This window comes from Chiloscyllium plagiosum, unplaced genomic scaffold, assembly GCF_037043375.1.
Source record: "Chiloscyllium plagiosum isolate Xiang-an unplaced genomic scaffold, Cpla_swu_hap1 HiC_scaffold_8, whole genome shotgun sequence".
Lineage (NCBI taxonomy): Eukaryota > Metazoa > Chordata > Chondrichthyes > Orectolobiformes > Hemiscylliidae > Chiloscyllium > Chiloscyllium plagiosum.
Window position 1 is genome coordinate 10,535,253 of NW_028270146.1, and position 121,896 is coordinate 10,657,148.

Here is a 121,896-nt window from a genome sequence, read left to right on the forward strand (position 1 = left end):
GACATGTGAAGTAGAAGCAAAAGTCAACCATTTGACTGTCTAGTCTGCTCTGCTATTCAGTAAGATTATGACTAACCTGTCTATGTTTTGAATTCCACATTCCCATCCAGCCCTGAACACCCTTGATTCCCTGCCAAACAAGAATCTGTTCTGAGGAAGGGTCACTGAACCCAAATAATTAACTCTGCTTGCTCCCCACAGATGCTGGCAGACCTGCTGAGCTTTTTCCAGCGTGTTCTTTTTGCTTTTGATTTCCAGCAACCATAGTTCTTTTTTCTGTCTATGAACTTATCCATCTCCAACTTAAAAATATTCAGCAACCCCTCTGCACTTTCTTCTGAGGCAGTCAGTTGTAAAGTCACATGACATTTTTAGAGAAAAAAATATCATCTCTGTCCTAAAAGGGTGACCCCTAATTTTAAAACCCTATTCTTCTGGACTGTACTCCCAAGAAAAAAACATTGTCTCCATGTCCACCTTGTCAGGACCATTCAGAATCTTATGCACTTCCAACCTGCAGTGGAAAGAAGTCCAGCCTGTTTAATGTTCCTCATAACACACTGCATTTATTCTTGCTGTGCTGTTACATTGTAAGATTCCATGAATGCAGCTAAAATACTTCAATTTTGTCAGTAAACAGAATGAAACCCTACGAGGTTTATACAGGGGAATGCGCGCACCTGCAGATTCATCTGAACGGACAGGCAATTGAATACAAGGTAATCTCATTTTTAAAAATTCATTTGTGGGATGTGGGCGTCGCTAGCTAATCAGCATTTAATTTTCATGCTAAGTTACCCTTGAGAAGGTGATGGTGAGCTGCCTTCTTGAACCACAGTAGTATATTTGCTGTGGGTTGACCCACAATGCCATTGGGAAGGGACTTCCAGAATTCTGACTTAGTAACAGTGAAGGAATGGCGATATATTTCCTAGTTAGCATGGCGCGTGGCTTGGAAGGGAACTTACAGAAGGTGCCCGTGTCCTTCTAGATGGAAGTGATCGTGGGTTTGGGAGGTGCTGTCTGAGGATCTTTGGTATATTTCTGCAGTGCATCTTATAGATAGTACACACTGCTTCTATTGAGCATTGGTGGTGGAAGGAGTGGATATTTCTGGGTGTGGTGCCAATCAAGCGGGCTGCTTTTGTCCTGGATGGTATCAAGCTTCTCGAGTGTTGTTGGAGCTGCATCCATCTGTCACACTCCTGACTTGTGCCCTGTAGATGGTGGATGAGCTTTGGGGAGTCAGGAGGTGAGTTACTCAGCACTATATTCCCAGCTTCTGACCTACTGTTGCAGCCACTGTGTTTATGTGGCAAGTCCAGTTGAGCTTCTGATAGATAGCAACCCCCAGGATGTTGATAGTTGGGACTTTGCACTCACAAAACCCTTAGTAAGTCAATCCCTATATTGAGGAGCAATCTGATTGAACTGATCTATTTGAGCTAGTCAATAACCTACACCAATGCTTGGTGATAGCAGCCAATAGTACTTGTACAGTAGAGGTGTGGTATGGTGATGACAGCCTGAGGTATCATAGAGTCATTGAGACTTACAGGTCGGAAACAAGCCCTTTGGCCCAAACTGGCCCATGCTGACCAAAATGTCTGTTCACACTAATCCGATTTCCCTGCACTTGGCCCATATCCTTCTAAACCTTCCCTATCCAAGTATTTGTCCAAATGCCTCCTAAATGTTGTTAATGTACCCTCCTCAACCACTTCTGCCGGCAGCTCATTCCATATGCGTACCACCCTCTGTGTAAAAACGTTGCCCCTCAGGTTCCCTTTTATTCTTTTCCCTCTAACCTTAAACTGATGGCCTCTAGTCCTCAATTCCCCAACCCTGGGAAAAAGACTGAGTGCATTCACCTTATCTCTGCCTCTCATGATCTTCTACACTTCTATAGGATCTCTCCTCAGTCTCTTTTGCTCAACAGAAAAATTTCCTAGCTTGTCCAACATCTCCCTATTACTCAGACCCTTGACTCCTGGCAATATCCTTGTAAATTTCTTCTGGACTTTTCTGCAAAGTGAGATCTGGAACCACAGTTAAGTAGGATAAATTGGCCTTGGAGAAGTACAACATAGGCTTACAAGAATGATACCTGGCCTTCAGAGCATAAGCTATGAGGAAATATTAGGCCTGTTGTCTCCAGAATTCAGAAGGTTAAGGTCTGATCTGATTGAAATCTTCAAGATGTTAGCATGAAAAGACAAGGTTGATAATGATAAACCATTCCCAATGGTTGGGGATTCTTGAACCAGGGGCATGAGAATTAGAGGAGAAAGTGAGGACTGCAGATGCTGGAGATCAGAGCTGAAAATGTGTTGCTGGAAAAGCGCAGCAGGCCAGGCAGCATCCAAGGAGCAGGCGAATCAAAGTTTCGGGCATGAGCCCTTCTTCAGGAATCTCAGGCTCATGCCCGAAACTTCGATTCTCCTGCTCCTTGGATGCTGCCTGGCCTGCTGCGCTTTTCCAGCAACACATTTTCAGCATGAGAATTAGGGCTGGAACATTTAGGAGAGATGTTAGGAAGCATCTTTACACATAAAGGGTGGTAGATGTTTGGAACGTTCTTCTACCAACAGCAGTGGAAGTGAGATCAATTGTTAATTTTCAATCTGAGATAGATTGTTATTTTGTTAAGCAAATGTATTAAGGGATACAGGCCAAAGGGAAGCGTATGGAGTAAAGTCACAGATCAGTCATAATCTCATTGAATGATGGAACAGGCTCAAGGGGTTGAATGGCTTCCTCCTGTTTCTATGTTACTATTACATAACATTGAAAATGTTGGTTGTACATTCCTTAACAAAATAACTGAAACTAAAATATTCCTTGTTACAGTTATTTTCTTTTCCTCACAGAAGTTCTGTAGGCGTTTTGTCTGTGAATCAAGCATACTGCTTTTGAAATGAATGCATTACTTCCATTTTAAGTGTGATGATTTAAAAATTGGATCCAAATAGGGACAAGAAATTCCATCTGTTTTTATAATCCCCAAAGGATACAGGGCTCTTGAAATGAGCTGATCCTTGTTTGCTGTTGCGAAAATGGTGGCAGGCCATGTTCTTAAATACTCAAAGTATTCCCATAAAAAGTACATTTGAGTAGGAAATATGAGATCCTGGTATACACAGCAACCATGCTGCCCCTGAGGTGGCAGCAGTAAATATTGAAGGTGGTGAATGGGTGGAGGGCGGGGGGGGATGCTAATCAAGCAGGCTGGTCTGTACTGGGTGGTGTCATCTGGGCATCATGCAAGGATAGATAATCCAGCCCCTGGCCATATCTGCATTTGGTCTCAATAGTGTGAAGGAGACAGTGTTGGGAACAGCGAATACAGTACATCAGATTGAAAGAAGTACAAATGAAATGTTGCTTCACCAGGAAAGTGTATTTGGGGCCTAAGACTGTGAGGAGACAGAAGGTGAATGGATAAGTGGTATATCTTCTGCAATTGTGTGGGAAGATACCGTGAGGAAAGTGTTAGGAGTAATGAAGGATTGAACCAGGACACCACCGAGGGAACAGTCCCAGTGAATATGATTAATAAAGGGATTAAAGGTTACAGAGAGAAGGCAGTAGAATGGGGTCAAGAACTATATTAGCCATGATTGAATAGTGGAGCATTCTCAATGGGCCAAATGGCCTAATTCTGCTCCTATATCTTATGGACAATGGTTCTCTACCCCCACAGCTTCCCTCACAAGAACACTTAGCCTGATGAAGGAGCAGTGCTCTGAAAGCTTGTGATTTCAAATAAACCTGTTGAACTATAACCTGATGTTGTGTGACTTCTGACATTGTCCACAAGAACAGAAGCAGTGAGGGACCATCATCACCTTCAAGTTCCCCTTCAGATTACAGTCTCTCCTGCCTTAACCATATTATTGTTGCGTGGTCAAAATCCTGGAATTCCCGACTTAGCAATGTCTTTACTGCTACATCTTCTCAGAGCAACCAGGAGCAGGAAATAATCATGGCTGTGAACAAACTAATAAACAAACTACAAAATTCTGCTTCACCAAAGAGTTAAACATTACATTCTTTGTATTTCCACCCCCACAAATCAAACTCTTCAGCATGTTGTCTAGATTACAGGCTCTCTCCTGCTTCTGTGTTTTCCATTGAGCTAGTTTCCACTTTAGAAAGCTTGGAGGTAATAATGAAGCAGAATATTAATAGACATATTATGTGGGAATTATGGCAAATATGTGAAGAATCTTTCTGACCTTGTCTTTTCATTCCAATCCAATGTGAACAAATGACTTTTTTTTAGAGAGGACAAGAGGGAAAAAGAATTTAATCTCATTCATGTTGCCAGATGTAAGGATCTTTAAAATAATTATATTTCGATATTTTTTGAAGTGGTTAATTTGAATGTAAAGCAAATCTGTGATGCAACATACTTAGGAGTTCAATTTATGAGTTTTTAACTAATGAGAAGGATAACTTATGAGGGATGCATTTAGGAAGATCTGATTTATGGGGTGTGTGCTTATATAGGATTTGAAAATGGAGGGGTTGATTTATGATGGTTTGATTTGTAAGGAACTTGACATATGAGGGAGCTAGATTTATGAAGGTCAGATATGTTGGGTTTGAAATATGGAAGGTTAATTTATGACAGTCTAATTTATGAGGACCCAATTTATGAGGGTTTGTTTTTGTAAGTTTTTGATTTCTGACTGGTATTGATTCACAGGGTTCTTTCCAGCAAGTTGATTTATGGGAGATTAATTTATGAGGTTTGAATGAAGAGGGATTGATTTGAGGCATATTTATGATGATTTAATCTGTGAGGGGTTGTTTATGAGAAAAATGGTTTATGAAGGTTTTGATTTATAAGGGATTTTGATTTAAAGGGCTTGATAGTGGGATGCTTCATGGAGGATTGGCTTGCACTGTGAGAGTTTATTTGTGAAGAAAATTAAATTGATTTGGAAAGGTTGATTTTTGTGTGTTTAGTCACAAGACGTATGATTGACCAAAAACTCAACTTTGAGGATTTGATTTATGAGGACTTTGATTACTTGGGAGGGTGGATTTACGAAAGGATTTTATTTATAGGATTGGAATTAGGAGGGGTTTGATTTGTTCAGAATCTGACGAGGAGTTTGATTTCTTTTGATTTGTCATACAAGAGGGGTATTGATTTATGAGGGGTTAGATTTATGAAGGATATTCATGAATAATTTTGTCAGCAAGAGGTTTATTTAAAACATTAGGTGATTTATGAAGGGTTTTATTCCATGAAAGATTGATTCATGTGGTTTTGAGCTAACAGACGGTTTATGTATAATTGTTTGATTTTTCAGGATTTTTTGGGGGGTTCATGAATGAATGTTTGATCTGTAAGAGTTTACTTACTATAGAAATGGGTTGTGAGGGATTTTGATTTATGAAAGATTGTTTCGTGTGGTTTGTAATTGAAAGAATATGATAAGTGAGCATCTGGGTAATAATGATCTGATTGGGGAGAGGCATTAGAGATTTATGAATGGGAAATCGTGTTTGACAAAATTGGATTTATTAAAAATATTCAATTATGGGATGCTGGCATCACTCCATTGGCTGCCCATCTCTAGTTGCCCTTGAGATGGTGGTGAGCTGTCTTCTTAAAACGTTGCAGTCCATGTGCTGTAGGAAGACCCACAGGGAGGGAATTCCAGGATTTTGACCCAGCAACAGCGAAGAATCAACAATATATTTCCAAGTCAAGATTGGGAATAGCTTGGAGGGGAACTTGAAGGCGGTGGTGTTCCCATATATCTGCTGCCCTTGTTCTTCTAGATGGAAGTGGTCATGGGTTTAGAAGATGCTGTCAGAGGAGCTTTGATGAATTTCTGCAGTGTATCCTGTAGATGGTACACACTGCTTCTACTGACCATCGGTGGTGATGGGAGTGGATGCTTGTGGATGTGGTGCTAATCAAGAGGGCTGCTTTGTCCTGAATGGTGTCAAGTTTCTTGAGTATTGCTGGAGCTGCACTCATCCAGGCAAGTGGTGACTCTTCCATCACAGTCCTGACTTGTGCCTTGTAAATGACGGACTGTGCTTGAAGTCAGGAGGTGAGTTAAGAAATGGTTTCCTCTTAAGACTAGAGTCTAGGACCAGAGAGTACAATCTCAGAGTTAGGAGTCGCATGTTTAGGACAGAGAGGAGGAGACCTTTATTCTCTCAGAGGGTTGTGAATCTGTGTGATTATAATCTGTCTGAATTGGTGATGCTAAATTGTGGGAATAGAATTACATTACTGTCCAATTTCAAAGCAGTTTCCCCTTTACATATCTTGATTTGTTGCCTACACACAGACAGGCAGAAGACTGTACTTTATGATTTTTGATTCATTTTGCTCGTCAAAAGCGGCCTTGTTTATTCTCAGCAGAAAGGATATTCAGGGATGTGTAGGTTAGGTGTATTAGTCAAGAGTAAATGTCGAGTAATAATGTAGAGGAATGGGTCTGTTTGGGTTACTCTTCAGAGGGTCGGTGTGGACTTGTTGGGTCTAATGGCCTGTTTCCACAATGTAGGGATTCTTTGAATGATATATCTATGAATAATCAGTAAATGGAATCAAAGGTTGTGGGGAAAAAAAACAGGAAAGTGGAGTTCAGACATGATCTCATTGAATGGTGGAACAGACTTGATGAGCTAAATGGCCCAATTTTGCTCTTACGTCTTATCATTTTGTAGATTATAAGGAGTTTAATTAATGAGGGGTCATGATTTATGAGGTCTTTGATGTTTTAAGAACATAATTTCTGAGTGGTTTTATTTATGTGGCAAATATGTGATGAATGGTCATCTTTTCATATCTGCTTCATCGTTTTCAAGATTTGGAAAAAAACATTTCTCAAAAGCATTTCAAAATTTTTGATTAAGAATGCATTTAATGGTTGCTATTTAGCAGGCAAACAACATTACTCTTCATGGCAACATCAAACTGTTAACTAAAGTATCATGTAGCAAATCTAGTTTGTTTTTAACAATTTATCCATTTTCTTCCACTTTCCATTCTCCTCACATACATCTGGAACAAAGTCATGATCTTTTGGCCTGACATTTAATGCGTGATTCATAGGACAACTCCAAACGTTCATTTTGAAATATGGCCAGCAATGTTGCAAGGTCAACTTAAGCTCAGGCTTGAGGGTGCAATAATTGTCCATGGGATCTTTGGGGTAAAGGAAGGAAAAAAAAATTCTTAAAAACAAGAGAAATTATTTTTTTTAAACAAACAAGATCAATGCTCTTTTTGCTGAGAATAAACAAGGCTGCTTTTGATGAGCAAAATGAATCAAAAATCATAAAGTACAGTCTTCTGCCTGTCTGTGTGTAGGCAACAAATCAAGATATGTAAAGGGGAAACTGCTTTGAAATTGGACAATAATGTAATTCTATTCCCACACAATGCCAGGAATTTAGCAAGGTATTTGAGACAGCCACAGCACAGGAGATGAGTAAGGATCAGTGGGGACTGCTGTCAATTGTGTGTAATGGATCTGTAAGGCTGAAATGGGCCAGAGTGCAGCCAGAGTGCTCCCCTTCCATACTGATGGCCAGGAAAACTCAAGGCCTTTATTTTGAATAAACCTTTGGGAGATGTCAGACAGTGAGCACATTTTGAGGCATCCTAAAGCTTTCCCTCTACATCAGTAGCACCATCTCGCCCCTTGTGGGCCCTTGACCAGTTTGTCTTGAGGTCTCCAATTTGACCTCCAAAACTATCTCCTAATGTTCTTAATTGAACAGTGAACGGCTGTCCTTTGCAAGGTAGCAGTGCAGACCATATTTCTGATCTATGTGGGTTAACGACCTGCAGTGCATCTAACATTTGAAATCTCTCAAAGCTGATAAAATTTCACCTTAAATAAGCAATGATATTGACACTATACATTGAATTTGACAATAAATGCATGACATTATTTTAAATAAGATGTGATAATTCCTTACTCCACATATGTGAAATGAAAATCCAATAAAACTGATGAATGAGCCATCCTGATGAAGGGCTTTTGCCCGAAACATCGATTTTCCTGCACCTCGGATGGTGCCTGACCTGCTGTGCTTTTCCAGCACCATTCTAACTTTACTCTAATCTCCAGTATCAGCAGCACCCACTTCCACCTGATGAATGAAACATACTGGTCTGATTCACCTTGTACATTTCAAAATGGAGCTCTAGTATCACTAATGTGTTCATTTCCAAGCGTTATTTCTGTTTTACCATCATTTTTCCCTTCCAGGATGTGCTGTACGATAAATGGAATGCAAAAGATGGGGATTTTGGGGCTTTAAGGGATGGGCAGACAGGCCGAGATGGTGGAAGAGTTTTGGAATAATATGGTATTTACAGAGGATGAAGAATGAGAAGTCATTGAGAAATTTGAAAGTGATATAGGTAGAGTATGGATTTCAGCTGATGAACTGAGGCACTGGGAGATGATTATTTATAAGGAGCTGGAAGTAAATAGTCAGTCAGATGGAGAAGATATGAAGAAGGAGTTTCAAATCATGCTCAACTATTTTTTCAATGTTATGAACTGGCTCAGCCTGGTGTACTGGGGTTGGGGGTTGATGTTAGTGGTGAGGACTCTTGAAACGATGAAATTGAAAAGATTGAAAAGATAATATTTGAATGTTTGTGAAAGTGTGGTGAGTTTGTCATGGGTTTATGCTATTGCTGCCTGAGGGCCTGATTAAACCCTGAAGAGTTAGCTTAGGCCCTTTCTTCGGATGTAATTGAAGTAGTTGTGTATGAACATATGACATGAATTAGAGACAATATAATCCATGCAGAAAAATAATCTCAGCTCAAAGACAGACTGCACTGGAATTACACTGAATCTGTGGCACAGAACTAGGCCATTGAGACCACCTGTTGAGCCTGTGTATACTGTACTTTCACACTGGCTTCCATCCACCTTGACCATTCTGCCTCTGTAACCTCCTACTTGTCTCTGTGTCATACATACATTAAACCTCCTCTTCAATGCATCAATTGAGTCAATTTAGTCACTCTCTCTTTTTAAAGAATTTCCACTGTGTTATTTATAGAACTTGTTTATTTAAACTGGTATGATTTCAACAGCTCAGATCTAAATTAAGCAAGTTATCAACATCGCATGATATTCTCTAAGAAGATATTCATTAATGCGTTTGGACTGCTTGCCTGCAATTTTACAAATCTAAGAACATTTTTATTTCTTTTAGACTGTGGACTAATAAATCAGAAAAGGTATTGTTTTAAACCAAGAAAGAAGATGTGAATGAGGATATTGCAGTTTTAAAATCAAGAATTTAAGTGAGGTTGCAAGGCATATTGGCTCCTTGTTAGTCTGTGTATGTTTAGGGCAGTTTTGCCCAGAGATGACCCTTTGGTTTTTCAACTGACCAGTGGTTATGCATTTGGAAGGGCTCAGCATAGGAGAAAAAGATCTGAATGGATCCTGGGCAAGTGTTACAGTCTTGTTAAAATATTGAACCCACAAGGAGAAAGCACCACAATTTCTCTCTCCCCCCTTCTGTGTTGAGTAGTAACTGAATATCTCCCAGTAGCTGTTCTCACACACTCACCAATTTCTTGTTAACAGCTCTCTCTGCAAATTGATTGTTGAAAGGATAAAGAAGTAAAAATCACCTTCAGAGACACTGAATTTGCCAATTCCTAACCAGTGAATGCATGACAGCATCATGCAACAGTAGTAAGGCGTTTAAATGGTCATTGGAGAGACATAGGGACAAAAATGGAATAGTGAAGGATAGATCGGCTTCGGATTGGTTTCACAGGTCGGTGTAACATTAAGGGCTGAGAAGGCCTGTACTGCACTATAATGTTCTCAGCATCAGCGTGCAAACAACTTCATCTCATCAGCAAAATTGAAAGGAGGCAAAAGGAACTAAAAGGAAGCAATTCATCAATTGTAGTGAAAGAAATGTTTAACATGCTTGCCTTTATTGGTCAATGCATTGAGTATAGGCATTAGGAGGTCATGTTGCGGTTGTACAGGACATTGGTTTGGCCACTTTTAGAATACTGCATTCAATTCTGGTCTCCCTGTTATCGGAAAGATGTTGTTAAACTTGAAAGGGTACAGAAAAGATTTACAAGGATGTTGCCGTGGTCAGTCTAAGAATAAGGGGTAAGCCATTCAGGACTGAGATGAGGAAGAATTTCTTCACTCAAAGCGTTGTTAATCTGTGAAATTCCCTCCCACAGGAAGCTGTTGGAACCAGTTCATTAGATATTTTCAAGAGCGATTTGGACATGGCCCTTGCAGCTAAAGAGATCAAGGGTTATGGGGAGAGGGTGAGATACTGAGATTGTATAATCAGCCATGATCAGATTGAATGGTGGTGATGGCTCAAAGGGCTGAATGGCCTACCCCTGCATCTATTTTCTATGTTTCTACATTTTTCTACATACAAAGATTTGAGCTAAAGAGAGAGGCTGAATATGATGGAGATATTTTCCCTGGAGCTTCAGTTGCTGAGGAGTAACCATACAGAGATCCATAAAATGATGAGGGGCATGGATAGGGCTTCCCAGGGTAGAGGAGTCCAAAACTGGAGGGTATAGGTTTAAAGTGACAGGGGAAAGGTTTAGAAGTGACTTGAGGGGTAACCTTTTCATGCAGAGAGTGGTGCATGTATGGAGTGAGTTGCCAGAGGAAGTGGTGGGAGCTGGTACAATTACAACATTTAAAAGGCATCTGAATGGATATATGAATAGAAGGAGTTGAGAGTGTGGTGCTGGAAAAGCACAGCAGGTCAGGCAGCATCCGAGGAGCACAAGAATCGGCTTTTCAGGCAAAAACCCTTCATCAGGAATGGGGCTGTGAGCCAAGGGGTGCAGAGAGAAATGGGAGGGGCTGGGCTGGGGGGAAGGTAGCTGAGAGTGCAACAGGTAGGTGGAGGTCGGGAAATTATGGTGATAGGTCGGGGAGGAGGGTGGAGCGGATAGGTGGGAAGGACGATGGACAGGTAGGACAGGTCATGAGGGCGGTGCTGAGCTGGAAGCTCGAACAGGGATGAGGTGGGGGGAGGGGAAATGAGGAAACTGGTTTGGAGGGTCCCGAGGCAGAAGATGAAGCGATCTTCCTCCAAGTGTCGGGTGGTAAGGGAGTGGCGATGGAGGAGGCCCAGTACCTGTATGTCCTTAGCAGAGTGCGAGGGGGAAGTTGAAATGTTTGGCCATGGGGCAGTGGGGTTGGTTGTTACAGGTGTCCCTGAGATGTTCTCTGAAGCGCTGTCCGAGTAGGTGTCCTGTCTCCCCAATGTAGAGAAGACCGCATCAGGAGCAATGGATACAGTAAATGACATGTGTGGAAGAGCAGGTAAAACTCTAATGGATGTGAAAGGCTCCTTTGGGGCCTTGGATGAAGGTGAGAGGGGAGGTGTGGGTGCAGGTTTTGCAGTTCCTGAGGTGGCAGGAGAAGGTGCATTGAGGGGAGCGTGGGTTGATGGGGGTCGTGGACCTGACCAGGGAGTCGTGGAGGGAATGATCTTTATGGAAAATAGATGGGTTGGGGAGGGAGATATATCTCTGGTGATGGGGCACAAAAGGAATTGCAAAACCTGTGCCCACACCTCCCCCCTCACACATAACATTGAGTAATTTGGAGGTTTAATGAAATTTCCACATTTTAACAATCGCACGAATAGTGATGCTTGAATCCCACACACTACCCTAGTGAGTCATGGCTTATAATAAGAGTCCTTGAACATACAAACACATCCAATTAAAAAAAACCTTTGGAGATGAGGAGAAATTTCTTCTCTCATAGGGTCATTACTATTTCGAATTCTCTTCCCCAGTACACAGTGGGGGATAGGTCATTGAATGTAAGAGGTTGAGTTAGACAGATTTTGGACTGGTTAGGGAGTCAAAGGATATATGAGGGTAGGTGGAATAGATAGGAAATTGGAGACCACAATCAGATCAGCCATGACCTATTTGAATGGTGGAGCAGACTTAGGACAGGGAGTCAAATAGCATATCTCTGCACATATTTCTGATGTTCTTATGTTTTTATGTTCTATTTATATTGCTTATTTAAACTCATAACATGTAACAAAGCACTTGACTAGAGCATTAGAAAACTGCGATGCCAGACCACTAAAGGAGATATTAGGTTAGAAGGTCAAAGGTACAGAGACTGCTCTCTCTCCTGCGACATGTGAACTTACAAACTAGGGGCAGAAATAGACCATTTGGCCCCTCAAGCCTACTCAATATTTACACAAATCATGACTGATCTGTTTGTGTTTTAAATTCCGGATTCCTGTTGAGCCCTGATAGCCTTTGATTCCCTGCCTAACAAGGAATTATCCATCTCTGTCTTAAAAATCATCAATGGCCATGCGTCCACTGTCTTCTGAGACAGAAAGTCATACAATCGTCTGAGATAAAAACATTCCCCTCATCACTAATCCCTAATTTGAAAAAGGTAGATGAAGTCAGAAGTCATTAGGCTAGTCAAACAGAGTTATTTGAAATCACAGAAGCGCTCCTTCTTCATCAGGTGAAGCAGGTAGCCACTTTATGGCTACTTTCGACAATTTATAAAGGTGTCCCTTGCTCTGGACTGATTCACAAAAGGAAAGTTCTACTTCTCGCCCAGCTTGTCAAGACCATTCGGGACCTTCTACATTTCAACCAAGTCACCTCTCAGTCTTCTAAATTCCAGTGGAAACAGGTTCAGCCCATCCAACCTTTCCTCATAGGTCAACCTGCTTATTCCAGGTATCATGTATCTTTCTGTGGATTAGTACAGGCTGAGCACTGAACCCAGGATCTTGCTAACACCCTAAGCCAATGATCCAGCATTAATTTTCATTGCTACATAGGAGATAGTGGGGGAGACTATTTTCATCAGTTAAAAGTTGAATTAAATTGAGTCATCATTATTCAGTGCAGCTACTTAACTGCTGTTTATGACACTTCCCATCCCACCAATACTGCACCAACTCCAAATACTGTTATGCATTAGTCACACAAACACATCTCATTCACTTCACTCAGGCGGACGTGATCTGCATAGTTTCCCACCTACACAGAAAAACACATACAGTCACAACTGCTGGATCCACTGCAAAATGACATGTCTGACTTAGTTGCAGGGGCCATCAGCCAGGAAGACCAGCTCCATCAGCTGGACACGTCCTTTGCAAGGTGTGTGTCTGTCTGAGTGACTGCTAGTCTGCAGGATATGTGTGCGAGTGAGAGCATGCTGTTCACTGAATGAATGACTGGGGCTTTGAATTTCCTGGACTCCACAGCAGTAAGTATGACACAAGCATCGCTTTCTAATTCCAGATGCGTTTGATTTCTACCTAGCTGCTGGCAACTATGCAACTACAGTAAGTCTGTGGAAATTCTGAGCCTTTGGTTCAAATTTTACAGTAATGGGGATCTTGCAATGTTAGATTATTTGTTAGGTTTTTAGCCTCAGCCTGAAAAATGCTTGCATCTTAAATTCTTGAAAGTCTTATTTGATAACGGGACATCTGGAATCTTAGTAAACAATGATCTACGGTTGATGGAAATGGTTAATATAAGGTACAATGGTCAAGTCTAAGGATTGAGAAAGAAACAGAGGAATAATAGAAAAAGAAATAGGATAGAAATAAGTGAAGCTAGAAACAGGGGAATAGCTTCAAAATAAGAGTGAACAGATTTAAGAGTGAATTGAAGAGGAACTTCTTCATCTAAAGAGTTGTGAATCTGTGGAATTCCCTGCCTAGTGAAACAGTTGAGGCTACCTCATTGAATGTTTTAAAGGCAAAGATAGGTTTTTGAACAGTAAAGGAATTTGGGGTTATGGTGAGTGGGCGGGTAAGTGGAGCTGAGTCCATGAAAGGTCAGCCATGATCTTATTGAATGGCAGAGCAGGTACGAGGGGCCAGATGGTCTACTCCTGTCCCAATTTCATAAGTTCTCATGTTAAAAATTAGAGTCAAATCAAGTACTGAAAGAAAGGAAAAGAAGTAAGAGAGACAGGAAAACAAAGGAAAGGTAATTCTTTAAATTTAGTGTTTAGAATTTTAAAAATCTCTAACAACAATTTAATGTCTACGGGACTGGGAGATTCCAATTGGAATTGTTCATTTTTTGTGCCAAAGAGGTTAATTGACATCGAAGGAACTAAAATCTTGTTGTTAAAAGCTTCCTAAGTCAGAGATCCAAGATGGCGGCAACCCAGCAAGTCTGAGTCTATAGTGCTCTGCCCAAGACTCAGGCAAAGTGGGCTGCCCGCCTCCACCACACCTGCCAAATCATTTAAAATAACTTTTATTTAATACAGCTCGTCATTTTGCACCAAACCTGAGCAGTTTAGTGCCCCGTTAAAATGACTAAAGGAAAGAATGTCCGCAGCTCGAAGCACACAGGAACCCCTCCCCTACCCTCCCCAGCTGCAGCAAAGGTGTCCGCAGCCACCCCGGGGGAGTTACCTACGGTGGCGAGCCTTGTTGCTGTGATTTCCAAGCTTGAAGCAAAGATCGACGCCTTCATAGAAGAGTCCAAGAACAGATGGGAATCGTTGTTGGCAGCGCTGCAGAAGCACAACCAAGACATGAAATTTATTGAATCTGGAGGCTGATCAGGCTAGGTAAGGGTAGAATGGACCTACTGGTTTGCAATACGCAGGCCCGGGTCAGACCAGCGCCCCCGCCCGGTCCTGTTCCGGCTGCAGTGCTACAAGGAGAAGCAGATGCTCCTGGAAGCTTCCAGAAATCTTGGGAAAGATCCCCAAGCCATGATTTACAAAGGATCCAAGATTATGCTGTTTCAAGACTTTTCCCCAGCTCTGGTCCAAAAGAGGAGGGCATTTGAGGAAACAAAGAAGTGTTTAAGGGATTTAAACATTCAGTACTCCCTGCGCTACCCAGCGTCGCTACGTTTTAGCCACGAAGGGTTCGTGTATAACTTCGGATCGCTGGAGAAGGCCAAGAAATTTTTGGACTCTCTTAGATAAATTGTAAGAGTTAACTCGTGTGGTGAATAATGTTGTTCTGCTCCCTGCCACCCCCTTCCCTGGTTCACCCTTTTTTCTCTTCTATTACTTCATTGCTTAATATTATCTCCGGGGGGTAGGGAGGGGGCTTATTTGTTCTCCATTCTGCAATTTTCTCCTTTTTTTAAATATATATAGGCCGGGTGGTCTAGTCGATTTAGGTGAGGAGGGGTCTCTGCTTTGTCTTATTTTTTTCTCTTTCTTTTAAAGCTGGGTTGTTTCCCCATGTTATTTTGTATTACCATACTTAATTATTATCTGCTGAGACTGTAATTTTGTATTTTATATGTTTATACGTGCTATTAACATCACCAAATATACCTAGGTATTGGTGGGGGGGGGGGGCGGGTGAGGTAGGGTACTCACTGTTAACTTTAGCTTTGTAGTACAGTTGAATTTTCTTCATTTTATTATAGGGTGCCTGGGTCGAGGGTGGGGCACTGGTTGGGAGAGGTTATGATGGGTTTTCAGAAAGGAAGTGGTGTCCCCAGGAAACAAGGGGGAAAATCTCTGTTAAATATGTTTTATATTTTTTTCTATTTAGAAATAGTTTGTTATTATATTGGTGTGTGTGTATTAAAGAGTCTCTATTTTTGTGAATTTTCTATGGTCTATGCTCGGGATGTTTTGGATGGGGTTTCTCCTCCTGGGGGGTCTCGGACTTGCCTGGATGATTATGGTTAGTCATTCGATTAAATGGTGCACCTGGAATGTCAAGGGGAGTAATTCTCCAATCAAAAGGAAGAAAATATTATCAAACCTCAAAAAAGAAAGAGTTGATATAGCTCTCCTACAGGAGACACATTTATTGGATAAAGAACATTTAAAACTACAACAGGGTGGATTTGATCAGGCCTTCTTTTCTTCCTTCAGCTCAAAAAGTAGGGGAGTAGTCATTCCTATTTGGAAGAATCTCCTTTCAAAATCCTAAGTAAGATAAAAGATTAATCTGGATGATATATACTAAGTAAAGCCCTTATAAATGGAGAGGAATATGGATTTTAAATCTGTATTGTCCCCCAGCATATCCTTTCAAATTTAGGACGGAAGCCTTCTCCAAACTGATGGCTCTCGGGGCTCGTCATACAATTATAGTGGGAGACTTTAATTGCATTATGGAGCCGGAAATAAACAGGATACCCAAGAGTAATGCGAGTATATCCCCCGGATCCAGACAATTGGTGGATTTGAATAAAGAATTAGAATTAGTAGATGTGTGGAGGTGCCTCCACCCACAAGGCAGAGATTTCTCTTTTTACTCTAATCCACATAAATGTCACACTAGAATTGACATGATTTTTGCCCCCTTGACTTTTTAAAATTCCATATCATCCTGTAAAATAAGTGATATAATAATTTCTGATCACGCTGCTGTGAATATGGAAATCAAGGCTAGGAACAATGAGGCATCCCCCTGACATTGGTGTATGGGTTCCTTCTTAATGAAGGATAGTAAATTTGTAAAATATTTTTCTCAAGAGCTTAAAACTTTCTTGGAAATTAATTCAGGTACGGTAGTAATCTGTCAATGATGTGGGAGACTATTGAAGCTTATGCGCGAGGTCTGATCATTTCATACTCGGCAACCCAGAAAAAAATTAAAGGGAGAATAACAGCGTCTACTTGAGGCTCGCTTAAAAGCAGCTGAAACAGCACAATCAGGACTCCGCCTCCAAGCTTACATTCACAATCAGGACTCCCGCCCACCTTCCGAGGACCCCTTTGCCCACCTCCAACACACTGCATCCACCTGGACACCCCGCACTGGCCTATTACCTGCCCTCGACCTCTTCATTTCCAACTGCCGCCGGGACATTAACTGCCTCAACCTGTCTACCTCCCTCCCCCACTCCAACCTCTCACCCTCACAACGCACAGCCCTCCAATCCCTCTGCTCCAATCCCGACCTCACCATCAAGCCAGGATAAAGGGGGTGCAGTGGTAGTCTGGCGCACTGACCTCTAAACCGCTGAACCCAAACGTCAACTCGAGGACACCTCTTCCTACTGCCCCCTTGACCATGACCCCACCCCCCATCACCAAACCATCATCTCCCAGACCATACAGAACCTCATCACCTCAGGAGATCTCCCACCCACAGCTTCCAACCTCATAGTCCAGGAACCCCGCACTGCCCGGCTCTACCTCCTTCCCAAGATCCACAAGCCTGACCACCCTGGCTGACCCATTGTCTCAGCATGCTCCTGCCCCACTGAATTCATCTCTACCTACCTTGACACTGTCCTATCCCCCCTAGTCCAGGAACTCCCCACATACATTCGAGACACCACCCATGCCCTCCACCTCCTCCAAGACTTCCGTTTCCCCGGCCCCCAACGCCTCATCTTCACCATGGATATCCAATCCCTCTACACCTCCATCCGCCATGACTAGGGCCTCCAAGCCCTCCTTTTTTCCTCCCCAGACGTCCCCAACAGTACCCTTCCACAGACACTCTCATTCGTTTGGCCGAACTGGTCCTCACCCTTAACAATTTCTCCTTTGAATCCTCCCACTTCCTCCAGACCAAAGGGGTAGCCATGGGCACACGGATGGGCCCCAGCTATGCCTGTCTCTTTGTTGGCTACGTAGAGCAGTTGATCTTCCGTAATTACACCGTCACCACTCCCCACCTCTTCCTCCGCTACATTGATGACTGCATTGGCGCCACCTCGTGCTCCCGCGAGGAGGTTGAGCAATTCATCAACTTCACCAACACACTCCACCCTGACCTTAAATTTACCTGGACCATCTCTGACACCTCCCTCCCCTTCCTGGACCTCTCCATCTCCATTAATGACGACCGACTTGACACTGACATTTTTTACAAACCCACCGACTCCCACAGCTACCTGGATTACACCTCTTCCCACCCTACCTCTTGTAAAAATGCTACCCCGTATTCCCAATTCCTCCGCCTCTGCCGGATCTGCTCCCAGGAGGACTAGTTCCACCACAGAACACACCAGATGGCCTCCTTCTTTAGAGACCGCAATTTCCCTTCCCACGTGGTTAAAGATGCCCTCCAACGCATCTCGTCTACATCCCGCACCTCCGCCCTCAGACCCCACCCCTCCAACCGTAACAAGGACAGAACGCCCCTGGTGCTCACCTTCCACCCTACCAACTTTCACATAAACCAAATCATCCGCCGACATTTCTGCCACCTCCAAACAGGCCCCACCACCAGGGATATATTTCCCTCCCCACCCCTTTCCGCCTTCCGCAAAGACCGTTCCCTCCGTGACTACCTGGTCAGGTCCATGCCCCCCTACAACCCACCGTCCCATCCTGGCACTTTCCCCTGCCACCGCAGGAACTGTAAAACCTGCGCCCACACCTCCTCCCTCACCTCTATCCAAGGCCCTAAAGGAGGGACATCCATCAAAGTTTTACTTGCACATCCACTAATATCATTTATTGTATCCATTGCTCCCGATGCGGTCTCCTCTACATTGGGGAGACTGGGCGCCTCCTAGCAGAGCACTTTAGGGAACATCTCCGGCACACCCGCACCAATCAACCAAACCGCCCTGTGGCCCAACATTTCAACTCCCCCTCCCACTCTGCCGAGGACATGGAGGTCCTGGGCCTCCTTCACCGCCACTCCCTCACCACCAGACGCCTGGAGGAAGAGCGCCTCATCTTCCGCCTCGGAACACTTCAACCCCAGGGCATCAATGTGGACTTCAACAGTTTCCTCATTTCCCCTTTCCCCACCTCACCCTAGTTCTAAACTTGCAGCTCAGCACGGTCCCCATGACTTGTCCGGACTTGTCCTACCTGCCTATCTCCTTTTCCACCTATCCACTCCACCCTCTCCTCCCTGACCTATCACCTTCATCCCCTCCCCCACTCACCCATTGTACTCTATGCTACTTTCTCCCCACCCCGACCCTCCTCTAGCTTATCTCTCCACGCTCCAGGCTCACTGCCTTTATTCCTGATGAAGGGCTTTTGCCCGAAACGTCGATTTCGAAGCTCTTTGGATGCTGCCTGAACTGCTGTGCTCTTCCAGCACCACTAATCCAGAATCTGGTTTCCAGCATCTGCAGTCATTGTTTTTACTACGTTGACAGACCTTCTATTGCCAAATTACAAAGGATTACGGCCCTTAGGACAGCTCTGAATACCATGCTCACCCAAACGGCAAAGAGGGAAATATTATTTGCAAAACAAAGATTATATGAATTTGGCGATAAACCTGGTAGATACTTAGCATTTCTCGCAAGGAAATAAAGGGCCCCTCAAGCTATCATGGCTATCAGGGAAAGTGCTGGTAATCTGACTCACGATCATAAAAGGATCAACACAATCTTCAGAAAGTTTTATTTTGATTTATTTAAATCACAGGATTGTGAAGATAGAGCCTGGAGGATGCAGTCCTTTTTTAAAAGCCTGGCCTTTCTGGACTTAACCCCAGAACAGGTATCGGTCCTGAATGCTCCCTTAACAACCCAGGAAATACTTGACACAATCAGGCAGTTTCAGAACGGTAAGGCACCTGGCCCAGGTGGATTTCAGGTTGAATTTTACAAAGAGTTCACAGAAGTATTGGCTGGCCCACTTATGGACATGTATAACTAATATAGTCAGGGCTGTCTCCCGCCTTAGCTGAAAGAGGCGAATATCTCCCTTATTCTCAAAAAAGGAAAGGATCCAGAAGATTGTGCATCATACAGAGCAATATCCTTGCTAAATGTAGATTTTAAAATTCTCTTTAAAACATTAGCATTGAGGCTAGAGAGGGTACTGCCATATATCACAAAAGAGGACCAGACGGGGTTTATCAAGGGCCCTAGATCATCTAATAATATTACAAGGGTCTTGAATGTGGTTCAAGTCTGTCATCAGGAAACAATATCGGGAATTGTAGTCTCATTGGACGCGGAGAAGGCATTCGACAGGGTTGAATGGTCATACCTGTTCTATACATTGGAAAGGTTTGGCATTGGAAAAGTATTTGTCAAATGGATAATGATCCCAAAGCAGTTGTGATCACCAATGGATTAGGCTCGGATAGCTTCAGTGTGGGTAGGGGCTGCCGTCAGGGATGTCCTCTCTCACCGTTGCTATTCTCGCTAATAATTGAGCCACTACATGGGCTGACTCTAATATAATGGCTCTGAGGGTTGGTACAGGTAAACATAAAATTACTCTTTATGCAGATGATGTTCTCCTTTTTCTTAGTAATCCTCTGATGTCCGTGCCTCACTTAATCTAAGTTATTAATACATTTAGTGCATTTTCAGACTATAAAATTAATTTTTCAAAATCGGAGGCTATGCCAATGGGTGGCCTTGCTAGTATGTCCCACTTATTGGATGGATCCCACTTCCCCTTTTAGTGGGCTCTGGAGGGTTTCTTATACTTAGGCATTTTTATCACCCCAGTATTTGATCAGTTATACAAGGCCAATTTTGTGCATCTATTGGAAAGGATAAGGCAGGACCTTCAACTTTGGGGTGACCTTCCAATTTCCTGGCTAGGTAGAATAGCCCGAATTAAAATGAATGTCTTGCCCCGTCTCCTATACCCTATGAGAATGCTCCCGGTGATGTTGCCGAGGCCGGCACTGCACAAATTGTATGGTTGGCTGGGTTCTTTCATCTGGAATCATAGGCAGCCCCTCATTAAGTTAAGGAAGCTACAACTTCCACAGGCAAGGGGAGGACTGGATTTTCCAGACTTTAGGAAGTATCAGTTAAGTTCCCTATTAAGCTACATAACCGATTGGGTCTCGTCTGGCCCGCAATCAATCTGGCTGGACATTGAGGCTTCTCAAGTAAAGTGCCCTCTTATTAACCTCTTATTTTTAGATAAGATGAAAGTCATTACTGACCACTGTAAAAACTCTAAAGTACTAAACAGAATTAAAGCTTGGAATATAATGCGGCAAAATGAGGGTAATTCATATAAAACATCCCCCTAAACTCCTATAGTGGGGGCATGGGGTTTTCAACCAGGGCTTACAGATGCCACATTCAAATCCTGGAGATCCAGGGATATCTCCTCTTTAGGGGATCTGTTTGAGGAGGAGGTCCTGATGTCTTTTGAAGAGCTGCATCAGAAATTTGGATTACCAAATGGAGACCTCTTTCGATACTTCCAAATTCAAGACTACATACTGAAGAAGACTACGCTATTAGATAGTCTCTATAAATCAGATAGAGAACGTAGAATGTTGTGGCCAATGGGTGTAACCTCGGTCAGCACTCTTTATCATTTATTACATGATGAAGTGTCGGAAGATATGGACCGTCTGCTTAGAACATGGGCTGGATTTGTGGCTGGAAATTTCAGATGTGGAATGACATCTGGGAAAATGCCCAAAAAATCTCCACTGTAATCGAACCCAGGCCATTCAGTTAAAGATACCTCATAGGGCCTATATGATACCGGAACGATTGGCAAAATTTAGGGCAGGAGTATCTCCAATGTGTCCCAAATGTAAAACAGAGGTAGGCACTCTTGCACATTGCTTATGGACATGTCATAAGACCCGCAAATATGGACCAAAGTAGTAAACGCCCTGACAGAAATCTTGGGAACAGAAATTACAGTAGATCCAGTATCTCCTCTTCTGGGCTTCTCGAGCTTACCTTCTCTGGATGTGCACGGGAGGAAATTATTTTCCCTTCTCTCCTTCTGTGCAAGGAGAAATATCTTAGTAAACTGGATGGCTGAAGGTCCTCCAGGACTTCCGAATTGGTACAGATTAATCATGGAATGTATTCCCCTTGACTTCCTTACAAATATGGTGCACCAAAAAACTGAATTATTCTATAAAATATGGCAGCCCTTTTTGAATTACATAGATACAGATATTTCGGCCATTCGAACAAGGGCTTTCATCTAGTTGAGGTAACAGGACCCCTTGAGGGAGGAATCCCGCATGAATACGGGTTTTATTACAATTTGATGTTAACTCATTCCGAGCATGTATTTCACTACTTAATTACTATGTTATCCTTCTTTTTTCTCTTGTATAATGTAAGATATTTGATCATACACTCTGGTTAGTTATAGGTTAGATTAGTAGTTAGTTGAGTTTTGTCTTTTCCTTCTCTGTATCTCTTCTTTTTGTTTGACAGGTTTTGGCTATTATTTATTTAAGATTTAATTGTATATTAGTGTTTGTACTTGTGTTTTTTTTATTTGTAAACTTGTAAAAACATGTTACATTTTCAATAAAAATATCTATTAAAAAAGGGTCCTAAGTAACAGCCCTAACTTTCTGTGTTCGGTTTAATGGGTACTTAGTGCATATTGAAAATATGCACTTAGTGTTTACTGAAAATCACAGGGAGTTTGATTTTGAGCAGTCATTTCACAAGGCTAACAGAGTTGCAAAATATACGAAAATTTAAACTAATCTAGAACCCACAGGGTATTTGTCCCTTGCAACAACTTTCATAGTTATTTGCTGACGTAATAGTGAGTGCATTAAACTCGTTATTATTGAACCAAATTCTGGTGCAATGTGTCTACAATGCTATTGACACGTTGCCCTTTGATACAAATGTGTGACTTTATTGCTCCCTGCGTGTGGATTTTTTAGATGTGTTACATGCCTTTGTGATTGATAAATGGAACTTCTTGTGTCTCTGTCACTGTAAGTTGGAGGGTTAGGTCCATAAGTCAGCAATTGGTGATTGTATACATTTATTACAGAGGAAATATTTATAAAATAGTGAATGTGACTGGGTATGGATGGACTGCACTGATTGTTTGCATCTCTATCGTCACTCTATGGTGTATTTGTATGATAATAACTGTATTTGTTGCTTATATTGCTGGCTGCTTGTATGACTATTTTTGTTTTGAAAGATTTGTGACTCACTCTGCGATTTATGTGTATCTTTGTGTGTATTAGTTACAGTTGAGACCATATTGCGTATAATGGATCACGAGATTTTGGCATACTGCTGCATGCTTGTGGTACAAGGAGTGGACATTTGGATTGGATGCCAATCAAAAGAACTGCTTTGTTATGAACTGTGTGGATCCTCTTAAATGTAGTTGGAGCTGCACTCATCCAGGCAAGTGGGAAGTATTCCATCGCACTCATGACTTGAGCCTTGTAGTTTAATGGAGTCAAGAGATAAGTTCCTTGCCTGTGACCAGCTCTTGTAACCATGCCACAAGACTAGTCCATTTAAATTTTGGGTCAATGAAGACTCCCAAGAGGTGGATGGTAGGGAATTCAACATTAACCCACCCCTCCCTATCACTGCACCTCATCCCCCAATTCCATCAATTGCCATTGAATACTTAGACTAATAATTTTTTCTCATAGTAATTTATGCAATGGACATGTTGGCAGAACTGATATTTATTTCCTATTCTTAACTGCCTTTGAGAAAGTATGATCAGCCACCTTCTTGAACTGCTATGGCCCATGTGGTAGACATACATCCACCGTGCTGTAAAGGAAGGAGTTCCAGATTTGCGGCTGAACTACACTGAAGGAAGGATGATTTAAGTCCAAGTCAGATAGTGGATTTAAGGGGAGCATGCAGTCAATGATTGTTCAATACACCTTTTGCTTTCTTGAAGGTGCTATCAAAGAAGCCTCGGTGATCTGCTGCAGTAATCTTGTAGGTGGTAGCCACCATTGCTGCTGTGTGTTGATGGTAGAGGAAGTGAAAATTCAAGGTGATGGATATGGCACTAATCAAACGGGTTGCTTTGTCCTGGATGGGTTACATTCTTGATTATTCTCGAGTGTCCTGGAAAATCATAGCTCCTTTGGTTTAACTTGCCTGCACCTACCAGACCTCCCAATCTGACTGAATTCCATTTGCCAAAATTGTCCCTTAACCATTCCTATTCATATACCTACCCAACTACATTTTAAATATTGTAATTGTACCACCCTCCACCACCTCCTCTGGCAGCTCATTCCACACAGGCACCACCCTCTGCATGAAAATGATGTCCCTCAGGTCCTTTTAAAATCTTTCCTCTCACCTTAAACCTATACCCTTTAATTTTGGACTCCCCCAACCTAGGAAAAAGACTTTGGCTAATCACTCTACTCATGCCCCTCATGATTGTAAAACCTCTATAAGGTCACCCGTCAGCCTCCAACACTCCAGGGAAAACAGCCCCAGCCTATTCAGCCTCTCACTATAGCTCACACCCTCCAGTCCTGGCAACATCCTTGTAAATCTTTTCTGCAACCTCTCAAGTTTAACAATATGCTTCGTATAAAAGAACGAATACAAAGAACAAAGAACAAAGAAAATTTACAGCCCAGGAACAGGCCCTTCGGCCCTCCAAGCCTGAGCCGATCCAAATCCACTGTCTAAACCTGTCGGTCAATTCCTAAGCATCTGTATCCCTCTGCTCCCCACCGACTCATGCATCTGTCCAGACGCATCTTAAATGAATGTACCATGCCTGCCTCTACCACCTCTGCTGGCAACACGTTCCAAACACCCATCACCCTCTGTGTGAAGTACTTACCACGTGTATCCCCCTTAAACTTTCCACCTCTCACTTTGAAAGCATGACTTCTCATTATTGAATCCTTCACCCTGGGAAAAAGCTTGTCTCTATCCACCATGTCTATACCCTTCATGATTTTGTAAACCTCAATCAGGTCCCCCCTCAATCTCCTTTTTTCTAGTGAAAATAAACCTAACCTACTCAACCTCCCTTCATAGCTAGCACCTTCCATACCAGGCAACAGTCTCATAAACCATCTCTGCACCCTCTCCACAGCGTCCACATCCTTTTGGTAATGTGGCGACCAGAACTGTACACAGTATTCTAAATGCAACCGAACCAATGTCTTGTACAATTTTAATATGACTTGCCAGCTCTTATACTCAATACTCCATCCAATGAAGGCAAGCATACTATATGCCTTCTTGACCACTCTATCCACCTGTGCAGCAATCTTCAGGGTACAATGGACTTGCACTCCCAGATCTATCTGCCCATCAACTTTTACCAAGGCTCTTCCATTCATTGTATAATTCGTTCTAGAATTAGACTTGTCTAAACACATCACCTCACATTTGCCTGGATTTCCGCCCAACTCTCCAGTCTATGCATACCCTCCTGTATTCTCTGACAGTCCCTTATGCTTTCTGCTACTCCACCAATTTTTGTGTCATCTGCAAACTTGCTGATCATACCAACAGTGCCCTCTTCCAGATCATTTATGTATATCACAAATAACAGTGACCCCGACACTGACCCTTGTAGAACACCACTGGTCACCTTTCTCCATTTCGAGAAACTCCCTTCAACTACTATTCTCTGTCTCCTGTTGCTCAACCAGTTCTTTATCCACCTAGCGAGAACACCCTGCACACCATGTGACTTCAATTTCTCCATTAGGCTCCAACGGGGAATCTTATCAAACACCTTACTACAGTCCATGTATATGACAACAACAGCCCTTCCTTCATCTAACAACTTGGTCACTTCCTTGAAGAACTCTATCAAGTTGGTAAGGCAAGATCTCCCCTGCACAAAACCATGTTGCCCATCACCGATAACCTCATTTCTTTCCAAATATGAATAGATATCTCTCAGTACCCTCTCCAGTGACTTCCCAATTACCGACATCAGGCTCTCTGGTCTGTAGTTACCAGGAATATCCCTACCACCCTTCTTGTACAGGGGGACAACATGAGCAACCTCCCAGTCCTCCAGCACCTTACCTTTATTTAAGGATGCCACAAAGATATCTGTCAGGACCCCAGACTGTGCACAGTATTCTAAAAGTGGCTTCACCAATGTCCTGTAAAGCCGCAACATGACATCCCAACTTCTGTCCTCAATGTTTTGACCAATGAAGGCAAGCGTGCCAAATGCCTCCTTCACCACCCTGTCTAAATGCTACACCAGTTTCAAGGAACTGTGAACCTGCATCTGTAGGTCCCTTTATTCAGCAACATCCCCAGGCACTGTCATTAATAGACATAGAACATAGAACATAGAACAATACAGCACAGAACAGGCCCTTTGGCCCACAATGTTGTACCGAACATTTGTCCGAGCTTAAGCACCCATCCATGTACCTATCCAATTGCCACTTAAAGTTCGCCAATGATTCTGACTCTGCCACTCCCACAGGCAGCGCATTCCATGCCCCCACCACTCTCTGGGTAAAGAACCTACCCCTGACATCTCCCCTATACCTTCCACCTTTCACCTTAAATTTATGTCCCCTTGTAACACTCTGTTGTACCCGGGGAAAAAGTTTCTGATTGTCTACTCTATCTATTCCCCTGATCATCTTATACACCTCTATCAAGTCACCCCTTATCCTTCTCCGTTCCAATGAGAAAAGGCCTAGCACGCTCAACCTATCCTCGTACGGCCTATTCTCCATTCCAGGCAACATCCTGGTAAATCTTCTCTGCACCCTCTCCAAAGCTTCCACATCTTTCCTAAAGTGAGGCGACCAGAACTGCACACAGTACTCCAAATGTGGCCTAACCAAAGTCCTGTACAGCTGTAACATCACTTCACGACTCTTGAATTCAATCCCTCTGCTAATGAACGCTAATACACCATAGGCCTTCTTACAAGCTCTATCCACCTGAGTGGCAACTTTCAAAGATCTATGAACATAGACCCCAAGATCCCTCTGCTCCTCCACCTTACTAAGAACCCTACCGTTAACCCTGTATTCCGATTCTTATTTGTCTTTCCAAAATGGACAACCTCACACTTGGCAGGGTTGAACTCCATCTGCCACTCCTCAGCCCAGCTCTGCATCATATCTAAGTCCCTTTGCAACCGACAACAGCCCTCCTCACTATCCACAACTCCACCAATTTTCGTATCATCTGCAAATTTACTGACCCACCCTTCGACTCCCTCTTCCAAGTCATTAATAAAAATTACAAACAGCAGAGGACCCAGAACTGATCCCTGCGGAACTCCACTTGTAACTGGGCTCCAGGCTGAATATTTACCATCTACCACCACTCTCTGACTTCGACCAGTCACTGCAGCTTACCCCTGCTAGGCCGTCCCCCCCAACAGTATCCAAAGCGGTCTACTTATTGTTGAGGGGAATGACCACAGGGGATCCCTGCACTGCCTGCTTCCTCCCCTTCCCACCTCTAACTGTTACCCAGCTACCTCTGTTCTCTGGCGTAACAATGTCCCTGTAGCTTCTATCTATCACCCTCTCAGCCTCTCGAATAATCCTCAGTTCATCCAACTCCAGTTCCAGTTCCCTAACTCGTTCTGTGAGGAGCAGGATCTGACTGCATTTCCTGCAGATGAAGTCGGCAGGAGTATTGGTGGTCACCCCTACCTCGGATCATTCCACTGCCTGCGCTGCCATTACTCTACACTTCGTCTCCAAAACAAGAACACTGAGTAGCTTACCTGTAGACTTTAAAGTTAGTTTAGAGGAGGAGGATGGGAGGGAGGCCCTACTATGTAGGGCCTGGGGTCTAGAACACACCCACTCAAATATCAATCACTTACCTTCCCGACTAGCTCTGCACTCCAACTTCACTTCCGCCCAACTCGCGCCACTCTCTGCTGTGAAAAATTGTATAGGTTCTGCCCTGATTTGGCTTACCAAAATGCAAAACTTCACATTTATCTAAATTAAACTACATATGAACAAGGTTTCATTATACTCTGAGATAATCTTCTTCCCTATTCCCTACACCACTTATTTTGGCATCATCTGTAAACTTTCTAACCATATTTCCTCTATTCACCTTCAAATCGTTTATTTAAATGATGACAAACAGTGGGCCCAGCACTGATCTTTGGGGCACACCGCTGGTCATACGCCTCCAGTCCATAAAGCAACGCTGTATCATTCTATCTTCGAACTGATTTTGTATCGAATTGGCTAACTCCCCATGGATCCCATGTGATCTAACCTTGCTAACCAATCTACCATGTAGAACCTTGTTGAATGCTTGCTGAAGTCCATAAAGATGTCCAACCATCTGCCTTCATTGATCTTCTTTGTCACTTCTTCAAAAAACTCAATCAAGTTAGTGAGACCCAACTTCCCATGCACAAAGCCCTGCTGTCTATCCTTAATAATTTCTTGTCTTTCCAAATGCATGTAAATCATGTCCCTCAGAATTCTCTCCAACAACTTGTCCACAATTGACATTAGGCTCACCCTGATTACAGTTCCCTGTTTTTTTTCCTTACCACCTTTCCTAAATGATGGCTCCACATTAGCCAATCTCCAGTCTTTCAGCACCTCACCCATGGCTGTTGATAATACAAATATCTCAGCAAGGAGCCCAGCAATCTCTTCCATAGCTTCCCACAAAGTTCTGGGAAATACCTGATCAGATCCAAGGGATTAATCTACCTTTACGCACCATCTCCTCTGTAATATGAACTCTTTTCAAGATATCACTATTTATTTCACTGGATAATCTCCCGGGAATATCCTCTCTAAGTACAGCCGTAATGTTATCCCTAACCAAAAATGCCACCCCTCCTCCTCTCTTGCCTTCTATACCTGGAATATTAAGCTGTCAGTTCTGTCCATCCCTGAGCCAAGTTTCTGTAATACCTTTGATATCCCAGTCCTATGTTCCCAACCATGCGCTAAGTTCATCAGCCTTACCTGTCAGGCATCTTGCGTAGAAATAAATGCAGTTGATTTTATCAGTCAATTATTTAATTATTAGTTTAGTTTATCAGTCTTATCTCATTCCCTGCTGAGCTCTTGTCTGCCTTGACTGTCGATCAAATTCTTCTTGGAGATGGTCATTGTCTGGCACTTGTATGATGTGAATGTTACATATCACTTCTCAGTATGAATATTGTTCAGCTGTTGCTGCATTTGGACATGCACTGCTTCAGTATGTGAGAAGTCACAAATGGTGCTGAGTATTACACAATCATCAGTGAACACCATTACCTTATGATTGTGGAAAGTGATTGCTGAAGATGGTTGGACCTCGGGCACTATGCTGAGAGATTTTGCAGCTATGTCTTGTGACTGATATGATTGGTCTTGGTTTGGATCCTGCTAGGATCATTCAGCTCCTGACCTCATTAAACCCGCTGTTCAAACATGGGCAAAAAAACTGAATTCAAAAAGTTATTTGAGAATGACAGCACCAAAGTAGCATTGGACAGAATGTGACATTGAGGAGCCACCAAGCAATCACCATCTTTGAGTTGAATGTGATTCTAACATAGTGGGTAGGCAATGGTCTCATGGTATTATCACTGACTATTAATTCAATGACCCAGGTAATGGTCTGGGGATTCAAGTTTGAATCTGCCATAGTGGCATTTGAATTCCACAAAAATCTGGAATTAAGAGCCTAACAATGACCATGAGGCCATTGCCAATTATTGGGGGGGGGGGACATTTGGTTTACCAATGTCCGTGAAGGAAGGAAACTGCTGTCCTTACCTAATCTGATCAACCTGTGACTCCAGATCCACAGCAATGTGGCTGATTCTTACCTGTTCTCTGGGCAATTAGGGATGGGCAATAAATGCTGGCCTAGCCTGTGATGCCACATCTTAGCTGAGAGTAAAAGAAATAGACAATTATTTCACTGTTTTCAATATTACTCTTGTTCCTAAATGTCATATTCAGTCCAATACTACCTTGGTGCTGCCACTCTCACCTCACTTTTTGAATCCAGCATGTTGCCCCTGTGTGAACAAAGGAACTCATTGATTTTAACTTTACTGCGAATCCTCTTGCAAGGATGCCTACCTTGAAGAAGTTCCCCTCCTCTCTCCACAAGAATCTCAGTGAGTCTCTCTCTCACCGCAACCTCCAGGTCATCTCCTCTGCCCTGAAGCTCTGACCTATCACCTCTATCCCCACCCAAATTCACCTATTGTACTCTTTGCTACCTTCTCCCCACCCCCATTTATCTCTCCACCCTGGAAGCTTCCTGCCTCTATTCCTGATTAAGGGCTTTCTCCTGCTCCTCGGATGCTGCCTGACCTGGTGTGCTTTTCCAGCACCACTCTGATCTAAACAAAGGGTGTAATGGGGTCAGGAGGTGAATGGTCCTAGCGGAATCTAGACCGAGATTTGTAAATGTTCTTATGGCATTGTTATATTCTATTATTTTGGTGTTCGAGATTGTCTAGATTAGAAAACAAAATGCTGGAAAACAAGAACAGAATTAGCTGGAGAAACTCGGGCAGCATTGCAGAGAGAGTGAACGTTTTGGGCAAAAGTGAGGACTGCAGATGCTGGAAACCAGAGTCTAGATTAGAGTGGTACTGGAAAAGCACAGCTGGTCAGGCAGCATCCGAGGAACAGGAAAATCAGTTCCTGATGAAGGGCTTTTGCCCAAAACGTCGATTTTCCTGCTCCTTGGATGCTGCCTGACCTGCTGTGCTTTTCCAGCACCACTCTAATCCAGTGAACGGGTCCACTGACCCTTTTTCAGAAGCACAGATCGTCAAAGCAGAGGCACATCTATGACTCTATCTCTCTCCACAGATGCTACCAGACCAGCGGAGTTGTTCTAGTGCTTACTGTCTTTTCTCCCGACCTCCAGCGTCCTCAGTATTTTGCTTCCAGATTAGATTTGCAGACAGGACACAATTTGTATATTGTACGTTTGTGTGTGTTTAGGGTCAGTCCCACTTGCCCAGTGTACAGTATGTTGTTTACATGGTTTGTGACTTAATTTGTGCTGTTGTCACTCTGTAATGCCTGTATGTGCTCAAGGGCTGTGCAGCATCTGCATGTTTGTGTGTGCTTGAGGGTGTGTCTGCTCGGGAGTATGCAATATTTGTGTGTTCGGTGACTGTAATGTCTGTGTGTGTGTTCCATTGAGATGCAGCACTTCTGTCTGACTCTCCCGCGGAGTGGGTGTAGTCTCTAGTTTGAAGGTGTGCTCAGTTTATCTGTATTCTTGCTCCAGTAACCAGGTGGTGCTGCGCAGTGAAAGAGGGCGGTCAAAATCCCATCGTCACCAGGAAGTCGTTCGGATTTATCCCCTGAGTGAATCTGTGATCCCACCCTCTCCCCGCCCAGCGCTTCGCCCTCGTCTCTCGAGTGCTTCCTCTCTGTTCGGCTCCCCCTCAGGTTAAAGGGACGCTGTGAGAGTACAGACGGATCGGGCTCTCTCTCTCTCTCTCTCTATGGCAGGACACGAATGGGACTGGTTTCAGCGAGAGGAGCTGATCGGTCACATCAGCGACATCCGAGTGCAGAACCTCCAGGGTAAGAGTCTGATGGAACTGGGATCACAGCCTGGGAGCCGGGCGGAAAGTTTGCCAAAAAAAAAACTTTGTCTGTAAATGAAACTATTCTTAGTGAGTTGGAGTAAAAGCTGCTCCCACCGCGGGTTATTCAACATCCTTGCTGGATAGGGATAGTTTGAACATAATCCTTCTCATTTTACTTCAAGCAAGCCGCTTTCCAAATTAATATTACTGGTGAATTAAGATTCACTAAATATTTCCAAATAACCTGTGGGAGTCGTTACACATCGTGGGCTAACTTCAGGAATTTTTCGGATGGGGTCAAATTCCATTCCAGCCGTAGCTTTATATTGTTCACTTCTTAACAGTTTTTGATGTCTGTATGTTTGTGTCACTGTGATTGTTGCTCCGTCTGTCCCTGTGATGTGACTAGATCACTGTTGCAAAGACTAACCCCTAATTTGAATCTATCAACAGGACAGGATTGAAAACGTGCCATTCTGTCATTTGCCTGAATCATCACAAAGTTTAAAACACTCCAGATCCAACCTAAGGACACAAGAACAAATATTATCTAAAAATACATCTGTTACCTACACCCAAAATAGTGATTGGAATTGACGACCTTTCCCTGTGTTTAATCTTGTGCCCCTTTGCAGACCAGCTGGGTTGGTTCTTGCAGGAATTATCATCCCTGCTACATCATATACTCCAACTGCTCTCAGTCTCTGTACCACACACACTCCTCCCTGACCACCACCCCTCTGCCTAGTCATGTGCTGCCCTTCTATTCATACACACTCTATTGCTTCCCCCCTTATTGTTGTTTTCTGTCCCCTTCCCTTGCCTGCTCTCTCTGACCCTGCCCTGTCACCAGCTTGCCCTCTCTCTCCCACCTTCACCTGTGACTTGTTTTCCCATCTGATTACCTTTTCTCACTGTATGTGTGTCTTTCTCGCTGGCTCTTCCTCTCTTGTCTGTTCCTCACCCTAGTTGTTCCTCCGTCAAATAAATTTCTCTGTCTCATTTATTGATACTGATATGGTCAATGTTTCTCACAACTTTCCTGTCTTGTTTTTCTAAACTTTGAATATTCCATTATGCACACCCTTCCTCCTCCTGTGTTGAAATCAGGATTCGTTGCAGCGCTGGCTGGGGGATGGTAGTATAGTAGTTATATTAGTGGTTCCGTATGCTTGAACTAATGATCTGAAGACATGAATTCAAATTCTACCACGGCTGTTGGGTAGATTAAATTCAGTTAATTGAGTAAATCTGGAATGAAAACACTGCTATTAGTGATGGTAACCATGAAACTACCATGCAAAAACAATCCATCTGGTTTCATTTAGGGAAAGAAATCTATTGTCCTTGCATGGTCTGTATGTGACTCTACCAATGTGATTGCTGTTTAATAGCTTTCCAAAGCAGTCTGCCAAACCACTCCGTTGTCAAGATTCACCACCACTACTTCTCAAGGGCAGTTTGTGATACGCAAGAGATGATGGCTTTTGTCAGTGGTATCTACATCCCGCAAATAAGTAATTAGAAAATACACATCGGCTTGTCTATAAATTAATTTACCCAGCACTTCAAAACCTTATTTTCCTTAGTCGTCTTTTGCCCAGTCTAAGCTGGAGGATGCGCATTTCTGATTTCCATCTCCTTCTCTGCTTACAAACCTTGTCAGTGCCTTATATTTTGAACCATGGTACTATAGATAAGGGTACAATGGAGAGATGGAATATGAGACTCTAACAGACAAGAGTTTCATTTTTAAAAAGTCAAGGTATATAGAGAGAGGGAAAGAGATGCTAAAAGTGCCTGTCTATCTATGGCAGCAGCTTTCAAGTCAGGCACAAGTTTGAATTTTATTCAAATAGTTGTTGAGAAAGATGCAAACATTTGGAATAAATAGTAAACTCAGCTCCTTGGAGAATGGTCATTTCATTTCAGGTCAAAATAAATCATTCAAGATGAGGAACTGATGAGGAATGACTAAGGATGGAATGAAAATGGGAAAAGGAGTTTGTAACACTTTTAAAAGACTGTTTTCAATGCCTGTTGGAAGAGTGAAATTCCTTCCTGGTGATGTGTTCTGAAAAAAAGTTAGAATTGTAACAAGTGTACAGCACAGAAAAAGATCTCTTGGCCCATTGTGTCAGTGCCAGCTGAAAAATGATCCTCGCAGCTTAACCCCACTTGCCAACGTTTAGATCATTACCCCACAGATAATGAGACTTGGTAGAAACGTAGGAAGTTTATGGTTGGTGAAATAACTCCCGGTATCTGGGAGATCCTGGAAGGCTGGAGAGTAGCAAATGTTGTGCCATTATTCGAGAAGGGCTGCAAAGGAAAGCCTGGGAACTATAGACCAGTCAGCTTAACATCGGAGGTGGGTAAGTTACTTGAGAAGTTCTGAGGGATAAGATTTACATGCATTTGGAAAGACCGGATTTAATTAAGAGTAGTCAACATGACTTTGTGAGTGGGAGATCATGCCTCACAAATTTGTTAAGAGTTCTTTAAGGTGACCAGGAAGGTTGACAAGGGCACAGCAGTAGACATAGTTTATATGGATTAGGCAAAAGTGAGGACTGCAGATGCTGGAGATTAGAGTTGAGAGTGTGGTGCTAGAAAAGCACAGCAGGTCAGGCAGCATCCGAGGAGCAGGAGAAAACCCTTCATCAGGAATTGTAGTCTATGTGGATTTCGGTAAGATTCCACATGGTAGGCTGCTCTGGAAGCTTAGATTGCATGAAATCCAAATTTATGCTAGCAAATTGGTTACACAATTGGCATGATGGTAGGAAGCAAAGGGTAACAGTGAAAGAATGTGTATTGAGTCGGAAGAGATAGGAAAGGTCTTGAATGAGTACTTTTCTTCAGTATTTACAAACGAGAGAGACCGTATTGTTGAAGAGTAGAGTGTGAAACGGACTGGTAAGCTAGAGGAGATACTTGTTAGGCAGGAAGATGTGTTGGACATTTTGAACAACTTGAGGATAGACAAGTCCCCCGGGCCTGACGGGATATATCCTAGGATTGTGGGAAGCAAGAGAGGAAATTGCAGTACTGTTGGCAATGATCTTTTCGTCTTCACTGTCAACGGGGGTGGTACCAGGGGACTGGAGAGTGGTGAATGTTGTGCCCTATTCAAAAAAGGGAATAGGGATAACCCCGGGAATTACAGGCCACTTAGTCTTACTTCGGTGGTAGGCAAAGTAATGGAAAGGGTACTGAGGGATAGGATTTATGAGTATCTGGAAAGACACTGCTTGATTAGGGACAGCCAGCATGGATTTGTGAAGGGTAGGTCTTGCCTTACAAGTCTTATTGAATTCTTTGAGGAGGTGACCAAGCATGTGGATGAGGGTAGAGCAGTGGATGTAGTATACATGGATTTTAGTAAGGCATTTGATAAGGTTCCCCATGGTAGGCTTATGCGGAAAGTCAGGAGGCATGGGATAGAGGGAAATTTGGCCAATTGGATAGAAAACTGGCTAACCGGTCGAAGTCAGAGAGTGGTGGTAGATGGTAAATATTCAGCCTGGAGCCCAGTTACAAGTGGAGTTCCGCAGGGATCAGTTCTGGGTCCTCTGCTGTTTGTAATTTTTATTAATGACTTGGATGAGGGAGTCGAAGGGTGGGTCAGTAAATTTGCAGATGATACGAAGATTGGTGGAGTTGTTGAGGAGGGCTGTTGTCGGCTGCAAAGGGACTTAGATATGATGCAGAGCTGGGCTGAGGAGTGGCAGATGGAGTTCAACCCTGCCAAGTGTGAGGTTGTCCATTTTGGAAGGACAAATAAGAATGCGGATTACAGGGTTAACGGTAGGGTTCTTAGTAAGGTGGAGGAGCAGAGGGATCTTGGGTCTATGTTCATAGATCTTTGAAAGTTGCCACTCAGGTGGAGAGAGCTTGTAAGAAGGCCTATGGTGTATTAGCGTTCATTAGCAGAGGGATTGAATTCAAGAGTCGTGAAGTGATGTTACAGCTGTACAGGACTTTGGTTAGGCCACATTTGGAGTACTGTGTGCAGTTCTGGTCGCCTCACTTTAGGAAAGATGTGGAAGCTTTGGAGAGGGTGCAGAGAAGATTTACCAGGATGTTGCCTGGAATGGAGAATAGGTTGTACGAGGATAGGTTGAGAGTGCTAGGCCTTTTCTCGTTGGAACGGCGAAGGATGAGGGGTGACTTGATAGAGCTTTATAAGATGATCAGAGGAATAGATAGAGTAGACAGTCAGAAACTTTTTCCCCGGGTACAACAGTGTTACAAGGGGACATAAATTTAAGGTGAAGGGTGGAAGGTATAGGGGAGATGTCAGGGGTGGGTTCTTTACCCAGAGAGTGGTGGGGGCATGGAATGCGCTGCCTGTGGGAGTGGTAGAGTCAGAATCTTTGGTGACCTTTAAGCGGCAATTGGATAGGTACGTGGATGGGTGCTTAAGCTAGGACAAATGTTCAGCACAACATCGTGGGCCGAAGGGCCTGTTCTGTGCTGTATTGTTCTATGTTCTATGTTCTATGAAGCTTGTCGGACTTGAGGCCTGTGACTACTGGAGTGTCTCCGGGGTTGGGGCTGGACTCATTACTGTTTGTTATCTGTAAGAATTATTTGGATGAGAATGTACAAGCCATGACTAGTAAGTTTGCTGATTACACTAAAATAGGTGGTATCATGGACAGTGAGGAAGGTTATCAGAAATTGCAGCAGAACCTTGATCAGCAGGGGAAGTGGGCTGAGAAATGGCAAATGGAGTTTATTCTAGATAAGTATGAGTTTGGAAAGTCAAGGTAAGAGTTTCATGGTGAATGGCAGGGCCTTGAGGAGTGTAGTGGAACAGAGGGATCTAGGCGTTCAGGTTAACTGTACTCTGAAAGTGGAGTCACAGGTAGACAGGGCAGTGAAGAAGGCTATTGGCACACTGGCCTTCATCAGACAGGGCATTCAGTATAGAAGTTGGGAAGTTATGTTGCAGTTATATAGAACATTGGTGAGGTCACACTTGGAGTATTGTGTTCAGCTTTGATCTCCTTGCTATGGGAAAGATGTTATTAAACTGGAAAGAATGCAGAATAAATTTACAAGGATGTTGACTGGATTCAATGATCTGAGTTATAGGGAGAGATTGGACAAACTAGAGCTTTTCTCTTTTAGAGCATAGGAGACTGAGGGGTGTGGGGGGGGGGGCGGGGAATCCTTTATAGAGATGTATAAGATCATGAGAGGCATGGATAGAGTGAGTGCACTCAGTCTTTTTCCCAGGATTGGGGAATCGAGGATTAGAGGGCATCAGTTTAAGATTAGACAGAATAGAATATAAGGGAACCTGAATGGCAACTTTTTACACAGAGGGTGGTACATATATGGAATGAGCTGCCAGCGGAAGTGCTTGAGCCGGGTACATTACAACATTTAAAAGGTATTTGGACAAATAGACGGATAGGAAAGAATTAGAAGAATATCTGCCAAATGCAGAGAAATGGGGTTAGACTGGACAGACATTTTGGTCAGCGTGGACCAGTTTGGGCCAAAGAGCCTATCTCTGTGCTGTAGGATTCTATCAGGGAGGCAAAAGTGAGGACTGCAGATGCTGGAAACCAGAGTTTAGATTAGAGTGGTGCTGGAAAAGCACAGCAGGTCAGGCAGCATCCGAGAAGCAGGATTTTCCCGCTCCTTGGATGCTGCCTGACCTGCTGTGCTTTTCCAGCACCACTCTCAAGTAAAACCTGTAGGATTCTATCACTCTATCCTGTCATCACATTACCTTTTATTTACACATGGAGAGTCCTTGACACTGATCTAGCTCCCTCAGACCCAGCTTTCAGAACAACAGTATATCTGACACTGCTGTTTATTTATTTTTAATTTTGTTTTTTTTTCTTTCCCCCCACACTACCGCCTAACAGCAGTAGACACTCCTGTTTATGTCTGTCAGCGAGGGCTCCCTGATTGGGGCTGTTAATCTGGACCAATCAGGGAACTCATATTCTATGATGTCCACCTGGCTGACCTCACTACAATCACTGTATCACTCTCCCCTGAGTCTGAGGACATGGGCCAGTTCTTTTCTTTTGTAGCTCCTCCTGGCAGTTTAGCACTGGGTCAGGTTCCTCCTCCCCTGCCTCTGATATGGGCGGTGTGTTAATCACAGTTGCTCTCCTCTTGTGCCTGAAGCATCTCAGAAGAAAGTCATTTGCTTCTTCAGGCAGCAAAGGCATTATGGTGGCAGCATCTGCCATGTCCATCTCAGATTTTGAGGTATCTTCAACGCTTAAAGCAGCACAGTGGCTCAGTGGTTAGTACTTCTGCCACACAGCACCAGGGACCCAGCAACCTCGGGTGACTGTCTATGTGGAGTTTGCACGTTCTTCCTGTGTGGACTTCCTCTGGGTGATCCGGTTTCTTCCCACAGTTCAAAAATGAGCAGGTTAAGTGGATTGGCCATGCTAAATTGTCTGTAGTGTCCAGGGATGTACAGGTTAGGTGGATTAGCCATGGGAAATGCAGGGTTACATGAATAGGATAGGAGGGTGAGTCTAGGTGGGATGCTCTTCGGAGATTGGGTGTAGACTTGTTGGGCCAAATGACCTGCTTCCACACTGTAGGGATTTTATGAAAGGGAGAACCCATGGGTTCTGGAACATTCAGAAAGGGTGTCGAGGACCTCTGCACATTTTGTTCCCACACCGTTTGCGAGTTTGCAACTTTTGTAATCCAAGTGTTTGTTAAGACCATCGCACCTCCCCGAACTTTAACATTGGACCAACTTTGCATCAACCATGCCTCTTAACCATGTAGGGCCAACCCCATGGTTCCTACACCAACTGTCATCCCCTGAAGTAACCTGTCTCTCTCACCTAGAGGAATCTTGTGTCTGGCATTAGCATCCCAGATGCCATTTCATTTCCCCCCCCCCCCATGTTTGACGAATTAACTTTGTGTGGTTAACACATAACTGAATCCCAGGTTTACCTGACCGTTCCCAAAAAATGTGGGCAAGCTGCTGGCAGTGAGTTTTGTCCTTGTCAGTGCTCTGGGCACTGCCCCACCAACATGGCTATGACTGCATCCAGTCCTGATCACTTGACATAACATCATTCCAACATCTTCATTTTGGAAACCCCTGGATAACCCTGGTAGAGTTCAGCCAGTATCAGGCAGTGACCTTTGCTTGGGACAATCACTCTTGCTCCGCACAATCATATTCTTTCCTCTGTTGTGATTTGGTTTGTTCAGGTTCAAAAATCTGGTTGTGATGACCCCGTCGTTTTTGGATGTTCCTCTCCATTGGACCACCTATGAGCTAATGCGACCCTGATGCTGTATTGGGAGGCGTCGCCTGTCAATACCAGATCTCACTTGGAATCATAGTGTGCCAACATCTTAGAGGATGATAGCTCTTTCTTCACTTCCCTGAAAGCTATAGCTTGGCTACATGACCACTTCAAAAGCAAACCCTTTTTTAGGAGTTGATGCAAAGATGCCAGGATGGAGGCCAGATTATGTATGAACTTTTCAAAATAATTCATCAGTCCATGGAAAGACCTAAGCTCCAGTGTAGATGTGGGAGCCGGGGCAGCTTTGATCACTGTCACTTTAACTTCCAATAGGTGTAACTCAATCTTCTTAACTCTATGGTCTAGCTAGGTCACTTGGGATATCTGAAACACATTTTTCCCTTCTGAGGCATACACACGCTTGGAAGAAAGATCTACGGACTATAACCAAGTTCTCTAAGTGTATATTATTGATCTTTCCTATTAGTAGCACATAATCTGGATAAATGGTGATCTGGTGTAGACCTTGTAAAATGTTCTCCATTGTCTGGTGAAAAATTGTATGGGCTGACTATACCCTAAATGACAATCTCATACAATGGTACAAACCCTTCTGGGTGGTAGTAATCGTAGTGTACTCTGGGAATCCTCATCTAACTGCAGTTGCAAGTATACATGGCTTATATCCAGCTCCCTGAAGGACAGCCCCCTGCAATATAAAGCCTCTATGAGAGGGATTGGATATTTATCCAGCTGCGAAAAGTGGTTTACCATTTGTTTAAAATCCCCATAAAAATACACTGACCCATAGAGCTTCACAATCAGTATGATGGGTGCAGCCCATTCAGTAACTGGGCTGGTTTGATGGTTCTTTAACTTCCCAGCCTTCTGATTTCTGCCTCTATTTTTGCTCAAGACAAATGGCCATTGGGCAGGCCTTGCACAATCATAGAATTGCTTTCGGGATCAATATGCCTTGGCTCCGCTGATGGTCCCTAGACCTTCCTGAAAAACCTCCACTAAGGACTTCACTCAGGCAGTAATTTTCTAATCAAAAAATGTTGAGCCAATCAAGGTGAATCTTTCTCAACCAATTTTGCCCCATCAAGCTCAGGCCCGAGCCTTTAACTACGATCAGTGGTAAATAAACCAGGTACTGGAACCAATGTTGTACCCTTTACCTGTAAAATTTCCCCAGGAAAGATTCTCATTTTAGCTGAGATCTTGTGCAAACTTAAGGTTTGGAGTCCAGAGCAAATTTTGTTAAGACCAGTTCTATGATCACTGAAACGGCCACACCAGTATCGATTTCCACTAAAACCAGGTGACCATTTAACCAAAAGTTTATTTTGATTTGTTCTGATTTGGACGTTGCTAAGCATTTTAACTGTTCCCGATGTAGGTGTGCACTGTCCTGGATATTGGCCTGAGTTCTCTTGCTCGGTTTAGGTCGGGTGAGACTCTTTTGCTGTCTTGAGTCCACACACCACCAGCAACTACAATGGCTTATCAGCCCAGATTATGAAGAAACTTCTAACCATTTGGCCGAGGCTTGGCTTTGTTTTGGGGTTTTGCTGTGGGCAGCCCCAGAGTCCCTCTGTTTACGATATGTCCTGAGTGAGGCTGTGCGATTGCCTTCACTGAAGTGGTGCTCCCAAGCTCACTCAGAGTGGCGAGAGTGTCAACATTCATCGGACTCATATGCCCTACCTGCTGCATTTTTCATTGATAAAGCCAGTTGTAGTGCCTATTTGAGGTCCAGTTGGGCTTCAGCTAGTAGGCGTTTTGCATAGTTACATCATCAATCTCAATATCAACAGTCTCTCAGCATCTCGTTAAAAGTTGTTCCAAAGTCCTATGCTCCTGAACACCTGCTGGTCAAAAATCCTGAAATGATTCCCCTCATAATCTGAGGTCCACCTGGCTGACCTTTTTACTATCACAATAAAGAATAGAGTGAGGATAAGAACAGAGTCCTGAAAACTCCAGAGATAATGGGGAAAGACGTTTAATGGTGAACAGTGACATGGCAGTTTAGAAGTAAACTAGATTGCTATGTACAGAGGGAGGGCAGGCTGGTGTTAACTTATTTAGAAATGCAGTGTGCCTGGTTCTGCCAAATGTTTTAGAGATCTACAAAATAAATAGCTCAAGTGGAGAATTTTGCAAGGCCTTGTTGACATTCAATTCAATCACAAATATTACATCACTGTTTTTCTGTTCCCAGTGTGCTTTGGCAGCATAGAGGAAGTGATACCTCCCTGAATGATGATGGATTTACTGAGTAAGCTCTGGAGGTTCCTCTATGCATCGGGAGACTTGGCACTGGTTCCTATGGGACAAGTTACAAATTGTCCATTTTTACCTTTTAAGTGTGAGTCAGTGAGGAAGTGTTAACTCTCATGTTTACATTTCTGTGTTAAAAAGGTCAGAATTTCAAGCAGGCATGTTAGCTAGGAGGGACTTCCCAGAGGCAGATGCGACTTAATGGCTGATCGTCTTGGATTCCAAAGCATATTGTGTACAGTATTCATTGCACTCACCTGCTTTCTGTTTTAGGAACAAAATAAGACCATTCAGCTCCTCAAGTTTGAAATGCCTCCTTTGAAGTTCCAGGCAGGAAATGTCTGCACTGGTGTTATGTTTATGAATTACCTCTGTCACTCATTCTTTCTCGGAGACACATAACATAGAGTGAATCAATACTAATTATCACTTTCCTCACTTTTTCCTCTCTTGCTCCTGTATAAACACGGAGGGTGTGGTGAAATACTTGTTGCTCAATTGGTTTGGATGATCTCTAATAGACATAACTTTGAGAGTATGGTCATTTGGTGTACTGCGTTCGTGCTGTTTTTTTAAAAAAAACCTATTTAGCTATCATGCTTTCTAATTATTGGACCATGACTTTTAAGGTGTGGGTATGACAGTTAAAGTGCATATCCACAAATTTCAAAAATGTGATGCAGGTTTTTGTGTTGTCCAGGCAGAGTGACAGGGCACCCACCACAACTTCAGGGTGAAAGAATTACCATCAACCCTCCTCTAATTCTTCTACTGATTGCTTAAAGTCTATGGTGCCTGGCTATTGACCTATCTACTAAGAGGAAATAAGGGGTCCCTCATAATCTTGTACGCATCAATTAAGTTTCCCGCTTGCCTCCACGTTGAGAGAACAGCCGATTTGTTATTTTCTGATAGCCGTGATCCTCCTTCCTGGGACCATTCTCGTAAATCTGCACTCTGCTCTTTCTAGTATGATCTCAAACCTCCTGTAATGCAGCGAACAGAACTCAATGCAATATTCTAGCTGTGGCTAAACTAGTGTTTTACGCGTTCTCACAGACTCTCCCTCTTATTATTCTTATATTATATACCTTTAGCCAACAAGAGAAAGCAGCAAGCTTACTTTCTTATTTAGCTGTCCTGCTACCTTCAAGGGTTTGTGGACTGCAAGGTTTCATTGTTCCTCCTATTTTTCTCCATATTCCTGACATCCTCTGTGCACTCCTTTTGTTTTGTTAGTCTTTGCCATAACCTCACACCTGTTGGGATTCAATTCCATTTTCTACTTTTCTGCCAACCGGACTAATTCATTGGTATTGTCCTGCAATTTACATTTTTTTTTCACTATCAGCCCCATGGTAAATATTTGTCTTGTCTGCAAAGTTTTTGATAGATTTAGAAGTAAATGCAAGAAAAACCTTTCATTATACCAATGATTCCCAAACGTTTTTCTAGAAAGACCACATTTCAAGGCATAATAGTGAGAATTTTGAGGGCTGGAGAATGTGTAAGAGAAATCCTGTGAGAGTGTTTTAGACAGAGAAAGGTCAGAGCTACACAGCAGCCATTTCAGCCATTTGGAACTTTTAACCTAAGTAAATTTCCACTTGTGACCCCATTTGGGTTCTGGCCCCACTTTGGGAAGCTGTGGATTTTTCCATGAAAAGGAAGGATCTCTTTGAAACCTCACAGGACATAGTCTTCCGATCATAAAAACCTGTCAATCATTACACTTTTATTTCTGTCAGTAAGTCCATTTTGCATCCAGTTTGACTTTTTCTTGAATCCTGTGAACTATGAATTTAGTATCAGTCTGTCATGAGAGACCTTATCCAAATCACTGTAAAATGCATAAAGACTGCTTCAAACATATTATCCTAAGCCACTTCCTCAAAATGTTCAGTCAAGTTAGTTAGACGCAACCTTCCCTTAACAAATCCATGTGGCCTGAATTATTGACCTGTGCTTTTCTAGCATAATTTTATGTTGTTCCTTGGACATTTTTCCCAATAATTTGCCCACCACAAGATTAAGATGACTGAGCTGTAATTACTTGATCTATTCTTTTCTCCCTTTTCACTCAATGGAACAACTTTAACTGACCTCAAATCCTCGAAGACCATATCTAAAGTCAAAAAGAATTGGAAAATGATGGTCATAAAGAACCGCTGCTATTTTGTACCATACCATTTTGTCTGAATGTTTGTGGAATTGGTTTCAACTCGATGCTAAGAACAGAAGTAAGAGAAAGTCAACCGTAGCTGAAAAAGAAAAGGCTTCAGAAATGGGCAGAAATAGTAGTAAATCTGAGGATTGGGAATTTTTTAGAATACAGTAAATGTGGTCCAAGGAAAGGAAGAATAGAATTTGGCGGTGGCACGATGGCTCAGTGGTTAGCACCGTTGCCTCACAGTGCCAGGGACCCGTGTTCGATTCCAGCCCCAAGCAACTGCTTGTGTGGAGTTTGTACATTCTCCCCGTGTCTGCCTGGGTTTCCTCCAGGTGCTCCGGTTTTCCCCTGCAGTCCAAAGATATGCAGATTAGGTGAATTGGCTGTGCTAAATTGCCTGTAGTTTTCAGGGATGTGTCAGTTAGGTGCATTAATCAGGGGAAATGTAGAGTAATAGGGTAGGAGAATGGATCTGGATAGGAAACTCTTCGGACGGTCGGCGTGGACTTGTTGGGCCAAAGGGCCTATTTCCACATTGTAGGGATTCTATAATTCTATAAAACAAATGCAAGCTAGAGAAAAAGAAACTTAAAAAAAACACAAGTGAACTGCAAAATTTTCTGCAAGTAAATGAAGAGGGAGCATTTGACTAACTTGAGTGAAGGACTATTAAAAAGTCAGAAGAATTTAAATGATTTGTTTGACCAACTTCACGAAATCTGGAGACTTTGGCTTAGCTAAAAATTCTGCAACTTTAATGCAGAAGATTCTAGATGCAGGGGAATTGTCCATTAGAATCTTTCTTTTCCTGGGCCATTCCTACATTTGGGATTTTGCATAGTCTTGCTGCACAACTCCAATCTGCGCTGCTCCAACCACCATTTTGGGCCATGATCAATAGAGATACCATTACAGAATGCATCAAGTGGGGAGGACAAATAGAGGACACCTTTTGTTATGCAGGGAGAGATGCTCATGGAGAATTATGGGCACTTGTGACTACTGTTGTAGATCATAGTGAGATGTGTGTCGTGGTTATGTTAGTGGACTTATAGTTCAGATACTCATGCTCTGGAAAATTGAGTTCAAATCCCACCAAGAGATAATGGAATTTAAATTAATTTCAAGTATTAAAGAAAAAAGTTAACACAAAGCTATTACAACAATTGAGAAATACCCATCTGGTTCATCAATGTCCTTTCCAAAAGGAGATTTTCCATCCCTACCTGGTCTGGCCCATAAATGACTGCAGACCCACTGTAATATGATTGACATTTAATTGTGTTTTGAAATGGCCAAGCCAGCCACTCAGATCCACACCAATTAGGGATTTTGTAACAAATACTGGTTTTGCTAGTGACGTCACATCACGTCAAATAGTAAATAAATAAATGCACCCTTTTGAAGTTTAAGTCCTTGACACCATCTACATTGTGTAAGATTCTTCTCCCCCCACTGATCTTTTGTAAATTGTGCCTTTTAATTTTTGGAAATTGTTTTGACCAAAAATGTGTTGCCAGTTTAAACTTCAATCCTTCTTTTGATTCCAAGGATTTGCCTTGTAATTAGAAGCTAGAAATATGTAAACACCAAAGCAAACCAATGTAAACTGGAGCCAACTAGGGAAAAAGAGGAGACCTGGGTTCTGGCATACAACAATGTAGGTCATGATTATACAGAAAGGGTGAGGTGAATAAATGGCGCCTTTAAACCCTTCCCCCAACATGCAGTGCTTATAAGATAGAAGACTTGCGTTCATAACACATTTTGTAACATCTGAATGATCCAAAGCTGACTGGAGCCAGTACGTTTGAAATGGAGTCACTGTTGTAGGAAACATGGTTTGTTGTTTTTGTGATGTTGATTGAGGGATAAGTATTTTCAGGACAATAGGAGGAAGTCCTCTTCAGAATAATGCAACTTTCTTATACCACTTTTGAGAGGGCAGAGGTTTGCTTTGTGCTGTCATTTCTGACAGCACAGTGGTCCATTTGTACTCCCTCAGGGAGTGGGGATGTCTAGATTTTGTAATCAAATGTTTGGAGTGGGTTTGAAACCACATACATTCAGATGAGAGTACAGAGGAACCTCAAACATCTGAATGACATAATTGGGGAGTAATTTTTTCGAATAATCAAATGCCGGATAACACAGTTTAGCCAAGCGTTGGGAGCTTGCGATCTTGTCCGGATAATCCGAATTTCGGATAATCGAATGCTGGACAATCGAGGTTCCTCTGTACTACATACTGAGTCAAAATGATGCATAACAAGTAAAACATTGCAAAGAGCATGAATTTTTACTGTTCATCTTTCATTGTGCTTTGCCCATTGTTGGGGAGGTAGTGGTATGTGACCCTTTACAAATTTGAGTCCGGAATGCAGGGACAGCAGGATGATTTAACCTGAAGAAACAACACAATGACCAAGCTTAATTCATATTAACCACATGACATAGAATATAACTTTTCTTTCTCTTGGGATGTGTTGCATTGGCAGAATAGAATGTGAACTCATGGATGGTAGGTTGGTTAAGGCTGCTTCATTTCCTGAGGAATTTTAATTGGTTATTAATGAGAACTATGTTTTTTTTAATAGTGGAATGAAAATGGCCAGATTAATTGAAGATAATTGTATAATGGGTCTTGGTAGCATTCAGACATGATCTTAATATTCTATTACCCAGCTTGTTTGTTTATCTTTAGATATTCTTTCTACTTGCTCCACTTGCAACCTTTTTTTTAAAGAAACTGATTTCTTACTGTAACTAATTGTTTGTGCTATTCTACTTGATGTCTCATGCTAACTTGTTGACTGAAATTTCCACATTAAATACCCAAGTGATTCAACCTTTTGGGAAGTTAAGGCCTCACAATAAACAGCACAGAAAGGTGTCCCTAACGTCAAGTTTAAAAGAGGTGGGAGAAGCAAGGTTTTTCACACAAAGGGTGGGGAGTGCCTGGAACACACTGCCAGAGGAGGAAGCAGACACAACAGCAGCAATCAAGAAGCACCTGGATGAATACATGAATAGGAAGGGAATAGAGGGATATGAATCCTGTAAATGAAGGCAGTCTTGGAGGGGTAAAATATGCCAGCACAGGCGTGGGGGGGCCGAAGGGTCTGTTTCTATGCTTTGGTATCTAGACCCGAAATGTTAACCCTACTTTCTCTCCACAGATAATGCCAGACCTAATGAGTTTCTCCAGCAATTCTTATTTTTGTTTCTGACGGATTCCATTATGCCTTCACTAATTTCTTTATACCTCTTAACATTTAAAAGAAGCATATTAGCTAAAGGTGATAAAGATTGGTACGTGACAACACACAAAAACCAGATACATTCTAATCTGTCCACTACCATCATAATTATAGTTTGAATCTGTCTCTTGATCTATATGGTATAATGAGCGACAATGAGGTACAGCAATATTATTTACAAATACAATAGTGTGTAGTTTGGAAGGGAATTTGCAAGAGATCTTTCTATGCAGTTGCTGACCATGACCTTTTAGATAGAGTTTGTTGGTTTGGAAGGTGTTGTTGAACTAATTGATGTGATTCATAATAAGACTCATCCAGTTCAGTGGTCAATGGTAATACCTGGCATGTCGATGGGGGATTGGTAATGGCATTGAACGTCAAGTGGAAGTGGTTAGATTTTCTTGTCAGGAAAAAAATCATTTTTTGGCATGATTGTTACTTGCCACTTATCAAACCAAGCCTGAATATTCATCTTTGTTGCATTTGGATATGTTTTGCTTCAGTGCCTGAGAAGTTGTGAAAGAGACTGAACTTTGTACAACCATCAGCAAGCATCCCCATTTCCCATTTAAGTAGCTGAAGATGTTTGGGCCTTGGGTACTGCCTTGAGGAAACCCCTGTAGCAATATTTTTGGCTCTGAGATGATTGACCTCCAAAAACCACAACCACTGCCCTTTTGTGCCAGATATAACTCCAACCATCAGAGAGATTTCCTCCTGATTCCCATTGACTCCATTCTGGATTAGTGGTGCTGGAAGAGCACAGCAGTTCAGGCAGCATCCGAGGAGCAGTAAAATCGACGTTTCGGGCAAAAGCCCTTCATCAGGAATCTCCCATTGACTCCAGTTTTGATGTCACACATCAAATCAGCATTCAACAGAGGGCAAGAACAGTTACCTCATCTCTGGAGGTCAGTTCTGTTGTCTGTGTTTGTATTTAGGCTGTAATGAGGTCAGGAGTTGAGTGGCCCTGGCAGAATGCAAACTGAATTTCAGTGAGCTGTTTTTTTTAATTTATTGGTGTGGTTATCACTGGCTAGGCCAGCATTTATTGCCCATCCTTAATTGCCCAGAAGGCAGTTAAGAATCAACCACATTGCTGTGGGTCTGGAGTCATGTGTAGGCCAGAGCTGGTAAGGATGGCAGGTTCCTTCCCTAAAGGACATTAGTGAACCAGATGGGTTTTTCCTGACAATTGACCACGCTGATGGTGACGATTAAACTCTTAATTGCAGATTTTTATTGAATTCAAATTCTAGCATCTGATTGCCTTCAAACTCAGTTTACTAGAACATTGCCTGTGTCTCTGGATTAATCATCTAGTGATCATAACATTAAGCCATTAGATGTTGCTGAGTAGTGCCCTTTGGGGATGGCACGGTAGCTCAGTGGTTAGCACTGCTGCCTCACAGCACCAGGGACTCGGTTTCAATTCCAGCCTCGGGTGACTGTGTGGAGTTTGCATATTCTCACTGTGTCTGTGTGGGTTTCCTCTGGATGCTCCGGATTCCTCCCACAATCCAAAGGTGTGCAGGTCAGGTGAATTGGCTATGCTAAATTGCCCATAGTGCTAGGTGCTTTACTCAGGGGTAAATGTAGAATAGGGGAATGGGTCTGGCTGGGTTACTCTTCAGAGGGTCGGTGTGGACTTGTTGGGCCAAATGGCCTGTTTCCATACTGTAGAGTATCTAAACTAATCTAATCTGATAGTACTGTTGATGATGCCTTCCATCACTTTACGGATGATCAAGAGTAGATTGGGTCAGTTATTGTCTGGGTTGGAATTTTCATGCTTTTTGTAAATAGGATATTTCTGGGCATTTTTCCATGTTGCTGTTTGGAGTGTGGTAGCTGGACTGGAACAGCTTGAATTGAGGCATGGCTAGATTTGGAACATAAGTTTCCAGGACTATATTTGGAATATTGCCAGATGCCATGGCCTTTGCAGTGTCTGGTGCCTTCAACCATTACATGATATGGCATGGAGTGGCTAAATACTGGCAGCTATGATACTGAGCACCACACGAAGAGGCCAAGATTGATTATCAATTCAGTGTTTTTGGCTGAAGACTGTTGTAAATACCTTGTGTTTTGCAGCGATGTGCTGGGCTTCTCCATATTTGAGAATAGGAATATTTGTGGAACCAGCTTTACCGGTTAGGTGTTGAATAGTTTTTAACCACCATTTACGTCTGGATGTGGCAGGACTGCAGAGCTTACTGTGTGTGTTGCAATATTGCTTAGCTCCACACAGATGCTGCCAGACCTGCTGAGTTTCCCAGCAATTTCTATCTTTGTAGATTTCCGCTTTTAGCTCTTTCATCACCTCCTGTAGACCCAGTCTTGCAGCTATGTCCTTCAGAACTCCTCCTGTTTGATTAGCAATGGTGCTACTGAGCCACTCTTTGTGATGGACTTGAAATCTCTTCACCTCCATCCAGAGTTCGTTCCACATTCTTACCAACTTCAGTGCTTCTTAAAATTGGTGTTCAGCATGGAGGAATATTGATTCATCAGCCGAGGCATTTGTTGGGGCTTGTGATAGGTGTTTTTAATCATTCATGGGATGGGGATGGCACTGGCTAGGCCTGCATTTATTGCCCGACCCTAATTGTCCAGAGGGCAGTTTAGAGTCACCCACATTGCTGTGGGTCTGGAGTCACATATAGACCAGACCAGGTAAAGATGTCAATTTCCTTCCCCTAAAGGACACAAATGAGCCAGATGGGTTTTCCCTGACCATTGGCAATGGTTTCGTAGTCATCATTAGATTCTTAATTCCAGATCTTTTTTTTTAATTCACATTCCACCATCTGCCATGGTGAGATTCCAACCCGGGTCCCCAGGACATACTGGATCTCTGGATTAATAGTCCATTGATAATACCACTCAGCCATTGCCTCCATGCCCATGTTTGACCTGAAGCCATGAGACTTCATTGCACCCGGATCAAAGTTGAGGACTCCCTCCCAAGTACTTCCACTCTTAATGGGTTTGCTCTGCTTCTGGGCCAGGACATACCCAGGAATGGTAATACAGGTATCCTTTACCAAGTATGATTACACTATTGCTCAACTTGTCTGTATCTCTCCTACAAACAGAAACTCTGGATGTTAGTAAGGAGAAATCTGCAGGAATGACCAGATGAACCATTGTTTTTCTGATGCTTAGTCTCTTGCCAGGTGGACCAAAATAATTAATTCATTTTATTATGCTTTGTATCGGTTTGGTAGCACTGAATGGCTTGCTAGGCCATTTCTTAGGGTATTTACAAGTCAACCACATTTCTGTGGCATGGAGTTGGTAAGGACAGCTGAATTTCTTCCCTAAAGAATATTAATAAACCAGGTGGGTTTTTAGGATAATTTACAGTGGTTTAGTAATCATGCACTAGCTTTTAATTCCAGATTTATTAATCGAATTTAAATTTCACCTGCTACTTTGGTAGGACTTGAACCTGTATCCCCAGAGTATTAACCTGGACCTTGTTTGTACAATGACTTTTTTTTTCACTGGAGCATAAGAGGTTGAGGGGTGACCTTATGGAGGTTTATAAAATCATGAGGAATATAGATAAAGTGAATGGCAGATATCTTTATCCTAGAGTGGGGGATTTCAAGACTAAGGGACATATTTTTAAGGTGAGAGGAGAAAGATTTTAAAAAAGACATGAGGGGCAACCTTTTTTTTTACACAGAATGGTTTGTATGTGGAATGATCCTCCAGATGAAGTGGTGGATGCGAGTAAAGTTACAACATTGAAAAGGCATTTGGATAAGTACATGAATAATAAATGTTTGGAGGGATACTGGACAAGTGCAGGCAAGTGGGACTAGTTTGGTTTGGGGTTATGGTTAGTGTGAACTGGTTGGACCAAAGAGTCTGTTTGCTTCTGTGCTGCATGACTTTATGACTCTACATCATTGCTTCCACTATGTCTCGCCAATCTGCTCAATTTTGCTTCGGCTATCACATCCTGACTTGCTGCTTAATTAACACCTCAAGCCAAGGAGTGTCTTTGGAGTGTCTTTTAAGAGCTGTGAATATCATGGTGAAATATAACACTATGAAAACATCATATCATGGAGACAAAATACCACAGGGATGTTATTGTTATGGTATGCGGGCAGTCAGGTAAGTAAGAGTGCTGGCTGAGGCAGTAATTATGGCAGCTGTAATAATAAACTATCATACTGAGGAATTTACTCTGCATCGCACAAAAGGAAGCAGCAAATTTGGCAGGTACATGTATACATAAAAGATTTCTCAGGCCATATCTATCCAGTAATGGTGCAGATGTTAATTTGAAAATCTAATCACTCGATGCTTTATTACTTTCTCAGAAGAGAATGGTTCATGGTCAGGAGTGAATCTAGGTGGATCATGGAATTATTGCACTGCAGAAGGAGTCCATTCAGCTCTCTTGTCTGCTCTGGCCCTCTGAACGAGCAATGTGATTTAGTACCAATCTCTTGCATTTTTCTCTTGTGCATTGTTTTCCATTTAAATATTCACTAATGCTCTCTTAAATGCCTCAGTTGAACTTACCTTCATCACAATTCCAAGTAGTGCATTCCAGACCCTAACTACTCATTGTGTGAAAAAGTTTTTTAAATCTGGATCTTAAATGGAAAGCAGTTGCTTTAATCTAATCTTACTGTTTTTCAGTATTTGGAGTTGAGGCTTGTTTGGAGTGAGGGGGCAACGTAGACAAGGCATAGACATTGGCTGAGGGTAGTGCTGATAAGTGAGTTTTTCAAATGTATTAACTCCCTCAGTTTAATAAGCAGGAAAGGGTTTTCAGTAAGCTCTTGTTTTGACATGTTTACTGATGAATTAGAAACTTTTTGCATTCATTCTTGCAATGTACCAGTCATTAACAAATCTGGAATTTATTGTTTATCCCTAATTTTTCTTGTGGTATGGTGAGTTACTGCCATGAACCACTTTTGGTCAAATGTAGTGATGGTATTACAGCAGTAATGACAAGACTTTGACCCACAATGGTAAAACATAGGTAATACTGTATAGTTAATGGTATGAGTTTTCAGCAGAGTGTTTTACCTGATGCAGCAATGGTTCTTATCTAGGAGAAAGTGAGGACTGCAGATGCTGGAAATCAGAGCTGAAAAATGTGTTGCTTGAAAAGCGCAGCAGGTCAGGCAGCATCCAAGGAGGAGGAGAATCGACGTTTCGGGCATAAGCCCTTCTTCAGGAATGGCTTCTTCATTCCTGAAGAAGGGCTTATGCCCGAAACGTCGATTCTCCTGCTCCTTGGATGCTGCCTGACCTGCTGCGGTTTTCCAGCAACACATTTTCAGAATGGTTCTTATCTCCCATGACATCATAAACTGGGCATGGAAAATGGGATTGAAGACAACAACAGACATATTACAACAATTATACACAAATATTGCACCACTCAGCCACATAAGTATCTGGGCTGACATTAAGCTATGCTATAACAGAGGACCATGCTTCCAATAGCACACTATGCTTCAAATCTCCAAAGTAAGGAGTATGAGACCTTTACACTCGAGGTCACATTCTGTGTTACACAGATGATAGCATGATGTATACTGAGTGTAAGACATAACACAACAGTTGCAAGTTAGAATGGTATGTGCCTTGAAGGGGGACTTGCAGGAGGTGATACTCCCATGTATCTGCTGACCTTGTTTCCTTTTGTGGAGTTGATCACCGGTTTCAAAGGCACCTTAGTGAGTTGCTGAAGTGCCAGTGTTGGAAGGAATGAATGCTGAAGGTGTTAGATTGTTAATAATATAGGCTGTTTTAAGATTCTTGTCCTTAAAAAGCTTTCATGTAATAAAAACTCCTGTGTTCCTCTTTGACTAAGTCATTGTTTTTCTCATCTCAGCAGAGCTGTTACTACTTGACAGGACTTGGAAACATCAAGGTCTAATTTCCATTTAACCACATTTCCCCACAGTTTTTTAAATGGTCTCTTGGGAGATCTCATACAGAGCTGTAACTCCATAATTTAGACTTGATGTGGAGGTACTGGTGTTGGACTGGGGTGGACAAAGTTAAAAATCACACAACACCAGGTTATAGTCCAACAGTTGGACTATAACCTAATGTGATTTTTAACTTCATTCATACTGGCATTCCAGTGTGATACTGAGGCAGTGCTGCTCTGTCAGCGAATCCAGGACTGAGGGAGTGCTGCTGTATCAGATCAGCAAGGACTGAGGAAGTGCCACACTATTGGAAAGGCAGTGCAGAGGGATGTGGAAGAGGGGGAGATGGCAGAGAACTGGGACAATATAGAGCAGATGGGGAGTTTGAAATGGGGCCTGTGCTGTTGTGGATGGCATAAACTATAAGGAATGCAATGGAGAACACCTGAAGCTTTTAAGAATCAAAGAATCCCCACAGTGTGGAAGCAGGCCATTCAGCCCATCGAGTCCACACCGACCCTCCAAACAGCATCCCATCCATACCAACCCCTTTGCCCTATTCCCTGTATTTCCCATAGCTAATCCACATAGCCTACACATCCCCAGACACAATTAGTATTTTAACATTGCCAATCCACTTCACCTGCCTGTCTTTTTAGACTGTGAGAGGAAACCAGAGGAAACCCATACAGACACAGGGAGAATGCACAAACTCCATACAGACAGTTATCTGAGGCTAGAATCAAACCTGAGGCAGCAGGACTAACCACTGAGCCATCGTGTTGCTTTAAGGTGTCACTTAAAGGAGAACATTATATCTGTACATTGGCAGCACTGGTTAGGCTGCAGGCTCCATCCTTGAGTTGTCTGATGTCTGCGAGGGTTCCAGAAATTATTGCCTAGGCCCTTATTATCATAAATAAGGAGTGCCAAGGCCCCTGAAGAGTGAATGAGTCCACATGAAATTAGACATTTTTCAGGGGAAAATAGGAACATAGAATCAAGAGTAAACCATTGAGCCCATCAAGCCTGCCAACCGGTACAATTGTGGCTAATTGAACACTTCAATGGCTTTTACTCACCCCATTCTCATAACTTTGTTTACCACTGGTAATCAGAAATCTGTTCATTTTTACCTTTTGATATACTCAAACCCTGAGCTTCCACAGCCTTCTTTGGTACAGAATTCCAAAAGTTCACAACCCTCTGAGTAAAGTAATACTCACCATCTGTGACCTAAATGGCATTCCCCTAATTTTTAATTTGTGACCCCTGCTTCCATACTTTCCAAGTGGCAGTAGACTAGGAAGCTCCATTTCTCAGGGGGGTGTTGGCTTAGTGGCATTATCTCTCGACTGTTAATCCGGAGACCAAGATAATGTTTTCGGGATCTGGGTTCGAAACCTGTCATGGCAAAATGGTAGAATTAGAATTCAATAAATATCTGGAATTAAGAGTCTAATGATGACCATGAATTGATTGTCAATTGTTGGGAAAAATCCACCTGTGTCACTAATGCCCTTTTGGGCAAGGAAACTGCCATCCTTACTGCCCCTGAAGTGGTTTTTATTCATTCATACGTTGAGGGCTGTGCTGGCTAGGCCAGCATTTATTGCCCAATCCTAATTGCCCAGAAGGCAGTTTAAGAGTCATCCACATTGTTGTGGGCCAGACCAGGTGAAGATGGCAGTTACTCTAGGTTGACAGGGTAGTTAAGAAAACCTACAGGATGTTTGCTTTTGTCAGTTGTGACAGAATATTAGAACAGGGAGATCATGTTGAAGCTTTACAGAACTTTGGTTAGGCCACAGCTGGAAAACTGTATTGTGTGCAGTTCTGTTCGCCTCACTACAGGAATGATTTGATTGCAATGGAGATACTGGAGATGATGCAAATGAGTTTCACCAGGATGTTGCCAGGAATGGAACATTTCAGCTAAGAAGAAACTGGGCTTATTCAGCCTTATTTTCTTTGGAGCAGAAAATGTTGAGCGGGGACATGATAGTGGTGTGTAAATTCGGGGGCAAGGGCAAGTAAGTATAAAGCAGCTGTGCTTTAGTCAAAGGTTTAGTATGGAAAAGTGGGACTAGTGTTGATAGTATATTTATTGGTGGTACAGGCTCATTGGGTTGAAGGGTCTCTTCTGTACTCTATGAGTCTGATTCCAACCAGGGAAAACACCTATTTTGCTACCCCTTTTCAAGTATTTTGTAAGTTTCAATTAAATCACCACTTTTTCTTCAAAACTCTAGCAATTACATGCCCGGTTGTCCCGGTCTCTTGACGGGACGGTTCTACCATCCTGTGAACAAGTCTGGTGAAACTTTAATTGCATTCTCTTTATGGCAATGACATTTTCCTGAAAGAAGGAGACCAAGATTGCGCACAATACTCCAGGAATAGATAACCAAGTTAATAATCAAGTATAAGAAAGAAATTGCTATTTTTGTACCCAATCCTATTATGATAATGGCTAACATTCCTCCAATCACTAACATTCCTCCATTCCTAAGACCTTGATGGACCTAAATGTTAGCCTTCGGTGACTTATTAACAAGGTCACCCAGGTCCCTTTGCATATCCACACTTGTCAGTCGTTTACTATTTAAGAAATACTCTGCATGTGTTTCTCCTACCAAAGTGGATAGCCTCACGTTTTCCACCTTGTATTTACATCTATCATGTTCTAACTCACCTACTCAGTAAGACTGCTTAAATTCTCCTGTAGCCACTTTACATCTTCCTCACATCACACCCCCACTTAGTTTTCTATTGGCCACGCATTTGGAAATATTACATTTGGTTTTCACTTCCCAATCCCTGATATATAATGTGAACTGCTGGGACCTATGTACTTATCCTGAGAGTACCCACTAGTCACACCCTGTCAATGTAAGAATTATCTATTTATTCCTACTCCCTATTTATTTTCTGTCTTGGCCAATCGTTTGTCCATGCCAGTGCATCACCTCACACCTCTTGTGCTTTAACATTTCTAAACAGCCTCCTGTGCGGGACTTTCTCAGAGATGGATTTTGTGGGTTTGTTTTCCTGGCGTTGAGGAATCATGGTGGAGAGTGGGTTATGATCAGGATGTTTCCTTTTCTTTTGGCTTTTAGAGTCATAGAGATGTACAGCACGGAAACAGACCCTTCAGTCCATCTCATCCCCGCTGACCAGATATCCTAACCTAATCTAGTCCCATTTGCCAACACTTGACCCATATCCCTCTAAATCCATTCTATTCATATACCCAGGAGAAAGTGAGGACTGCAAATGCTGGAGATCAGAGCTTAAAAATGTGTTGCTGGAAAAGCGCAGCAGGTCAGGCAGCATCAAAGGAACAGGAGAATCGACGTTCCGGGCATAAGCCCTTCTTCCTGAAGAAGGGCTTATGCCCGGAACGTCGATTCTCCTGTTCCTTTGATGCTACCTGACCTGCTGTGCTTTTCCAGCAACACATTTTTAAGCTATTCATATACCCATCCAGGTACCTTTTTAAATGTTGCAATTGTACCAGCCTCCACCACTTCCTCTAGCAGCTCATTCCATACATGTACCATCCTTTGCATGAAAAAGTTGCCCCTTAGGTCTCTTTTATATCTTTCCCCTCTCACCCTAAACCTATGCCCTCTAGTTCTGGACTGCCCCACCCCAGGGGAAAAACCTTGTCTATTTACCCTATCCATGCCCCTTATGATTTTGTAAACCTCTATAAGGTTACCTGTCAGCCTCTGATGCTCCAGGGAAAACAGCCCCAGCCTATTCAGCCTCTCCCGATAGCTCAAATCCTGTAACCCTGGCAACATCCTTGTAAATCTTTTCCGAACCCTTTCAAGTTTGTCAACATCCTTCTGATAGGAGGGAGACCAGAATTGCAGACAACTTTCCAACGGTGGCCTAACCAATGTCCTGTACAGCCGCAACATGACCTACCAACTCCTGTACTCAATACTCTGACCAATATGAGAAAGCATACTAAATGCCTTCACGCTCTTATCCATCTGCAACTCCACTTTCAATGAACTATTCTTTCATTTTGGTTTCTGGTTTTAATCCTGTCTTTTGTATGCTAAGATGGCAGTAGAGAATGGCGACTTTGTACACTTTTCACTGTACTCCTGGATTCCTGTGCTCTAGTGCAATTAAATTTAAATCCAAGCAAACTACTTCCATCAGGTCCTGGGGATTTATCAACTTTCAGCCCCATTAATTTGTCCAGTATGATATTTTTTACTAACATCAATTTCTTTCAATCCCTCATTATCCCTAGCCTCTTGGATATCTAATTCTGGGGGTTTCTTGAATATTCCTGAGTGACAACAGATGCTAAATGATCTTTCGGAATCACTGTCATTTCTCTCTTCTCTAATATAAATACTCCGACTCTGCCTACCTAATGGATTAACATTTGCAACGTATAGAAAATTTATTTTCCATTTCTGTTTTTTGTTGCAAGGTTGTATTCATATTCAATTCTCCGTTTCTTTATCAGTTTCAGAGTTCTCCTTTCTTGTATTCTATAAATTCACAATCCTCAGAATTACTGCTATTTGTGGCAACTTTTCTTTTAATCCTATCCAATTGATCATATCCAGTGGGTCAACAAACTCACTTCCAAACATAATGTAAGATTCTATCATATTTTGGTCATTTATCCCTAAAGATCCATATACAATAAGGAAGGTAATGGCCTTGTGGTATTACCGCTAGACTAGTAATCCAGAGAATCAGAAAAATGTCCTCCTGACCTGAGTTCGAACCACCAATGGTGAGGCACTAGCAAATCTTCCTGGGGCATATTAGTCATGGTCTTATTATGATGCTCTCCCTTCTAAACCAATTCTCCACCCATGTATTTATACAATCAATCAAGCAATCAATCCTCATTTTCTTCTAGTCACTTGTGCGAGTAACTGGAGTCATCCTGAGGTGACTGCCTTTGAGATTTTCCTTTTTAAATTTCTTTGTAACTCACTGAAATCTGTCTTCACGACCACATCATTTGGTCTAATGACATAGTTATGACACTGTGGGCCACAATACCTGGCAGATCTCCATCTCCCTTCGCAATGGCCTGCAGTCATGCTGTGTCATCCTTGACCCTGCCACCAAAAATGCAACCTGCTGCCTTGTTTACTGCCACAGAAACACTCTTGGATCCCCTGCCTGTGGGATACTGTATCATTATTACCCTTCTACTTTTTTCTCCTCCCTTCTTCAATTGAGTCACCTGTGGTGTCATGGGGTTGGCTCTTGCTGAACTGTCCTGACGAACCATCACCTCAGCAGTTTTCAAAATGGAATACTGATTAGCAAACACGATAGACTCAGGGAACACTTACGCTACCTGCCTGGTTTTCGTAGACTGCCTGCTACTCACCGATTTCCCCCTCTGTCTGTCCATTTCTAATCTGTGGTGTGACCAACCCCCTATACTTGCTATCCATGTAGTCATCTGCTCCACAGAAGGCATGACTGTGGTTCCAACTGCTGCCCAAGTTCTGAACATTTCCTCTTCTGCTCACCTCTCACTTATGTGTTTGAACCTTCCTTAATTAAATGTATCCCTGCTACCCCAAATTCCCACTTTGATACCAATTCCCAGTTTCACACAGTCTCACTGCAGCATAGTCTCAATCTGACCATGCAGTTTATTCTGACTGCGACTTTGAACATGCTCTTATGAGAGAGCTCTGATGAGTCACTCGTTTTCTTTTAATTTCCTGGGGAAGATGGATTTGAAGTTGAAGATCTGTCATGATTCTATTGAATAATGAAGCAAACTGGGAGAGTACTGTGTTTTATTCCCGTTCCTAACCTTGGGCATATGTCATATGAAATTGGCCCTTCTTGTTTCTCTTTACTCTGAGAAGAGCTGGTGTCTATTTCCAGCAAATCTTTCTCTTCCAAATTTTTTAGGTACTTGTAGTTCTATGATTTATATCAGTAGAAAATATCTCTTGCTTTTTTTTAAGCAATCTGAGCTTATTGTCTTTTCAGTAAATACATCAAAAAAACTTGAGACTATGCAGAGGACTGAAATAGAATTGGTATGCAGTACTTGCTTTCTCAGTAACACAGCTGTACTTGATATCAAGGTAATTTAATGTGCTTCCTAATTACAAAAGTCTTTAAGCTTCAGTTTCAACAAGACATTCCTGGGCTTTTTTTTCTAATTTTGACAAAACTGATTTTTCCTGATAGCCCATATTACCACAGCAATACCAGTTCAAAAGTACTTGCTTTAACAGGTTTTGGTATGCCCTGAGCTTGTAAAGGGTACTATAAAAAAAAAGCAAATGTCTTTCTTCACTATCCAAAAAGAAATCTTGGTGGATATTGATATTGATAATCTGTAATGTCACGTATAGAATTCTGGCTGTGTTACTTATATCGTCTATTCAAATGTTTTTGATCACTGTTATGTAATACTGGTGTATTTATTTCTACCAGCTCTTTATCTTCAGCTCTGGGGAAGGTTTCTTTTTGTATTATGAATCTAGGTCTACTTTACAACAACTTTAAGGGTTTACTTTCTTAATCATTACCATTTTAAAAGCTGGCGTATTGCTGTGAATGTTTGAGAATGGTTGATGGTTAGATTGACTGCATCACTGTAGTACTATAGGCTGGACAATTTAATTTGACACTCTCATGTTTTACAGAATAATTTCACTTTTTAAAATTATATTTATGAATGAATAAAATAAGGTGTGTTTCTGTGCTCTATAGCAGAGTGTGCTTAATTTGATTAGAGTCCACAGTATTGAGCATCTCACTTTTGATATACATTAACTGCAAATATATCTATTTATACTCATCAATGTTTCAGGAACTCTGGGGAAGGTGAAAACCGATCTTGTGCAGTATCACAAATTTCCTTAAAAGTCAAAAATGAGGAGGTGTAAACAGCTCTCACTAAAGACTGGTTCGACTCTCTACCCCACCCTCCCACACCCTTCACAAGTCAGTTAGTAATAGGGTGGGTAGGTGCAGCATAAAGCTGTACCTGTTTTGTTTGAACAATTTAGCATTGTCTTTTAAGAACCAAAATTTCTTCTGGTGTCCTGACCAACATTTCTCCCTCAGATAAAAGCAGAACAACAAATTGATCAGAGATGAGGTATCTTACAAATCTAAGTCTTTTATTTTCTCTCCTATTATGTAGTGAACATGCAATTGGTGTGGGGAAGAGGAGAATTCAGAAAACTGGTGATCACATTTACTAGGTTGAAATTGCTTTGAACATATTTCAGCCTGCTAACTGCCTAATGTTTTAAATTTGCATTATTCAAATCCATAGTGGTAATCCAGAAATAAACTAACCATGACTCATTTTACTTCACCAATTAGTATAAAACTATTGAGGTGAGGAATGTTGGTGCTAATGAACAGGATGAGTTTGTGGCTTGCATTTTCTGTGAGAACCATACATGTGAGTGTGAGTCTCCAATAATGACAGTTCCAAGCTTAGCTGTGAATATTTTCACAGCTGAAATTGTCCACCAACATTGAGTAGTGATCTTTGAACTCACAAACTGGTTTATAACTCAGTAATTCTTAGTTCAACATATTTTAAGCCTTCACTTGGACACTGTTATGCCTTTTATAAAAGCCAGCTGAACCTCCGATTATGATTTCCCTGATTGGACCAGGTTAACAGGGTTAGTGACACTCTAGTGCCTGACTCTGCAGGAGGATTGAGCTATAGGGAGAGGTTGAATAGGCTGGGGCTGTTTTCCCTGGAGCATCAGAGGCTGAGGGGTGACCTTATAGAAGTTTATAAAATCATGAGGGACATGGATAAAATAAATAGACAAAGTCTCTTCCCTGGGGTGGGGGAGTCCAGAACTAGAGGGCATAGGTTTAGGGCGAGAGGGGAAAGATATAAAAGAGACCTAAGGGACAACTTTTTGACTCAAACAGTGGTACCGGGTGCTGGCAGGTGGGACTAGATTGGGTTGGGATATCAGTGGGCATGGACGGGTTGGACCGAAGGGTCTGTTTCTGTGCTGTACATCTCTATGACCCTATGTGTTTAAGATAGTGTTTCCGTGGAGTCATGTGGTTTTACCTAAATGTCTGGCAAGTGACCTGGGAGAAAATGTTTCTTTGTTTACTGACTTGAGTTTATAATGTAGGAAGGGAAAGGAACCAAATGCAGGTTAATTTAGAGAGAGAGAGAGAGAGAGAGATCTAAAATAACAGAGGTACTATTATTCACAGTATAAAAGCAGTCTGGACTGGAAGAAGTCGCAAGCTGATGAAGGAGCAGCGTTCCAAAAGCTAGGACTTCCATTTAAACCTGTTGGACTATAACCTGGTTGTGATTTTTAACCAAAGGCAAAAGGCTGTGAATATGTCAGAAAGGAAGACATCCGACAAGGCTGTTGAAGACATGAGATTAAGTAATTCATGCTGAACAGTAAAGGGGTGCTAAGTGCACATTTTTTAAATGTCCATGGGAGAAATATTAATTGAAGAAAATAGCATCAAGTCAATGCACAGAAATTTCCTGAAACTGATTATAACTGAGCAAGACATTTGTAGTGATTCTCCATTGGGGTTTGGCTGTAAGGTTATTGTTGGAATAAAAGGGATGAATTTATTTGTAATGAGTGTTTTCCAGCTGTTCTTAGGTAGTGAATGTCTGGAACCTTAACTCTGTAAATGGTGACTCCCAAAGCATTTCTTCCCGTCTATGGAGTCTCTTGTCAGCAGTTATTTTCTGGTAGTGCTCTGGTGATGCTAGTTTGCCCAAGGATGTGGAACTCATAAAGGAAATGTGAATGGACTCTCTCTCAACTGTCAGGAAAAGGAACTTTGACGTTTGTGGGATCTACTCGAGCACTGGCCGTATTCGATCCAGCAAGTTTAGTTGGTGATAGGAAAGATGTTGTGAAACTTGAAAGGGTTCAGAAAAGATTTACAAGGATGTTACCAGGGTTGGAGGGTTTGAGCTATAGGGAGAGGCTGTGCAGGTTGGGGCTAAATTCCTTGGAGCGCAAAGGCTGAGGGCTGCCCTTACAGAAGTTTTGAAATCATGAGGGGCATGTATAGGGTGAAGAGACAGGGCCTTTTCCCCAGGGTAGAGGAGTCCAAAAGTAGAGGGCATTGATTTAAAGTGAGCGCAGAAAAATCTAAAAGGGATCCAAGGAGCAACATTTTACACAGAGTGGTGCATATATGGAAATGAACTTCCAGAGGAAGTGGTGGAGGCTGGTACAATTACAACATTTAAATGTCTGGATGGGTATATGAATAGGAAGGATTTAGAGGGATATGTGCCAAATGCTGGCAAACGAGATTAGATTAATATAGGATATCTGGTCAGCATGGACAAGTTGGACCAAATGGAATGTTTCCATGCTGTATAAGTCTCTGACTCTTTTAATGGTTGTTTGCAGCATTTCACCATACTGGGATGTCCCAAAATGATTCCCAACCACTGCAGTGTTTATAAAAAGTGCTGTGGCTGTTGCAACATGGGAAACATGCCAGCCACAAAATAGGATAATGAGTAGTTATTCTGCTTTGATTATGTTGGTTGAGGGGTGAATGATGGCTGAGGATAATTTCCTGTTAATTCAGGAGTAAGTGTTAACTTATAAAAAAACCTTCACTGGTTTTCAAGGTACTGCAATGGAATCTTTTACATTGATCTGAGACAGGACGTAGATTAATAAATCATTGAAGAGACAGCACCCCCAATCTCAAGAGGTCCAAGGGATGTTGGTGATTTCTATTTTATCTGGAATTAAATGGGAATCTGGCTCCTTTTCCCTCTGTATTAGGGTCCAGGTTTAACTAGAGCACTGCAACATTAACATCAACATGCATGCAAATCACTCCACAGTCACACTAATTCTGTAGTGTAAATTTATTCTTAGTACTTTATAAGCACTTATTCCTTTCCTTAGACTTGTTAACTAAGCTACTGTAGGTTGCTCTGTGGTGCTGGTTCTCTCTTCCTGTGGAACTTCCCCTGTTTGTTCCAGTGGGATTGAGTCAGCGCAAAGTTTTTAAACTGAGATGACAGACAAATGTTTGCAATACTATGGAGTCAAGCGTTATAGGAACAGGCCAGGAAGTGGAGTTGCTATTGAGTAGCTGAGCAGGCTTGAGGGCCCATATGGTGTCGTCTTGTTCTATTTCTTATCTTGTATCAAGAGAGCCTTCTGATTCAGTGATCCCTGCAAATTGTGCTGTGAATGCAGGTCTGATGGTGCCAGTATATACCCTTATCTTTATTAATATGTCCTCAACATCGTTTCAGGCTGTGTAAGTATTTTGTCACACTATAGAAAGTAGAAACAGAAGTAGGCCATTCAGCCCTTCAAATCCATTCTGCACTTTAATGAGATCATGGATGGTCTGATAACCCTCAATACCGCTTTCATGCTTTTATCCCCCAAAACCCTTGATTCCCAACCTGATTTAAAATCAGTTTCAACCTTGATATACTTAATAGTCCAGTCTCAATAGCCTTTTGTGATAAAAGAATTCTACAGATATACTACTTTCTGAGAGAAGAAATTCCTCCTCATTTTTGACTTAATTGGGCGACCTCTTACTTTGAGATTAGGTCCTAGACTTTCGCACAAGGGGAAACAACCTTTCAAGTTAATCTTCTGAATCCTCTAAGAATCCTGAATGTTTCAATAAGGTCAGCATTCATTCACCCATGTTCCAAAAAGTACAGACCCAATCCACCCAACTTCTCCCCATAAAACAGTCCCTCCAATTTTCAGCCTCGTGAACTTCTCTGGACTGCCCCTAATTCCAGGATATTTCCTGAGATAAGGGACCCAAAATTGTTTACAGCATTCCAGCTGTGGTCTGACTAGTGCCCTGTTTCATTTTAACAAAGCCCCTATTTTTATACTCCTAAAGCCTCAGAAGTACATCCCTGCTTTTATATTCTAGTCTTCTTGAGACAAATGACAACATTGTTTTTACTTAGGAAGGTAAATACAAAGCGCTGCAGATGCTGGAAACCAGATCTACTGACTCAACCTGCAAGTTTACCTTAAGAGAAACCTGCACTAAGAATCCCAAGTCTCTTTGCACTTCAGACCTCTGAATTTTCTCCCCATTCAGAAAATAGTCCGTGCCTCTATTCTTCCTACCAAAACGCATGACCTCACACTTTCCCACATTTTATTTCATCTGCCACTTCTTTGCCTACATTCCTAACCTATCTAAATCTTTCTGCAAGGTGAAAGTGAGGACTGCAGATGCTGGAGATTAGAGTTGAGAGGGTAGTGCTGGAAAAGCACAGCAGGTCTGGCAGCATCCGAGGAGCAGGAGAATCTACATTTTGGGCAAAAGCCCTTTAGGAATCTTTCTGCAGCCTCTCTGCCCCCTCAATACTACCTGCCCCTCCACCTATCTTTTGCAGATGTTACAAACATTGCCAGAATGCCCTCAGTTCCTTCATCTAGATTGTTAATGTATAAAGTGAAAGGTTGTGGTCCCAACACTGACCCTTGTGGGACACCACTAGTCACCTGCTTCTAACCTGAGAGGATCTCTTTTATCTCCACTCTCTGCCTTCTGCCAAACAGCCAATTTTCTATCCATATTAGTACCTGGCCTCTAACACCATAGGCCCTTATCTTATTCAGCAGCCTCCTGTGCAGCACCTTATCAAAGGCATTCTGGAAGTCCAGATAGATTCAATTTCTAAGTCATTAGTATATCATAAATGATTGACCCAACTCTGGTCGCTTTGTCACCAAGTTTCTAAATCTGACAGTGTGATCAGGAGAATTTATCACTTAAAATCCCTTATTTTGAACTTCATTCTTTTTAAGATCAGTTGGTAAGGAACTGGCAAGAAAACTATTTCCCTTTAGAATGTTGCCAAAAGACACATGAGATAAGGTTGTCAACTCTAATTTGACATATTCTTGGAAGCTGCATTTTATGACTTTCCTTCCCTCAACCCTTCTGCCTGTCAAGCACCCTTTTTCCTATTTTCAATATTTCTATAACCACTAAATTAGAATTGGTATAAGAATATTGGGAAACTTCTATTTTAAATACCTCATTGGAATTCTGGCAGGAGGTTTGTAATGTAGATGTTGACTAAATGGTTGCCCTTTCTATTATGTTCTGTTTGTATTTTGAACTGGTTGCTTATGTCCAGAAGGTAAATCACACTTGCAAGTACTTAATCTTGCCAATTGAGATTAAATTGATGAGACTTTGTCATAGTTTTTAAATTTTTTATTCAGTGTGATGAGAGTGTTGCTGACAAAGCTATTGTTGGCCATTTCTGCTTGTCCTTAAGATGATAGTGGTGGTAGCACTTTCTTGGATTGTGCAATCTCTCCACTTTAGATACACCCACTGTGCTCTAAAGATGGAAGTTTCAGGCTTTTCACCTAGTGGTGGTAAACGAATGGCAATATAGTTCCAAATCGGGTTGGTATGTAACTTGCAGAGTCATTTGCAGGTGATGGTTTTTCCATATATCTGTAGATGATTGAGCTTTTGGTTTGGAAGGTGGTATTGAATTAGGCTTGATGACCAACTGCAGTGCGTGTGTCGACATGTCATTGTGCATTGGTGGCAAACAGAGTAGTGATGAAGGTGGTTGAAGGAATTCTGATCCAGTTGCACTCATACAGGCTCATGGAAACTATTTTTGAGTTGTACCTAGTAGATGGCTGATTTGGTTTTCAGGAGTAAGGAGGTGAGTTACTCGCAGTAGACGTCCCAGTTTCTTTCATTCTCGGTTTCAGATCAAAAGTGATAGCCACCATCAACACGCTGGGTTAATTCAGAGAGGGTAATGCCGTTGAATGCCAAGGAGTGATGGTTATATTCTCTTTTTAGTGACAGTTATTGGTTAACATTTGCTGTGTCTGTTACTTGTCATTTACACACCAAGCCTTAATTTATCCCATTTCATCACAAGTGGCATTGATAAAATAGAATCCACACTTGCAATTCAAAACAGAAAGCTCAATATCAGCTAAAAATGGCTTCAAAAACGCTGACTGTTTAATTTCCAACTTTTTTTTACCGGGGGGGTGGTATTGCATTATGGTGTCATAATAGATAAGCGAAAAGAAGTCAATCGTCAGAACAAAGAGGCAAAGAGCAATGCAGAGAGTCCCAAAATCAATAAAAGTAAAATGCTATAGAGAGTGGAAATCTGAAGAAAACGGAGAATGCTGAAGGAAGAAACAGAGTTCAAATTTCACGTTTAGTATGACTCTTCAGTTAACTCTGCTTCTTTGTCCACATGTGCTTAGTTTCTTCAGCAATCTGTGTTTATGTTAAAATCAATGTTCAGTGTCATTCACAACTCCACAAAGACCATAAACTTCAGAACAGAAGTAGGCCATTTGGCCCATTCAGTCTGCTTTGCCATTCAATGAGATCAGCTGTTCTCCTTTGTTCAAGGGTTAGTACCAAGAGGGCATAATTTTAAAGTGAAAGGTTTAGACAGAATTTGAGGAAAAACATTTTGCCTGGAGTGGGATGTTGGTTGTTTGGAATGCACTGTCATGGAGGACATTTGAGGAGGGAAACTTCATAACCTTAAACATTGCTTGAAGTATCATAACATTCCAGGCTATGGGCCTAGTGCAGAAAGAGTGGGACTTGTGTCAGTAGTAGTATTTTTTTGAATGGTATGGACTAGATGGGGCAAATGTGGTATGGACTAGATGGGGCAAATGACCGTATGATTCATGCCTGATCTGATCATCCTCAAATCCACTTTTCTTGCCTTTTTCCATAACCCTTAATTCCCTTACTGACTAAAAATCTGCCTGTCTCAGCCTTGAATATCATCAAACCATCATCTCCCAAACCATACAGAACCTCATCACCTCAGGAGATCTCCCACCCACAGCCTCCAACCTCGTAGTCCGGAAACCCCGCACCGTCCGATTCTAACTCCTTCCCAAGATCTACAAGCCTGACCACCCTGGCCGACTCATTGTCTCATCCTGCTCCTGCCCCACCGAACTCAACTCCATCTACCTCGATACTGTCCTATCCCCCCCAGTGCAGGAACTCCCCACACAAGACACCACCCATGCCCTCCACTTCCTCCAAGACTTCCATTTCCCTGGCCCACATCTTCACTATGGACATCCAATCGCTCTACACCTCCATGACCATGGTCTCCAAGCCCTCAGTTTCTTCCTCTCCCGATGCCCCCAACAGTACCCTTCTACTGATACTCTCATTCGGTTGGCTGAACTGGTCCTCATCCTTAACAATTTCTCCTTCGAATCCTCCCACTTCCTCTGAACCAAAGGGGTTGCCATGGGCACCCATATGGGCCCCAGCTATGCCTGCTGCATGCCCTCCAATGCATCTCATCCACATCCCGCACCTCTGACCTCAAACCCCACCCTTCCAACCGTAACAAGGACAGAACCCCCCCGGTCCTCACTTTCCACTCTACCAACCTTCCAAGGACCGCAATTTCCCCCCCGACGTGGTCGACGGTGCCCTCCACCGCATCTCCTCCACTTCCCGCTAGCCGCATCTGCTCCCAGGAGGACCAGTTCAAAATACGTACAACACAGATGGCCTCCTTCTTCAAGGACCGCAATTTACCCCCGACGTGGTCGACGGTGCCCTCCACCGCATCTCCTCCACTTCCCGCTCCTCCGCCCTTGAGCCCCGCCCCTCCAACCGCCACCAGGACAGAACCCCACTGGTCCTCACCTACCACCCCACCAATCTCCATGTACAGCGCATCATCCGCCGTCACTTCCGCCACCTCCAAACAGACCCCAGCACCAAGGATATATTTCCCTCCCCTCCCCTATCAGCTTTCCGTAGAGACCACTCCCTCCGCGACTCCCTTGTCAGATCCACACTCCCCACCGACCCAACCTCCACTCCCGGCATCTTCCCTTGCAACCGCAGGAGGTGCAACACTTGCGCCCACACCTCCCCCCTCACTTCTCTCCAAGGCCCCAAAGGAAACTTCCATATCCGCCACAGATTCACCTGCACCTCCACCACATCATCTACTGCATCCGCTGCAGCCGGTGTGGCCTCCTCTATATTGGGGAAACAGGCCGCCTACTTGCGGAGCGATTCAGAGAGCACCTCTGGGCCACCCGGACGAACCAACCCAACCAACCTGTAGCACAGCATTTCAACTCCCCCTCCCACTCCACCGAGGATATGCAGGTCATTGGACTCATCCACCGCCAAACCACAACAACCCGACGGTCGGAGGAGGAGCGTCTTATCTTCCGACTGGGAACCCTCCAACCGCAGGGGATGAACTTGGACTTCACCAGTTTCTTCATCCCCCCCTCCCCCCACCTTGTCTCAGCCGGATCCCTCCAGCCCGGCACCGCCTTCCTGACCTGCAGTCTTCTTCTTGACCTCTCCGCCTCCATCCTACTCCGACCTATCACCCTCACCTTGACCTCTTTCCACCTATCACATTTCCAACGCCCCTCCTCCAAGTCCCTCCTCCCTACCTTTTATCTTCTCCTGCTGAACACTCTCTGCTCATTCCTGAAGAAGGGCCTGTGCCCGAAACGTCGAATCTCCTGTTCCCTGGATGCTGCCTGACCTGCTGTGCTGTTCCAGCAATAAAGTTTCAACTTCCCATTAACCACATCATCCAACAACATTTCCGCCACCTCCAAACGGACCCCACCACCAGGGATATATTTCCCTCCCCACCCCTTTCCGCTTTCCGCAAAGACTGTTCCATCCGTGACTACCTGGTCAGGTCCACGCCCCCCAACAACCCACTCTCTCTTCCTGGCACCCTCTCCTGCCACCGCAGGAATTGCAAAACCTGCGCCCACACCTCCTCCCTCCCCTCCATCCAAGGCCCCAAAGGAACCTTCCACATCCATCATAGTTTCACCTGCACATCCACTAATATCATTTATTGTATCCATTGCTCCTGATGCAGTCTCCTCTACATTGGGGAGACTGGACGCCGCCTCGCAGAGCGCTTTAGGGAACATCTCCGGGACACCTGCACCAATCAACCCCACCGCCCCATGGCCCAACATGTCAACTCCCCCTCCCACTCTGCCGAGGACATGCAGGTCCTGGGCCTCTTCCACCGCCGCTCCCTCACCACCCGACGCCTGGAGGAAGAACTCCTCATCTTCCACCTCGGAACATTTCAACCCCAGGGCATCAATGTGGACTTAACCAGTTTCCTCATTTCCCCTTCCCCGCCCACCTTGCCCCAGTTCCAACCTTCCAGCTCAGCACCATCCTCATGACCTGTCCTACCAGCCAATCTTCCTTCCCACCTATCCACTCCAACCTCCTCTCTGACTTATCACTTCCATCCCCACCCCCATTCACCTATTGTACTCTTCTCCGCAACTCCCCCACCCCCATTTATCTCTCCACCCTGGAGGCTCACTGCTTCTATTCCTGATGAAGGGCTTATGCCCGAAACGTCGATTTTCCTGCTCCTCGGATGCTGCCTGACCTGCTGTGCTTTTCCAGCACCACTGATCTAAACTCAGCCTTGAATATATCTAATGATCTGATTTTGATAGCTCTCTGGTAAAGATTCAGTATCACCAGCAAGACGAAATTCCTCCTCATCTCTATCCTGACTGGGAGATCCATTATGCCCACTGATCATAGACTCTCTTACAAAGTAAACAACATCTCCGCATTTATGCTCTCAAGCCTCCTAAGAATTTTGGATGTTTAAATAAGGTCACTCTAATTCTTCAATGAGTACAAGCGCAATCTATTTAACCTCTCCTCATAACAAAGTCACTTTATACCCAGAATCACCTTAGTTAACCGGCTCTGTTCTGCTTGCAATACCTTTCCTTTGATAAGAGGACGAAAATTGTTCACAATATTCTGATGTGGTGTAACTAGTGCTTTGTATAGTTTTAGCAAGACCTGCCTATTTTTATACAGGTAGTTCTCCAATTACAGTGAAACCTTGTTTAGTAGAAATAATGGGGCCAATGGGAAAAGTGGGGTTAGGGGCAGACCAAAAAATATTGCTCAATAATTGCCCAAAAGTCTAACGCAAAGTAAAGCACAACTTGAATGGAGGTTGAAATCCTATTTATTAACAAAACGAAAGTAAATTTAATACAGCACATTTTTAAAAATGTACGAAAGCTGCTTACTGTACAGTAGCTCTCACAGAAAGCTGCTGTATAATTAGCTGACATCGCACATGCACCGAACAGCAGAAAAACCAGCACTCACGTCGCATATGCTGGTGCATGTGCAGAATGGCTCAGAGATTTCAGCATGCATGTGCAGAACGAAGCACGTGAACTGATCCTTGCTGAAATCATGCTCTTGCAAAAGGAGGTAATATTCCATTTGTCTTCCCTTTTACCTGCTGAGCTTGTATGCGAGCTTTGTGTTTTATACATAAGGACTCCTAGCTTCCTGTGCAGTCATTCTCCATTTAAATTATAATTAGCTCTTCAATTCCTCATGCTAAAGTATGTAACCTCACATTCTCCCACATTACAAGCCAAGTTTTGGACAACTCCCTTAACCTGTTGATTTCCCTTTGTAGACCTTTCTCATCCACACTACCTGCCTACCCACCTAATTTTGTATAATCCACAAACTTGGTGATAGTATATTTGTTTCCCTCATCCAAGTCATTATTACATTGTAAATAATTGTGGTCTCAGCACTGATCCCTGTGTCAGTCTACAGGCTCACCAGTCTTTGGATGAAGAAATTTCTATTCTTAGTCGTAAGTGGTTGACCCATTTTCCTTAGACTTATGGCCCCTAATTCTGGACACTCCTGCCATTGAAAACATCCTTCCTGCGTCTACTTGGAAGGGAATTTGCATGTAGAGTTGTTTCCACACATCTGCCTTTATCCTTCTAGGTAACAGAAGTTTAGAAGGTGCTAACAGAAGAAGGAGCTTTGGTGTGTTACTGAAGTGTATTTTGTAGATGGTATACTTTCCACTGTGTGAAGAGAGTGAATGTTGAAGGTTGTGAATGGGGTGCAATCAAGCAGATTGTTTGTTTCTTTTTCTTGGATGGCATCTAACTTCTTGAGTATTTTTGGAACTACACACACCAGGAAAGTAGAAAATACATCATCACACTCTTGACTTGCCTTATGTCTCTTAGATAATCATAGAATCCCTACAATGTGGAGGCAGGCCATTCCACCCATCAAGTCCACTCCACCCCTCTGAAGAGCATCTCACCCAAACCCACGCTGCCCATCCCTGGAACCCTGCATTTCCCATGGCTAATCGACCTATCATGCACATCCCTGGAAACAATGGGCAATTTAGTATGGCCAATTCTCCTAAGCTGCCCATCTTTGGACTGTGGAAGAAAACCAAAGCACCTGAAGGAAAGCCATGCAGACATGCGAAAAATGTGCAAACTCCACACAGACAGTCACCTGAGGCTGGAATCGCACTGCCTCCCTGGCGCTATGAGGCAATATGCTAACCGCTGAGCCACTGTGCTGCCCAGGCATTGGGGAGATGGGAACTGAATTACTGACAGCAGGATTCCCAGCCTCTGACTTGCTCTTGTATCCACAGAATACATTAGGCTAGTCCAGTTCAGTTTCTGGTCAGTGGTAATATCTAGTGTGCTGATAATTGGGGATTCAGTGAAAGTAATGTCATGGAACATCAAGGGGCGATGATTATATTGTCTTGTTGGAGATGGCCATCACCTGACACTAGTTACAAATGTTCGTTGCCACTTATTAGGCCAAGCCTGGATATTGTCCGGTCTTGTTGCATTTGGACATGAACTGCTCATTATCTGAGTTGTTGCAACAAGGTGAGGGCAACAAGGTGAGAGCTTTTTATTCCTGATGAAGGGCTTTTGCCCGAAACGTCGATTTTGCCTGTCCTCGGATGCTGCCTGAATTGCTGTGCTCTTCCACTGATCCAGAATCTGGTTTCCAGCATCTGCAGTCATTGTTTTTACCAAGGTGAGGGCAGTTCCACTCAGCTGACTGATAGAAGAAATACTTAGAGGAAGATGATGTGGTAAACTGTCAAAAACAGCAGGCAGATCATCTGTCCTAACACTAATGTGGCTTGTTTTTTTTTAATGTCTTGAAATGTTATTTGATCATGCTCATGTGAAACATTGAGATATCTTACCACACTAATGGTGCATTTATAAAGGCACCATGTCATTGTTATGTTAAAGTTAAACTTAGTTCTCTGAAGGTAGCGACATTTTTCCATGGAATTTGAAGTGAAAATTTAAAAAAACAAAGTCTGGAATTAGGAGTCAAATGATGACCATGGAAACATTATCAATTGTTGGAAATTCCCATCTAGTTTAATAATGTCCATTATTAACTATCACCCTTAACTTAGTCTGGCCTACATATGACTCTGGACCCACAGCAATATAGTTGACTCTTACCTGCCCTCTGGGCAACTAAGGTTAGGCAGTAAATGCTGTCATGGTCATTGGTATCAACATGCTGTGAATTAATTAAATAAAAACCTAGAATTGGAATGCTATTCTGATCATAGACAGGCCTTCATGTAGAGATTATTAGAATCAAATTAAGTCTGGCCACCACTCAACCATCATAAACATATGGGAGGATTATGGGTTAACAAATAATGATACAGAATGAAATACCCTCCTCCCCAATCCCATCCCACCCAATTATTCACCAGCCTACATATGAGATCTCTTAACTCTGCACTCATGGCCAGTGGCAACAGCTAGACATTTAACCTGTTCTTCACTTAAGTCCTTGAAAAACTACTCTGCATGTTCAAGACATCTGGCTGGTAAGAAACAGTGTTAAGAGTAAATGGAATTGGGACAGCAGTGAGAACATGCTGCTTCACCTTTAGCTCAAGGAGAACTCAGTGAACCTACTCACAACGACATCAATCAGCACCTGAGCTACAAATCTTTTACACAAACTTTGATCAAAGGGACTTTGCATCCATTAATGATGGAATTTAAAAGGTTCTGCAATATTATTTGAAGAAGAGGCAGAGGGATCACCCCAATGTTCTGGCCAATTCTTTCTTTCAGTTTGTGGGAGCTTGCTGTAAACAAGCTTGCTTTCTCGTTTCCAAAATTGCAGCAGTGGATGGCTACGCTTTAGGCAATACTTTCCTGTTGAAGCACTTTGGGACTTTCTGGAACTGTGAAAGGGGATAAAAAAAATCAAGATTTTTGTTCTGGCTGATTAAAATATACATTCCTATCAGAGGACCCACTCTTAGATGTGGGGAGAGTATATCACGGAAGAGTTATGGCACAGGAGGCCATTTGGCCCATCAGACCTGCACCAACTTGTTAAATGAGCATCGTTGCATAGTGCCAATCTCTTGCTTTTCGCTCTATGCTTGCATGTTGTTGTTATACCAAAAATCAACTAGTAACTTCTTGAATGCCTCAATTAAACTGCTTCCATCACATTTACATTCTGTACCCTAACTACTCGCTGAGTGAAAAAGCTTTTCTTCACTTCACCCTTGTTTCTTTTGTAGATCAGTTTAAATCAGTTCTTGTACATGTTCTTGTATATGTTTTCATATTACTGTTATGGATTAGTAAGCAAAGACTCTAACCTAATGCTTCCCAAACCTTTTCTTGCTATGACCCCATATTGAGGCTTGAAAATTGGTGTGACCTCTCTGGGAGAACTGTGAGAGTTGGTTGTGGAGTCATGCGAGCAGGGACCTGTTAAAGCAGAATCACAGCTGTTGTAACTTGGCTGGAAATTTGTGGTGGCCATTTCTGCCTTTAGTGCAAGGGACCCCAGCTTGTGACCTGACTTGGGCTCTCGACCACCACATTGTGAGTATTACACTAGCCTGGCCTGCTCTGTGTTCCTTGATCTAAAATAGAGCAACAAAAACAGAGGTGTGACTGCTAGCCTGGAGTAGGGAAAGAGGGCAGGGGAAAGGATCATATCCCTCTCTTTACCTGATGTGCAGAGATGATTTAACAACTGTTCCTAAAGCAGAGTCCTTTACAGCACATTAGTTCACAAAGCAGGGTGCCAGGCAACCAATGCACACTGATTAGTGCCAATCAGTTTTCAGTATTTCTCTTGGATATTGCTAGAAATGTACTATTTCTGCACTAACAACCCCCACTTTCAGCTATGGTGGGGAGGGGGCTGGTGAGGAAATTGGTGGGAGATCATCGGGCCTCATGTTTTCTCTGTGTTACATCATTCTCTCTGTTTGAATTTCAGCCGACACTCTGCAGTTGTGAAATTCCATTGGTCCTACGTTGGACTTTGCCAAACAGTGATTGAATTTACACCTACTGTCATTTTTGGCTGCAGCAAGTATATTTACAAAAAACACAAATTGAAATTAAAAAGGTTCTTCTGTCATCATGAATGTCACCAATCTCTTTATTTTTAATTATTCGGCTGTTTTATAATCCACTTTCATCAATTGATTACACTGAAGTCTCTCGTTTGGTATCTTCCTCAATACTGGCACTGGAAGGGTCAACCTGGTTTCTGTGCCACAGTCTTGAGAGTTGGATTTGATTTTTTGCCACCAGACACAGAAGTGTGAGTAGTACCCACTGATACCCAAGATGACACACCTAACACATCAATTACATGTTTGATTAATTTCATTTGCCTTTTTAAATGAAATAACAGGGAGTGCTAATGTGTGCAGAATGACGGTGGAAACAACAGGAAGCTTGCAGTAGAAATATCTGGGTTGGCGCTTCGTATCTTATTCACTTTGAGTTTGAAGCAATTATCTCATTGTAAGATCATAAGACATAGAAGTAGAAGTATCTGGATCAGTGGTGCTGGAAGAGCACAGCAATTCAGGCAGCATCCGACGAGCAGCAAAATCGACGTTTCGGGCAAAAGCCCTGATTCCTGATGAAGGGCTTTTGCCTGAAACGTCGATTTTGCTGCTCGTCGGATGCTGCCTGAATTGTTGTGCTCTTCCAGCACCACTGATCCAGAATCTGGTTTCCAGCATCTGCAATCATTGTTTTTACCTCATAGAAGTAGAAGTAGGCTACTCAGCCCATCATGTCTGCTCAACCATAAAGCAAGATTATAATTGATCTGATAAGAACATAAGAAGTAGGAGCAGGAGTAGGCCATTCAGCCTGTTGAGCCTGCTCTACCATACAGTAAAATCATGGCTGACCTTTCCGTGGACTCCGCTCCACTTACTAACCTGCTCACCATAACCCTTAATTCTCTTTCTGTTCAAAAATCTATCTTTGCTTTAAAAACATTCGATGAGGTAGCCTCAACTACTTCATTGGGCAGAGAATTTCACAGATTCACAATCCTTTAGTTGACAAAGTTCCTCCTCAACTCAGTCCTAAATCTGCTCCCTCTGATTTTGGGCTATGCTTCCCAGTTCGAGTTTCACCCGCCAGTGGAAATAACCTCCCTGCTTCTATCATCGATTCCCTTCATAATTTTGTACATTTCTATAAGATCTCTGTTCATTCTTCTCAATTCCAATGGATTTGGTCCCAGTCTACACAGTTTCTCCTCTTAAGCCAATCCTTTCAACTCCAGAATCCACCTAGCGAACCTCCTCTGCATCCCCATCCATTGCCAGTACATCCTTTCTCAAGGAAGGAGACCAAAACTGTACACATTATTCCAGGTGTGGTCTCGCCAGCACCCCATACAATTTTAGCACAGCCTCCCTATTTTTAAACTCCATCCCTATAGCATTGAAAAACAATATTCCATTTACCTTCTAAATTGCCTGCTGAACCTGCAAACCAACTTTTTGTGCTTCATACACAAGGACACTTAGGTCCTTCTGCACAGCAGCATGCTGCAATTTCTTTTACCATTTAAATAATAGTACATTTTGCTGTTATTTCTGCCAAAATGGATGATATCGCATTTACCAACATTGCACGCTATCTGCCAAACCCTTGCCTACTCACTTAACCTACCTATATCCCTCTTTAAACTTGGCAGAGTCCTTTGCAGACTTTACCACTCATCTTAGAGTTATCTGTGAACTTTGACCCACTGCACTTGGTCCCCAACTCTAAGTCACCTATGATGATCTTCAACTCCACTATCCTGCCTTTGCCCCATAATCTTTGATTCCTTTACTGATTAAAAATCTATCTCCATCTTGAATATTAATGACTTAGCCCCAAACCATCTGTAGTAAAGAATTCCACAGATTCACTACCCTCAGAAAGAAGTTGTTTCTCATTGCCTCTATCATTAAATGGATGACCCCTCCCTTGGAGATGCATAGATTAGATTAGATTAGATTAGATTCCTTGCAGTATGGAAATAGGCCCTTTGGCCCAACAAGTCCACACTGACCCTCCAAAGAATAACCCACCCAGACCCATTCCCAAACCTATATTTACTCCTGACTAACACACCTAACACTATGGGCAATTTAGCATGGCCAATTCCCCTAACCTGCACATCTTTGGATTGTGTTGTAATATGTTGCACATCCAGCATGTATTGAAACAAGTACAAGGAACGACTTACTGTAGTGCTGTGCAATATGTGGAGGTCAAAAATCTCTCGACTCGAATGTACTGTTGACATCCAAACTGCAATTGCACCCTCTTATTTTTTCCCTTGATGGCAACTGATTGTTTCAAAGGAAATTCCACAAACTGCAATGAGATACATGTGCTGAATCTTTCTTTTTTTTCTGACTAAGTTTGTTTCTTCAAGTTTTCAAAGAGGATTTCTCTGTGTGATGCCCAGTGATGTTTCTTCAGCTAACCAAACCTATATTAAAATTCTGACTCTATAGTGCACCTCTTGTGAGATTCACACCCTACCCTACCACAAGAACTTGTTGCTGCCATCTTTAAAGGGCCATTATGACATAAGAGTTTGAAGTTGCTCTGCATGCTCCCAGACATTTGCCTGGATGTGACAGACGAGAGAAAATTGCTTTGCAGAGTGGGATCTTGAGATCCTACTGGGTAGTGTTGTGCAGAACATCATCTATTTCCCAGACCAGCAGAGGAGGTCATGCCAGTCTGGTTAGAGATTATCACCTGGGTCAGAGCAGTTTCAGCCATCTGCAGGAATGCCCAGCAGTAAAGGAAGAAGGTAAATGATCTTACCCACTCTGCCAGCAAAAATGCTGCTATCTTGGACCCTCTCACTCCCTCTATCTGCCACTATATCCACCTCCCACCAAAGCTCTACCACTCTCACTATTGCCTGCAAAGTCTTGCCACACCAACTGTCATCTAACCTAACCCTTGACACTGGTAACCTTACATTGTGACTATACTGCCTACTCGTTTGCTTGGAACACTTTCACACCTGCACCAAAAATAACAGTTGTGCCATTTAATTTCATCCAATTAATACAAGTCCATCATTCTAGGAGGAAAACAGCCCACAATAGGATGGAAAGAGTGCAGACCAGTGGTGGCCTGTCCAACATTCAGTTTCTCACTCCTAATGAGGAAATAATTGTGACTGTGACCACCCTGAGCAACTGGCTGACCATGTTCAAATGATTGAATTGAAATTGGAAGCTAACCATGACTGTGACCCTCGTTCGAAGGCTATCTCCCCTGACATGACTAAGGACCATGAGCCTGATATATCTGATTGAGGAGGCAGTACACAAAAAGGCAAGTCAAGGCAGAGATGCTGTGACAATCTAGGTAGACTCAAAGTGAATAAGTACTGAAAGATCAAGCAAACTGTCCAGAATTGCAACCTGACTATGTCATGAACTGGGTGCATGTCCCTGAATGCTGCAGCATTACAATGATAGTAATTGATGCAGCCCAAAGTGCAGCATTGAAGTATGTAAGTGCCTCTAATTGGATCAGATATGTGCCATGAGAGTTTGTAGAGGCTGGCACATGTTGGATACCAATGTCCTTGGACATGGAGGAACAATTTACTCCAGATGCTGGAAATATACTGAAAACAACAAATGCTGGAGATCACAGCAGATCAGACAGTATCCATGGAGAGAGATCAAGCTAATGTTGAGTCTAGACGATCTCCAGCATTTGTTTTTTCAATCTTAGACATGGAATTTATGCAGCTGGTGCCTATAGAGTATGGCCTGAGATGTTGGTGTCATGGAAGTGCTTTGGAGAAAACAGTTAGCTGAAGTCACCACCAGATACCCACTCTGACTTCTATGTCGAGAATTCTCAGCATTAAGTGTGTTCACAGGATCAGAAATGTGTGAAGCTGTATATTTACTGCATATTGAATCTCATTAATAAGGTTGTTAACTTGCAATAATGCCCTCAATAGGCAACCTGCCACAGTCTGGTAAGAATTTCACCTAACTGCCCAGCTGTTACGTAAAAGATGTAGCAAGTTGGACCTGATATCCGACTTCTCACATACCTCTGCCACTCAATATAGCCCATGTTGTTCACAATACTATAAGATTCTGCCCAATGTGTAGATTTCAGTGATTTGTCCGAGGATAAATGTTGCCTCGGACTCTAGGGGAAATTTTTTTTTAAAATTAGTCATGGGTTGTCTTTCTTCCCTAAAAGGCTTAAATGTTGGTTAATATTGATTTCATGTTTCAAGCAAAAAGCAGAACCACTTCTAGCACAGTGCTTCCTTGATATGGAATTGAAAGGGTCAGCTTTTTATTTAATGTATTCTAGTATCTGTAGAGTGACATTTAATAGTGGCATTCACCACCTGACTCAGGCATGAGTGGTGCCCACTGAGCCAAGCTGACACTAAGTGCTTTAAGACATCCTCTTATGAGAATGGAAGTATTTTCTAGAAAACCATCTTCTATAGAGCACAAACATAATCCTTCCAAAGTGATTCTGTTACTTAGAGAGGAGGCCTTCTCATGTTGATGATGGTGAATTCCTCCAACTACAATAACAACTTTATAGTAAACACTGCAATCATTTTACTACTTGTACTGAAAGTGAAGTACCTCTGAGTGCTTTATTGTGTGAAGTACTCTTGGTTGCATAGTGATGTCGTCAAGGTTTGGAAGGAAAACTAAATAATCATGGGTACTATCATAGAATTCTTGCTTATCTCTGTTACACATATTGGGCTTTGGGAAAACATATACCTTATGCTTTCCTCTACATCAATAAAAACTTGCATTGGAAAATTTCAAAGGAGCTCTAGAATTCCTTCCCTGACCTACTTGTGCCTCTCAGCCACCCTATTCTTTTTTAAGATGTTCAAAAAACCCATCTCTATGATCAATCTTCTGATCATCTGTCATGATTTATCTTATTATGACTTGGTGTCAAAGATTTTTTTTGTTGATATCACTCTTGTTAAGTGTCTTGGGATGTTTACTACATTAAATGCACCAGTTACCTGTATGCTGCTGCCTAGAAACATAAGTTGACACTGAATGACCCAAGTACAGGTGACCAAAAGCTTAATCAATAAGGTAGGATTTAAGTCTTCACTATCTCCAAGGGTTTAAGGAAAAGACAGAAAGAGAGAGTTTAGGAGGGAATTCCAGAACCTTGGCAACAGTAAGGCCACCAATGGGGGAGTGATTTTAAAATCTGGATTGATGTAAACTGCCTGAGTTGGGGAATACAAAGGTCTCGTAGGGTTGAAAGACTGGAAGAAATTGCAAAGCAACAGAAAGCTTTTAGTAAATAATGTACAGAGGGTGTGTAATAAATGAAAGGAGGAAATCTGAGGTATATCTGTAGGCTATGACAATCTCTCAATGACTAGAGAGAACGTAAAAACATCTGTGATCTCATTTAAATCTAGTTTCCATGCCAATGGAGCCCATGTAAAATAATTAATTGTGCAGTCAGGTTAGCCTGAACCCATTGCTGTGTGCCCTTTGCGCATTTTCCTAGCGCACACTAAGGGAGCTGGCACACAAATAAACATGTTTTGATCTGAGGAAGCAGCCATTTGCCTGGAAAACCTCCAGAATTCGATTGTAATTATTTTGTTTTTGGAGTAACTTTGCCCCCTGGTGGTGATTTTTAAAAAAATGTAATTAAAATGTATAAAATTAATTCCATGCTATTTCTAGGGGAGAATTGAGCAATTTTTTTTTATTACACAATGAGCTGCAATCTAAAAGTGTGATAAATGGAGATTCTAAAGCAACTTTGAAAAGTTATTTGAATAAATACTTGGAGGGAAAGAATTAAGCTGGGAACAGCAGAAGGAACGGGACCAATTGGAAAGCTCTACCAAAAAGGCACAAGCATAATGGGTTGAATGGCCTGCAATGTGCAATTCTATTCTAAGATTCATATTGGACTTGTTTCTGTTCTGATGAAACTGGAGATGAATAATCAGCTTTGAGTTCGGTGATGTAATGATATCATAGATCATGGCACAGAATTGTGACTCATTTGATCAGAGGAGCTGTTTGCCTCAGTTGTTGATGAAGGGGCCTAAGCTTTGGTGAAATCTGATATGTGCATGTTAACTTTTACAAAAGGAGGATAAGTTAGTAAAAATTTCTGGAATTGGTAAGTCTGGATTTGGCTACCCCTAGGTTCTGCTGCAAGACACTCACTGTATAGATCAGCTCATGAAGCATTATTGCTCATGTTAATGGAGACTGGATGGTACTTTGTACAATGAGGCCGTGAGATTTTGAAATGGTGATGGTGCTCTGCTCACAGTGGAACTAATTTACAGAAAAATTGGCTCTGTCTCACGTCTGATTAGGACAGTGCAAGCATATCAAATTGTGACCCAGGTAGGATTGTGTGTTTTGTTGGCATGTACTTGTGACAATAATGAGCAACTTGTCCCCTTGTTTTCCCTTCAGTTGAAAGAGTGAGCACGCAGAAGAGAACGTTTACCCGATGGATCAACTTCCACTTGTACAGGGTAAGAGCGAGCATTGAATTCTATTTCAGGCTAATTAATCACTGCCAAACAATATTTATTGTTACGAAGAGGGTTTATATTTAATACTGTCTGGATGACTTGGGTTTTGAAGGCTTGTGGAAAATGGATAGATTAAATTTTGCGGAAACACCTGGAATATTTTCTTTTAAAGGCCGTATTTAGGGCCACGAGACGGAGTATTGGTGAAGGGCCTGTGCCCGAAACGTCGAATCTCCTGTTCCCTGGATGCTGCCTGACCTGCTGTGCTGTTCCAGCAATAAAGTTTCAACTTTGATCTCCAGCATCTGCAGACCTCACTTTCTCCTCGAAGTGTCCATGATTAGCAATTCCGTTAACATACAGCTTTCATTATTGGTTATGAGTTAACTCAGAAGCATTTCTCACCATGTAGAAAGGTGTTGAAAGGCAAATTCTGAAATCAGCACTTAAAAAACAACATTGAATGATGGCTAGTGACTTTCAGGAGAATGTAAGACAGATGCGTCACAAGTGTATATTGCTAGACATGTAATACAGTAAATCAGCCAATGTTCAGGGGACTGGGATTCAAATTCCTGCCACAGCCGCTGGTTGAAATTTAATTTATTTTTTTAAAATCTAGAATTAAGAATCTACTGATGACAATGAAACATTGTAAATTGTCAGAAAAAAAAAATCATCTGGCTTACTAATGTCCTTCAGGGAAGGAAATCTGCCATCCTTACCTGGTCTGGCTTATGTTTGACTCCAGACCCATGTCAATGTGGTTGACTCTCAGTTGTCCTCTGAAATGGTCTAGATAACTGAAACAACTCAGAGGCCAGTATCCTGTCACCAAGTCACCTTTTATTTACACATGGAGAGCCAGCTCTGAGTGAACAGAACTTCTGACATAGCTTTTTTTTTGTTTTTTTTATGTGGCCGGCCAGCTCGGAATCAGTTTCCTGAACTGGGGAGATTCTAAATCTTCTCGTGGTTATATATATTTTTAACTACCCATGTTGTATCTGTATCTGCAAGACACAGTGAAACACCAAGTGAAAATAACTTTATTAATATTCTAACATCAGGAAAGACACCCATGTGGCAAATGAACCAGTGACAAGCAAAGCCCAGAGTAAGCAATGCTTACGTGAACATTCATGTTTATTTTTAAAAAAAATTCTCTTTTTTTTCTTCTTATTTTATTCCCCATACTACCACCTAATACCAGTAGTGCTTATATTTTTCCCAGCACCCATGATGTTTGTGTGCAGGTGTGAGACACAGTGAAAGACAACATGTGCATAAATCTTTATTCATTTTCCACCACCTGGAAGGAAGGAAACACCAGAATGGCCAATGACGAGCAGTGCCCTTCTCATCAAAGGGCAATGCTGTGTGATCAAAAAGTGAAATGTTCATGCTTATATTGTCAGCCAGGGCACCCTGATTTGGGCTGATAATTTGGTCCAATCAGGGAACTCATGAGGTCCACCTGGTTGACCTCATTACAATCATTAAAATAGCCACTCTGTTGTATCAATCGCTATGAAGTCTCAACAAAAAAATGAAACCGATGGACTGGCTGGTATCGACCCAGGGACTGGAAAAGACTATGGCAGAAACAGCCCTGTCAACCCTGTATAGTTTTCCTTACTAACACTGGGGGGGCTAGTGCCAAAGTTGGGAGAGCTGTCTCACAGACTAGTCAAGCAACAACCTGACATAGTTATACTCATGGAATCATGCCTTCCAGACAATGTTCCAGACACCATCTTCACCATTCCTGGAAATGTCCTGTCCCACCAGCAGAAGTAGTGGCACAGTGGTATACGGTCGGGCGAGAGTTGCCTTGGCAGTAGACAGCATGGACTCTGGACGTCATGAAGTTTCATGGTTAAACATCGGAAAGGAAACCTGTTGCTGATTATCACTTATTGTCCTCCCTTGGCTGAGAATCAATACTCCTCCATGTTGAACAACACTTGGAGGAAGCACTGAGAGTGGCAAGGATACAATGTGTACTCTGGGTGGTTGCATTTACTGAGTCCTTTTAATCTAGAAAACTACCCAACAGCAATCATCTCTCAGATATATCCGCAGATAGAAACTGCAGTAAACCAAAAGATGGGGTCAAGTGGATGTTTGGCCCGAAAAGGGCGTGTGTGTGTGTGTGTCCGTATGTCCGTATGTCCTTAGGAGAGTATTGATCAATTTTGTGACCAAGTGTGACTCCAGACTGATAGCAATGACTGCCCACTGAGCAATTAGGGATGGGCAATGAATACTGGCCTAGCCAGTGATGCCCACATCATTTGAATTTAAAAATACCCTTAAAAATGTTACATTCTGGCCAGCTATGAATGATTAATAATGTTTTTAACATGCGATGTATTCCAATCAAACTCTCCTGCAGGTGTTGCCTCTTGCTGAGCTATATGGTCACCAGTTCTGGCTTTCCTCCAACATGTCACTCAAAAGTCATTCTTCAGGTCTGAGCTTAATAGTGAGTGTCAGTAGGATGAACAGTGAAGGGCATTGGAGTCAAAACCCATACCTGCCCTATCGTGTGATGACAAAGAATTACCTGAAAGCCCACAATTTCTTTTTTGTTTGGACCAAACATCCAACTGTCCACCTCTTTTGGTTTGGTGCTATTTCTATCTGGGAACATATCTGAAGGATGCTGCTGTAGGGTAGCTCAGTAAATGTAAGTTGCTGTTGAGTGCAGTAGACACTACAGGTTTGTAAATATTTGAATTTCTTGTTTGATATAATACTGAAATAAACACAAATAATTTGCATTTATTTAGAACTTTTAACCTCTCAAAATAACAAATTCTTTAATTTAGATGTGTATCAAAACTCCTGAAATTTTCTCCAATTCCTTATCCATTATTCTCTTACATTTTACTGGTAAAATAAATGCAAATTATGTGTCCACATATATACTTTGGGATTGTTTATGCTCTGGTTGCCAAACATTGTTTGTGATTTTACAGTGCAATCCACCCCTGGAGGTGAAGGATTTGTTTAAAGATATGCAAGATGGGAAGATCCTGATGGCTTTGCTGGAAGTGCTATCTGGGCAAAGACTGGTAAAGTTATTTAACACAATTGCACTTCTACAAACTTGTAGTTTATGACTTTGTTTATTTTGGTGCAATATCTTTACATAGCGGTAGATATCCTAGTGAGGAATATTATCATTAAGCAACTGTTTCAAAATGTTCAATAGCAATAGAAGTTATCTTCAATGTTTACAAATCACTACTTGAGTCTCAACTGAACTATTCTGTCCAAATCTGAACACTATGCTTTAGAAAGGATATCAAGGTCTTAGAGTGGGAACAGAAAAGATTCACAGAATGGTACCAGTGTTCAGAGATTTCAGCATTACATTGGTGAGATTAGAGAAGGTTATGATTGTTCTCACTGTTAATATAGTGACATTCAATATGATGAGTCACCTATTTGAAAATTATCTAATTATCAAGTTAGCCGAACATCAGTTTCTGGGGAATGCTAGAATTTATTATTAGGAGCTGTTAACAAAATCATAACATGAGAGTTCAGTAAACACATTTATGACAGGAAATTTTGTATTTGACAATTCCGTATTAGAATGCAACTAGTGTGGTTAAGGAGAACCAGTAGATGTAGTGTATTTAGATTATAACAGGAGCATTCAGTAAAGAGCCTTACAATTTAAAAAAAAATAAAATTAGCATCCGTGGAATTGTTTATCAGCTCAGATTGAGAATTGGTTAATGATCAGAAACCAAAGACTAGGAATAAATATATACTTTCATGTTAGTAAACTGTATCAGTGAAATACCACAAGAATGGTACTTGGGCTTCAGCTATTTACAATCAATTTGAATGGCATTTGTGAGTGTGATTATTCAAGTTTGCTGATATTTCAAAGTTGGGTGGAAACGTCAACGGTGAGGAGGATGCAAAGAGGAATCACAGAATTTTACAGAACAAAAGGTGGCCATTTGACCTATTGATTCTTCTGTACTTGCTCCCAAAACAGCCACCCAGCTAGTCCCATTCTCGAGCACTACCTTCAAAGCCCTCTAAATTCAACACTTAAAATATATATCCAGTTCTTTTTCAAAACATCATATGGACTCCACCTCCACTCACTCTCCCAGTAAGTGCATTCCAAATCCTAATAACTCTGAGTAATTAAGTTATTCATAATCTCACTACCAGCTCTCTTGTTGACAATCTCAAAATTGTAACCCCTAGTTACTGACATATCAACTAGTGGAAACAGAATTTTCTTCTTTACCCTGTCAAAATTGTTTATAACTTTGAAGGCCTCAACAAAGTCACCTCCTTAATCTTCTCTGCTCCAAGAAGAATAAGGAGAAAGTGAGCTTTGCAGATGCTGGAGATCAGAGTCTAGAGTGTGGTGCTGGAAAAGCACAGCAGGTCAGGCAGCATCCAAGGAGCAGGAGAATCGACGTTTCGGACAAAAGTCCTTAATCAGGAATGAGGTTGTGAGCCAAGGGGATGGTAAGATAAATGGGTGGAGGTTTGGGCTGGGGAAAGGTAGCTGAGAGTACGATAGGTAGATGAAGGGGGGAGGTAATGGTAATAGATCAGAAGTGTTCAACTCCCCCTTGCTTTCTGCAAAGGGCATGGAGGAGCCCCAGAACCTACATCGCCACTCCTTAACCACCTAACGCCTGAAGGAAGAACGCCTCATCTTCCGCCTCAGGATCCCCCAACCCCATGGCATCAATGTGGATTTCACCAGTTTCCTCATTTCCCCTCTCCCCACCTCATCCCAGATCCAACATTCCAACTCAGCACCGCCCTCATGGCCTGTCCTACCTGTCCATTGTCCTTGCCACCTATCCACTCCACCTTGCCCTCTGACTTATCACTATTACCATCACCTCCATCTCCCTAACGCACTCTCAGCTACCTTCCCCAGCCCTTCAGTGCTTTTCCAGTACCACACTCTCAACTCCAAGGAGAATAAATCCAATTTTTCTAATCTTTTCTTGTTTCTAAAATCCCTCATTCTTGGTGTCATTCCATAACCCCTTTTGTGTTCTCTACAGGGCTTTAACATCCTTCCTTAAATAAAAGTGCTCAAAAAAGTGAACGCACTACTCCAAGTGTGGCCTGACCAATGATTTGTAGAGGTGTAGCACTTGCTTACTTGCTTTTATACTCTATATTCCTCTATTTATAAATCCAAGGGTCCTATAACCCACCTTAACAATTGTTGCAACTTGCATGGTTATCTTCAGAGAATTATGCGCATGAACCCCAAGGTCCCTCTGCTCCTCTACTCTCCTCAAAATTGCACCATTGAACCTGGATTATCTCTCCATGTTTTTTCAACAAAATTGCATTACCTCACATTTGTCAGCATTGAAATTCACCTGTCCGGTGTCTGTCTATTTAGCCAACTTGTCAATGTTCCTCTGAAGTTACTCAGCATTATCCTCACAATTCACTATTCTCCCTAGCTTAGTATCATCTGCAAATTTTAGAGATTTTGCCCTCAACAACCATCTTCAAACAATTTTTATAAATCAGAAAAAGCAAATGTCCCAACACTGATACTTGGGGAACATCACTTTCAACTCTTTTCCAATCTGAGAAATGAGAAAAAGAGAGTGTGGTTTAGAACATGGCAAGTGTTTTGTGATGTGGAAAAATTACTAGATTGGCAGATATAATAGAAAATATATTTATTTTCAAATGATAAGAGATGATCTCACTGAAAGATATAGAATTCTTTAGGAGTTTGCCAGGGTAAATGCTACAAGAATATTTCACTTGGCTGGTCATCTCAGATATATGTAAGAATAATAGGGTTGTAATAGTAGGGAATGTTAACTTTCTCCAGACATAGACTGGGACTACCATAGTGTTAAGGGCTTGGATGGTGAGGAATTTGTTCGATGTGTTCAAGAAAATTTTCTTTATTAATATGTAGATGTACCCACTAGAAAACGAGTAAAACTACTTTCTGTTGGGAAATAAGGCCAGGGCAAGTGACTGAAGTGTTGGGGGGAACACTGTGGAATCAGTGATCATAATCCTATTAGTGTTTAAATAGTTATGGAATAGGATAGGCCTTGTATAAAAATAAAAGTTATTAATTAGAGTAAGGTGAATTTTGCTGGTATGAGACAGAAACTTTCAAGAGTTGATTGAAGTAGACTGTTTGCAGGTAAAGGGGCGACTGGTAAGTGGGAAGTTTTCAAAATTCAGATAACCAGTTCAGAGGCATTATATTTCTGTTAGAATGAAGGGTAAAGTTGATAAAAGTAGGGAACGGTGAATGAATGAAGATATTGAAGTTCTGGTCAAAAATAAGGAGTCCTATATTGGGTATAGACATAAGAACTAGGAGCAGGAGTAGGCCATTTGGCTCCTCAAGCCTGCTCCACCATTCAATATGATCATGGCTGATCTTTTCGTGGACTCAGCTAAATTTACTTGTCCCCTCACCATATTCCTTAATTCCTTTATTGTTCAAAAAAAACACTATCTTAGCTTTAAAAACGTTTACTGAAGTAACGTCAACTACTTCACTGGGCAGTGAATTCCATAGATTTACAACCTCTGGGTGAAGAAGTTCCTTCTCAATTCATTCCTAAATCTGCTCCCCCTAATTTTGAAGTTATGCCCTCTTGTCCTAGTTTCACATGCCAGTGGAAACATCCTCTCTACTTCTATCTTATCTATTCCCTTCATAATTTTATATGTTTCTATAAGACCCTCCCCCCATTCTTCTAAATTCCAATGAATATAATCCCAGTCTACTTAGTCTCCTTATAAGCTAACTCCCTCAACTCCAGAATCAACCTAGCGAACCTCCTCTGCACCCCCTCTAGTGACAGTACATCCTTTATGAAGGAAGGAGACTAAAACTGCATGCAGTACTCCCAAGTGTGGCCTCACCAGCACCCTGTACAGCTGCAACATAACCTGTCTGCTTTTAAACTCAATCCCTTTAGTAATGAAGGACAAAATTTCATTTGTCTTCCTAATTACTTGTTGTACCTGCAGACAAACCCTCTGTGATTCATACACAAGGACACCCAGGTCCCTCTGCATAGTAGCATGCTGCAACGTTTTACCATTCAAGTAATAATCCTTTTTATTGTTCCTTCTACCAAAATGGATGACTTCATATTTATCAACATTGTATTCCATCTGCCAGACCTTTGCCCACTCATTTAAAGTATCTATGTTCCTCTGCAAAGTTTCACAGTCCTCTGCACACTTTGATCTGCCACCCATCTTAGTGTCACCTGCAAACTTTGACACACTACACGTAGTCCCCAACTCCAAACCATCTACATAAATTGTGAATAATTGTGGTCCCAACACTGATCCCTGAGGCTCACCACTAGTTACTGATTGCCAACTAGAATAACACTCATTTATCCCCACTCTTTGCTTCCTGTTAGTCAACAAATCCTCTATCAGTGCTAATACTTTAACCGTAACGCCTTGCATCCTTATCTTACGCAGCAGCCTTTTGTGCTGCACCTTCCGAATAGTCTGATACTACTGGATATTTAATTCTCAGTTGTGACCATCCTGTAACTATGTTGTGGTTCTGTTTGCTGAGCTGGGAATTTGTGTTGCAGACGTTTCGTCCCTTGTCTAGGTGACATCCTCAGTGCTTGGGAGCCTCCTGTGAAGTGCTTCTGTAATGTTTCCTCCGGCATTTATAGTGGTTTGTCTCTGCCGCTTCCGGTTGTCAGTTCCAGCTGTCCGCTGCCGTGGCCGGTATATTGGGTTCAGGTTGATGTGTTTGTTGATAGAATCTGTGGATGAGTGCCATGCCTTTAGGAATTCCCTGGCTGTTCTCTGTTTGGCTTGTCCTATAATAGTAGTGTTGTCCCAGTCGAATTCATGTTGCTTGTCATCTGCGTGTATGGCTACTAAGGATAGCTGGTCGTGTCGTTTCGTGGCTAGTTGGTGTTCATGGATACGGATCGTTAGTTGTCTTCCTGTTTGTCCTGTGTAGTGTTTTGTGCAGTCCTTGCATGGGATTTTGTACACTATGTTGGTTTTGCTCGTGCTGGGTATCGGGTCCTTTGTCCTGGTGAGTTGTCTGAGAGTGGCTGTTGGTTTGTGTGCTGTTATGAGTCCTAGTGGTTGTAGTAGTCTGGCTGTCAGTTCAGAAATGTTCTTGATGTATGGTAACGTGGCTAGTCCTTTGGGTTGTGGCATGTCCTCATTCCGTTGTCTTTCCCTTAGGCATCTGTTGATGAAATTGCGGGGGTATCCGTTTTTGGCGAATACATTGTAACTTCTTCCTCTTTTTGGAGTTCTGGTGAAGGTTCAGTAAAGATTTACTAGGATCTTGTTGGGATTGTTGGGATTGGAAGGTTTGAGTATAAGGGTAGGTTGGGACATTTTTTACAGGAGTGTAGGAGATTGAGGGGTGACCTTATAGAAGTTTATAAAATCATTAGCATCATAGATCAGGTGAATAGCAAATGTCATTTTCTTAGGGTAGGTGAGTTCAAAACTAGAGGGCATAGGTTTAAGGTGAGAGGAGAAAGATTTCAGAGAGACCTGAGGGGCAACTTTTTCACAGAGCATGGTTCATGTGTGGAATGAACTGCCAGAGAAAGTGGTAGATGCAGGTACAGTTACAATATTTAAAAGACATTGGATAGGTATATGAATAGGAAATCTTTAGAGGGAAATGGGCGAAATACAGGCAAGTGAGATTAGTTTACTTTGGGGAAACTTGGTCAACATGGATGAGTTGGACTGATGGATCTGTTTCTGTGCTGTATGACTCTGACTCAATGGTGAGTCTACAACTAGGAGGGTGCATTATCAGAATAAAAAGTTTGGAATTTTTGGAATGCGAAGCAGGACAGGATCGTGCATGATCTAAGTATGATGTGAAGTAACACTTTTCTGGTTCTGCAAATTTGAAAAGGGGTGTATGGTCCGGTTTATCATTTTGTATGGTTGGCAAATAACAGCAGAATTCATGCACATAGTAATTTTCTTTTTAGACATCACAATCTTGCAAATATTGAATTGACTAATAGTTCTTTTACTTTGCCCAGATGCAACAGTATAAACATTCCACTCATCGGATTTTCAGACTGAATAATATTGCAAAGGCCCTTCAGTTTCTGGAGGAAGGATACGTAAGTATTTTATTTGGGGCATTGGGGCTATGTCAACAACCTTTGTTCAATTTACACATGTCTATAGTTGAAAATAGATTTCAGTTGCCTCAGTTAACTTCATTAGTGGCTTCTGTAAAGGGTGTAACAACACTGACCACCAGACTATCCTCTGTGCACCACCTGGTTGATTCAATGTAGGCAATGTAGATAAATGCCAACTTTACTGACTTGGGAAAACTACACATTGATCTACTGCTCCTACAATCTGGTTACTTCCCTTAATATTTAGCATTCTAACAATAAGATGTAATTGAAACTTTCAAATTTAATACTTACATTGAAATTTATGATGCATAATTGTTATTGAGGCACTGCGAATTGTGATGTGGAATCTTGATCTGAAATATCTGTCCTGTAACTGCGAATGTTTTGAACATTAACTAGCCAGTGCCTCATTGTTTGTAGGTGAGACTGGTCAGCATTGATGCACATGAGATTGCCGATGGCAACCCTTCTATGATCCTTGGCTTAATCTGGAATATCATTCTCCATTTCCAGGTAAGGTAATGGCATCCCTCTCTTCATAGACTGAAAGGTCAGCAAATCATTCTCAACTCTTTCAATCTAGTCAACAAAGTTGGGATTTGGTTATTTTGTATATTATTTGCTAGCTAATGTTATGACAATACACTTCAAATGATAGGGTGCTAAAGTGGTTGTTTGCCAATCATGCTTGTGCCTGATCCTCTGAAAGAGCTACATAGTTAGTGGCACTCCTTTCCCCCATAACCTTCTATCTTTTTTCACATCAAGTATTTACCTGATCAGTTTTGAAATTGGAACAACAGTGGGACATTTCAGTCAGTTGAGCTTGGCCTGCTATTTAATATATTTGTATACTTCTTTAAAAAGGTGACGAATACTTGCTTAGTACTCCAGTTGTGACCTCACTAGTAAACTGTATACTGAAGCATAACCTCCCTACTTTTGTATTCAATTCCCCTTCTCATAACATTCTATTAGTTTTCCTAATTATTTGCTGTACCTACATCCTAACCTATTGCAATTCATGCACAAGGACCCACAGAAGCTCTCCCATCTCAGAGCTCTGCAATCTCTCACTATTCAAGTGAATATGCTTTGTTTTTATTCTTCCTGCCAAAATGGACAATTTCACATTTTCCCACAGTATACTTCAATTGTCAAATGTTTTGCCCACTCACTTTTTTGTAGCATCATGTTCTTTAGAAAACTATCGCAACTGACTTGGGTGGTCTGCTAGAAATCAAGCTGTGCTATTTTCAGAGTTATCACAAAAGTTAGTGTTTACAAGAAATGCATGAAATCCACAAACTACTGATTGTCAGACATTCGTTGATAGAAAGTATGGACTAAGTTTTTGTACTCCTCAAGAAATCACCATTTATAATGGATCATTAGATTCTAGCTCTAGCTAAATGATTAAATTAAGTGAAGTAAGCTCTACAAATTAAAACTCTAAAGGCTTCATAGATTCCCCTTACACACATGCACCTGATTTCCCGTGCACACAGACAAACGTAAACACATGGATGGAGAGATTTGTAGCGTTGGTTCTTGCTGACCCAAACGCTCCTTGTTGACCCTCCTTTTTCCAAATGCTTCCACTGATTTACAAGGGAAGTAGGATGGTTGGTTCATATATGATAGATCTTTGACTTATCTAATTTGAAGTCATTACTTGCACTAACTGCTGAAGGAAAGACAGGCTTGAGCACTTTGGGTTTGGAGTGGCTTACTATAGAAGAGTGAGAGAGAGCGAAGTTTGGTGGCTGCAGATCTGCTGGGTTCTCTTTTGGTCTTGAACTGTCTTTTTCATAGCCCAAGCTGTTCAGCTAACTGACCGCCAATCATCTTGTTATTGGCAAGCAGAAGCTTTGTGTCATTGATAATTTGCTCCGAGTTCACAAACCAATCTGTTTCATTCGTAAACCTACTTCTTGGGTACAGAAACAGATAAACTCCTTTATATACAAAACATGCAAGCATCCTTGTACATTGATTGGTTTCACAACAGTTCTTTCTAATTTCAGCCCACAGTTTCAAAAAGTACAAAAATACAAAGCCATGGTCTTTCTACAGCTTACTTTCCTACTAATCTTTATGTCAGCAACAAATTTGATGTCCATATCTTCCACCACTTCATCCAAGTTATTATATGGAATATAAAAGTAGGGAGGTTTTGTTAAAATCTCTCTCATTTTTTTCCTCTCTTTTTCCCTGACTTCTGTATGCTACTCAGTGCTGCCATGGTGATACCTAATCTAATATGGTAATATTTAAACATCTAAAGTGGTGAAAGAAGATGGATCACCTGCTTTCCAGTATTATGAAGTGTGTCTCTAAGCGATTTGGAAGTGAAGACGGTTCCCCACCCCTTTACCATCAACCTGCACTGCTGCTGGATTGAAATGTATGTTTATCTCATCAGTTTCCATGCTATCCTGGAAGCATCGTGTGTTGAGATATACCTCTACAGATGTCAATTTGTGTTTCAGTACATTATCTCGTCATTCAGATGTGAGCCTCTTCAGTCAGTCAGTGATAAATGAAAGATTGTCTGATCTTGCTCCTCACTAATCTGAAGCTGCTGACAGCCATCATTCAACAGTGAACAAACAAACAATTGAACTTGATATTCCAATGAAATTCTCCTTGCCAGACCTGGATAGTTAAAAAAATATTCAAGCAGATGTCCACCTTGCCTAAGCAGAAGAGCTGATTAAAATTGGAATTGAGGATTTAAGCTGTATGTCCTGGGTGATTTTTATATGTTCATTTGAATGGTTCTTAACCAGGCATCAGGGTTAAAATAGCTCCCTCCATGTTATGTTCTGCAGTATTTAGAATCATAGAGATACACAGCACAGAAACTAACGCTTTGGTCTGACTCATCCATGCCGACCAAATATCCAAAATAAATCTAATTCCATTTGCCAGCATTTAGCTCATATCCATCTTAAACCCTTCCTGTTCAAAAACCTTTTTGGATCCCTTTTAAATATGGTAATTGTACCAGCCTCCACCACTCCCTCTGGCAGTTCATTCCATACATGCACCACCTTCCGCATGAAAAAGTTTAACAAATATTTTTTGTTCCTTTTACTGCAGATAAAGGAAGCAACAGGACACCTGAAGACTTTCTCTCCCACATCTTCCTTGTCTTCCTTGCACAGTGGAAGTGATAATGACCTGACGTTACACTGCACTCCTAAGGAAACAGCCCCTTCAGCTCCATACAAGGATCAGAGGAGGGTCATTAAAGTTCTCCTGAACTGGGTGCAGAGGAGGATTACAAAGTAGGTTTCAACTTCATGCTGTTTGTTTTATTTAGAGCAGAACCTTCATTTATGTTGCGCTTGCAATCTGGAACTCTTCTACTCCTTTTCTTCTCTTTCCCACTTTTAAAAGCCTTCCATAATCTACTGCTGGCCATGTGATTGGCAAATTTCCAACTTGGAATCCACTACATTATTATTATGTACTCAATGGTTCAGTCAGTACCACACTCAGCAGATAATGGCAGTGTTCCCTCTCCTGCTCAATATCACAAGTCATAGATTCAAGCCCATATCAAAGACTATATCGTCGTTCCTTCACTTCAGTCATAATCTTAAAACTCCCTTCTACATAAGGTGTGTCTATACCCAAAGGATTATAGCCGTTTTCATGGGGGCAAATCACCACAATCACCTCTTCAATAATTAGGGATGTGCAATTAATGCAGATATAGTCAGCCACACCCACATCCCTTGAATGAATAATAAAAAACATACAGTTCTTAAGGGAGGGTTTACTCCCTGCTTTTTTTGGATGAGTTTGGTAAATCAAAGTGTCTTGTACGCTCGGAGGTGGTAAAGATACCATTACATTCATCAACATTCATCCCTTAACAAACACCTAGATATAGAATATGTCACATTATGTCATTGCTGTTTTTGGGAGTTTGTATGCAAATTCATATGTTCCTCACAATACAACACTTGTCCCAAAAAAACCTATTTAGCTATGAAGCACCTTGGAACTAGGGGAACACTGATCTTTTTAGCTATACTTGAATGATGACATGACAATATGGATTAAATTCTGTAGGAAGATAACATTGACCAGGGGTGCATTCCTGAAATTCAGAAGGTTATGTGTTGATTTGCTCAAAATTTTGAGATTCTAAGGGAACAGATAGGATAGATAGACAGAAATTATATCCATTGGTTGGGAAAAGTAGGACTATGCCATGGTATAGTCGAAAACTAGAAACTAGATGTTTAAGAGTGAAATTAAGGAAAAAGGTGGCAGAAGTTTAGAATTCTCTTTCACAAATTGCAATTGATGCTAGATCTAATGATGATTTTTAGTGTTAAATCAGATTAGTACACTTTGTTAACTAAAAGGAGGAGTAATAAGTTGATATGTATGGAGTTATATTGCAGATCAGACATGATCTCACTTAATAGAGGGTTAGGTTAGAGGGTCAATTTTTTTGTGGGCTGTGAAAGGTGCCATTGAAATAGTTATTCCACATTTTAAGTGCCAAAGGATATTTTTGATATTTTAAAACCATGTATAAAAAAATGACTTGCATTCTGTACTTGGTGTCTTTCATGATCTAAGAGCAAAATACTTTACTACCAACTTATTGTGCATTACTGATGTTACAGTAATTGTAGATCTATTCACACTTTTAAGGATTGTGTGATCTATCTGATGGCATTATTAGACAAGTTAGATCACAGAATTAAATCTGGCTTGATAGATCATATGTTGATTTTGTTTCTATTTAACAGTGTTTTTTCACTAAAACACAATGGTGCAGATTTGAAGTTAACAATACAACGGGATTTCATTGTGTAATAGAAATGAAGTTAAAATAGAATAAACCAAGCAAATCACATATAACACAATGTGGAAGATTTCAAAACATGCTGTGAAAATATTACTCCCTCTATCCCATGATTTGGAGGTGCCAGTGCTGGACTGGGGTGGACAAAGTTTAAAAATCACACCACACCTGATGAAAAGGCAGCACCTTGAAAGCTAGTGCTTCCAAATAAACCTTTTGGACTGTAACCTGGTGTTGTGTGATTTTTAACTTTGTTCCTCTATCCCAATATAGTAATTTTACAATAGTCCAAATACCAGAGGGAATTTTCTCTCTGTCTATAGGTTTTTGTTTTGATTTGATTTATTTTTGTCACATGTACTGAGATACATTGAAAAGTATTGTTTTGCATGCTAACCAGACGAATTATACCTTGCATAAGTACATCAGGGTAATAGAACAGAATGTAGAATGTAGTTTTACAGCTACCTAGAAGGTGCAGAGAAAGATCAATTCTAATATATGAGGTGTCTGTTCATAAGCTTGATAACAGTACAGAAGAAGCTGTTTTTAAATCTATTTGTATATGTTTTCAAACTTCTCCAATGGAAGATGGGGGTGGAAGAGAGTGTAACTAGGGTGGGAAGGGTCTTTGACTATGTTTGCTGCTTTCCCAAGGCAGTAAGAAGTTTAGACGGAGTCAGTAGAAGGAAGTCTGGTTTTCATTGTGGACTAAGCTGTGTTCACAACTCCCTGTAATTTCTTGTGGTCTTGGGCAGAGCAGTTGTCATGCGAAGCTGTGATGCATCTTGGTAGGATGCTTTTTATGGTACATCTATAAAAATTGGTAAGAGTCATTATGGATATGCCGAATGTTCTTAGCCTTCTGAGGAAGTAGAGGTTTCATGTCCTTTCTTGACTAGCGTCGATGTGGATGGACCAGGATAAATGTTGGTGATAGGAACTTGAAGATTTTGACCACCTCCACCTCAGCCCTATTGATACAGACAGGGGCATGTCCTCCACTTTGTTTTTTGAAGTCAATGACCAGCTCCTTTGTTTTGCTGACATTGAGGGAGAGATATTTGGTCTTTATACCATGCCACTAAATTGTTTATCGCATTCCTGTACTCTTTCGAGTCATTCTTTGAGGTCTGATCCACTATAGTGGTTTCATAAAATTTGTAAGTGGAGTTAGAGCTGAATTTGGCCACACATTCATGACTATATAAGGATTATGATAAGGAACTGAGTACACAGCCTTGTAAGGCACCAGTGTTGAGGATTATCATGGAGGAGGTGTGTCACCTATCTTTACTGATTGCAGTTTATGGATCAGGAAATCAAGGATCTATTGCAGATGTTTAATGTAACTATTTCTTTGAATTCCCAGTCTTGAGAGTTTGATAGCTTTTTTCTTGATTAGTTATACAACTGAATTTAGACTTTCTCAGCTTTAAATTACATGCTTCATGGTTCTAACCACATACTTCAGATCTGGAGTATTCAACTAAAACCCTTTCATGAAGGTAACTTATTTCCTAACTTCTCTGAATCAACTCCTCTGCAACTATTGTTTGCATCTAACTTCAGGCAGGATTTCTGTGAATTGAAACGAAAAGCTTTCCAGGTTATGGAGTGGTTTTCCCCCAAGAAGAAAATTCCTGGCCATTCTAAACAGAAGGCAAGCTAATGCTCCTCAAGGTTTCCTCTCTCCACTAGTAAAGCTCTCCCATTGCAAACACATTCACATTATCACCTCTCTTACACTGGTTTTCAAAAATTATGGTTCCAGAAATACTGACTCGTTAATTATTAAACCCCTTCACGGAGGCCGACCAAATCCACATGCCACTAGTTCAAAATCTATACGCAAAGGATATTAAAATATGAAAATCACACACCTTGCATCTTGGAAAGAACAAGGAGTTTCACAATGGAGGTTGAACAGTCTGCCTAATGTTGTGCCTGTTTAACGCAGTGTCAGATGTTCTGCCTATTGACTGGTAATGAACAGACCCTGGGAAGATTTGGTAGCTTCATGTGGGCTTGGAGATTAGACACTGAGCAGCACTTTTCTGAAGCCACTTGAACCCTTCAGAAGGAATGGTGCTGTTGTCAGTGCTGTCATTATTAGATGGGTCCCATTTGCCTGGTGAAATGTCATGATCAGATGTTACTGCTAAAAGCTTTTCAGCAAATGTTCAACATTTGCCCTGAGGAGAGTTCAGGGCATTAGAAAAAGAAACGTTTGTCACCAGTTTAGAGATTGTTTATCATGAACCAGGCAATCATTCTAAGACTTTACTACATGCTATAAAATGGCATAAACTTGGGGGAGGTGGGGAGTGAGGCACGGAGACAAACGAGAGAGACCTTTTTCACAAAGAAATGATTCATATCTGGAATGTGCTGCCCGGAAGTATAATGGAGACTAGTTCTATTGAGGTATTTCTAAGTGCATTTTATGATTAATTGAGTAGAAACAATGAGTAATGATTAAAGGCAGAACTGACACAAAGACATAATGCTGATTGATAATGAGAACATGATAGCCTCCTTCCACATAGTAACAATTCTGTAATTCAATTCTTATGTACCAATGTGTATGTCTCAAGTGAGAGAAATCTATGGCAACTGCATACTTTCTGGTTCAAAGCATCCATGGTTAGGAGATCTAAGAATCCAATATTGCTACACTGGCCTGTTGTCAAGATATGGTGAGGATAGATTGGCAGGGAAGGTGTTGTGCTACATGTATGATGTTTATTAAATTGCCAATACCATGAACTTTATCATTATACAGGTATGGCGTAGCCATTCAAGACTTTAGTACCAGTTGGCGGAGTGGCATTGCATTCCTAGCTCTCATCAAAGCAATCGACCCAAGCTTAGTGGATATGAGAAAAGCTATGGAGAGACCAAACAAGGTCAATCTTGAAGATGCGTTCAAACTAGCACACATCAATCTGGACATCCCACCACTATTAGAGCCTGAAGGTATGGCAGAATTCTTTCTACATTGAATGAGATAGCTTTGGCAAATAGAATTAAGGAGAATCCAAAGAGTTTTTACAAATACAGTAAGGAAAAAAGGGTAACTAGAGAGAGAATAGGGCCCCGCAAAGGCAGCCTTTGTGTGGAGCTGCAGAAAATGGGGGAGATACTAAATGAGTATTTTGCATCAGTATTTACTGTGGAAAAGAATATGAATGATATAGACTGTAGGGAAATGGATGGTGACATCTTGCAAAATGTCCATGTTACAGAGGAGGAAGTACTGGATGTCTTGAAACAGGTAAAGGTGGATAAATCCCCAGGATCTGATCAGGTGTACCCTAGAACTCTGTGGGAAACTAGAGAAGTGATTGCTCGACCTCTTGCTGAGATATTTGTATCATTGATAGTCACAGGTGAGGTGCTGGAAGACTGGAGGTTGGGTAACATGGTGCCACTGTTTAAGAAGGGTAGTAAGGACAAACCAGGGAACTATAGACCAGTGAGCCTGACTTCGGTGGTGGGCAAGTTGTTGGAAGGAATCCTGAGGGACAGGATGTACATGTATTTGGAAAGGCAAGGACTGATTAGGGATAGTCAACATGGCTTTGTGCGTGGGAAATCATGTCTCACAAACTTGATTGAGTTTTTTGAAGAAGTAACAAAGAGGATTGATGAGGGCAGAGTGGTAGATGTGATCTATATGGACTTTAGTAAGTCATTCGACAAGGTTCCCCACGACTGATTAGCAAGGTTAGATCTCATGGAATAAAGGGAGAACTAGCCATTTGAATACAGAACTGGCTCAAAGGTAGAAGACAGAGGGTGGTGGTAAAGAGTTGTTTTTCAGACTGGAGGCCTGTGACCAGTGGAGTGCCACAAGGATCGGTGCTGGGCCCTCTACTTTTTGTCATTTACATAAATGATTTGGATGCGAGCATAAGAGGTACAGTTAGTAAGCTTGCAGATGACACCAAAATTGGAGGTGTAGTGGACAGCAAAGAGATTACAACAGGATCTTGACCAAATGGGCCAATGGGCTGAGAAGTGGCAGATGGAATTTAATTCAGATAAATGCGAGGTGCTGCATTTAGGGAAAGCAAATCTTAGCAGGACTTATACATTTAATGGTAAAGTCCTAGGGAGTGTTGCTGAACAAAGAGACCTTGGAGTGCAGGTTCATAGCTTCTTGAAAGTGGAGTCGCAGGTAGATAAGATAGTGAAGAAGGCGTTTGGTATGCTTTCCTTTATTGGTCAGAGTATTGAGTGCAGGAGTTGGGAGGTCATGTTGTGGCTGTACAGGACATTGGTTAGGCCACTGTTGGAATATTGCGTGCAATTCTGGTCTCCTTCCTATCGGAAAGATGTTGTGAAACTTGAACGGGTTCAGAAAAGATTTACAAGATGTTGCCAGGGTTGGAGGATTTGAGCTGTAGGGAGAGGTTGAACGGGCTGGGGCTGTTTTCCCTGGAGTGTCGGAGGCTGAGGGGTGACCTTATAGAGGTTTACAAAATTATGAGGGGCATGGATAGGGTAAATAGGCAAAGTCTTTTCCTGAGGTCAGGGAATCGAGAACTAGAGGGCATAGGTTTAGAGTGAGAGGGAAAAGATATAAAAGAGACCTAAGGGGCAACTTTTTCACACAGATGGCAGTGCGTGTATGGAATGAGCTGCCAGAGGAAGTGGTGGAGGCTGGTACAATTGCAACATTTAAAAGGCATTTGGATGGGTATATGAATAGGAAGGGTTTGGAGGGATATGGGCCGCGTGCTGGCAGGTGGGACTAGATTGGGTTGGGATATCTGGTCGACATGGACGTGTTGGATTGAAGGGTCTGTTTCCATCTCTATGACTCTATGAATTATGCATTCTCCATACTGGTCCAAGAAGCACCTGCAGATTAGGTCAAATGGCAAATAATGCTCCTTCTACATTGTACCACTGATGGTCCTTTTATCCCAATTTCAGATCAGAATCTCTTGATGAACTAAGTGACATTTCTAATTCTACCTTGCTCTGATGATCACTAAAGATGTGGTCAGGCATTCTATTGTGCCCTATTTAGATTCTATGATTTTTCTTTTACTGTTATACACTAAAACTGATTTGCACTTATTCAGTTTCAGAATGTGAGTTAAAGTGGGAATACATTGTAAATTAATGTAAACCAATAGCCCTGATTATCTTCGATATAACAGGAGAAAAATCAATGCACAGCAGTCCATTCACAGAAAAACAGGTGGCCAGCAGTTGAAAGTTGTAGGTGGGTACTTTAGCTGCCTTGTGATGCAAAAGATTTGCTATTTACCATCATAAAGCAGAATTTTCAATGTGTGAGAAGTCTGCCTGCCTGAAATAGGTTTGTTATTAGATTCGGGTTCTTTGCTAGTGTGTGACCCCATACTCAAAATTCAGGTATAAATAAGTAAGCTTGGACTTATATCAGTAGGACTTATGCCATTTCACAAGCGATTTCTAGAGGAACCACCAGAGGCTTTTCAAGTGAAAGATGACCACAAAATGTTTCCAGAATTATTTTTGTGGAACTTGAAGGAGTTTGTGAGATTCTCCAGAGTCTACAAAAGCACAAGTAAGTGGTTGTACTGGTTCTGGTTCATGCCTCTCCTAGAGGACAGTCTAATAATGTGTCCAAATATTGCAGACAGGCCACAATCTTGGGACATCAATTAGGCTCTTGTCACTTCCATTCACATGACTGCCATGTACAACCATCATCATAACTGACTTTCTGTCCAAATCTTTTACACCAGTTCATTTCCCTGAATCAGAGACACCATAATCCATGTGTTCCTGCTCGCCCTCTGAACATCATCAGAGCAGAACACAAATAATGCAGTGAAAATTCTCCTTTATCTGCAGATGTTGATGTTGAACATCCAGAAGAACAGTCCATCACCACTTATGTATCACAGTTTTTGGAGCATTTCCCTGACATCGATGAGGTATGAGATTTGTCTGTTACTATCTGTCCAACACTATGCTATGTTTAAGCTGCTGTTCATCTGCCAGTCACTGTTAATTGAATGACTTTGGTCAACATTCATTGTGCATATATAATAAAAATCAAAAGGAATATTTTACTATGTTGTTGTGGTTCTCCACGTTGTTTTGCTTTTGGTGGCATGTTAGAATGTAAAACAGTAGAGAACAGGAACAGGTTCTTCAGCCTGCCATGTCTACACCAAACATGATGCCATTCTGAACTAATCCCATCTGCCTGCATGGTCCACATATCCCTCTTCCCTACCTGTGTATGTGTCTATCTAAATGGCTGTTAAACTTTGCTGTCATATCTACTTGTACCACCTCCCCAGCAGTGTGTTCCAGGCATCTACCCTTCTCTGTGTAAAAGAAAATCTTGCTTATGGAGAAGATATTTTCACTAGTAAAAGAGACCAGGACCCAAGGCGCAGCCTCAGTGAAGGGAGGACCCCTTAGAACTGAGTGAGGAGAAATTTCTTCAGCTGAAGATGGTGAATCTATGGAACGCATTGCTGCAGAGGCCTCTGGAGACCAAGTCATTGACTGTCTTTTAAGATAGCAATAGATACGTTCTTGATTAGTAAGGGGTTTAAGGGTTATGGGGTGAAGGCAGGAGCATGGGGTTGAGAAACATATCAACCATGACCTAAAACTGGAGCAGACTCAAGAGCTGAATTGCCTTATTATGCTCCTCTATTTTATGATAGACTTCTTCCTCTAAGCGCCACTGAGTACAGACTTCTTCAATTACTTGTCTTCTTCACAACCAAGGTTTGTCCAAATATGCATTGTTAGCTGTGAAGCCTCTCCATATTAATCAGCTCATGAGAAGTCTCAGTTACGTGCAGGGTAACTTGTTGCTGTTAAAACCTTAGTTTTCGGGTGAAGCCTGATTTGGATCAACAAGTCTGCCTGAGTGACACAGCAACACTGGCTAATGTCAGCAAACTTGATTGGGGTGGGCAGTGAGGCTGAACTCAAAAGGTTATAATTTGTGCCCTTTATAATTTGTGTCCTTGTCCCATTCAAGCTTTTGGTGAAAAGCTATCAGTTATGTAAGTTCTCCCAGCTGATTTTGAAAGGTCAGGGATGTGTTGGTGTGTGAATCTGTAAGTGTCCTATCTCCTTTATGTTTTAAGTGAGCAGAAACTAAGTGAAGCTCCTGGTTTGCCTTTTAAATATGGCATCCAAATTTTGGAGCCCAGAAAGTCCCTGCATATTTAGGAGCTTCCTGTCTATAAAATTTGGCATTTTACTTGCTTATGCATCTGTAATTAGTTGAGAAGAATATAATCTCGAGAAAATCCTGCCGCTCTGAGCAAGCCCCATTCGCCATTACACCTGTTGTCACACTTATGTCTAAAGAAAAGAAAATTCTGCCAAATAAATAATTTCTGTAAAAATACTAATCGGATCACCATATAGGCTCAATAAATTAAAGAGTAAAATACATAGTTTCTTCTTTCCAGTACTTGGCCAGACGCAAGGGTGGTGGTGAAACCAGTCACTGAGAGGTCTGTGAGAGCAGATGTACAGCAATTGCCAAATGAATCCTTTTTTCCTTTGCCTGCCAATGGAAAGAAAAGTTGGTTTCTACCAAGTGATACCTCACAAGTGATGAAAATTAAGATTTAGTCATGCCATGATATATATTATTTATATATTATATCGAAAACCCAATACTAGCTCCTCATCCACATTATTTAAGTTTTGTTACTATATCTAATCATTACATTTTTTATTACTGACAGAATGATACTGCAGAAAATGCCTATGAATCTCCATTTGAGGATTCTTGTATCAGCTTTGCAACCATGTCTTCTGATCTTAGTGCACAAGATTCCAATGTTGGAAATAAACATTGTGATTCAGATATTGTCTCGCCTCCGCTACAGGACTGTACAGATTTTATCCCCTCCTACCTGAAAGATGATAAATTATCAGCACAAAATGTCGTGATGAATGACAATCAGCCATTACATGAAGAAAACGATAATTCTTTTGTTATTCAGGACAGTAGTTCTAATGAAACGGAAATGGTTACCACTAACATGGTTGATGTTTCCAATATTGCAAAATCAAGTATGTCCTCACATCAAGATAGTCAGTTATCATCATCTGATCTGCACAATGTACTCTTACAACCCACATCTGATACCAATGTCACTGACACGGTAGAGGAGATTTATGTCCTGCTACATCCATTGAAAAGAAAGTCTTCAAATGGTGAGAAAACACTGTTGGAAAAGAAGCCTTCCTCTCCGGAACCTTATGATTATCATTCACCAGTTGCAGCGAATGATGTATTGAAAGCTAGGTCTAGAATTGAAACACCTGAACCTTTTGCTGAAGATCAATGTGACACATCCTTGGAAATCGTCTCAGAAACCACATACTCCTCTAATAAATTAAATGAAGCTCTCAAAAGTCCACAAGATCAGTGTGTTTCTTTATACCATATGGATACGCAATCTAATGCTAGTATGCCTGCTCGGATACGTAAAGTTTCAGAATCATGTACACAGACTGATGAAAAACCATCTTCTGAACAGAATGAGCTATTGCCTTCAGTAATAGATAATGCACTTATGGGTGAAGAAAAAGTGTCTGTAATTCCACTTAACCTTGTTTACTATCCTCATTATGAGGTACCAGTGTCTAAGGTACTTGAAGCTTTTTCAGTTACCGGTAGTCCTCAAAAGGAACTTGTCCCAGAGTTTCAGAAAGACTTGTCACCACTGGCTGATGAAGCTTACCAGTCTTGCTCTGAGCTCAGTGGTTCTTTTTCATTGCAGGAACTTAGTCCAACATTCTCTGAAAAAACTTTGTGCACCCCTGACTCTGATCAGATTGACAGCTCGAGCATCTCTAATCATGCTGAACCTGGTAAGATTGCTCAGTCATTTTCTTCTTACCAAGGAACTGACTTGTCTCAGTTTCTGCCAGTAGCAATCCCTAATGCTGCCAACGAAAGCATTGTGAATCCTCTTAATAAGTTGCCAGATCAGCCTAACTTGGAGGCTATTAATGAACGATTTTTGGAAGAAAAACCTTCAGTGACAAAGTCTGGAGATCTTCAGATACCCAAAAGCGAACATGAAAAGGATCAAGATGAAAACAGTCCAGGTCCAGAGGTAACAAACATTCACTACATTTGGCACCTTGAATTGAGAGGTTCACTATGATGGTTTGTAAAGCCTTCCTACTCTCATGCAGATTACTTTCAAGGTCATATTTGCTTACAATTCAAACTTTTAACCTGCTATTGTTGGTTGCTATCCATGATTGAACTTAGAGTTTCAGAATATATTCGTTCAAATTCCATAATAGCAGTCTGAGAATTTGAATTCTGTTTTGCCATAAATCTAGAGATAAAAATGGTAAGTTTCCAATCTCTTCAAGCTGTCTGACCATTGTGAAAACCAACTTGTTCACTTAAAGTAATATTTGAGATTGGAAACTTACCACCCTGCTGAGTTTGGTCTACTTGCAACTCCAGGCCAAAATCATTGGGGTTGACTTGAAATTGTCCTCTGCGATGGCATAGGAAATCACTCAGTAATAACAAGATTGTCTTCCTCGTCTTTTGTATAACTGAGTAGGCCTTGAGGCCAATTAAAAGGACAGTTAAAAGTCAGACCTGCATAGTGGCACATTTTGTTGCAAAATGTACCACCTTACCTGCACAGCTAATGTGAAAGAGCAATGTCGAAGAGCAGTGAGCACTGGTATTGTTACTTATTTCTACGAATTCATCTAACCTTCCCTGAATCCTTAAACATAAACTGGAGAATAATGGGGAGATATTCTAAATAGACTCGTGAAGAGAATGGTTACTTGGAAGAATTATTGGAGGACTGCTAGGCCATTGGTCAGCAAAATCCAGTAGTCTTTTACTCGACATTGGAGAGATTTTAGCAAGGAAAACTGTGATTTATTTTTAAATTGACAACTAATCAGAACAAGCTGCTTTGAAATGTGCCAAATTATTTCATTTTTAGTTTAATTCAGAATTTCAGAATAATATAGAATCATAGAATTTTACAATACAAGAGGAAGCCATTCGGCCCTTTGTGTCTTTACTGGCTCCTGAAAGAGCTAACTACGTAGTACCATTCTCCAGCCTTTTCTCCCTAGTTGTCAAAATTCATCACCTTCAAATATATACCTACCACTGTTTTGAAACTTGTTATGGACTCCACCTCCACCATTCTCCTGGGCAGTGTACTACAAATCCTAATCAATCTGAGTAAAGAAATTTCTCTTCACCTAACTTGTAGCTCTCTTGCTGACAATCTTGAAATTGTAACACCTAAGTATCGAAATATCAATTAATGGAAATAGAATATCCTTCTGTACCCTTCAAAGTGGTTCATAATTTAGAACACCTCTATAAGGTCACCCCTTAATCTTTTCTGCTCTAAGGAGAATAAGGCCAATTTCCCTAACCTTTTCTTGTATCTAAAATCTTTCATTCTGGTATCATTGTAGTAAATCTCTTTTGTACTCTGTCCAGGGCTTTAACATCCTTCCTTAAATAAGGGGCCCAGAACTGAACATAATATTCCACATTTGGTCTGACCAATGAATTGTAGGGGTATAGCATCATGTGCTTGCTCTTACACTTAAAAACTGAAGGATCCTATAAGCCGCCTTAAGAACAGTTGCAACTTGCCTAGCCACTTTCAGAGATTTATGCCCGTGAACCCCAAGGTCACTCTGCTTCTGTATTACCCTCAAACTTGTACCAGTTGAGCCTGTATTGTTTCTCAATGTTTCTTCAGTCCAAATTTGTATTACCTCACATTTCTCTGTTTTACGATTCATCTGCTAAGTGTCTGCTCATTTGGCCAACTTGTCAACCTCAACATTGTCAACATGATGTTGTACAGAAGCTATACAGAAAAAGACATAGTTGAAAACTAGAAGCAAATTTTGATTTGGAAATGGAGAGCAGTTTAAATAAAAATCAGCAATGCACATGTTTTTGGAAGGTTTTTGATTGTGTTGCCTAGAGCTATCATAACGAGACTGATTTTCTACCTTTCCAGGCATTAAACAACCAACTTTTGCACTCGCTGCAAAGTCAAATGGGTCTGAAAGAGACAGGAAAAGATGTGGAGATTTATGGTAGTGGTCCAGAACAGCCAGCTGATACGAAAGATGGGCAGCACAACATCCTGCAAAGTTCTGTGATTTCATGGTTGGTTTCTATTTCCATCTGACTTTTTCTCTGCCCTTCTCCTCTTCTCATTCTGCAATTAACCTTTTCATAGACTTTTGCTTCTAATGCACAACCAGGAACCAGAACAACAACCTGTATTTAATATAGAATATTTAATGAAGTAAAATGTCTCAAGAAACCTCCTAAGTTTCATGGAAGCTATATAAGACATAAATTGACAATTAGGACAAAAAAAAGGAGCACAGCGGGTCAGGCAGCATCCGAAGAGCTCCTGGGATGCTGCCTGACCTGCTGTGCTTTTCCAGCACCACACTCTCGACTTTGATATCCAGCATCTGCAGTCCTCACTGACTCCACAAAAAAGGAGCAATTGGGCTAAGTGACCAAAACATCATCATTATTTTTTTTCCAAATAAAATTACAAGCCATAAAGGAGATTTTTCTTTATTAAATAACTAGTTTTAACTCTTTTCAAACTGATCTTTTTATCTGTTATTTGATTTGTATTTTTCCAGCTCACCCACTTTAGTAAGTGCTGAAAACTCGGAAGAGAAAAGCAGTTATGATGTTTTCACCAGCCATAAAGATCACAACCATGAATTCTGCCTGAAAGCAATGGTGAGTGAAACAGACTGGGAGCTACAATGTAGTTAGGTTAAGTACTCGTTATAACTGTTCAATAGTGTCTCTAGCAGGCAGATCCCATTTAAGTAAGGGAAGTAGATTTTTTATTTCTCAATGCTCTTAATGGGGAGGACTTCAAAAATTCTGAGTTTGGGAGATTTTGTTATATTAGCTAATAGGACTAACTCGTTCGTACTGGGTAACTCTGCTTTAGGTTATGTATTCAAGTTGTTGGAGTGGGACACAAGTTCACAATCTTTTGTCTTGGAAGTTAGTGTTATCACTGAAATGTGGCTAATATCGATTCTAATGGGACCAAACTATACGAAGAAAATCACTCCCAGATGGTCAAGTTGTGCAATTCAACTGGCCATTCCAACAAGAAGGATTCTAGCTCTTTCCTTGCTACTGGACACTAATCTCTTTCCTTGCCAATTAATCACAGTGGCCAGTTATTCCTTACATGCTAATTCTGTTCTGCTTCATTATCCTATTTTATAATATCCCTCCTCTAATTTACTAGATTTCCATTCTTATAATGGCTGGTTGTGCTTCAATCCTGTTTCCACTGATTTTGAATTCTCCATCCTAAGTACTTTCATCCTCTTCCCCACTCTTTGCTTGTTCACTCTCCCCTACCTTCCTACACACTCTGATTTTGTCACTGCATCGCCTATTTCCTATGTGACCTGAAATATTCAAATTTGTCTTGACAACCTATGATCAACTGCTTAGGAGATCAACCACTAGAAGAAAGAAATACTAAAAAGAAATATACAGTGCAAGTTTGTAGAATCTAACAGGGTAAAAACTCCACTTTTCTATATATTTTACTTTCTTTTAACCCTTCTGATACTGTTTCACAAAGTTGACTTGTATTCATCAGCTCAGGCTTTTCACCATTTTCCGAGATTTGTCAGGCATTTATTGCTGAAGGAAGAGAGTATAACACTAAAGAAATGTTGCTGCAACTATACAGGGCATTAGTGAGATGGCTTCTAGAGTATTGCATGCAGTTTAGTCCCCTTACTTGAGGACCTTTTTCGGCATTTTGTTATAGACTTACAAATAGTGGGGAGGAAGTAGAAAAGAGCATTATAGGCAGAATATGGAAATCGACAGGTCATGTAGAGTTGCAATAGTTGCTGATTTCATTAACTCTAGGGTAGACTGGGAAAAAGGTAGAGTGTGGGCACAAAAGGAGAAATTTCTGCAATGTGAGAGTTCAAAAGAGAATTATTAGAATAATATCAGGAGTGAAGGATTTTCGAAGAAAAGATTAGAGAGATTGGGCTTATTCTCCTCAAAACAATGAAGATTAAGAGGTGACTTTATTGAAGTGTTCAAAATTATGAACAATTTTGACAGGGTAAAAAAAAAATCTATTTTCACCAGTTAGCAGGTCAGTAACTAGGGGTCACAATTTCAAAGCTGTCAAAAAGAAAGCTAGTAGTGAGATGAAGAGAAACTTCTTTATTTAGAGTTATTAGGATTTAGAATACACTGCCTGGGAGAGTAGGGGAGGTGGATTCCATTGAAGGTTTTAAAAGAGAGCTGGATATATATTTGAAAGTGACTAAGTTAGAGAGCTACAGAATGGGGCTGGCAAGTGGGACCAGTTGTGTAGCCCTTTCAGCACAAGATCAGTACAGATATGATGGCTTGAATGGCTTCCTCTGTAGTGTAAAATTCAATGAATCTAATATATCGTGGGTCTGAAAGGACACTAAAATTGACTTTTATACCTTTGCAAGGGAAAGGCATTTCACTTTTATGTTTGGAAACAAAAAAAATGATTCTCCTCGTGATTATAAGATGTCCAGATGGTCCCCACTTTTGCCTCTGATAATTCCAGGTCCTATTGGAGGTTTGGGAAATACACAAACCAGTCTCCCCATGTCTGAGTGGGTTTCCTCCAGGTGCTCCGGTTTTCTCCCACAATCCAAAGAAGTGCAGATTAACTGAATTTGCCATGTTAAATTGCATACAGTGTTCAGGGATGTGTGGGTTAGGTGCATTAGTCAGGGGTAAATGTAGACTAATAGGGAAGGGGAATGGGTCTGGGTGCTCTTTGGAGGTTCGGTGTGGACTTGTTGGGCCAAATAGTGTGTTTCCACACTGCAGGAGTTCAATGATTGAATACATAGGGAGTGCCCAATTAAAGCCTGTCCCCCCCACTGTTTTTGGCAATGCTGGAGAAATTCTCTGCCAATAGAAGGCCATCTGAAAAGCTCAACAAAAGGACCTACATGCTGGAAATAAGTTTGGTAGGACTCAGAACATTTGAGTCTCCAATTAACAGCAGTACTGTATCTTGTTTCTTCCTCAGAATGACCAATGTTCAAGTGAATCAGAAGAACACACAAGCAATCAAGATGAAAAACTGATTCAGGATGAACATTGCTCTGATCCCAATATGCTATCATTGATAAGACAACATAACACTCGGCACAAGGTAGGCCTCATGATAAAGTGTGCTCAATGCACATTTTCCAATATCTTGTGTTAGTAAGTCATGAAGAACTGCCTTAACCTTGTAATTTATCATGCTTTGGAATAACAGCTTAAAAAATGGGAGCAGCAACATGCTTGACCTGTCTAGTCTGCTCTCCTATGCAAGAAGATCATGGCTGTTCCAATTATGGCCTTACCTCCACTCTCCTGCCTGCATTCCCCTCGTAATCTTTGACTGCTTTGAGATGAAAATTCTGTCTTTTTTTTAACCCTTTTTAGGGATAATAAATTCCAAAAATTAACGATCCTGAGACAAAATTCCCTCTTGTGCGTGTCTTAAATTTATTTATCCAGGGAGTGGTGAGCCTATGGATTTCACTACCACAGAAAGCAGTCAAGGCCAAAGCATTGTACGATTTCAAAAAGAAGGTGGATATAGCACTTTGGGCTAAAGGGATCAGAGGATATGGGGGAAAAGCAGGAACAGACTATTGAGTTGAATGATCAGCTATAATCATGTTGAATGGTGAAGCAAGCTCGAAGATAAATGGACTACTCCTGCTCCTGTGTTTCTATATTTCTAAATAGGACTCTCTTTATTTTGAATTGGTGCCCCAGTTCTAGATTTCCCTATGAGTTGAAACATCTCAGCATAGAGTCATAGGTCTGTTTCTGTGCTGTATGACTATCGATCCAACCTGTCCAAGCTGAACCGGTTTCCCAAACTAAACTACTCCCATCAGCCTGTGTTTGGAGGGTTCCGACCTGAAACATTGATTTCCCCTTCTCTTCTGATGCTGCTTGAGCTGCTGTGCTTTTCCAGCTCCACTCTTTATCCACCCATATCCCTCTAAACCTTTCTTATCCATGTAATTGTCCAAATATCTTTTAAATGTTGTAATTGCATTCACCTCTATCACTTCTGGAAATTTATATATGCAACACCAAAAATTAAGCTAAATTAAGAAAATAAACACTTCCCTCAAATCACAGATTCAAAATTTTTTTAAACACAATCAAGATAACTCAGCCCCTCTTTATCGCTTGAAACTTACTCCCTGCTTCATTACCCTGGTGACACAATTATGGACACTTCCCTAGATTGGATTCACTGAAAGGCTTTTGTAGCACAGTGGTAATGTCCCTACCTCTGGGCCAGAAAGATTGGGTTCCAGAGGTGTGTCAAAACAGGTTGATTGCAAGTGTCTAGATTTGGCTTCACTGCCAACTGTGGGATCGGGCTATGAAATGTGAATGAGATAATTTCAACAAGTTAATGGCCCACTCCAAAGACACTAAACTAAAGGAACCCACGTCGCATTCTGGGAATACAAATTTCCTTCTTGATGCATAAATGAACAGAGCTTTGTAGAGTTCCTGTCTCACTTTGAAAAGAGCTTGACAACATAATTGAACCTCCGTGATCAGATGCGGAAATATTGTTTGTACAGTCAAACATTTGTAAAATTAGAGAATGCATCTCCTTAATTCTTTGCGTTGTCACACCAGACATTTTACACAGCGGTCAATTTCCCGAAAGAGTGTTTCAAAAATGTTAGCAGAAAGTATCGAGGGTCTAGTTATAGTATACTTTTGGATTGTACATCCTGCAAGAAGAGGGAAAGAATCATTTTCTATTGACAACATAACTTTTTGAACTGCAGATACCTGAGAGTCTGGTGCTGCTGAATGAAGCAAAATTTACAGATGAAACACACCTCCAAACAAGGTAAGAATACTGAATTTGTGCTTAAGCTATTACCCAAAACCTAGTTTAATCCAGAGGCTGATGTTACTGTTCACATTGACATGCCACAGTGCCAAATGTGGAGATTATTCAAAATAAGTAAAATGCTTTAATCTGCATCTGTCTGATTACACAAAGGAAATTAGTTGAACATGTGTAGATATGCTGGAGCTTGAAGCTAGGCACTCCAGCTAGCCCTTGATATGAGAGGCATACTGAGTGAATGTTGTGCCTTGAGAACAAAAACAAAGAAATGTTTTTGTTCTGTATGTGAACCAGTATGAGTAGTCCAATGTCCACTCTTGCCTCTTTTACATTTTATATACCTAAGACAAACTCTTGCAATCATTGGTTTTATTACTAGCTAGCTTCCCCTCATACTTCATCTTGTCTCGCTAATTGCTTTTTTTTTGGGTTATCCTCTGCAGCTTTTAAAGGTTTCCCAATGCTCTGATTTCTCACTAGTCTTCATCACATTGTATGCTCTTTCTTTTGCTTTTATGCAGTCCCTGACTTCCCTTGTCAGCATTGGTTGTCTTATTCTCCTGTTAATGTTTCTACTTCCTTGGGCTGATTTTTTTGCTGTGCCTCCTGAATTACCCCCAGAAACTCCTGCCATTGCTGCTCCACTATCTTCCCTGCTAGGTTCCCCTTCAATCAATTCTGGCCAGCTCCTTCCTAATATCCTTGTAGTTACTTTTACTGAATTGCAATATCATTACATCTGATTCCAGCTTCTCCTGCTCAAACTGCAGTGTGAATTCTCTCATATTATGTGACCCTTCCACCTCCATCCCCCCACCCCCACCGCTGGGGTGGGGGGGTTCCTTCAACTTCAGCCCTCTAATCAAATCTGCCTCATCACAAATCATCAAATCCAGAATTGCCTGTTCCTTAGTTGGCTCTACCACAAACTATTCCAAAAAAACCCATCTCATAGACAATCCATGAATCCCTTTTCTTGGAACCTGATTATCCCAGTCTGCCTGCACATTAAGGCCCCCCACGATAATTGTAATAGTGGCTTTCTTAATACTTTTTCTATCTCCTGATTAATTTTCTTCCCATATCCTGAGTACTGCTATGAGGCCTGTATACAATTCCTATAAGTGTCTTTTTTGTCCTTTGTGGTTCCTCAACTCTACCCACACAGATTCTATGACTTCTCTTTCTATATCACTTCTTGCTATCATTATAATTTTATTTCTTATTAACAAGGTAACCCCACTCCCTCTGCTCGTCTACCTGTCTTTTCAGTAGTCGATTTTGCCTGTCCTCGGATGCTGCCTGAATTGCTGTGCTCTTCCAGCACCACTAGTCCAGAGTTTTCAGTAGGATGCATATCCTTGTATAATTAGTTCCCAGCCCTGATCCCCTTGCAGCCATATCTCTGTCAGACCCACAACATCATACCCATCAATTTCAATCTGCGCTACAAGCTCATTTCGCTTGTTTCATAAACTGCATGAATTTTTCAAGTACAACATCCTCAGTCCTACATTGACAGCCCCCTTCTTATAGTTGTCCCCTCATTTGCTGTGCCTGAAGTTAAATTCTTGAGCCTTCCCATACTTCATCTTATTACCTTTTATGGAAACTTTTAAAAACCTCTCCTGAGTCTTCCCTCCCGCCCCCTTTATTTTTTCCGTAAGTTTTCATGCAACTGAACCCATTTCCCCATTATTTAGTTTAAAGCCCAATTCACAGCACTGGTTATGTGATTTGCAAGGATTCGGGTCCCAGCATGATTCAGCTGAGCTGATCCCATTTGGAACAGCTCCCTCCTTCCCCAGTATTGATGCCTCTCATGAATTCAAATCTGTTTCTCCCACACCAGTCTTTGAGCCACTCTTTAATCTTATTATTCCGGTGCAATTTGCTTGTAGCTCAGGTAGTAATCCAGAGATTACCACCTTTCTTGGTTATGCTTTTCAATTTAACCCTTAGTTGTTGATATTCCCTCAGCAGAACCTCTTTTTCCTTGTATTATTGATACCAATGTGGATTGCAAAAACTGGATCTTTGCCCTCCCACTCAAAATTCCTCTGTAGCCCAGATGAGATCTCCTGAACCTGGCCACCAGACAAGACACACAGCTTTGGGGACTCTTGATCCTGGCCAGAGACAGTGTCTATTCCTCTGATTATACTATTGCTGATCACAACTACATTACTCTTTTCTCCATTGTCTTGACTGGCTCCCTGTACTGAGGTGCTATGGTCAATTAACTCATCCTTCCTTCCAGCCTTCTGCTCTTGTCCACACAGGAAGCCAGAATCTCAAACCTACTATTCAAGCTCAAGGGCTTAGCTCCCTTCAGCATTACCTCCTGAACTCCCTGCCTCCCTCATAGTCACACTCTCCTGTCCCTGACTAATGAACAAATTTGATGTAATTGATCTCAGGGATGTGTTCGGCCCCCGATCCTGGCCTTCAATCTATCTCAGTCTGTGCCTTATTCTGGATATGATTTCCCCTTCTTGATTTTGCAATTTTGTCAACACGCCTCTTATTAAACAGAGCTAAGATGACTCACGCTAGCTCTGCTCAGGAGACATAAGGTGTAGAAGAAGAACTAGGCCATTCAGCTCATCTGCTGTGCTCATGGCTGATGTCATAACCTTCAATACCACTTTCTGCCTTTTCCCCAAAATCCTCAATTCCCTTATTAATTAAAAATCTGTCTATCTCAGTCTTGAATATATTTAGTGACCCAGCCTCTACAGCCCTTTGCAGTAAATAGTTCCACAGTTTCACTACCTGGAAAAGAAATTTCATTGCTATCTTAAATGCTCAACTCCTTTATTCTAAGATTTATGCCACCTAGTACTGACTCTCCCACAAGGGAGAAGCCTGGTGAGGCCAATCTTGGTATTAGGAACATCATCTTCCACCTCTTATCCTTTTGACAAGTTGTGTGGCAAATTACTAATTAAGGGGGATTCTTGTTTGTTAAATGCCTTGTTAAAGGCTCAACTCGCCTCAATGTTCAGCTTCCTATCTTACAAAATGCAGCAAACAAACTAGATGTTGGGGAAAACTCCTTATGGAAATAAGAGCAGGTACTGGGTCAATCCAGCTTGTCGCTTGCTTCAAAGGACCCTTCATGTTGGCCACTGGATAAGTACCTTGGTGTTGGTGGGCACAGTAGCAGAGATGGAATCAATATGATGTTCAGAGAGAAGATAGTGACACTTACACTGGGAAAGCCATTGACCTTCCTACAATGCTGTGCGTTGTTCCATGTATCTAAGATTCCTTTGACATGGTTTGCAAGCTTGGACCAGACTGGCTTGAACTGGTATCGTGGTCTTCACTGCTGGTCCTAGTAGAAGAGTAAGTAGTGCCTCTACACCACCTCGTCCACCAGACCCTCCAGGACACAGACCAAAAAGGATAGTACCAGGGGAAAATGTCAGGAACTGCACGGACAGCACTAGACTGAAAGTGCAAATTCAGGTGCGCATTGGCCTTTTCAAGGTGGCACTGGTGCAAAGGATGTTTGTGAATTCCATGATATTTGCTGAGTGGTGAGCGGTTCTTGTAATTGCATGTGGAAAGATGAGCAAGAATCAGAGGTGACAGATGCTGCAGAGGAGGGGAAGGTAGTTAATGAGGTGAGTTTGGTATGATACAGCAAGAAAGTTCATGAGACCACAAGGGAAGTCTCTCCAAAAAAGCCAATTCAACTTGGACTAGCCAAAATAACGTAACATTCAGCCCAATATGTAATACCTCCCCACCCAATCCTTTTGATTAATGTTTTCTCATGAAACACCTGAAAAATGAATCGTGCTGGGCGCAGTGTCCTGGCAAATTGAATAACTAGACTTGTAGATAATGTTTTAAACTAATTAGAGGGGGAGAGGGTTTGGGGAGATGGGATACCTAGCCTTAAAGTGTAAAGGATATTGCAGCATTACAAGGCAGCTCTTTGGATAATGGTACCCAGAGTGGGATAGAACGAGTATACAAACATAGAAAAACAACAACAAATAAGGATGAAGGGGAAAAAAAATCTGGCAAAATGGCATTCTTTTCTTGAATATACATGTAGCGTTCACAACAAAATAAATGATTTAATGGCACAAATACAGATTAACGGGTATGACCTTATATGGAATACTAGCTACCAGAGATAGTGGATTAACAGGTCGTAATGTTTAAAGACTCCTCCGATACTGGAAAGTCCCAGTGGATTAGACTGCCAGTTTATTTTTGGGGGAAGAAAAGGAAAGGAGACTAAAAACATGTCAGTTAGCTTAACATTTGTTATTGGAAGAAAGTTGGAGTCTACATGGTGAGGCTGCACCTAGAATATTGTGGGGAGTTTTGGTCTCCTTTTCTGAGGAAGGATGCTCTTGCTCTGGAGGGAGTGAAGTGTTGGTTTACCAAGCTGATTCTGGGAATGGCAGGACTGATGTATGAGGAGAAAGTGACTGGGTTAGGATTGTTTTCACTGGAGTCCAGACGAGTGAGAGGGAATTTCATAGAGACTTATAAAATTCTAACAGGACAGACAGGGTAGGTTCAGGGGGAATCTTCCTCATGGTGGGTATGTCCAGAACCAGGGGTCACAATCTGAGGATTTGGGGTGGACCACATCTCTTCACCAAAGAGTGCTGAGCTTGTGGAATTCATTACCACAGGAAGTAATTGATGCCAAAACATTGAATGTATTCGAGAGGCAGCTAGATACAGCACTTGGAGTAAATGGCATCAAAGAAAATTGGGAGAGAGCAGGATTAGGCTAATGAGTTGAACAATCCATCATGATCGTGGTGAATGACAGAACAGGCTCGAAGGGCCAAATGGCCACTTCCTGCTACTATAAAAGATGTACAACCGAGCATTTAGATATATATTTTAGCATGAATCGAAGAATGAGAGGTTAAATGGAGCATTTTAGGGATGGCAAACTATAACTACTGGAGTATCATAGGGATCAGTGCTGGGGCCACAATTATTTACATATACATATTCATAGCTTGGATGAAGAAAATTAGTGTATAATAATCATGTTTGCGGTTGACAAAAATAGGTGAATGGTAAGGAATTGTGTCAGCAGATAAATATAGACAAGTTTAACGAGTAGGGAAAAAACTTGGCAGATAGAATAACATAGTCATGCAGCAGAGATACAGGCCCTTTAGTCCACTGTGTCATGCCAACCAACAAACATCAAACTACACTAATCCCATTTACCTGGTCCACAGCCTACTACGTCCTGATATTTAAATACTCATCCAGCTGCTTCTTAAATATTGCGAGAATACCTGTCTCCACCACCCTCTCAGGCATCATGTTTGATATTTCTACCAGCCGCTGGGTGGGGAAAAAAGAATTCCTCAGATGTGGGAAAATGTATGGTTTAGCAAGAAGAATGAGGAGCTGACTATTTTCTAAATGGTGCAAGATGGCAAAATGCTACTGCATAAGAGAGATTTGGAAGCCTAGTTAATAAATCACAAAAGGCTAGCATACAAGTTCAACAGGTAATAGAGAAGGCAAATGGAATGTTGGCCTTTATTTCAAAGGGAATGGAATATAAAAATAGTGAGGTCTTGCCAGAACTGTGTACCAGCTACTAATTAGACCACACTTGTAATTCTGTGATCACTTTTAATCCCTTATTTAGGGAAAGATATACTTGTATTGGAGACAGTCCAGCAAAGGAGCAGTAGGATATGAAGGTACTGATTTATGAGCTATTAATTAGGTTGTACTCATTGGAATTTAGAAGAATGAAAGAAGATCTTATTGAAACATACAAGATTCATTGGGGACTTGACTGAGATGCTGAGAGGGTGGTTCATCTTGCGGGCAAGTCTAGGACCAAAAGACATACTCAAAATTAGGGGCCACCCATTTAAGACGGATGAGGAGAAATATCTTCTGGGGTTAGTTAATTTAGCACGGTTGTGTTCATTGTTTAGATTTCTGAGTTTAGCAGTTGGGACATTATGTTGAGGTTGTACAAGACATTGGTGAGGCCTCTTCTGGAGTACTGTTACCACTTCTGGTTGCCCTATTAGAGGAGAGATAGTATCGAGATAGAGAGTTCATAAGAGATTTACCAGAACATTGTCTGGAATGAAGCGGTTCAGTTATGGGCAGAGGCTGGGACTTCTTTCACTGAAACATAAGAAGTTGAGGGACGACCTTATAGATGCTTATAAAATCATGAATGGCAGGTGTCTTTTCCCTAGGTTGGGGGATTTCAAGACTAAAGGCTAATCTGTTTTTGGTATTCATATTTGCATTCTTTCCTCCAGGTCAGACCAACAATCTGACAATGCAAGTGTATTGGAAGCAATGTGGCACCCAACTGCTGCTGTCATCCATGATAAGGTACCTCCAGGATCCCCTACTCATCCTCAATTACCGTACCTTGTTGTTATTCTCTGGATGGCAGTATACTGGCTGATCATTCTTCTGCACCTCGACTTGGAGTCACTTAGCCCGTCAACAGCCAGTTGATTATGTTATCAGATAGGTCATAATTACTCTTCTACTTAACAGTTTGTGGAGTAGTTTTGTACTGTTAGATTTTGTTCTTTTTATACTCATATGTTTCCAGAGTTTTCCTGACATCCCTGTTTAAATTGTAAAATCCCAAAGTTCCAATGCCTGTAACAAATGAAGGGCAAAGACTGAGTATAAACCTGAGAAATTGTTTTTATTCCATTAATCTGGATTGTTTGGTTAATAAGAGGTGACCTAATGAGGACTAGTTACATGTTATTGAACATACTTGGCCTTGTCCACATCTTCAAAAAAAATGGTACAGCATGTTACAGACTTTCTATGTGTGCTGAAGGGGGTACAAATTTCAAATCAATTGAAGCTTCCTGAGTGGTATGACAGCAAGAAAGTGAATAGTTTTTTAATACCTTTTATAGTATACATGATGTAAATGAAGCTTTATTTTAATATTTACTTTTATGGCTACATTTTGCTCTTTCGTAAAAGGGTCTCATTTGCAACCTATTATGTTGATACCAAAAGTCAGAAGAATAAGACACCATTGTACTCAAGTAATGAAATAAACACTTGAGATTTAAATACCAAGACTGGCAAAATGGGAATATAATGTGAATGTTATAATCCTGCATTTCTGGAACATTACTACTATAATCTTTTCTCTAACTTGTGTTCCTACAGAACATAACTTTCCCCAATGCATGTGCAAGACTGCTCAATCACACTGTATTTTGTGCAATAAGAATATATTGTTAAAACACAGCTGGGCTGATCTTTTCAAGGTTTCATTGATTGTTGTTTCTCACTTTCAGTTTGTCTCCCCATTGCCTGGGGTATTTGGAAGGTGCATTCAGAATCTGCTTTTAGTTCTTTACTAAATATGCTTTTATCATCTTTTTCATAAGTGGTCCAGGTTATCACTGCCTATTGGCCTCCTCACTAAAATATGTTGAACAAGGTATCATGGCTTCTAGACATCTTCCTGCTAACCTTTAGTGGCAAATGATTGCAAGACAGCATGATACATTACTGATATATTCACAATGTTTTATTTAAATCCAGATTTTTTTTCTCATTTGCTTTTATTTGTTGTCGGTCCTGTGACTCTAGTAAGTCCTAAATAAATAAGCCAAAGATTGGAAAATGGGCACAAAGATTTGGCACATTTTGAAGTTTTCCCTCTCTGCATTTTTTTTCTCTTTTCATCCAGATGATGAAATTGCACTTAAAACAAAGCTTTAAACTGCCACTGAAAGTAGAGGCTGGGCCTTTACTATTTCCATTATTTGTGTATATGACTCAACTTCTTTGATTGTTAATAGTCTGTACGTGCTGGATGTGCTTGTGTCTGTGTACAGTTGTTTTCTGTAATTGAATTTGTTCTTGGCTGGTTAGACAGTTAAGGCTCTACCTTATGATTGAAGGTTTTTCCTCCTTTCCATAAACTAAATTCCACAAGTGCTGCTAATAGCATTTATGAAATCTCGTGCAGGAAAGTTGATGGTGGGTTTGGGCAGGAAATGCATCTATTGAACACAATAATCCAACCTAATCCTGTTTCCACAAGGGCTTGTAGGCAGGACCCACTGGTTAGTGATCAGTAGCTCATTAAGCTCATTCAAACTCTGCAGAAACAAACCACAACTAATTGCAGTGTACCCACTCATTAATTCATCACACACTAAGTATTGTGTTGGAGACTTTCCTCCTGTGTACACTGCCCAGAACACTTAAAGTAGATGATACTGAAAGCTGAAGCTATTTATCCAGTCTGACGTTTTAAAACCTCACCCACCTGCGATCTTCCCCAACAATCTCGGTCATAACAGTTAGAAATGTGCTGTTCTACACTGTTCACATAAGTAGCATCTCAAAGCTCATTAATACTCCAATAGTATTACAGTAATGAATAACCCAATGTTACAAATTAGAATACCACTGCTGTAATCTGTAATGTTCGCTAAATGAGAAAGCAAAAGTAATTATAACGATAGTTACAATTTTGAATGTTCCCACATCTGTTTAAGGGTGGAATGGAGAAAAACCTTTAGTTCAGTGTAGTGCTGAGATAAACCTATAGAGGGTTTGGCAGAGTCTATGATCCGATTATGTTAGTTAAGTCAAAATAGCAGATCGACTTTTTTTTACTGATTAGTGAAGGACACAAATCTGGGAGGGCAAATATTTTCACTCTTATACCCATGCTTTGCATTTTTGACCTAATGGTAGTGTGATTGAATGGTCTAAGCCATTGGATTCAAATCCTACTTGCTTCAGAAGTGTTTCATAACACATCTGAATAGATTGATTAAAAATATCTACTAATGACACCCCCGATCTCCACTACTGTAATGTGTAGGGAAGACAGGATGAGGTTGGACTCTGATGTTATCATATTTTTGTACTTAGTCAAAGTTTCCTGTCTGTGCTTACACTCCTCCTGATCATCATAGCCTCACAAGTATAACGTTAACCTTTTGGAGTCTCATCATACATCAAACTGATCAGAGTGAATACGGCACAGACTTCAAACTCTTCCGGCAATTGGAGCTCTATAGATGCCATGCATTTACAATTTGCATATAAAAGGAACCTGACCCCTGAAACAGGCAGTTGCATGGTCTGTTAGTGGTAGGCAACTGCAGAAACTGCCAGGTGGCATTCAAATCTCTCGTCCCATTTTGAAACCACTAATCTAGTTAATGTTAATTCAACCAAAATAGTTTTGCCATGAAACTTCCAGTCAAATAGCCAATCTACAATGGCCATCTGGGATCATATTTGAATATTGAGGTGCATACCTACAGAACTGTACCAGTAACAATTCACCTTCAATTGAGGGCAGTAGGGTTGGAGGAAATATTGAGCAAAAAGACAATTGTTTTGCTTAGACTGGCATTGAGTAACATTCTTCTTGCTGTACTGCAGTTATTAGGGATGTACATCAACACAGTAAAACTCTTAAGCTTATTTATAGGAATACTGGCAGGTACAGTATCACCAACTCTATAATGATTTAAAATATAGTAGGATTAATTGTTTGTACAGGAGAAAACAAAAATTGTGCCTTTTTTGAAACTTTAATGTTTAATTAATGAAGTCAGAACAGCTGGTTATCAATCAGTAGTGAGACAACCATGTTATGCTTTGCTTTGAGTGTGTTTCTCCATTGCTCCAGAAACACACCTTCAAAGAGGTTACCTGTATGTGTACCAGTTGTAGATAGGAGCTTGGGTGTCTCTAGCCTTTGGACCCTCTATCATTCAAGGATACTTGCTTTAGAGCACAGACCGTAATATTACACAGATTATATGATTCTCAAAATAAAAATCTTTTCACAATGTTTGTTTCTCTAAAAATGGTGTACATTTTCTGTCATAGTTTGGGAGCTTCTGTAAAAATAAGTTTGTGAATAAAAGCTATTCAACAATTTATTAAAATCTGGTCTTAAACTTCCTGGTTGATTTTGTTTTTCTTTCCATTCAATATTTCTCACACACCAATCAAACTGAGGTGCTGCTCCTGCTGAGATACAATTTCACATGATATAGTGCAACCCTAGTGAATGAGGTAAACTAAAGAATCAAATCAGGGTCTATTGTTACCAAAATAACATCTTTCTGCAAGTATTTTTAAACAATGCCTCAACAGTACGATAGCAGCAACTTTTATTTTGTTTCGGTCAGCACTTATTACTCATTCCTAATTGCTCATAGTAATTGGTGGTATCTGCAATCTTGAGTCACTATAGTCCATGTGGTGTAGTATGTTCACAGTGCTGTTAAGGAGGATGTGCCACATTTTGGCTGAGGAAAAGTGAAGGAACAGCATGGGCGGCACGGTGGCACAGTGGTTAGCACTGCTGCCTCACAGCGCCAGAGACTCGGGTTCAATTCCCGACTCAGGCGACTGACTGTGTGGAGTTTGCACGTTCTCCCTGTGTCTGCGTGGGTTTCCTCCGGGTGCTCCGGTTTCCTCCCACAGTCCAAAGATGTGCAGGTCAGGTGAATTGGCCATGCTAAATTGCCCGTAGTGTTAGGTAAGGGGTAAATGTAGGGATATGGGTGGGTTGCGCTTCGGCGGATCGGTGTGGACTTGTTGGGCAGAAGGCCTGTTTCCACACTGTAAGTAATCTAATCTAATCTAATCATGGCCAAGATTCCTCATTTTCAAGTTAAAGTATGGCATAATCTGTGTTGGATGACTTCATATACACCGATCCCCGGAGCAAGTTATTTCATGCAATCTTGTGCTTCTTAGCTCATTTTCTATGCTAATAATGTAGTGTGAGTTACTCAGCAAATCACCTCGTGAGTGCGTCAGAAGAATTCACCAGTGGTGGGACATTTTGGGATATAAGATCCTGGTACCATATTTAAAAGGTCAGTTGTACACCACTTCATTTGCTACAAGCTTGGACTTGCCTGTGGTGGCTTCCTGTGGAACCCCATAGATGCATCCCAAATCTCATCTGGCTCCCAAGTTTACCAATTCTGCTGGACAGAATCACTGATAGGAAGGACAATTCTTTTGATATCTGTTTAAATCCTCCCTCCTCACTACCCAAGACTTCAGATACAACTGCCAGGTGAAGCAGAGATTTACTTGCACTTCACTCAATCTAGTATACCATATTTCAGTGCTCACAACATGGTCACCTTTATACTGGATAGACAAAATGCAGATTGGGTGACTGTTTTGTGGAACCACCTACATTCTATGCATAAAAGTTACACCAAGCTTCCAGGTGCCTGCCACTTCAACACACCATACTGTTCCCTGGCCAACATCTCTGTCTTGGGCCTCCTGCAGTGTTTGGGTGAGGCTCAGCACATGCTGGAAGAACATCTCATTTTTAACTTAGGATCCCTGCAGCCTTCAGGGCTCAATAGTGTTCAATGGAGACTGAACATGTCCTTCCATCTCCATTGCCCAGCCCCACACCAAGGCCCTGTCCATGACATTGGGTGCTTTCAGCACAACCAACCCATTTACATCTATCATGGATCTCATTTTCAACTTTTCTCCTTCCTAACTTAGATTCATCCATCCCTTTACCTAACACTCTTTCTATCCCTCCGCTCCATCTCCACCTATTCATTCACTCCTCCACTCCCTCCTCACACGCTGTCATCAGCATATATACCACCAGTTCCCAGCTCCTATCAATTCTGAAGAAGAGTCACTTGATTCAGCATTAACTGTGCTTTCTTTCTATAGATGCCGCCAGACCTACCAAGTTGCTCGAGCAATTTCGGTTTCGGTTCAGATCTTCAACACCAGGGCTTTTGTTTTGTTTTAGTTAAATGATGCCCCCTTTAGAAATTCTTCCTGATCTATTCACCTTGTTTCATGTGAGTATTAATTTAATCCTAAATAATTGTTTCTAGGAGATTCCTGACCACCAAAGCTAAACAGGCTAGTCTGTAATTGTTGGGATTATCCTTACAACCTTTCTTGAATGATTTGGAGGTGCTGGTGTTGGACTGTGTGTACAAAGTAAAAAATCTCAACACAAGGCTATAGTACAACAGGT

General features: G+C 41.6%; 1 protein-coding gene across 1 annotated transcript; it reads left to right on the plus strand.

Moving 5' to 3' along the window:
- The first annotated feature begins 30,976 nt into the window (after window positions 1–30,976).
- LOC122553343 (uncharacterized) lies at window positions 30,977–119,810 on the plus strand. The gene is made up of 14 exons (XM_043696922.2): window positions 30,977–31,197; window positions 79,820–79,881; window positions 82,866–82,961; window positions 88,944–89,027; window positions 89,475–89,567; window positions 92,160–92,347; window positions 96,674–96,867; window positions 99,745–99,827; window positions 101,619–103,001; window positions 104,919–105,070; window positions 105,568–105,670; window positions 108,006–108,131; window positions 109,795–109,859; window positions 116,153–119,810. The coding sequence occupies exons 1-14, from the start codon at window positions 31,116–31,118 to the stop codon at window positions 116,355–116,357; spliced, it is 2,916 nt and encodes a 971-aa protein (XP_043552857.2). The 5' UTR covers window positions 30,977–31,115; the 3' UTR covers window positions 116,358–119,810.
- Window positions 119,811–121,896: the final 2,086 nt, after the last annotated feature.

What these genes read in the sequence shown, in the direction of transcription:
- LOC122553343 (XM_043696922.2), top strand. Translation starts at nt 31,116, where the DNA reads ATGGCAGGACACGAATGGGACTGGTTTCAGCGAGAGGAGCTGATCGGT. An exon ending in TGCTATCTGGGCAAAGACTG is followed by an intron (nt 82,962 to 88,943) that starts GTAAAGTTATTT and finishes TACTTTGCCCAG; the next exon opens with ATGCAACAGTATAAACATTC. An exon ending in AGTTTCTGGAGGAAGGATAC is followed by an intron (nt 89,028 to 89,474) that starts GTAAGTATTTTA and finishes CATTGTTTGTAG; the next exon opens with GTGAGACTGGTCAGCATTGA.